We start from the raw sequence: 139,907 nt of genomic DNA, 5'->3' as shown, positions 1-139,907 counted from the left end.
GCAGAAATTCAACCATGATCAGTAAAACTGAAGGTATACTCATGTATTCAGGCCTAAAAGAAAACAATGGGAACTAAAGTTATGGAGGAACATCACGGAAGAATAAAGGCATCTCCTCTCTACCTAAAGTCTTCATATGGCGATAAGACCCGTGATTCGAATGGAGTATTTAAAGATCGAGGTTTGAAGGTGAGTCTCGGGGCCTTCCTTCAATTAGTCTCACAGGTGCTCAAGACCTTGTACCCATTGAACTAAGCATCATTACGGAGGATAGGAGCCAATCTGAGTTAAGACTCGATGAGATCTGCCCACTGCCGAGCAACCTCTAGAGAAGACTCCAATCGAGTAGCTTCGAGTCGGAGTCATCAAGTAGAAGCCCTTAGTTTTTGCGTCGATATGGTAATCCTGATGTACTTGTGAAGAAGACGAGAACGCTCCTTGGTGGAACGCCTCTTATTTCTCACCAGCATCTTGACTACCCCTTGGTACTTTTTCAACTCTTCTCGGGCAGACTCTAGCTCGCGCTCCAGCTTCCCAACCTCCTCCCGAGCATTTCCATTTTCGACAAGGAGTTTGAACTTCTCCTGAAGGTCGTCGAGCTCCTTCCTAATGGATTGCAACTCCTGGGCCTTCGAAGTGATCTCTAGATCCTTCTCCTCGATCTCCAGATCCCTCAATTGGATCTCCTAACCTTTCAGCGTTATCTGCAGGTCCTTCATTCGAATTTGATGATCTTTCACCTTGATCTCCCAGTCCTTCGCCTCAATCTCCTTCCTTTGAGCTCGCATTTTCCGACGGCAAAACTCATTGTCCTCCACCAGAGAGTTACGCTCCACGGATAGATTGTGGAGATCGTCACTCATCATTTTCCCTGCAGGTGCATGAGGTTGTTCAGTGCCTTTTGAGCCCTAAGCTCCTCCTCAAGAGCCTCTCGGTCCTTAGCAACCATCTCTGCAAGCTGGTCGGCAGCTTGAAGATCGGAAAAATAAAGTTATAAGAAGAAGGCAGAAGTTAGAAACAAGCTAAACAACGAAAAAGAAACACACTTATGCTGACAAATAGAGGTTTGAACTTACGAGCCTGTGCCACAGTTGATTCTGCCCAGGCCTTCTCGAAACCTGGTCCTGTATCCCATGGCTTAGCTCCCTCAGGAGAGGAAGAGGACCCTACACACACCAACGGAAGAACAGCCTGAGGAGGCACAAATGGTAAGCCAAACTCCTCCCCGCCTTGAACAAAAGTTTCACCCTAGGGAGCCTCAGAAGGGTCAGAACCATTCCGAGTCCCGGGGGGGGATGTAGGTGAAGAGCTATACTCCACCAGGATGACATCTGCACAGCTTGGAGAATTTGCCTCGACTAAGGGAACTGTAGATTCTTGAGACAAATAATCAACAAGGCATGAGGCAATGGTAGACGAAGGAGGAGTCCGAGCAAATGATACAAGAACAACTACCTAAAAGGTCGATTGAGGAGAGATCGCATCAGGAGCGATCAGAAGGATTGCTCAGAAACTGAAGAAGGAATCTCCCCCACAACCGTAGGCATGCCCAACTTGGAAACAAGGGGAGGGATCACCTCCAAGATCTCTGAAGAGGTCGGGACCTCTTGGGAGGTTGGCTCCACAACCTCCTGGAGGGTCGGTTCCACAACCTCCTAGGGGGTCGATTCCACAATTTTCGGAGGGGTTGGCTCCACGGCTCCAAAAGAGGTGGCCTCCATAGCCGTTGCAGAAGATGTACCAGGAGTGGTGTCAAGACCTGTCGACTTGGGAACTACAAAGAAACTTGAGGGAGTCAGACCCAAGGACTCTAGAGGAGATACAAGGGGTGTCGTCAAGCATTCACCAAAGGCAACCTTACTTGGGCGAGCCTTTCCTCGAAGGGAATTGGCCCATTAACTGGCGGCTCACGTCGGGGAACCTCCGCCTGGTTAAGCCTCTCCTCAAACGAAGGACAACCTCCCATCATTGGACCGAAATCACGAGTGGTTGGATTGTTGAATGTTTTGGGAAAAGAGGCAATGGGAATGTCATCCATCTCATCTTCCCCAGCGAAACCTGAAAGAAAAAGAAAATTGACTCACAGAGCATAACAAGAAGAAAAGAATGTCATAGCTTACCAAATCTCAAAAATGTTACCTATTGAAAGCCCTTCTGGTGGGACTTGGCAGGCAGTAAAGGAACTTGTTGTCGGAGCAGCTCAGTGAAAACTGCTCTCCCCCTTGCAAAGGGCACCCGATGAAGATGGACGCATGGAACTCTCAAAGGTCCTCTGGGCAGGAACCTTAGAACCCTGGCGGGAACCCCCAGGGGCCCTGTAACCTTGTGCTCAAGATGCCAAGCGAGGAGCACCATACTCACTGAAAGGAGACCCCGCTGGCGGGCTGAACGATGAACCAAAAGGCTAGCCACGGTTTGGGATGGCCAGGACGGATGAGGGTGAGGGCCCAGCCCCAGAGAGGGCAGACCCAAAGGTGCTTTCATTTGTTCTTGGCCGTTTCCCTCAATCACCTTCCGGTGGAGATGTGGCCCAAAGTTTTTCCCTAAGGGGGAGGGAGGAACCATTAAGAACTCCCGACCAAGCACATGCTAACAATGAGGAAGCATTATGTAACGCCGAATGTTTATATCTGTCAGCAACATATTAGACTCAGAAAAGGTGGGGTGAGTCGCCGCGCAAGACATCACGGTAGCAACTCTAAGTACTTCTCTCTCCAACAGTTTGATGGAAGAGATTTGGAACTTGGCACTTTGGCCCAGACTGCTCGGACTGGGAACTCCCAACCTTCCAACTCCTCTTCGAGGAACTCCCAGCCCGAACCAGACACAAAGAAGAAACGTCGTTGCCACTCTTTTATCGAAGAATAACGCTTTTCCAAGGAGACGAAGTGTTTCTATGAAGAATGGGATTGGAAACTACAGATGTTCCCGTCGAGCCGGTTGATGCGGTACACTGACAAAAACTCCCGAGTTACCAAATCGGGATAGTCCTCCTAGGAACCACCAAGGGCTATCCGAAAGGCAATACAAATGGTCATCATAAAACGCCAGGCATTGGGATTGAGTTGCACAGAGGCCAATCCCAGGAAGTCCAAAATGTCCCTGACAGGGCGGCAGAATGGCAACCGCAGTCCTTTGGAGAATATAAAGGGGTAAAGAGTAACTCATGTCGCCAGTCCATCAACATCCACTGCAGTGGCGCGAGAACCAGGAACCTTTAGAACGGTATCTAGAGGTATATTGTATAACCTACGGTATGCACAAAGGTCGTTACTAGTCATGGTGGATATCCATCGTTTCCCAGCAAAATAGTTGAAACAGGCTTCAGTATCACCTCGGTTAGTCATGGCAAAAGGAATAAGAGGTGGTTAGAACTTTGAAGTTTCGGGAATGAAAGAGGATGAAGGCCCAAGGAAGAAGATTAAGGAGAAGGTTGAAATAAAAAAAAATGGTAGATGAGAGAAGAAGAAGGAAGTCATGGGCTTAAATAGTGCGAGGGGACGGCTGGACTTCTGAAACGGTAGCCCGAAATCTGAAGGGATGCGTCAGTCGTGGGAAATCAAATCAAAAGTCACCAATAAGGCGCTTACATCGCACGAACCAATCCCAAACGATGCGCGTAGGAACATGAGTTTAATCGAGGAGACAACTTCAATTAATGGGGGCAGGAACAAATCATTAGCTCTACTCATAGGGGAGGAGACGCGTCTAGGGATCGTTTCACATCCCAATAATCTGGAGAAGGTGAACAGGTGAATGTGCACGAGCAGATATCACTATCCTCCATCATTCTAGCACGGGGTGGAGACTACCATAAAAGCCCCCTCAGTTTGAATTCATAGGGATATAAAAAAAAATTCATAATTTCCAGTCCACAAGTGTGCTGAAAATTCGTGGGATACTATGAAGGAAGTTATTCCCTGGGCCGGACCAAGAGAAAAGCCCGAGTCGAAGCCCAAATGTGAGGTCTGGGTAGGGCTGAGTGTTCTGGGAGGACTTGGTCGGGACTCGAGCATGAGATTTAGGTCGGGCCAAGCACACGTCGGAAGCCCAACTAGAAAACATGAGAAAGACTTAAGGAAGAAGGGATCCCGCATTCAATGCAACCCATAAATGTATAGGGCCGTGCACCCCTACATTAATGTGGCATTGAGAGACTTAAAGGAGAAGGTATGTCACATTCAATACAACCCAAAAATATCTAGGGCAGTTCACACCGTGCATTAATGGAATAGAAGACACTTAGGGAAGAAGGCACGCCGCATTCAATGTGGCTTGGGACACGACAAGTGGACATCATGAATATCCGATCTCCTAAAAAGCAACACCCCAATATCATGGAGACCAGACCGACATGTAAAAATAGAAGCCTCTGACAATCGATAAGCATGTTAACATCTACACACATCTCTACTATTATTTTCTCTTTTCATCTCCTACATTAAAACTAACTTAAGCGTCGGAGGTACAACGAACCCCGAGATCCCCTTCTCCTCCATGCAGGGAAAAGTTCGAGCGCTGCCAACGTAGAGTTGCCTAGGATCGTGAAACACGACATAAACAAAATCTTTTTGTAGTTGTAATACTTATTTAGATAAAAATTTAGTCAGACTTAACTCGAGGATTTTTTTTAATGAGTTAATCTACTCATCATCCTTATACCACACTTGATTTTTTATTTTTTTGTTTTAAAATTATTAAACTAAAAGAATTATTCTACTTATCATTCATACACCACACATTTGATAATGGAATTTTACTTAGTTGTGTTACAGTACCAATCAAATTTGTTGGGAATTTTAGCTAACTTTTACCTAAGCCAATTTTCACGAAATCTTGTTCACATTCTTTAAACTTCAACAGCCTAGATATTTTACAAAAACTAATGCCAACGCTCTTATGTTAAGCCGTTAAAAAACAATAAGAAAAAAAAAAAAACACTTCTTCTATTTTGTAACATAAATATGAGTAATAGGACTATTACTTAATATTTTGATTTGAGCATAAATTGAGCTTTATGTCTCGTCATCTCATCGTTAAAATAGTAAAAAATAAATAACGTGACACAATGTTAATAACAATTGGATATCAAGAAAAATAGCACTATTCATTAATGATTGAGATTTATGTACGAGACAAATCATTGTAAGATGAAGATAAATGTTATTTTAAAGTTTTTACATCATACACAATTTATATTGTATAATGATGAATTTATAATTAATCTATAACTATTTTACCACTCTATTTAAAGTGAATGGTAGTTAGGTAAAAGTAAAATTATTTTTTAATGAAGTGTCATAATTACCATGGTTGATATAAAATAAATTATAAAGTAATTATAAAAGAGTCGGAGATATATCATTCTCTATATAAGATTCTAGATTCTAATTTGTTGAAATTTTTTTTTTTTTTTGTCACTATTGGGTATCAACGATCCACGAGGGTGGTTGACGATGGTTGAGATGTGTTTGGAATGTTTATTCATGCCTTGTATTGTAATAAAGTGCAGAAAATATAAGAACAGAGGGAGATATCAAGATTCACATGATTTGACATTGGGTGCGGTTTAGATAGTGAGTGGAGTTTATATGAGTTGAGATAAAAATTGAATAAAATAGTATTAGAATATTATTTTTTAATATTATTATTATTTTGAGATTTAAAAAAATTGAATTGTTTTTTTATATTTTGTGTAGAAATTTAGAAAATTATAATGATGAGATGAGATGAAATACTTCTTATAGCCAAACAGGACCTAAGATCTATATCCATGGATCTTTTGCAGCGGAACTCACTATACATGATGATCATTATATATGATGATTATACAAGCTCTCATAGTCTTACTTCGCTTTCTGTTACCACAATAATTGAGGTGGAAATGGAGAGAATGTGAAATTGAAGGAGAAGAGATCCTACTAGAATTTTCTACCTTGGTTGTGTCTAATCCTTTTTAGGGGTGACAATTCATCTTTAGGTCGTATTCCTCATGTCAAGTCATGGATACTAGATTATATGGGTCAATTCGAATACTACTTGTTTGATTAAATGAGTCCAACCCTAAAATCCTAATACAACTCATTTAATTAGCGGGTGACACAACAAGGTCCACATAACCTATTTAAAATTACCTTTTATTGGGTTAGCTTGGACACAACCCTTTTCATGTAAATGAGTTGAGTTAATCCACATATTTATTTTTTAACCCGATTAATATAATTTCATGTATAATTTAATGATAATTATATGAATCATTCACGATTAGTACTTCTGGATTCATGATAAAATATTTTATGATCAATATCCAAACTAATAATATATAAGAAAGTTTATATTTTCATAAAATATATACCATATTAACAAAAAAAAAAAGTTTAATAATTTGAGATATTAAATAGTTAAATACTAATATTAATATTACATTCCAACATTAATAAATGCATATAAAACTTAACTTATATAGAATTTGAAAATATGATTTATTCATGTTATATGAGTTAATTACGAGTAGACTCAGAATTGATCTCTTTATTTATAGTATCTTATCGGGTCAGTCCGTTTTGTCCCAAACCTATTTATATTAAACACAAATCCGCTTATTTTATGTATATTCATATCGAATTTACGGATCCTAACATATATTGCCACCCTTCCCTTTTAGCCAACACCCCCTTCTTCATCTTGTCTCATCTCTTTGCTTTATATCATTTTCCTTATGTGCCGTTTGGATAGTAAATTGAAATTAAAGTTAAAAGTTAAATAAGATATTATTTTTAATATTATTATTATTTTGAAATTTGAAAAAGTTGAGTTGTTTATTATACTTTGTATGAAAATTTTAAAAAATTATAATGATAAAATGAGATGAAACAAAACACTTTCACTATCCAAATGAGCATAATCACCTTGCAGAGATGAGCTAACGGCTTTATGTCCCTTCTCAACTAAGGGCTTGTTTGTTTTAGATATGAGATGAGATGAGTTGAGATTAAAGTTAAAAAGTTGAATAAAATATTGTTAGAATATATTTGTTAATATTATTTTTGTTTTGAGATTTGAAAAAATTGAATTGTTTATTTTATTTTGTGTGGAAATTTGAGAAAGTTACAATGATGAAGTAAGATGAGATGAAATGTTTCTTAAAAATAAAGGAGGCCTAAGATAGTAGGTTCCATTTGTCTCATTTTATCTCATCTCTTTTATTGGGATGGGCTTCAGTATGCTTTGGGCCCTTTGTTGGGCCTACTAATATGGTGGTTTTTATGCCCAACAAAGTTGAAAGTTCCTTCTTAATTTTCCAGAAAGGAAAAAGTACCAATTTTGCTTCAAATTCTATAATAGTGAGTACTTGTTTGTTTTTTTTATTAGGAAAAAAAAGAGTTCTCGTTTGTTTTGACAAGTAATCTTAAATTCATGTCATTTTTTATTATTATTGTAATTTTTAAAATTTTCATAAAAAATAAAATAAAAAATTTATTTTTTTAAATTAAAAAAATATATTTAAAAAAATATATTTTAACAATATTTTATTCAATTATTATATTTTATTTCAACTCATCTCGTATCAATCAAACGATATTTGTCTCGCTTGTTTCACAGAGGAGTTGAGATGCATTTAGATTAAAGTTAAAAGTTTAATAAAATATTATTAGAATATATTGTTTTAATATTATTTTTATTTTGAGATTTGAAAAGATTAAATTATTTATTTTATTTTATATGAAAATTTAAAAAAGTTGTAATGATTAAATGAAATGAAATGAATTGAAAAGAATTGTAAAAAAAAACTAAGCGTATTTAAGGAAGGATTCAGAACAAAAATACGTGTGGAGAGGCATTGACGGTCAAGCCTATGAATTTGTTATTCAAAATCAAAGAAATTTCAATTTTCGCATAACTCTTGGCCTTAGCATCGAAAATCCCTGCGTAAGAATTATCGTCCGCACAGTCCTTGAGAAGGCTAGACGGAGGGATTTGGAATTCATAAATAATAATAAAATAATTTATAAATAATAGTAAAATGATTTAAATTAAGATATTTGACACGATTTTGAAAGAAAAAAAATTAATAAAAATATTATAAAATTAAAATATTGTTAGAATATAATTTTTTAATTTGGTATTTGAAAAAATTGAATTATTTTTTATATTTTATTTAGAAGTTTGAGAAAATTATAATAATTAGATCAGAAATTTAAAATTTTGAAATTTAAAAGTGTTTATGTTTGTAATATTTATATATTAAGATGAGATATAATGAGATATAATAAATTGAGATGGAATGAGACTATCTTACAATCCAAACTAAGGGTGAGTAGTGAAGCCCTGCACCTCGCTGCCCCGCCCCCCAGGGCAAGACATTGGTGGGGGTGGGAGTTGATATGGCCCAGTGGGCCCGTCCCTAGCCCCGCACCCAAATTTTTTTATATAAATATTTATTATTTTTACTATATATAAATATATTAGTATGTATTAAGTAGAACTTTTACTTAATACTTTATTTAAGTTATAGTGTAGTAAGATGACTCTTTTATATATTGTTTTGACAATACAAATCTCACATTTAAACAATGTAAAACTCTTATATTACACTACAATTTACATAATATATGTACTAACAAATTTAAAAACTACATAATTTTTAAATTATAGTCATATTTATAAATTTAAATTTATAATTTGAGTTCAAAAATATATTTTTTATTACTTTTAGATTCAGAAATAATTTTTAGATCTAGTAAACTGTAATATATTATTAAAGTGGACAAGAGGTGGGACGGATTGAAAGATCGCCCCATCCCTAGGTGCCGGGACATGGGGGAGGGGAGTTGAAATCCCCCACCCCCGAGGGCCATGTGGGGCAGGGAGGAGATTACCTCGCGCTGTATAGTGTGGGTGGGTAACACCCCTTATCCAAACCGGACCTAATAGCTAATATGGAAGCCTTCATGGAAAGCTCGCAAAAGCATCTCATTCGCGTGGTCCTACTTTGCTCCAAAGATGTATCTAAAACACGTTAATGCGATTAATCTAAGTTTTCATCATCATCACACTTATTGATACATATTTAAGAGAATTTATGTGTCTATTACTTAAATGAGTAACCATTTATAATATATCATATTGTTAAGATAAATATAAATAATTAAATTTATATATTCTCTATTCAGTTTAAATTTTTAAGAGAAGTGATGATTATTTCACATGATTTTATAACAGAGGTACTTAATTAAATATAAATGATTAAGTTTATATCTTTTTATCAACTTAAATATTTTAAATAAATAATGATTTTGCACACAGCAATATATACGAATTAGTATAATAAAATCCGAGATAATAAAAAAAAAAAATCATTTATCTGATTTCATTTGATTTCACTCCCATTTCGAATTTCCTCGAGCATATAGCAATACAATAATCAATTCTTTCTACTATATATATATATATATATATATATATGCGTGTGTGTGTTGATATTTTCGTAATTATCTAGCTACTTGAATTTCTATATCATATATACTATAATTTTTTTTGAAATGAAAACATTGGTGTTATCATGTCTCTAGCTCTTCCCCTCTTTTAATACATTAATGGTCCTACTTCCCGATATTCTCTTCGTCATCTAGATACGGAGTTCATTATAGATGCTTGTCTTTTAGATGATGTGCAAGGTACGGATCAGGGTCATGGGTACAGGATAAGTAAGGGCCAGTTGTGAGAGAGAGAGAGAGAGAGAGGGTACGTTTTGTAGTACAATATGCATGCATCAGTCGAATATAGGTGACATCGATCGAGAAGCATGAATCTAGTTTCAAATATCAACAATGCCAGTCTTCTCGCTGTGCCGTTGAGATTTTTTATTTATTTCATAATTAAAGAAGTATTTTTTAATAATATTATAAATTTTTTTATTTTTAAAAAATCTTTAAAAATATATTTAAACAAAATTAAACAAAAAAAACATATAAAATACACTAACAGGAGCCACGGTGGCTCTAGTGCTACTCTTCATATATGTGTGTAAAAAAAAGAAAAACAGTAAAGCTAGAAATTGTTGTTTTCGATTATCATTTAAACTTTGTTTGTAGTGCTCAAAGATACAGCTTTAAAAAAAAATGTGGTGACGCTCTTTAATCTTAAATTCTACGTCTAGGTATTTATTTTCTAAGCATAAATTATTAGTTATGGCATTTGAGCAATATTAGATACAATAAAATTTTTTATATTATCTTTAAAAAAAAAGAGGTTCATTATTAAAAAAATAAATATTTTTATGTGCATCTTAAATTTATTTTAAACTCTTTTTTTTTTTTTTTAAATGTGCGAGATAGACTTGCACGTTACAAGTGGATCAAAATAATTTCTTATTGACATTTATAATAAGTAGCTAATATGCATACTCGCATCCCAAGAAAGGAGTTACACGCCCTTACAACATTGAAAGAAAATTAATTCTTAGGCGGTGAGGGATAATTTCATATTATTTATAAATAAGATCTTAGATATATTTATAAAAAATAAATAATTTTTTCTTATTAAATTGATTTTATGAGATGAGTTAAGTTCATAAATTTTTTTATCTAATTTTTAATTTGAGGTATGCTATTATATTTTAATAATGAATGGTATTCCTAAAAAATTAAGGAATAGCATCGATCCTCTCCCATTTTAGTGAAATAGAAACGACCCATTAAATTTAAAATATTTTTAATTATCATTTCTTGAGAATAATGAAAAATATTAATATACCTAATATTTTATTCTAAATGGATCATACTATATATTACTTCAAGCTAAAAAAGTGAAAGCGCCCATAATATAATATATATGCAATTATGTGAAGTACTGCATGCTGAGGCTTGAGCATTATCTATATATATATATATATATATATATATATATCTGTCTCTGAGACAATTATGTGAACTCAATATATATTTATAAAATATAAATGGCCATTTTCTCGTGTTTTGATCTCTGATATTATAAATTGTTTTGATCACGGGCGGCGATATTATTAATATATATATATATATATATATATATATATATATATATATATATATTCGACCACCAGTACTACGTACAACCTTGGGCGGTTCAATCATCAATGTTCGGAAGCTAGCTCAATTAAGTAAATTACTAATCAAGACATGAATGACAGCTTAAACTGTATATGTACGAATGAAATTTCCTTCCACTTTCCAACAAAGAAAACCGGCTTAATGTTTCATAATTCATACCTGCATTAATTTCTGACAGATCTTATGATATGAAAAAGAAAAAAGAAATTTTGGTACGAACATCATGTGACATTCATTTAATAACATGAATATTAATTACATGGTCGCGAAGTCCTATATAGTACGTCTGTCACCCATATTATATATATACATAATATTAAGCATATATATATATTATAACGAAAAGATGCCTGCAAATTGCAATAAGATATACTTTTCTTAATTATGTGGTTTTCCAAGTGATTAATTAAGTAAGGAAAATTAAGGAAGTTGCCTGCAAGGTGGAGGCTAAGGTAAGAATTAATTGTGTTTGTACATCATGTAGGCAAAGAACATTATTTAATTTACACCTCAAAGCTAGCTGTTAAAACATGCCAAGTACTTTTATCTACTTTCTCTAAGAAAATCATGAAGATTTTGATGATGAGTAATTAAATTCGCTAGAATATGCTGATTTAGCCAGAATTAATTAATCAGCTAGCTCTTTGTTAATTTCAAGCTTGTACGTATACACCTAGTACTACTACTTCTTTGTCTTATGACTCTAAATTAATTGGAAAAGGAGCACGTACAACCTTAATTTGCCATTATATATAGACTATATATAAATATTAATATGATCGATGGAAATGATAGATTTTGTAGGTAATTTTGTACGTATAATGAGAAGTGGGTTGTTTCTAATTTTAAATCTAGATTTATGGGCTCTCGTTTCTCTCTCCTATTTCTCTCTCATTTTTTTTCGATTTTCCCGTTTCCAGCTATCACAGCGTCGCCACTCAGAGGTGGGGTATAGCTTCGTCTCCTCCCCCTCTCCGATCGCCCAGGGTTAGTTCATAGGTTTATTTCCAATTTTTTTAAACTTTTTCCGGTGATAGTAACAAGTTGTTCTGATCTGCTGCTTGCCTGCATTTTTCAATCGTCACGCACCTTTCTAATGATCTCCTCAGCCTTCGATCTGTCGGATGGAGGAAGAAAACTGTCCAGATCAATGGCGCGTACGGCTCAAGCGCTGCTTATAGTGCGCGTAGGCCTCACGCGCCTCTACATCAGAAGGGCTCTCCAGCGCCATGCACTACACCACAGTGGCCAGCAGCCTCAGATCTTTCAGATCCGATTGCTCCTTTCTTTCTCAGTGTGGCGCATGTAAGTCACCCGCCATTGCCGTCGATGGCGGTCTTTTGCCCGTGTATTGGATCTTCTAGTTGCTATTCCCCTATGTTCCTATTTTTCCTAACCAACAATCAAGATGATATGGTCGTGATAGTTTCTTACAATTGGACCAGATCAACAAAATGCAACACACCCCTCTCAACTATGGCGTTTAATCGTAGGTTTGTAGTCTATTTACTAGACTGTGTTAAAACCGCTTTTGAGCGGCATCCCATTGTGGGACTGGGTTGGAGTCATGCCTTTGACTTACCTCGTTTCTTTTATTTTATTTTTATTTTTATTTTGGTGCTTATTTTTGTTTATTTTGAAAAGATTGTCGGGTACTCTCACTCCATTGAATTTTGTATCCTTATAATCGCGTTGTTTATCTGTATTATGTTTAATTTAAAAAAAAAATAATAATAATAATAATAATAATAATGATGATGATGATGATGATGATGATAAGAAGTGGGTTACTGATTTAAATTTGTACGTAGTTCTGACAGAACGGACAAATTTATGTTGATGTCATACATACATTCGTATATATAATTTACTCAGTAGTACTAGTGAACAACGTCGATTGAGAATATCTTATCCTCTATCACACTCAAACGTCCTTCCCCTGCACACTGTTCTAGGATGGCCACTCCTAATCAAAGTCCGATCGATCGATGGAGCAGGCATTGGCTGGTCCACGCGCATAAATATTATCTTGAGAATAAATATTAGGTATAATTTATAAGTTTTAAACAAATAAATTTTATATGGATTTTCCGTAAAAAGGTAGGCTCCACTAAAAAAATTATTATTTTTTACACATTTTAATGGTGTGATACATTCTTTTACAAAAAAAATTATGTGAAATTTATTTATTTAAAATTTGTGCAAATTTTTTATGTTACGTTTGATGCTGAAATGATTTTATATGATTTGAGTTGATCTGTAAATAATAATATTTTGTAAGTCTAATTGAGATGTTTTTGAATGTAAATAAGTTGATATATATGTTTAAATATATGAAGTAAGTTGAAATAAGTTTAACTTTTTTATAAAAATTTGAAAAAAATAGTGAATCTCATCGATAATTAAATTGAAATGAGTAAAGGTGGACTGATACATGTTCCAAACATAGCCTTAATCTTGGCTTGTCACTGGCTTTTGAAGGCAAACTACGTTCTTGAATCGAGGGGCTATACTATTTGATTGGCCTCGTAGTACTGAATTGAAAAGCAAAGATTAAAGGAAATAAATTGGCAAAATTACTTTAAATTACCGCTCAATTATAATCACTTTCAAATTGTCAATTTTGACAATCATTTCTTTAAACTATAAAGAATTGAGTGCATGTGAGTGTGAATGCAAATTGGAAGGCAGTTTAAAGGGATTAATTTTATGTGTTAATTAATTTCCTCAAAGTAAAAATTGTGTCAAAGTCTACTTGGAGGGGGAAAAAACCCATAGTGTAATTAGTTAGAGAGTAAGAAATTTCTCATGATGTAAGTCCATGCAGGTATAACAATTTTCTTAGGGTCATTAAGGGCTGATTTGGATAGTAAAATGAGATGAGATGAGATAGTTTTAGATGAGTTAAATAAAATATTATTAGAATATTATTTTTTAATATTATTATTATTTTAAAATTTAAAAAAATTAAATTATTTATTATATTTTTTATGAAAATTTAAAAAAATTATAATAATGAAATGAGATAGATTAAAAGTATTTCTGTATCCAAATTTAAACTAAGGGTTTGTCGGGCTGGACATATTTACTCATTAATACTCATGATGAAGACTCCAACACCCTTATTAAAAAAGGGGAAAAAATATATACTATATAGAGCCACAGAGTAAGGACAAAAACTTTCAAAGGGCTCTCAGGGCTGTATTCCTCCTACCATATGTCCTTTTCACATTAGAGGCGGCATTGATGCCAGAAAATTACAACAGTAGTTCATGTGCTGGAAAGTTGACAAAAACGCCCTATTTAGACTGCAATATATATATATATATATATATATATGTACTTCGTTAACTTGGAAAAGAGAGCATGCCTTCTTGACGCTTTCTAGAGAGTGTGAAACCTATATATATCCTGGGCCCAACTTGAAGTTACAGATCGTGAATGGAATGGAGTGGAGTGAGTTGCCCAGGAAAGCTCGTTTATCTCTTCGATCCCCCCGTGCATGTGCGCTGGCATTCTTTATAGCAAAGCTAGAAAAAAGTCTGGTTTTGGTGGCCATACCTTACCAAATGACAATCCCATCGATCGATCATCTTGATTCTTAAATTTCAAAAACGAACTAAATTTCACACCAATACCGATACGAAAGATATCCGTTTAATAAAACGTATAAATTAAGATAAAAATAATTTTCGTTAGATAGATAACTTTATTTTTCTTTTAAATTTTTTTTTATTTTTTTTTACAAAAAAAAATATATCAATATCGATACACGATTTGACGTGTTAAATTGTTTTTATCTAATAGAATTTTTTTATTTTTTTTTAAAAAAGTGAGAGATTTGAAAAAGAGCAAAAGTCAAGTCATGCAGCGTAACTGCATAAACATGCGCTCAGCTAAATAAATATGCATCGCATGAAACGGCTGAGATGTGAACCTTTATTTATTGATTATAACTTGTTCTTCTCTTTCTTCTTTCACAGAGAGAGACAGAGAGACATTTGATTTTGAATTTGGTATATATATTTTCATAATTTGCATGACGCGGTTTTGGAGCTGCTGCGAGACAGAGAAGCACGTACAGCTGGTGATTTGATTTCCATGGGGGCAACATCGGCTCCCCTCACTATCAGTTTCGTTTTCATCTATAATATGCTCATTTATTTTTGTGCATCACAGCCAACACTACTTCAAAATGCTTATTTTTATAGCATCTCTATCTGCCGTCAAATCCTGAAAGTTGCCTATCACAAAGGAAATTAAAAATCCTATGTTCTATTCCCTCTCCTACTCTAAATTATAAATTGCACAGTTTAAAAATTTAAATATAATAAAAATAATATTTACAATTTTAAGATACGTAATTTTCTTTGCTTCTTTTGAAAAAGTTGAATAAATTTAAAATTCATGTAAAAAAATCATTTTTTTAATGAGAGTACTACGTAGAACTTGCATATTTAAAACTGTATCTAACATTACTCATAATACAATATTAAATGGTCATTTTAGCCTCGTTTAGTTACTCAGTTCAGATGAGAAGAGATGAGATGAGATGTTTTATTAAAAGTTGAATAAAATATTATTATAATATTATTTTTTAATACTAATTTTATTTTGAAATTTGAAAAAGTTAAATTGTTTATTATATTTTGTATGAAAATTTTAAAAAATTGTAATGATTATATGAGATTAAATAGTTTGGTTTTGTATAGTCAAATCAGCCATTTAGTCTATTTTTTCAAAAATCTTATAATTATAGCATTAAACATTGTAGGAACCATATAAATGTATATCTCACTACAAAATTGAATAAACCGATTCGATCTAATGGTCGGATATTATTACCAATATAAATATTTCCCGAGGTGAATTATTTATTAGAGCACTAGCATTGATTTATCTATATGCATCTTCAAAATCACATCTTTTAAAGATTTATTTTGTATATAAAAAAAAATCCCCACATTCGATTATGCATATTTGAATCAAATAATAATAAAATATTATTATTTTTAATTTTTTTCCTTAAAATTATTATTATTTTTTATATATTTTACAATTAGCACTATTTGCTCAAAAATACAAATTTTATATATCTAAATATTATCAATTTCATATATCAAAATGATCAATTTTATTAATAAATATTAATATGTACTAAAAAACACTTTATATCATCAACTTAAGATAAATTTCATATATCAAAATCATCTTAATATAAATTCTACAAAATTGATTTTAATGGGTAAGAGAGAGAAAAAATATTAAAGTAATATTTGGAAAATGAATAGAGTACTATTCATAACTATGTAAAAATTTAGAAATGTATAAGTCAATGTAGATAAATTTATAGATATATTATATAAATATAAAGATAAAAATGAAGATAAATACGTTTAGAAACTAAATCAAACTCAACTCATCTCAATTTATTATTATAATTTTTTTTAAATTTCAACACAAAATATAATAAATAATTTAACTTTTTTAAATTTTAAAATAATAATAATATTAAAAAATAATATTATAATAATATTTTATCATCTCAATTTAATTTAATTTAACTCAATTTAACGTCGAAACACTGCCGCGTAACTGCTCTTAGAATTTTGTTCGGCAACAACTTGGGTTGGGATGACTTGTTGACTAAGTCGGGAAACTCTCGAACATGAAGGACAGTAATTTATTTTGCTTTTCATTCTGGTCTCAATGGTCCTTCTTGCCGGTTACAGGACATTATATTCGTTGCTTTTTCTGGAAGTTACAGAGGAGTTCTTTGAAATTTTCTACACTACTTTAATAAGATATAACTCCTAATTACCGTTTAGATATAAAAATATTCTCAACCTATTTTATTTTATTAATATAATTTTTTAAAATTATTATATAAAATATAATAAATAATTTAATTTTTTTAAATCTTAATATAATAATAATATTAAAAAATAATATTTTAATAATATTCTTTTCAATTCATATCTGAAAACCAAACTGTAATTTGTATTCTTTGGTCAGAGAAGTAACTGCCCAGAAAAATTACCAACCAAAAAGAAATAAAAGTCATTGTCTAGTATTATTGTATTACAACTGCAGATTTTAATGAAGCACGCCACATGTGACAAAGTACCCATTTTTGAGGTCATAAGTCTTTATGCAGAAGTGACAGCGATTCTTTTGTTGAGGTTAAAGATTATCATGAGCTTGACTAATTCAAAGCTCTTCAAAAATCAAACAAGTTGTAGTTTAAAAAATACTTGAAAAAACATATCAATTATCAAGCTTTATGAGTAAGCTTGATTTTCTAGGTTACCAAGTAAGGAGACACATGATCATATGTAGCCAAGGTCATTTTTTTTTTCGGTTGACCATATTTTTTCAATAAAAATATGAAAAACTTATTTACCAGTCTGTTCATTGACATTTTTCAGAACACTTGCGTGAAATAATACGATAGTATAAAGAAAATATCGACGGTTTTATTTATTTTTTTAAACAATTATAATATATCTAGCAACAAGCAATACGTAACTTTCTCGTTTGCTTTTACTGATGAGATGAGATAAGATAAGATTAAAGTTAAAAATTAAAAGAAAAAATTCTTAGAATATTTTTTTTAATATTATTTTTATTTTAAAATTTTAAAATATTAAATTATTTATTTTATTTTATGTAAAAATTTAAGAAAATTATAATAATTAGATGGGAGTCAAAGAAATTACGAAACATTGCAAGTTACATAACTCTAAAAAATAGTAACAAGGCAGTTTTACCTTGACGGGGCAAATAGTCACTTTGATTTGGATGCACTAGAAAACATCTGTCACCCATTCTCATGATTCAGGTCCATATGTCATTGCCGAGAAATGTCCATATGTTGATCATGAGAGCCCTACTTTGCATTGACTAGCTAGCGGGATGATCAGCTTCTTAAAAACTAGAACCCCCATCTATAAATACCAACTTTTTCTCCACAAACTTCAGTCCCTAAAACTCATTGCTTTCCTCACTTTCAAAACAAGAAAGGGGAAAAAAAAAAAAAAAGGTCACTCAGAGAAAACAACAGAGAGAGAGAGAGAGAGAGACTTCTGCAACACACTTTCTCCACCAAAGTATTGATTCTTGAACACCCTTTGTTCACCAAAGCATTGATTGTTGCAGCTCTCAACAAATGGTGAAGACAGAGCAGAAGAATAGCCTAGAGCCATCAAAACCAATGCCATCAATATCAGCATCAGCATCAGCAAGCATAAAGAAGAAATACAAGGGAGTAAGAATGAGGAGCTGGGGTTCTTGGGTATCTGAGATAAGGGCACCAAATCAAAAAACAAGAATATGGCTAGGATCTTATTCCACACCAGAAGCAGCAGCCAGAGCCTATGATGCTGCACTTCTATGCCTCAAAGGCTCCAAAGCCAATCTCAACTTCCCCATCACTTCCTCCTCTCATTACATTCCTCAAGATACCAATAGTATTTTGTCACCCAAATCCATACAAAGAATGGCTGCAGCAGCTGCAAACAGTTTTGTAGCCGATGCTGCCACCCCACCATCCCCTCCTCGTCTTCCTCCTCCTCCTCCTCCTCCTCCTTCCTCATCATCATCAGTCTCGTCTTCAGCCATGTCCTCATCACCATCCGATCAGCTCGATGATGATGTCTCTCTAATGCCATCCTTTGATCAGATCAATGAGCCAACGGCTGTGACGGAATCGGCCTGGCACAACTTGGAAGACCTGCAATCACCAAAATTCCTTGATCAACTGCTTAATGATTCCTTGTTTGATCCACCAATGTTTAATTATCTGTACGAAGAAAGCGATATTCGTCTATGGAGCTTCTACTGAAAAAAGAAGAAGAAGAAGAAAGAAATCATTCTTTTGTCCATTCAAAGACTTTGCTGACAGTGACCAAATATTCATTTATTCTGTTATATTCTGAATTAGGAGAAGTAAAATCCATCGGGAGATGAAACATTTTTTTGGACTCTCCCCTGTAATCGAATTTTTCTATGTATTAAGAGTATGTATGATTCGTTCAAAGTGTGTCCATATTAATAATTATTTATGGGTTTATGTTGTAATGAAAGAATAGGAACAAAATTATAATTTCTTGATCAATGCCCTCTTGTTATGTTGTGTGAGAATCTTTTCTTTCTTATTTTATTTCATTCTTCCTTAAAAATGCTATTTTATTCGGAAATTACAGTTTTCAGGCACTTCTTGGAGTGTGTGGAAGGATCATGTATTCTCTAAAGAGATGTCAGAAATGCCTATCTGCCTGGTGGCAAATTGCAGAGGATGTGGAAACTTGAAACCATCTGAAAGCGTGTTTTTATGGGAGTTTACACAGCTGCCCGAAGGTTCACGGATAGTCGTAATAGCCTTGCTAGTTACGATAAGAGCCTTGCTGGATACGAGCGCATCAAACTGCATATCAACATTGATATGATTTTTTTTATTGAAAAGAAAAAAAAAAAAAAAAATTTTGAGAGAAGAAAATCTTTTGTCTCACGAAAATGATTTCCGACTTCATTTCGTATAGTTTTATTAAACAGATGCCTTACATGTTAGTATCGGTACGCAGTTTAGTGCGCAAACTTGAAAGATTTTTTCTTATTTTGTAATAATCTTAAATTTTAATGATTTGGAATATTCTGGTATATATTTTGGAACTTTTCTTTTGGGTAGGTCCGAGGAAATTTTGAAACTTGCACAATTAATTGGTAATTACGTAGTACTTACTACTTAACACGAGTCTAGAATGCTCAATAATAGAAGGACCGGATTAGGATTACAATCAACAATCTGGTCTGTTGCTTCTTTTAGTTTTGGAGAAAATTTAAAAGATGGAAAACCAAATACACCAACATGATCTTGTTAATCAAGTTGTAGGGATCAAACTACAAAGATTGATAATTAGTAGAATAAGTTGAATTGACATGTATAGATAAAAATATGATACATCAGTTAGTGTGAAAAACAACATTTCTCTTTGAACAGAATTTTGAAATTAGTCGAACTGTTCGGACGATTGGATCAAACTAGACAAGATGGCATATCATATGACCTGTTTTGTTGTGCTGTGGACAAGATAACGCGTGAGTCCCATTCTCAGCTGTTTCCTTTACATTGCATTTGGTCTCTCCGAGGAGTTCTTTATGGGGCCATACTCACTTTGGAAAATAAAAGGAGGCTTGAAATTAAGAGCCCTCCGGATTCCAAAGTAGACCACATAATTGCCATGTTGGACCCTCAAGATCAAGCCATTGTTGCTCATGTTGGACCTTTATATCAATGAATTTTGTTCACATGATGATGACAAATCCAATTTCCCTCAATTCATGTGATATCAAAGCATCGATGAATACGAGATTTCATGGTTCCTACACAATTATTGTTCTAATATTGTTGCTGACATTAACATGTTTTTGTAGATGCAATGATCCAAACCAAGTTTTGTTTCATTTGGGTAGCATTATCTTGTCGGTTCCAATGACCAGCTTCTTTCGAGCTTACACGTTTTTCTCTCTATTTTTTTCCCTAGTTCTCCCCATTTTGGTTGTCCATGCTGCATTTCACTTTTTTCTTTTAATATCTACATTTGATCTGGTATTATTAATTTTGGTTCAGAATCCGATTTCCTTCTTCTTTTTTTTTTTTTTTAGTAATACTATACACCACACTCTCATCCTATTTTGATCATTCTAAGTAATATATAGCACATTCATTACCATTAGATGATAAAAAATCATACAGTAAATGATCATTTAATAATGATAAATGTGTCACATCATGTTTAGTGGAATGAAAGTGAGATTGTAGTATGGTGTATAAAATTTTTCTAAAAGGAATCAGAATACAACAATGTTCAAGGTGGGTCCTTTCCGCTATCAATAAAAACAAAACATCTAATGAGATTATCTATAGGTAGGTATGCATCCAAAAACTAGATTGGTTGCTGCTTATTGCGCTATTGAATGTAGACATCAATTTTAGGATTGATGAATTTTGGCTACTTTCCCTTCTTAATTGTGGCGAAAAATTTGCTTAATGTCTTCAATGATAGGAAAGATTTGCCAGTGCGGGGTCGAGTCTGTGCTTGCAGTGACAGTGATGACAAATTGGGCGTCGTCAGTGCATCACCTTCAATTACTGCCGGGATTTGCCGATCTCCTTGTTCAATTCGTAGTATTCGGCCTTATATGATTGGATTAAAAATTAAGCAAACTCCGCTTGTGAAGGAATTGAGTTTCGTTTTGGGCTTTGGTTTGTCAAGTAAAAACGTGATACTTGGCTGGATTCTACAATGTCTTATTTAGCTGAATACCCAGTTCAAATTGAAACTCTTACTACTTATTAATTACATTTAGGAACTAGTGTTTAGTTTCGTTTTCCATTTTGACCTATTTTACAAAATTGAAATCTATGTGACCAAGGCCGTTTGGATAGTAAAAGTATTTCATTCTATGTCATCTTATCATTACAACTTTATCAAATTCTCGAATAAAAATATAATAAACAAGTCAACTTTTTAAAATTTTAAAATAATAATAATATTTTATTTAATTTTCAACTTTCATTTAAAATCATTTTATCCGAATTCACTATCTAAACCGCACCTAAGAATCACACCAATAGCCCAAATATTCGGATTGTAGCATTCTGTTTGTTTTCTTGCCACTGAATAATATGTTTGGTTTTCATTATGAAACTTCAAATTGAATTTTCCCAGTATGAACATCCTGTTGTTACGACGGTTGAAGCTCAGGTAAAAGAATACTGACAAAAAAACTGGGCTTTTGAGGAAGCATTGAGCGAAGTACTTCAGGTTGGCATGTGTTAAAGTTCTGTTCCTGCTCCTCTGCCCCCCGTGTTTTGTGCCTATAATGACAACTTGCACTATTACGGCACTGTTTCCCTTTCCCATTTGTTCTCCTTTCTGCTAAGAGTTCCATTTCTCAGAAAAATACTCCCTACATATGATGCATATTTAACTCATATGGAAGTAAGAAATATCTTACGTAATCTACCACCTCAAACAGTAACTAAGTCTTAGACCTCGTTTAGAGCTTTAGACTGAATTAAGTCTAATTTTGAATTGTGTTTAACATCTAAATACCTAACTCTTAAATCTTTAAATTTATCTAAATTCAAAACCTCTTTATACGTAGGACTCATAACATTTTTCAACTCAACACCTATTTACATGCAAGACCCACAATATTTTTCAACTTCTCATAAATACATATAAACTCATATTAACATCTAAACACACAGGGCCGGCTCAATAGATTTTGAGGCCTAAGGCGATAGTTAAAACGAGACATTTTTCTTATATCTAATTAATTAAGTTAGATCTAAATATATTTTTATTTAAAAATTATTCTTCTTGCTTTTTGAGATGAAAAATTACTAATTAAATTTTTATAGTCAAGTCATTCTAATATCTCCTTCTCAATTGATAATATGGCTAGTCCATTTAATCTTTCCTGCGACATTGTTGATCTTAAATAAGATTTTATCAATTTTAATTTTGAAAAATTACTTTTTGCAGAAGCAACAGTAATAGGTATTGTCAATAAAATTCTGTAAGCGATACATGCATTTGGAAAAGAATCAAATCTTTTTATATAATTTAATATATTAATAGGAGTGCTTTCTACTACTGGTAAAATTTCTTTTAAAACTTTTAGTTCAGAAAATAAATCTAAATCATCAATATCATATTTCAAAAAGCTTTCAAGACTAAGACAATTTTTTTTTTGCAAACTACCATCGTCAAGCGATTTCAATTTATTGATATCAAATAGAAAACCAAAAATATTTTCATATATTTGAAATTGTTCAAACCTGTTTTGAATTGAAGAAATTGCTTGATCTACTATAAATAAGAAATAATTAATTCTAAAAGATTCTTCAGCAGATTGTGTTATCTCTTCATTGACATTTTCATCAAACTATTTTTTTCTATGAATTATTCGTTTTGTTCTAAATACAGGTTCTATTTCCATACTAATTGCACTTTCTTTCGATGAAATCATATCAAATTTAAATCCATTTTCTCTATAATCTTGAAAAAAAGAAATAAGACCTTTTAACTGATCAATTGCAACATCTATATGCATATCTTTAGATTGCAGACTTTTACTTACAGTATTGACCGGAAATAATATATCATATCATATGGTCATGCCTAATATGAATTCAAAGTTCTCAATTTCATATGCCACTAAACAATTAGCTTCACTTTTTGTTTTAGGATCTTCAGTTATTTTTGCTAGTTGCAATAAAACTTCTCTAATTTGTGGAGTTTGGAATTTTATTGCTTTAATACTTTCAATTCGACTTTCCCAACATATTTGTGAGAGTGGCTTAAGAGTTAAAATTGACACATTATCTTGTAAAATTTTCCATCGCTTTGTTGATGAAGAAAACAAAGAATAAATACGTTGGACTATTCCAAAAAATGATATAGTTTTAGGACAAGAATTAGCCATGTCACATGTAACAAGATTAAGATTATGACAACCACATGGCATGTAAAATGCTTTGGGGTTTATAACAAGCAATCTTATTTGCATCCCTTGCTCTTTTCCTTTTATATTAGACTCATTATCATAACCTTGTCCTCAAACATTATTAATATCAAGTTCAAGACTTTTTATTGCATCTAATAATTCATTGAGAATACATTTTCCAATTGTATCATCTATTTTAATAAATTCTAAAAAATGTTCATCTATTTTTATTGGGCTTGTTGAAATATTAACACATCTTAGTATGAGAGACATTTGTTCTTGATGACTTGCATTTGGGGTACAATCAAGTATAATTGAAAAATATTTTGCTTCCTTTATTTTTTTAATAATATGGTTTTTAATTTCAGTTGCTAGCAAGTGTATCAATTCATTTTGTATATTATGCCCAAGATAATGATTATGAATTTCACCATCTTGAATACGTCGAATGTGTTCTTGCATTACTGGATCAAACTCATAAATCATTTCAATTAGACTTAAAAAATTTCCATTATTTTCTTGGTAGATCTTTTCATTTTGTCCTCAAAATGGTAAATTATTTTTACCAAGGGTTTTTACTATAGCAACAATTCTCAATAACACTTTTTTCCAATGATCTTTTTCTTTATTAATTTGTTCTTGGACTTTTTTGTCAATTGTTTTATTTCTTAACAATCTCATTTCTAAATCAAGCTAAGCAGTAATGTTAGTAATATGCTCATTGGTTGTTTCATGGCTTTTAAGCTTAGCACTAAGATTTTTCCAGTCATCGGTTCCTTCATTAGCTAGTTGGCTTATACTAAGTTTTGAATTAAACAACTTGCAACAAAAGCAGAATACTCCATTCAAGTCTTTTGAATATACTAGCCATTTTCTATCATGTTTTTCCCCATTTGATAAGTTTTGTATATAATATATAGTAGAAAAATGTCTAGAGTTCTCATCCTTAGGAAAGTTTATGTCGGTATATCTAATTGGACCCTTTTCTACTAATAAATCTCTTAATTTTGTATCAACGTATTTCCATTGAGCTGGGTTATAAATATTTGAAGAAATAGAATCATATATGTCTTCAGTATTTTTATTTTCTTCTGTACTTTTCCCAAATTCTCCATCCATAATTGTAGCATTACATGCTTGAGCACTATCCTCAAATCCCTTTTGTTGTATTTCTTGATTTATTTTGTCATCTTGTGGTCCTATTTGGTGTGTTTCTTGATCTTCTACAAATGTTTCACCTAAATTTTCTACTATATTTTGTTTATTGGTAGTAACAAATTTATTTAAAGATCCCTTTTGAGATTCAATCAATTTTTCTATTCTTCTCTTTTTTTTAAGTTTTTCATATCCATATGCATATTTTCTATTAGACATATTTTCTAGTAGAAAAGAACAATATCCACTATATAAAATCTTATGAATATTCTAGAAAAAAAATATTAATATAAAACAATAGAACCTGATTTAGCAAACGAGATCCACTTTTATATAACAAATGACCTTCATTTTTACATAAAATTGTTAATCTGCACAATAAAATAAAATATCTTAATGTTAATATCGAAAATCAACAAATAAATTATAGACTAAAAACAATAAAAAGAAAAAGAATAAAAATTTGAAAAATGATTGTAGGTGCCCTGGCCCATGGGCCATACAAATTGTGAAGTATCGATTAACTGAGGAAGAAAAAAAAAACCAAGGGACATGGTCCCATGATGTTTTAGAAAATTCTTCCAAACAGTAACATTGACGTGGCTGTTTTATTGCCACATACATTCACAATTCACTGCATATATAATATAGATAAAGCAAACACTCACTTTATATACAAACGTGAAACGACAGCTGGAGACTTAGATTAATTAGTGATTGAGCTTCATTTACCTTTCAAAATACAGACTACACAATAGAGTTGCTCAACGTTTGACGGTGCGATTGGAGACAAAGGAGATGCTGCCAGTGCATACGAGCAAGATGGGTATGGACGCAAGAGAGATATTAGGGAACGGAGAGTGAAATACAAAATGTATGAAATAATATTTGTTGATTTCAGGTATAAAAGTAGAGTTTTTGAGATGTTCCGTTGGATCTTTTTGGATTTTGTAGAGGTAAATTGAAACCATTAAATTACAGTCATTATTGTGAGTTTTGGCTTTCCTAAGGGAAGTTGCAGCGTCTGTAATTCAATAGAAATTTATATTTTCTTTTTATAATTATTAGCATTTTTTTTTACCATTGGCTTGTTTATTTTAGACATGAATTTTTAATTTCTTTATTTAGTATAAATAAATTTTTTTTTTTAAAATTTTTTTACTCAATTATTTTTTTAGTATTTTTTGAGGCCTTCTTTCACTATGGGGCCTTAGGCAACCGCCTAACTTGCCTTGTGGGAGAGCCGACACTGTAAACACATCTAAGCTTATCTTAGGTGAACTCTATAAAATTCACTCCACTATCTCTGTGAGATCCCTATTTTTATGGGTTTTAAGTTATTTAAATTATATTATTGGGTTAATTTATTATTTTAATTAAATAGGTATGTTGGGATTTTAATTTCTTTATTTATTATTTTATATTTGTGTTAGTAATTTTTTGTAATTTTATTGTATTATTATTTGGGCTGTGTATGTGTATGTGTATTTTTTTCTGTGGGCCGTGGGTGTGTGTGTGTGTGTGTGTGTTGGTGACCCGATTCCAGCCCAGCCCAGCAAGGGGCCCAGGCTTTGTGCGAAATGCGGCCCAGCCGTGCGGCCCGTGAGACCTAGCTCTCACTTTCCGAAATGACGCCGTTTTGGTCTGGGGGCTAGGGCTCCATCGTTTCTCCCTTGTGCCGCTCGACTTCCTCCTTCTTCTTCTTATTTCTTCTTCCTGCAGCTTACTCTCCAGGCAGCTGCTGCCGACGCCACTTCGGGACTTCAATCCGCAAGCCAGCCACAAGCCGCCACCTCCACCTTGCTTCTTTCACTCCGTGTCTTTCGGTAGTGACTCTGAAACCTTGCTGTCGAGCTGCCGATCCCCACGCCACCACCTCACTCTTCCATAGCATCTCGGTGACGTTAGGCATGGACTCTGAATGAGCTGTCGTCACCGCCGCTCCACACGTTCGCGCGATTGCATCTCAGTCCTCCACGGCTTGATGCCGTTTTCATTTTTCTCTACCCGTGCGACACATAGCTCTTCAAAACCGCCATTGCTGGTCTATATATAGTCCACGGATTTCCTCAGATTTATTTTGGAGATCCTCATCCTCTTTCAAGCCATTTCACCTATTTCTAATTGTGTATTGATTTGTGAGTTTTGGTTGAACCCGAGTGTTGTTTGGATTGAATCCAAGAGCTGCAAATCGGGTGATTCATGAGTTTGGGTAATTGAATCCGAGAGTTTCACATCTGAAATTGTGAGTTTGGGTGATTCGGGTGATTCATGAGTTTGTGTGTTTTAATCCGAGAGCTTTGAATTTCTGTTGTACTTGGTTTGTTTAATTGAGAGAAAAAAATTATCTGTTGGCTTGTTGTTGCTGTGTAATAAAAATCCAATTTTTGGGTACTGTTCCGTTGAGTCGCCGCCTTGAGCATCGTCTTTGAGTGATCTTTCAGAAATACCCTTCATCGTGTGTATGTAATTTTCCATCGAAAATTCAAGTGATTTAAATTGACTTTATAACTGTTGTTCATTGTAAATTATTGAACTGTTGGTTTGTTAGAAATTGGGCCTTGAGCCATTGAAGTGTTGGGTATGTTTAAATTGGAGTTGTTGGATTTGGGCTTTGGGCCGGATTGATGAACGGGAATATGCGTGTATTGTGAAACTGTATAATTGTAAATGGAGGTTTATTTTTGTAATGAAATATTGAATATTTATTCCAATAAACTGTTGTAATGCATATTTATCGTTTATAATAAATTGTGCTGTGATGTCATGTGGTCTGTTGAAATTGAGACTATTGTTATTAATGGCATAGGTGCGTGTGTATCACGACCCCAAGCCGAGATGGGACATTATCTCGGTGAAACTCATCTGGTCACTCGGGAGCGTAACAGACTGACGTGACGTCCTCTGAGTTGTCGCAGGGTGACTACGGGAACAGACGAGACGGTAACGCTCTCGTACCGATTCCGTGACCTTTGGCTGGTGAGGTTAGAGGATGCTTGGCCATGTAAGCGCTGAGCGTGGAACTGGGCATCGCTCGTTACGAAGTCTCATGCACGGACGTTACCCGTGATGTGACGAAGAAAGCCAGGGTGTGCGGACGGTCCATAGGGGAGACCGTGGTGCATGCGTAAATTCATAATAAATATGATTGGGACAAAAATGAGATTTTTGGTGTAAGAATAAAAATGGTATTTTTTGGGAAAATGAATGTAAGTTGTTATTTTGTCCGCATGGGAACACGTGTTTGTATAAATGTGTTTTAAATCTCTTGGATGTTGTTTTGGTTAATTACTTGCTGAGATGTCATAATCTCATAGTGGTGTTTACCCTACGGTTCCGTTTTATGGTGCCGTAGAATTTGACGCAGAGCTCGAGTATGAACCTGAAGGACCGACTCCGCCAGAAGCTTAAGTCGCTGTTATGTTGTTCAGCGTTTTGGGACTTGTTTCCCTTATGTTATTTGCTTTCTTTAAATTATCTGACGGAAGACTGTAAAATATTTGCAAAGTTATTTTACTGCTTTTTGAACAATTCTGGTACTTTATAAAGAAAGACACTTTTATTTTCTCCGCTGCAAATATTACTGTACATTTATTGTATGTTGTACACACTTTGAGCACTGGTCGTTGGGGTGTGTGATCCGTGTGGTCATCATCCCAGTGTCACGAACTCCACAAAAATAACACGTGGGAGTCGAGGGCGCCACAGGTGGTATCAGAGCAGTTTGGCTCTGGGTAAAACCGTATAAATACCTAGGTATAGTACCAGAAAAAAAATAACTATAATTTAAAAATATCGAGTTTTAAAAGGGATTTTTTTTATATATTTCATTCAGTAAGATGGACCGATCAGGAATACCGCATCCGGAACCTGAGATTGACTTGTCTCGCTCTGATGGGAATCTCGCCATGGTTAGAGCTTTAACCCGTATGACAGAATTTTTTCAACAGAATTTTCCGCCGCAAAAGGAGCAACAGAACGGTTGTCCGTACGAACGCTTTTTAGCTCATAGGATCCCTACTTTTTCTGGGCAAGAGGATCCACTTCGTGCTGGAAGGTGGATTAGTGATCTCGAAAAGACATTTGAGATCTGTGGGTGTACTGAAACTTAAAAGGTGTTATACGCAAGTTACCTGTTGCAAGGTGACGTGACTGCTTGATGGGGAACCAAGCGGGAGCTTTTGGAAATGGAGTTAGGATCTATTGCAGCGGTATCTTGGCCGCGGTTTAAGAAGGAATTCAATGATCGTTTCTTCCCAAATACTATGAGGAAACAAAAGGCACGAGAGTTTAACAATTTAGTACAAGGGGTGATGACGATCGAGCAGTATGCCCGGAAGTTTATAAAACTCGGGAAGTTTGCTACACATTTGATTGCTACGGAAGAGATGCGGATCGAGCGATTTCAGGAGGGTCTACGGCGGGAGATTCGTAGACAGGTTGCTTGCTTGCAAATTCTGACTTTTCAGCAATTAGTAGAGGTTGCTTTGATTGCAGAGTGGGAGTTTATTGATCCTGTTGCTACACCAATTGGGCAAAAGAGAAGAGTTTTTGGGGAAGGAAGTAATTCGGGGTCTGCAACTAAGTTTATTTCCAGGACTGGGGCTCGACCGCAGATGGCCACCGGAGTACGAATGGGAGGTCGAGCGCCAGTATGTGGCAAATGCAATACGTCGCATGTCGGCGAGTGCCACATGTCTAGGATTCAGTGTTTTAGATGTGGGCAAACAGGACATCTTGCTCGCAGCTGCCCTACCATGATGCAGGCGAATCGAGGCGGTTACCGTGGTGGGAGGACTACCCCAAGACCAACTGCTCAAGCTAGGGTCTACGCAGTGACACCTGGTGAGGTAGATGATGAAGCTCTGGAAACCCAAAATGCTGGAGTCATCACAGGTATAGAATTCTATTCAATCATTTGAGATACTTTATTTGGGTATTTTGTTGGTTAGACTTAATTGGTAGTTTTAAATCTTTTTAGGTAGAGTTCGACTATATGATTATTATGCTTGCACTTTATTTGACTCGGGAGCATCTCAGTCGTTCATTTCTGCCACCTTTGCTCGGATGTGCAACTTGATTTTTAAACCTTTATCACAGTCTTTGGTAGTGAAGTTACCAAATGGGGAAACTGTGTGGTGTTCGAAGGTTACCCTAGGTTGTCCTCTGGTTTTAAATGGAATGACTCTTAAGGTAGATTTGATAAGGTTTAAATTACTTGAGTTTGACATTATTTTAGGAATGGATTGGTTATATCAGTATTTCGCCAGCATTAATTGTCGTAGTAGGATTGTTAGTTTCCAACTACCTGGGGAAAAGTATTTAGAGTTTGTAGGAAGTAAGATAAAGGCGAAACCTGCAGTTATATTTGCCATTCAAGCAAGCAGGGACTTAGCTAATGGGGCGGATGCCTATTTGGTTCATGTGGTATCTGCACTTTCGGAAAGGAAATCTGTAGCAGATATTCCGATTGTGATGGAATTCTCTGATGTATTTGTGGATGATTTGCTCGGCTTGCCACCTGTTCGTGATTTGGAGTTCGCCATTGATCTAAAATCCGGTGTGGCACCAGTTCATAAGGCTCCGTACCGAATGGCGCCAGCAGAGTTAAAAGAGTTGAAGAGTCAATTACAGGAATTGGTAGATAAGGGGTTTATTCAGCCTAGTTTTTCACCTTGGGGAGCACCAGTGTTATTTGTTAAATATAAGGATGGTACCCTCAAAATGTGTATAGATTACCGAGAACTCAATAAGGTAACCATTAAGAATAAGTACCCCTACCTCGGATTAATGATTTATTCGATCAACTTCAAGGTGCTACTACTTTTTCAAAAATTGACTTAAAATCGGGATACTATCAATTGAGGATAAAGGATCAGGATATACCTAAGACTGCCTTTAGGTCTAGGTATGGGCATTTTGAGTTTAAAGTGATGCCGTTCGGATTTGCAAATGCCCCTGCAGCATTTATGGATATGATGAATAGAGTATTCCGACCATATCTAGATTCCTTTGTGATAGTCTTTATTGATGATATTTTGGTTTATTCTCGAGAACCATAAGAGCACGCCAGCCATCATCGATTGGTTTTGGGTAAGTTAAGAGATCATCAACTCTTTGCAAATCTGAACAAGTGCGAATTTTGGTTGAAGGAGATTAAATTTCTTGGTCATGTTATGTCCCGGGATGGAGTAGCAGTTGATCCAAGTAAGGTCGACGCTGTATTGGCATGGCCACGTCCTTCAACGGTGCACGAAATTCGTAGTTTTTTAGGACTTGCTGGTTATTATCGCAGGTTTGTGGAAGGCTTTGCTCGTTTGTCTGGACCTCTCACTACTCTTACCAGGAAAAATGTTGAGTTTGTTTGGTCCGATAAATGCGAGAAGAGTTTTCAGGAGCTGAAGAAAAGGTTACCTATAGCACCTGTTTTGGCACTTCCGGAACCTCATAAGTCGTTTGTAGTTTTTAGTGATGCTTCCAAATTTGGTTTGGGATGTGTGCTTATGCAGGAGGGAAGAGTTGTGGCGTATGCATCCCGCCAATTGAAAGATCATGAGAAGAATTATCCCACGCACGACTTGGAGTTAGCAGCTGTGGTTTTCGCTCTCAAAATTTGGCGGTACTATTTATATGGCGAGACTTGTGAAATTTACACTGATCATAAGAGCCTTAAACATCTTTTCTCGCAGAAAAATCTTAACATGAGACAGAGGAGATGGTTAGAGTTAATTAGTGATTACCAGTGTGAGATTAAGTATCACCCAGGAAAAGCAAACCTGGTTGCAGATGCACTAAGTCGGAAGTCTTATTCAGTTGATTAGGCTGAGTCATCAGGGTTAGACTCTCTTTTTTCTGGTATAAGGAGACTTCTTACTACTAGTTCACAGCAGGAAGAGGTGTTGACTTCAATTCTTGATATCCGAGTTCTTGATTTTGAGGAGTTGAAGACTCTGCAGGAAAATGACTCTAAGTTGTTAGATATTAAAGAAAGAGTCAAGAAGTCACAAGGACCTGCGCATTTCAGTCTAAGCAGAGATGACATTCTTTTATTCCGTAATCGTAGGGTGATTCCTACAGATTCAGAATTTAAAGAAAGAATCTTGACTGAGGCCCATGCATCGCCTTATTCAGTTCACCCTGGAAGTACAAAAATGTACCGAGACTTGAAGAAAAGTTTTTGGTGGGAGGGAATGAAAAGAGACATTGCTTTGTTTATTGCGAAATGTACAACTTGTCGGCAGGTTAAAGCTGAACATCAGAGGCCCGCTGGCTATCTTCAACCACTCCCTATTCCTGAGTGGAAATGGGACGACATCGTAATGGATTTTGTAATTGGTTTACCAAGGTCACCTAGTGGGAAGAATTCAATCTGGGTTATTATTGATCGGTTGACCAAGAGCGCCCATTTCTTACCTATTTCTAACACTGATACTTTGGAAACTTTGACTCGGATTTATATCAAGGAAATCGTACGTCTTCATGGAATACCCATGAGTATAGTGTCAGATAGAGACCCACGATTCACGTCTCACTTTTGGAAGAGTTTGCAAACAGCTTTGGGCACCAAGTTGAAATTCAGCAGTGCTTATCATCCTCAAACCGACGGTCAATCAGAACGCACTATTCAGACTCTTGAGGATATGCTGCGAGCTTGTGTTTTGGATTTTAAGGGAAGTTGGGAAAGTCATCTGTCGCTTATAGAGTTTGCGTATAATAACAGTTTTCAAGCGACTATTCAAATGGCCCCTTATGAAGCTCTTTATGGGAGGAAGTGTCGATCTCCCTTATTTTGGGATGAAGTTGGCGAAGGAAATCTACTTGGACCGGATATTGTTTAAGAGATGAAGAATAAGGTTCAAATTATAAGAGACAAGATGGCAACTGCGCAGAGTTGTCAGAAGAGCTATTCGGACACGAGGAGAAGAGATTTATTATTTGAGGATAGTGATTGGGTTTACCTCAAAGTTTCTCCAATGAAAGGTGTTAAGCGTTTTGGTAAGAAAGGGAAACTTAGTCCGAGATATGTTGGCCCTTTTCAGATTCTGGAGGAGGTTGGACCAGTTGCTTATCGTATTGCCCTGCCAGAACATTTTGGTGAGATTCATGATGTTTTCCACGTGTCGTCATTAAAGAAGAGCTTTGGTCAGCAGGAGCCACGTTTCGTTGATCCAAAGAGCATTCAACTCCAGTCTGATCTCACTTATGAAGTTGTCCCAACTCAGATCCTAGACAGGAAGGAGCAACAATTGAGATCCAAGTCAATACCTCTAGTTATGTATCTTGGGGAGATCCTTTAGCCCAGGATTTTTCGTGGGAGAGAGAGGCAGACATGAGAAAGTTCTACCCTTACTTGTTCGGGTAGTTTTGAATATTTGTATTCTTTCTCAAGTTTGTAGAGTTTTGTATTGTATCATGTTTCGGAATCAATATAGGAACTTGGCAATTTCGAGGACGAAATTTCTTTTAAGGGGGGGAGGATGTGAGATCCCTATTTTTATGGGTTTTAAGTTATTTAAATTATATTATTGGGTTAATTTATTATTTTAATTAAATAGGTATGTTGGGATTTTAACTTCTTTATTTATTATTTTATATTTGTGTTAGTAATTTTTTGTAATTTTATTGTATTATTATTTGGGCTGTGTGTGTATGTGTATTTTTTTCTGTGGGCCGTGGGGGTGTGTGTGTGTTGGTGACCCGATTCCAGCCCAGCCCAGCAAGGGGCCCAGGCTTTGTGCGAAACGCGGCCCAGCTGTGCGGCCCGTGAGACCCAGCTCTCACTTTCCGAAACGACGCCGTTTTGGTCTGGGGGCTAGGGCTCCATCGTTTCTCCCTTGCGCCGCTCGACTTCCTCCTTCTTCTTCTTATTTCTTCTTCTTCCTTCTTCTTCCTGCAGCTTACTCTCCAGGCAGTTGCTGCCGACGCCACTTCGGGACTTCAATCCGCAAGCCAGCCACAAGCCGCCACCTCCACCTTGCTTCTTTCACTCCGTGTCTTTCGGTAGTGACTCCGAAACCTTGCTGTCGAGCTGCCGATCCCCACGCCACCACCTCACTCTTCCATTGCAGCTCGGTGGCGTTAGGCATGGACTCCGAATGAGCTGTCATCACCGCCGCTCCACACGTCCGCGCGATTGCATCTCAGTCCTCCACGGCTTGATGCCGTTTTCATTTTTCTCTACCCGTGCGACACATAGCTCTTCAAAACCGCCATTGCTGGTCTATATATAGTCCACGGATTTCCTCAGATTTATTTTGGAGATCCTCATCCTCTTTCAAGCCATTTCACCTATTTCTAATTGTGTATTGATTTGTGAGTTTTGGTTGAACCCGAGTGTTGTTTGGATTGAATCCAAGAGCTGCAAATCGGGTGATTCATGAGTTTGGGTAATTGAATCCGAGAGTTTCACATCTGAAATTGTGAGTTTGGGTGATTCGGGTGATTCATGAGTTTGGGTATTTTAATCCGAGAGCTTTGAATTTCTGTTGTACTTGGTTTGTTTAATTGAGAGAAAAAAATTATCTGTTGAGTTGTTGTTGCTGTGTAATAAAAACTCAATTTTTGGGCATTGTTCCGTTGAGCCGCCGCCTTGAGCATCGTCTTTGAGTTATCTTTCAGAAATACCATGCATCGTGTGTATGTAATTTTCCATCGAAAATTCAAGTGATTTAAATTGACTTTATAACTGTTGTTCATTGTAAATTATTGAACTGTTGGTTTGTTGGAAATTGGGCCTTGAGCCATTGAAGTGTTGGGTATGTTTAAATTGGAGTTGTTGGATTTGGGCCTTGGGCCGGATTGATGAACGGGAATACGCGTGTATTGTGAAACTGTATAATTGTAAATGGAGGTTTATTTTTGTAATGAAATATTGGATATTTATTCCAATAAACTGTTGCAATGCATATTTATCGTTTATAATAAATTGTGCTGTGATGTCATGTGGTTTGTTGAAATTGAGACTATTGTTATTAATGGCGTGGGTGCGTGTGTATCATGACCCGAAGCCGAGATGGGGCATTATCTCGGTGAAGCTCATCTGGTCACTCGGGAGCATAACAGACTGACGTGACGTCCTCTGAGTTGTCGCAGGGTGACTACGGGAACGGACGAGACGGTAACGCTCTCGTACCGATTCCGTGACCTTTGACTGGCGAGGTTAGAGGATGCTTGGTCATGTACGCGTTGGGCGCGGAGCTGGGCATCGCTCGTTACGAAGTCTCATGCACGGACGTTACTCGTGATGTGACGAAGAGAGCCAGGGTGTGTGGACGGTCCATAGGGGAGACCGTGGTGCATGCGTAAATTCATAATAAATATGATTGGGACAAAAATGAGATTTTTGGTGTAAGAATAAAAATGGTATTTTTTGGGAAAATGAATGTAAGTTGTTATTTTGTTCGCATAGGAACACGTGTTTGTATAAATGTCTTGGATGTTGTTTTGGTTAATTACTTGCTGAGATGTCATAATCTCATAGTAGTGTTTACCCTACGGTTCCGTTTTACGGTGCCGTAGAGTTTGACGCAGAGCCCGGTATGAACCTGAAGGACCGACTCCGCCAGAAGCTTAAGTCACTGTTATGTTGTTCAGCGTTTTGGGACTTGTTTCCCTTATGTTATTTGCTTTCTTTAAATTATCCGACGGAAGACTGTAAAATATTTGTAAAGTTATTTTACTGCTTTTTGAACAATTCTGGTACTTAATAAAGAAAGACCCTTTTATTTTCTCCGCTGCGAATATTACTGTACATTTATTGTATGTTGTACATACTTTGAGCACTGGTCGTTGGGGTGTGTGATCCGTGTAGTCATCATCCCGGTGTCACGAACTCCACAAAAATAACACGTGGGGGTCGAGGGCGCCACAATCTCAACTCATACTATTCATAAAGAGCTCAACTCATCTCAATTCAACTCAATATTAAAAGAGCCTTAATATCTTACAGAATGTACAGGCTCAAACATTGACCGTGTGATAATCTAACTGAATTGGGTTTGGATCCTTTTAATATTTTTCAAGTAATAAGGTTTGGCCACATGTTTTTGGTCTCTCTCATTGTACCTGGGGTCTGTTTTAGTGTAGGGACACTCCAACGGAATCTGACTTAGTTTTTGTGCAGCATGCCACCTTTATAGACTATATTCGTTATCATAGGATGTTCAGCTCATTTGAGTACTAACTGATCACAACTTCCCCATACTTTTGTAAGTTATTTTCTTTTCCCTATATTTTCTTTTCTTAATCTGGAGTAGTCATCATCTTGATACTCGTTTGTTAAACTTGTTTTAAAGCTCGACAGTGGAGTAAATTCTCGAAGAATCTTTTCACATTACTTAATTTTAATATGTCCTTACTTATCAAAAAGGAAAGATGTCCTTGTGTACATGCTCGATTAGGTAAACTTCAAATACACAAGATGGTATACAAAAGTTCACACCTATTTAGGGAGAGGAAATAGAAACAAGAAATTTATGAAAATTGAGGCCACGAAAATCTACAGTTGTGGCCCAAAGAAAAAGAGTGTTGACAAAAAATATTCTAAGTTCTTCTAATGAGTGCTCCTTGTTTTCAAACGTCCGATCATTTCGATCCTTCTATAGACACCACATGATATAAATTAGAACCATTTTCCACACTGCTGAAATTTGTGGGAGACCTCGTAGATTTTTCCAATTGGCCATGAGCTCTGTCACTGTGACAAGTATAACCCAAGCTAACTTCAATCTATTGAACACTTCATTCTATAACGTTCCAGCAACCTCACAATGCAACAGTAAATGATTCACAATTTCACCACTTTTTCTACACATACAATACCAATATACTATGATCACCTTACATTTTTGTAGATTATCCATTGTCAAGATCTTACCTAATGCCGTTGTCCATACAAAAAATGCCACTTTGGGAGGCATCTTGTTTCTCCATATCTTTCTCCATGGGAATTGCATATTTTGTGGTTGTGTAAGAGACTTATAAAAAGAACGGACCGAGAATGTACCTTTATTGGTGGGTATCTACCAAATCTTTTCAACTCCTTGGGTTCTCAGCATCATGGTGTATAGAAGACCATAGAACTTCTCAATGCTGCCAACTTCCCAATCTTGGGTGGCTCTAGTGAAATTCATGTTCCATTGGACTAGGTTCCTAGAGAGCTCTATACAATTAGCCGCTGAGGCATCTTTCTCACATGCAATCCTAAAAACTAATGGGAATGAATCATTTAGGGCCTGATTTCCACACCACAGGTCAGTCCAAAGTTTAATTCTAGATCCATCACCCAACACCAGTCTAGTATGCCGAGTAAAGATCCCCACCCTCTTCTAATCTGTTTCCAAATTCCCACTCCATAAACCCCGTGAAACTCTCTAGTGCACCCCCCTCCCATATGCCTCCATATTTGCAATCAATCACTGACTTCCATAGGGCTTCTAGTTTCGTATTATATCTCCACAATCACTTCCCAAACATGGCTAGATTGAAAATCCTTAAATTTCTAATACACAACCCACCCGAAGAGACTAGAGAGCATACTTTATCCCACCTGACTAGATGATATTTAAATTCTTCTCCTATCACTCCAAAGAAAATCACGATACAACTTCGCAATGCGGTTCGCCACACTTGCTAGAATTGGGAATACAGATAAAAAATACGTGGGCAGATTGGAAAGAGTACTTTTGATAAGGGTGATCCTACCACCTTTCGAGAGATATAATCTCTTCTAAAACAAAATAATAATGGCCTCAATGTTCAAATTTGGTTTTTTTTTTTTGTCTTACAAAAAATCAGTGCAAACAATAAATGAGATATGTTAATAGTGCCCCTATTAGGATTACCAATTGAGAATCCCTCGATAAAGCCATTGTTCTCTAAGGCTAGAATCATTTTGCTAAGTGCATCTATAACAATAACAAATGGGAGTAGGGACAAAGGGTCTCCTTGTCTTAGACCTCGAGAACTATTAAAGAAATGATTTGGGCTGCCATTCACCAATATTGAGAACCTCACCGTTGAAATACACCGTCTAGTCCACGAGCACAATTTCTCCCCAAAACCACACCTCCCAAGCACATAGAGTAAGAACTCCCAATTAACATGATCATACACCTTCTCCATATCTAACTCGCAAAGGATCTCTAGCTGGCCAGATTTTAGCCTACTGTCTAGGCATTCATTAGCAATGAGGACTCAATCTAGAATTTGTCTATCCTTAACATATGCATTTTGAGATTTTGTATTGATCGTCCCCAAAACCTCTCCTAAGCAATTGACAAGCAATTTAGAAATAATCTTATATATCTCATTCACAAATCTAATGGGCTAATAATCTTTTACCTCCGAGGCCCAATCTTTTTGGGAATAAGTGCTATAAATGTGGCGTTAAGACTTTTCTCAAATCTCTTGACTGAAAAAAATTCTTGGAACACTTGTATTAAATCCTCCCTCACCACATCCCAATAAGTTTGAAAAAATCCCATGGAAAAGCCGTCAAGGCCTAGTCCTATAGGAGTTGGCCACTCTGTGAAAGAATTTTGTGTTGTGGTCTCCTTTTATCAAGCATAATGATCTTGATTTTTGACCCCAAGAGATCTCTTCCAATAACACTACTATTTCTAATTCTGTCTTTAACTTAGCCTTCCGAGATGCTTCCTCCCTAGAAAGTGACTTCCCCTCATGTGTCCTTTCTACCTCCTGAAGCTCCTCTAGCCTGGACTTTTTACAGTCTCCTACATCATCAAAAGATTGAGTATTCCATAGCTTGAAGTCATTTTTCAGAGCTTTCAATTTACTTGAAAAAATGAAGCTAGGGGTGCCATTAATATGATAAGAATCCCACCATTGCCTAACCCTTTCCAGAAAACCATAAGTTTTCAGCCACATATTTTCGAGCTTAGAATACCGACACCCTCCTTGAATACCTCCACAATCTAGTAATAATGGGAAATGATACGATCATAGATGAGAAAACCTCTTTCAAAAAAGATTTGGATAATGAGTTTCCCACTCTGATGATACTAAAAATCTGCCTAATCTAGACCACGTATGATTATTGGATCACCTATAGGCATCACCCATGAGAGGAATATCCATAAAATCCAAGTCGAAAATACACTCTGAAAAATTCTTTCATTGCTAGTTGTAATCTACTGTCACCTAAACGTTCACTTGGGAACTGTGTAACATTAAAATCACCACATATGCACCATGGTAAATTCCACCAGCTATGAATTTCATCAAGTTCTTCCCATAAGATTCTTCTAGTGCTGTCCATATTCGGCCCATAAATACCAACAAAAGCTCATAATTAATTATCATCATCATTCTTAAAGGAACATGCCACATTATACTCACCAATAAATTCCTCCATTTTCTCCACCATCCTTCTATCTCATGTCACCAAAACACCTCATGTAGCCCTACCAGAAGCAAGATATACCTAATCCACAGAATCGTAACAAAAATTAATCATCTTTTGTCTTCAGTTTAATTTAGATAATCTATTTTTCAAATTTTGATTTTTCAAATAATAATTAATTTAGTCAATTTTAATACTCAATAGTATAATTATCCTCGGCAACGATGCCAAAAACTAGTTCGCATAAAAATACATTTGCAGGTGCACAAAATTATAACAAGTAGTAAAGTGTTTTAACGAAAACGGATATCGAACCCATAGGGAATAATTATGCTATTGAGTATTGAAATTGACTAAATTAATTACTATTTAGAAAATCGAAATTTGAAGAATTGATTATCTAAATTAAATTGAAGACAAAAGTATTAAAATTAAGATTTTAAAAATAATAAGAATAGATCTAGAGTGTTTAACTTCACTTAGCAAATCTCACACAGTTTATTCTTTCTTGTTATAGAATTCTAATTATCCCAAGTTGATGATAAAAGTCTCTTAACTATTCAATATTTTCTCTCGAATAATACCAAAAATATCTCCAACTAATAATTCTATATCTCTATGTGAATTTAACTAATTGGATACTCATTAAGTTTTTTAGATTTTTCTTGAAAATCACACTAGTCGCGATAAAGCATCTCTGCTTTCTCTCAGCTAATGGTGTTTAATCCTAGAGCTTTACTTACAAATCACATTTTGATCTCATTGCAATTCAAAAGATCGAACAATAGTTAGCTAGAAAATTGTAAGCATTAAAAAGAAAGAATAAACACTCAATCATGGAAATATTGAAAATAAAATAACTTGAAATATAAACTATGTGTTCAATGCTAGACTACATCAAAACTTTAGAAAATAGAATTAGTTCATAATGGAATTGAAAAGAAAAAGAATAAAATTGGCGTTCTTCGTTGAAGTTGGTTGATGAAGCATGCGGCTCTCGCCTCTGCTCTCCAGTTCCGTCTTCTAGAAAGAATACTTAAAGAATAAATTCTAGAACTCTAAACTCAAACTCAGTTTCTAAAGCATAAAAAATCTCAGTTTCTAAAGCATAAAAAATCTCGACTCCGATTAGAACTCCCTAACTCAGACCAAGACTAAAACTAAAACTAAGATTAAGAACCAAAACTCCTTATTCATTCTACAAGATGAGATTAAATAGATGTCAAAACTCAAATCCGGAAACAAAATAAATGCGGCTACAAACTAACCTAAAAATATGGAAAATAGTTTCTAAAGATAGAGGTTAACATAAAATAAAATTATCCCAAGAATATCGAAATTATCTAAAAAGGAAGATTCAGTGATATGTGGCTTAAATTGCGAAGTTCAGGAAGATTTGGTCGCCAAGAGATTGACTGCGGAAGTCGGAAGGGTCTCACAGGGTAAATGCCATGTGCACTGAATATAACTAGCGAGAAGGTCACAAATGAATGGGCATGGAGGTCACAAAGACCACACGACCCTCTCCTGGCCTACCTAGTGGAAAGACTCCAGATCGGGATGAAAGACTCCTATCGCCTTTTCTAGTTGTTGCCCACGATGTCATTTTGGTTGGTCTTTTAAGTTGGTCGTTTAGACTAGTCACCCAATCTAACCGTCTAGAGCCTTGTCGTCAAATCTTCGCGCCTTCTGGTCGTGAGTTTCCTCACCTATTGAGAGATAAGTCCTCTCATTTTTGGGCGAGAGAAATCCCTTTGTTGACCACGGGACAAGGTTCCTTGCCCAAATCTTATCGGCTATCTTCAGATCTTGCTGTCTCTCATCAATCTAGATCTGTAGTCTCTTCTTTTGTACCAAAATGCTCTCATTTTGTAATAAATCTTCTCATTCATTCAAATCCAAGAAAATCAATAAAAATATATAGAAATAAAATAAAATCAATAGTATTGAAGGGAAAATGACATTTTTCATAAATAAAAGAGTGATAAAAATCATAAAAAAATAACACTTATCATACAGCTCTATAAATTCCTAACAATTCTCTTGGAGATATATTTTAGCTTGGTTTCTAGTAAGCACACTATATCCGCCTTCCACTCACGAATAGGGATGTGAGATTCGGCCGGTCCGGACTGGAGAGATTGACTGAACCGACCATTTCAGTCCAGACCGAATTGACCCGAGACTAGTTTCGGTCGGTCTCGGTCCAAATTTTATAGGACCAAAAGTTTTTTAGTCCGATCCCGGTCTTGGGGCTTTTCACCCTAGACCAGACTGAATGAAAATAAAAAATATATATATTTTATTATTTATATTTATTTATATATATTATTTATATAATACTTGTATATAATTAATTATATAATTTTTATCTAACCTAATCCTATCACTAACTCACCATTAAGTAATTATTAACTAATACTAATATTTATAATTTTATACTAATACTAATATTCATACTAATACTAATAGTCTAATATGGTATAAAAAAATACTTATAGTCTAATATAGACTATAGTTATACTTCTACTGATATAGTTATACTAAATCACTATAACTAATACTAATATATAGCTATACTAATAGTCTACTATAAATACTATTATATAGTTATACTAATCACTATAATTAATACTAATATATAGCTATACATTATACTTATACAGTTGTACCAATACTATTAGTTTATTATATAGTCTAAATTCTGATATAGGCTATATAGCTATAACTAATAGTCTAATACTAGTATTTATATTAATAATTTAATAATAATATAGTTATACTAATTCACTGATTCACCATAACTAATATTACTAATATATAGCTATACTAATAGTCTAATATTAATACTATTATATAGTTATACTAATTATTATAACTAAATCATTATAAGTCTATAACTATATATATTTAGTATCAATGTGTTATTATATTCTTTAATGTATAACTATAATATATAGTACTAGTTTATATTAATATATTAACATATTATAAAAGTTATAGTATAAATTATAATATATGTACAAATTTATAATAGTATGGATAATTAAATAATTTAAGCTTATTTATAATGGTATGTTAAGTCTGTATCTTTCTCAATTATGAATGTATGGATAATTAAATTATTTATGCTTATTGCATTAACTTAGACACATCATAATACATTGACATACTCTAAGTTAGAGACAAATTTTAATATAGCTCATTAATATCTTGACATACTCTAAGTAACAAATTAGCAATTAACATCATCAATATAATTTTAATTAATTATTTTTTTAATGAGTTAATCAAATAATCCACATTAAATAGTTTACTTAATTTTAATTTTACTAATTTTAATTATTTTTTTTATTAATGTATGTGCCAAAAGGATAAAAGAATTTAAAATCACTTATTGATATTAGTCATTAGAGAAAACGGCGCCATTTTGGGTAAAATTGGACCTAAACAGTGCCATTTAGGTTCAGTGGGAAGCAAATTTAAAACTGAATTGCATGAAATGATGTCGTTTCATGTAACCCAGTTTATTTTTTTTAATTAGATTATGTTGAAACATTCATGTGAGTGTGTGAGTGAGCAAACTTATATAGAAAAATAACTCTTTATTTGTTTTTCTCTTCAATATATATTTTATAATATTATTCATGAGTATTTTCTTCTTATACATACTTCCAAGAAATTGTCACTCATCTTAAAAGTCAAACTTTATGCTAGGACCTAGATACATGAGTATATCCTCCAAACACTAACAACCCTTTTATGTGTCCATTTTTGTTGCTTATATTTTTCTATAATGATTTGAGTAGTGATTCTTTCTATAAGGAGTTAAGGGATAGATCCGTGTAGAGTGTTTGTATTTTTTTGCAAAGATTCAACACCGATTTTTTCTATATAGATCAACCATTTATGTTTGGCAGGGGGAGATCCATTTATTATTGTACTAGGTTCAACTAGTATTAGTCAATTCGCATGAACTCCCTCTATGGTGAGCATCTCAATAATAACTATGGAACTTAATTATAAGGTGCATACATATAAGTTTCTCACAGTGCTTTATATATGAACTTTGTCAAGATTACTCATAGGGTTAGTATACACAAAGTGAACTGCACAAAGTAGATAGATGCATAAGTTCAACAATTTATTTTGTGAGAACATATGTGCTCAAAACTTTGACATATCAAGCATGCACTTCCCAAAAAAAAAAAAAAATAGAAACAAACAAAAAAAATATTTATATTATATTTTTCTTATTTAAAAACTGAAAACAGAAATATAAATTAAAAACAGAAAAATAAAATGCATATCCTAGACTAATGAAATGCAAGGAATGCAAGAACATGCAAATTGTCCCATCAATTAATGTGATAAGACATATTCTTTGACTATCCACTTTACTTTAAATTCTTGCATATTCTTTTCATCAACACCATTTTATATGATCTTTTCTTTGTTGTGAAGATAAAATTCTGCTAGTTCACCAAGCTTTAGACTTATGAAGTGATTTGTTAACTCATCTCATCAACTTGATTTTCTAGAGTCTTTCCATTCCTTTTTAACTTTCTTTCACCTCTATTTTTCTTCACTTTATTCAAATTAAGACAATATGGTCTTATATCACCAACAACACTACAATGATGACAAGTAGGGATAAATTTACATTCAAACTTACCTTGAATCAGTCTTTTTGAGATTGATTTTCCATGAGAATTTTAAAAAGATTTGCTTTGAAGCGATTGCTTTTAGAGCATCCACAACTTGACTTCCTTTGACAAAGACAATACCCTTAGAGGTAGTGGCAGTAAATGATGAGACTTGAGAATCTTTGTCTTTGAAGGTTAAATACCCCAACCCAGTACAGTCATAACTGGGCTTTTGAATACTTAGCATCCCTGTCAATTTCTAAGTTATTGATTTTTGTTGGCACTCTTGAGAACTCTTCAATTCTTTATCTAGTGCATCCTTTTGAGCTTTCAATCTTGATATCTCAACTTTAGTATTTTTCAATGCCTCAGAAAGATTGCTCTTATCATTCTCTACTGCCATGAGTTTGTTGTATAGCTTATTGTTGAGTTTTTTATGCTTAACAACTTCTTCACATAAATCATTATATGCTTCATGTATACTCATCTCATGGTCAGCATCAACAGTAGCTATATTTGATTCACTATCAACAAATTCACTTTCAGATTTTGTATGCACAATATCAGAAAATCATTAATAACAGTAGAAAAAATCACAAAAGAATTTTCATTATTAGATGATGAACTTGAATTTTTTAGATTCTGAATTGTCACTAAGTGTGACATTCATTGCTTTTCCTTTGTTTTTATTAAAGTTTGGACATTCAATTCAAAAGACCATAAAGATGTCATTCAATCCCTTGCTATTTCAATTAGAGTTGGTGATCTCATCTCTTATTCAATCATCAATAGTTGTCTCGTGTTTAGTCCACCCTCACTCAACTATACACCACACATGTTCATCCAAAGATTTGAGGAAAACCTTCATACAAATTTTCTAATATATATAGTTTTCTCCATCAAAGTGTGACGGGACATATAATGACTACATGATTTACAAGGAGACATGTATCACACTCGAATGAGTAAACTACTCTCTGATGTCAATTGAAATTACCCAAATACACCTGTAACACAATGAAAATATATACCAATTTACTTAACAAATTAGTTAGTTGTCAAGCATGCAATTAATTTAATAATTAAACAATAATGTAAAGTAAATAAATTGTATAACACCAAGATTGGTATCGAAGGGAAACCTTATAAAGAACTCTTCAAAGGTAAAACCCTATGGGGCAGCCAAACCCAGAAAAACTAATTTTATTATTTAAAAATCAATTACAAGTGAAGCTCAATTATAATTTTTTGTCAATTGACACTCTTAATTGATCAGACAAATGACCCATTTGTCTTGTACCTCAGTAGTAGCCATAACCTCTGACGATCTTCAAACATTGGCCTTCTCCTGTAACTCCAGTGGCTGAAACTCGACCAATTAATTCTCAAACATGGAGCATGATCACACTTTTTGTGAGAAACAATATGAAAATTCTCAAAGAAAATTTCTCACACTGGAAAGTGCTCTAAAAAAAATCTAGATATGAATCTCTACAGATTTTAACCAGTAGAATCCCTTAAATAAATAATCTGAAAGCAGTTTAATTTCAATAGAAAGTCATTGATTTACTACAGAAGCAGGGATCAAATTGGAGCATGGAGGGAATGATGATTGAGGATGCACAACAAATATTGAATACTTGCAATCAATGGACAACTTCTCATGGGTAGAGAGGCCAACATGGCTACACATCACCTAGCTAAATCAATCCTCAACTTCTTTATAGATTTATATGATATTGAAGAATGTCCTGTTTACATTCAATCAATTATAGCTCTCGAGATGTTATAAGTTTAGTTTTTAATGAGATCAGTTTCTTTTCAAAAATATAAAAATAAAAAAATTAGTAAGATCTATATTCTAGAGAGAGAGAGAGAAAGAGGTATGCCTGGAATTAAAAAATAAGCTTATAAATATATAGAGAAATTATTTGTACAAATTTTAAATAGATGGGTGCTAAGTAAACCTTTGTAAAAATATGGACTTCATTTTAAAAAGTTTAAAAACATTTATTTTTTATTAGTAAAATTTACTTTTTTATAAAATACTTGTTTATATTAGATTTTTACCTAATATATATATATATAATATATATATATATATATATATTATATATACATTCAAGTTGTAAATGTTAGGTTGATAAAAAGACTTTGTGAGAGCGTAGACGGCACAACTTTTTTTTTTTATAGGAACTTTTTTTTTATTTCTAAAGATAGTATCCTTTTGTTCTATCTGATCCGCGGCCAAGCCGTAACCACCGTGGACAAGTCAAATCTCTCCGTCTCTCTCTCTCACTCAAGTCTTGCTCACGAAGTTTCCTAATGCTTACAAAATAGAGAAGAAATGGCGGGCGGGGGGCGGGCGGCAGGCTATGACATCTGCCCTAATGCTTAAGAGAAGATTTACTCATATATAAAAGAGGAGTGATATATGTAATTACAATTTTAATTAATTTTTTTTTTAAATTTAAAATTTAAAAATTAAGTTTTTTAAAAATTTAAAATTTTATGATTTTGGAAGAATTACAATTTTCTTATATAAAATGAGCTTTGTCCGAATTCAATGATACTTTCTCTACCTGGTGAGCAAGAGAAAGGAAAAACTAATATATAAAGACCCCGCGTCTTCTACCTTTCCAATCTACTTCAATAGTCTTGTGATCGTTCTGGACGTCAAAAATGGCCGACAGAAGGACATTGCGCCCGGCGATAGGGATTGACCTGGGAACGACTTACTCTTGTGTTGGAGTGTGGCAACATGATAGAGTAGAGATACTAGTTAATGATCAGGGAAATCGAACGACGCCGTCATGTGTTGCGTTCGCTGGGACACAACGCTTTGTCGGTGATGCCGCCAAGAACCAGGTCGCCATGAACCCCATCAACTCCATCTTTGGTAATTTCTCTCTTTCTCTCTTTCCCCACTTTTTTTTTTTTTTTTAAAGCAATTGTAAGCTTTTCTAAAGCCAGAGTTTAAAGATGGGGAAAAAAAAAAATCCATGAGAGGAAATCTAGAGGCCAAGTTTAAATTCGTAATATATCTGGAATCAATTTTTTCTTTTTCGAATGTAATCAATCTTTAAATCCTGTGTTATATTTATCTGGATCAATCTAGTTTATTTTCCCATAATAAATAAATAAAAAAATAAAAAGAACTAGTCTTTTGTTCTCTTTGAGGAAAAAAAAAAATTGTTGATTATATAATTTTTTTTAAGTAGTGCTATATGTATGCATAACTTTATATGTATTGATTGACAGCCATATGTTTCATTTTTTTCTTTTTTAATTCGAGTTTCAAATTTCAAAATCTTCACCAACTCAATAGATATAAATTAGCACATTAGCACTTATGATTACGTACATAAAATTATAAGTAGAGATAACATTTTTTTTTTTTTTTTTATCTTACAATGTTGGTAGATTTTTTTTTTTCTTTTTTTTTTTTATCACAAGTTGTTGGAGAGTTTTGAATCCAGATTTTCTATTTGAAGCTGATCATATAACATCAGACTATTGGCATTTTATTTTGCCCTTTCTTTCATTCCAATTCCAGCATGATTGTTCAATGGATCTCTTGTAGAATTATTAGTTCTAGTTATTAAGAGATTAGGGTACGTTTGGTTACTAAATACCTCTCAACTTATCATTACAATTTTTTCAAATTCTAACACAAAATATAATAAACAATTTAATTTTTTCAAATTTCAAAATAATAATAATATTAAAAAATAATATTCTAACAATATTTTATCATCTCAACTCAACTCAACTCAATTCACTTCAACATCCAAACGCAATCTAATTTATTCAAGTTTAGGATTTTAGACTTGGATTATTAGCATTAATTATTTCTTAAAATTTAATGTGTAAATTAATCAATTTATTATTATTTTTTCGGTTACATATTAGAGGTTTATTAAATCTGAACCCGTAAACTGTAAAATCGAACTTCCCTTCACTTCGTACCTTAAATGAATTAGGACTCGTTTGTTATGCAGTTTAGATAAAATGAGATGAGATGAAATATTTTGAATAGTTGTGCAATTTTTAAGTTAAAATGAGATGAGATTTATAAAAAAGTATGTTTGGATAGTGAGATGAAATGAAGTGTTTTTAACTTTTTGAGAATTTGATAAAGTGGTAGATCCCACCAATTATAGAAAATATTTTTAATTATTGAGTAGAAAATATTATGAATATATTAAATATAAGTAATATCTATTACTAATTTAAAAACTCATAAATATTTTGACTTCCCAAAATATATTTTTGATAGTTGACCATGATTATTTCAATATTCCCAAATATGAACGCATTTTTTTACTATAAACGAAATTATTCTAATTATGATCTATTTATTATACTATATTTTATAAAATTCGAAATATATTTTTCTAATTATATATTACAATAAATTAAAAAAATTCTAATAGATAATTATATATATATATATATATTAAAAATGTGGTAGTTAGCCATACCGTAGTAGTACTGTAGAGGCAGATGAAACTTTGTAACAGATCAGTAGTAGCGGTTTTGTATCATTACTGTAGCTAGCAATGGTTGAAAAATTAGAGATGGGATAAAATTTGGTATTCTGCCATTCGGATAGAAAGATGAAAGAGGAAATACAGTTCAAATGAGATAGTTTGTATCTCATCTAGGCATCCTAACCGGGCCAATTGAGCAACCTCTGAGAGTGTGAAGTCGAGAGTAGAAACAGGTCTTTTGAAAAAGGTTTCACCGAAGGGGAAAAAGAAGAAAACATTTTTGAGAGAGGCTTGCCCCCGTATAGCATATGCTCTAGTGTTGTCTACTCACTTCTCCCTTTTCCCTTATGATCTTGCAGATTCAAAACGGTTGATTGGTAGGAGATTCAGTGATCCCTTGGTTCAGAGTGATATTAACTTATGGCCATTCAAGGTCATTGAAGGTTCCAATGACCAGCCTATGATCAAGGTCAATTACATGGGTGAAAGGAGGATATTTACTGCCGTGGAAATCTCATAGATGGTCCTTCTCAAGATGCGGATCACTGCCGAGTCTTACCTGGGCATGCCTGTAGAAAATGCAGTTGTTACTGTCCCCGCCTACTTCAATGATGCGCAGCGTAAGGCTACAATGGATGCTGGCCGCATTGCAGGCCTGAAAGTCATGCGGATTCTGAATGAACCAACAGCAGCTGCGATTGCTTATGGCATTGACAAGTTGGGTAGTAGCATTCGTAAGAGAAATGTGTTGATCTTCGACTTGGGCGGTGGTACGGCAGATGTCTCACTTCTTACCATTGAAGGGAGTGAATTTAAAGTGAAGGCTGTTGCCGGAGATACTCACCTTGGAGGTGAGGACTTTGACAACAGAATGGTTAACCATTGTGTAGAAGTATTTAAAAGGAAGCACAAGAAAGACATAAGTGGAAACGCCAAAACTATGAGAAGGTTGAGAACTGAATGCGAGAGAGCTAAGAGAGTTCTTTCTTCTGCACTTGATACTAATATTTCGGTGGATGCACTGTATGAGGGTATTGATTTCAGCTCAAATATCACTCGTTCCAAATTTTCAGAACTCAATATGGATTTCTTCAAGAAGTCTGTTAAGCTGGTGGAAAAATGTTTGGCTGATGCTAAGATGGACAAGAGAAGTGTTCATGATGTTGTTCTTACGGGCGGTTCTTCCAGAATACCAAAGGTCCAGCAGCTGTTGCAGGAATTCTTTGACGGCATGGAGCTTAAAAGGAGCCTGAACCCGGATGAAGCCGTGGCTTATGGAGCCTCTGTTCAAGCTGCAATCATGGCTGGTACGGGTAATGAGAGAGTTCAAGACATTGTGCTCGTAGATGTCATTCCTTTGTCCTTTGGGGTGGAGACTAGAAATTGTACAATGTCTGTGGTGATTCCAAGGAATACTACCAGTCCCACCAAGATGACACGAAACTACACAACCGTCGAGGACAACCAAACTAGTATTTTGTTCTCTGTTTACGAGGGTGAAAGAACAAGAGCTAAGGATAATTATTTGTTGGGAGAATTTAGGCTTTCTGGCATTCCTGCTGCACCTAGGGGTAAGATTACGGTCGTTGTCTCCTTTAATATTGACATCAATGGCATCTTGAAGGTTTCTGCTCGGGAGAGCACCACTGGCGTGAGCCAAAAGATCACCATAACCAATGACAAGGCGAGACTGCCCATTGAAGAGATTAATAGGATGATCAAGGATGCCGAGAATTTCAAGGTTGAAGATGAAAAGTACAAAGACAAGGCCAAGGCTAAGGGAGCTTTGGAGGATTACGCCTACGACCTGAAAAGTATTGTCAAAGATAAGGAGATTCGTGCCAAGCTTGAGCCCGAAAGTAAGAAGAAGATTGAAGATGCCATTCGCCAGGTGACTCAATGGTTAGAGGGTGTCCAGAGTGCCTCGGCAAATGAGTATAAGGAAAAGCTGAAAGTGACTAAAAAAGTCTGTGATCCCATCATTGTGAAGATCAAACAACATAAGCAATCGAGCAGCTCCTCTCGAAGATAATAGAGCTGACTGTTATGAATGCTAAGAGTCGGTCAAATTGAACTCACTGCTAGTTGCAACGATGTTGCCACTTTGTTTGTCCAACCTTTTATTTGTCCAGTTTTATTGCTGGTATGTTTAAATCTTGCACTGTTTGGTATAGTTTGGAACGTTTAAAATTTATGCATGGTTTGTAATTTCTGGTTCTAATTATTGGTGTTGATTTTTGAGGTGTTGATCTTGTGATGCAATGTTGGATTGATGTGAAAAGTGCTCTGATATTGCTGCCTTTTTTCTTTATTTTTTTTTCATTTTTTATTTTGGAAGGTACATTTGGAATGCGTTAGTTACTTCATGTCTTGCTGAATCTTGAAGGTACATTCTGGTTGTGATGCAAATGACAGTTAGGGTGCGTTTGGTTACCAAACTCACCTCAACTCATCTCAACTCATTATTACAACTTTTTCAAATCCCAATACAAAATATAATAAACAATTCAATTTTTTCAAATTTCAAAATAATAATATTAAAAAATAATATTCTAACAATATTTTATCATCACAACTCAACTCAACTCAACTCACTTCAACATCCACACACACCCTTACTTCATGCCTTGCTGAATCATTTTTATTTTGCTAAATTAAATTTTCTCTACATAAAAAATTGTTGCTTTTGCTTATAATAATGAATGATGTTATAACAGTTGGCTGATTTTATTTCTAATAAATAGATCATTACCTTTTAAAACGGTCTTATGGGAAACCTTACTAGTTATCTTGAAAACAAGACTCGGTGTTTTTTCAGAATGGGTCCATTAATTAGCTTTTTTAAAACTTCAAAAGAAAAAAAAAAAAAAAAAAAACCAAAACAAAAATGAAAAAAAAAAAAAAAAAATTCTTGGAGCTCTTTCAAGTGGATCCTTCTATATCAAAATATTTCATCTATATTGCATTCCTGATCAATTAATCCAATAATTAATATTTAGGAGATGTTATGTTTTATAATAGAAGAATATGACCGTTGTTCAAATATATTAGTTGGAAGAATATGACTTATAAAAAAAAGATCGTTAGAAAATTATATCCATTGGAATAGTATGATCATTAGAAAATTAGTGTGTATTTTTATAATAACGAATAAATATTCAAATTACAATTAGAACTAAAATAAATAAAAAGATCAAAATCAATATTTTAATAGAATAGTTATAGCTTTGAAGAGTTTGCTATTTGATATTGTTGAAAATTGGTTAACTAAATTTATAAAAGTAAATTTTTTAGTCAAGTTTTGGCCAAACTTTGGTTAGGCAATTACTAATGCTCTAAGGCCCTTTAAATAGCAAGGTCCCCAAAAATTATAAAAGCTTTAGGGCTCAATTGATTAGTGCGATGAGATAATTTTAGATGAGTTGAATAAAATATTGTTAAAATATTATTTTTTAATATTATTATTATTTTAGAATTTGAAAAAGTTAAATTATTTATTATATTTTATATAAAAATTTAGAAAAGTTATAATGATGAGATAGGTTGAGAGCATTTTTTATATCCAAATCTAAATTAAGATTTAAAATAGGATAAATGTTATAAGTTTATTATAATCATAATGATAGGAAGTCGGCTGATTGATGAGAGAGAAAAAAAACAACATTTCTTTCAAAAAAATAAATTATATTAGGTGATGTCATGGTATAATATAAATGTCTCATTTTAAAATTTGGTCTTTTTAGATACACAAAATTATCTTATTTTATATCATCTCATTATTATAATTTTTTTAAACTTCTACATAAAATATAATAAACAATTTAAAATTTTCAAATTTCAAAATAAAAATTATATTAAGAATTGAAGTAATAATATTATTGAATGATTAGAACTACTTTCATATTTCTTTTTTAGTTTCCATTCACATAATTTTTGTGAATCCATGACTTTTTTTCTTCCATTTCTTTCAGTTTTCAAAACCATTCCAAATTTTTCTTTTTTTTTTTTTTTTTTTTTTTTTTCTTGTTTGATTCTATTTATTCATTCAATATTTACTTTATTCCTTGAATAAATATTTCATTCACAATTACAAACAAAAGGGAAGGATCCAGGATTCTATTTTATCATCGATCCAATCACCATTCACATTTTTTTTTTCTTATCAATGAATAAATCTCTTTACTTGTATGACTTAGATATCTCGTATTTATTGAAAAAGCGATTCGGTTGATGGGATTTAGTATGAAATTATATTCTAATAATATTTTATTTAATTTTTAATAAAATATTTAATTTTTAATAAAATATTTTATTTTATCTTAACTGTATAATCAAATGAGACTCAGACATCAATTTAATGAATTCATATTGAGTTGTCCTTGCCTCCTACTGTTGGAGTGTACAGATTGCAAAAACCGAACACTCTTTATGGAAATAGAAGCAATACATATAGCAGCAAATAAAAATCAGAAAATAAAATTCATTCGATTTGGTTGACAAGAAAAAGTAGAAAAATACATAAGTTAGAGCATCCACATTCCATGCCCCCAAATCACAATTTTTCCTATAATTTGAGGTTTTTTTTAGAGTTTTGATCAAAATACTACATACATCCCAATCCCTATTTTAGGAAAAATGTTTAGGAAATGAACAGTAATTTCTCAAATATAGGGAATCATTATTCATCTTCTAAACTATTTTTATCAATATTTTATTCTAGTACATAAAATAAATTTTTCTTCTAATTATCTATATTTTCTCTCATACTCATATTTGTTATAGTTTTAAATAATAATTTTAAAAATAATTTAATTAAATTCAAAAATAAAAAAATTTAATTTTAAACATATTATTATATCCACAAAAAAATAATTTAAATTTTTGTTTAAAATATTCACTAGAGTAATAGTTTAAAATATAAGAAAAAGTATTTAGTTAAGTTTGTAAATGGAAGTGGGAGAAAATAAGTAATAAAAAAATAACAGAGAAATATTATTTTAATAAAATAGATAAATGAGAGAACGAGATATATGAGGTTTTTGAAATATAAGTAAAATTTAGAGAAAAATTTTAAAAAATGTATTTTTTAACTAAATTATAAGAAATTTTTATGGGAAATGAGATATGAATGCTCTTAAGGGGGCAGTACCCCAAACAAAGCAAGAGAAACTGAGAGCATAAGCCCAATCCTCCTCGCAACAATGAATCAATTCGTCAAGAAAAAAAGTAAAAGAGACAAAGGAAAAGAAGGAGGATAACAACATTATCACCTCGTGCTAATGTATGTTTCGAAGTCGTTGGATTTGGATATCGAAGTATTGGGAAGTAGTTGAAGTATCAAGAATTTTAAAAAAAGATTGAGCTTGAACAGTGGTGGGCCACCCCGTTTGCCCCCTGTTTGGCCTCCCTAGACGGCCGAGGGCACCTGCACACAAACACTCGGTGTGTAGGTGGACCTCCGAACAGATCTAGGTGTTAGGGGATGGGTTGGGCACAAGCTTGCCTAGAGTTTCCCTCATTCGCCCGACCTAAATTATATACATATATATATCTATATATTTAATAAACATCATCGTTTTATTTTAAGTTTGATTTTTTTGTTCTTAATAAAATGAAGTCGTCTGACATTATGTTTTATTTTAAAAACCTCTCTCTCTCTCTCTCTCTCTCTCTCTCTCTCCCCTCTCTTAGTCTCTCTTCGTCTATTTCGCCACACAGTTGCCGTCGTCCCTAGCCCCACGTATCTCTCTTTGTTGAAGCATTATCTGATAAGGCAGTGAAAGTATTTGATAAGGATAATGCCCAACAATAACCAGATAGAGGTCAAGCTGATAAGGACAAAGTTAAATAACAACCAAATAAAGATAGAGCTTCCTCATCTTTATGTGATTGTATTTGTGTATATTTTGATGTTTTTCAATACTCTGTATTCTACTCTATAAATATAATAAAAAAAATACTCTCTCTCGATCAAGGAGAGTTTTTCCAAACAATACACTTTATTTAAGTGTTCTGTTATGGTACGAGAGCCCTCATAGACTCGCGGTATCTTCTACTATGGCCTCCTCTTGTACATCTTCCTCAATCTCTCCTCCCCCACCTCAGCCACAATCCTTGCATTCTTCCCCTGTCTCTCTCTCTCACCTTGTTACTATCAAACTCATAAAAGACAACTTCCTATTATGGAAGGCTAAGATAATTCCATTCTTCCGTGGTCAGCAACTCCTTGGCTACCTTGATGGTGCTATATCTACCCCTACTCCTTTACTACCCAATTCCCTCCCCAACCTTGCCTACCATACATGGGGTCAACAAGACCAACTCATTCTCGACACCCTTCTCTCTTCCCTATATGAAAATATTCTAACTCAAGTACACAGTTATAATACTTCCTATGCCTTCTGGACTGCTCTTGAAAATTTTTTTACATCACATTCCCGTGCTCGTATTATCCATTCTCATTTACAACTTGCCACAACCAAGAAAGGAGGTCTTTCCATGGTTGATTATTTTCAATAAATCAAAATTTGCTTACCTTCTCACTCCTGCTAGACAACCTTTTCAAGAGCATGAGGTTTTCTCATATCTTCTTGTAGGTCTTGGTCCTGACTATGATCCTTTTGTCACCTCTGTTACAACTAGAGTTGATCCACTATCATTAGATGAGATTTATGGTCACCTTCTTAGCTATGAACTTCGTCTAGAACAACATTCTTCTCCAGTGGACTTTTCTCAACCCTCCGCCAATATTGCTGCTCATTCTGGTATGCCTCCTCAACAAGGACCATAGTCTTCTTCTTGGTTCACCTCCTACTCTAGAGGGAGAGGACGTGGGCATGGTTGATGCTCCCAGAACTTTAGTGGGCCATCCTCTAGTGGAAAGCCCACCTGTCAAGTCTACCATCGCCTAGGCTAACTACACTTTGTTGCTATCACATGTTTGATCTCACATATCGAGCTGACAACGCTGCAAATCCAACTGCTCTCCGGGCAACTTGACAACCATCTCAGGAGTAAGGGTGTAATCGGTCTAATCCAATCAAGTCCGAGGGAGGTCATGGATTGAAAATTTCGATCCATTATTTTTGCTGGACCGGGCCGTTAGCTATCTGTCCAGTCGGTCTGATTCGATCCATGAATATTTTTTTCCTCTTTTTTCTTTTTTTGACAAAACAATTAATACAAAAAGTTAATCAAATTAGTAAAATTAAAATTAAGTGATCTCTTCAACATTTTTTATATGGTTAATGAATATTAAATAATTTCATTTTATATAAGATCAATCCTAATCCCTTAGATGAAAATTATATAATTAATTTATACAACCAATATATATATAATAATATTGTGTATATATAAATACACACACATTCAATTAGTCTCGGTCTAGTTCGGTCTTGACCGAACCATTCGTTTTGTTTGGATATTAATATTAAATATTAAACATATAATATATTTAAAATATTATATATTATATATATAATATTTGTTTGGATATCTATTTTACTCTATAAATCTAATACAAAAATAATCTCTCTTGATCAAGGAGAGTTTTGCAAACAATACACTTTATTTGAGTGTTACGTTACTCTCTCCCTAGATTCTCGTCTTGGGTAGTGAATGGATGGCCCTTGGTGCTAATTCACCCCCTCGATATCCAAACGGGGGCACCTATCCACGGGGTCGAGGCTAAGGGCACAGGGACCCAACTCTCCACCTTGCCCATCCTTGGGTGGAGTCGGCATCCACCGTCTTTGAGGTGCGGGTATCCCTTTTAATTAACATTGATGAGGAAATGTTGCAAAAGAGAAAAAAACTCCAGTGTAAAGAGATCAGATCGCTAACTTCTTTACAAAACTGATTGTTTCTACTCGGTTTCACTTCTTGTGTTCCAAGCTCAACCTACATGCTGTAGCCTGTACCGTTGACCTTGAGGGGAGCTGTTGAAGCATTATCTGATAAGGTAGTGCAAATATCTGATAAGGATAAAGCCCAACAACAACCATATATAGGTTAAGCTATAAGGACAAAGTTCAGCAACAACCAAATAGAGATAGAACTTCCTAATCTTTACGTGATTGTATTTGTTTATATTTTAATGTTTATGAATATTTTGTATTCTATTCTATAAATATAATACAAAAATACTCTCTCTCGAACGAGGAGAGTTTTCCAAACAATACATTTTATTTAATTGTTATGTTACTCTCTCCTTAAAAACTCGTCGTGGGCAATGGATGGACGATCTTGGGTGTCAATTCGGACCCAGCATCCAAAAGGGGTCACCTACCCACGGGCGGGCGAGGCTAGGCTCCACAGACCCAACTCTCCGACCCCGCCCAAGGAGCAGGCAGCCACAATCTTTGAGGTGCGGGTATCACTCTTAATTAATATTGATGAGGAAAAGTTGCAAAAAAATAAAAACTCCTACGATTTTTTTTTCCTTATTATTTTTGTATCGCCCTTTAGCGGTACCAAAATTCTAGAGCCATGCCATACAAACTCTTCAACATGCAAACTTAGAAAAAGCGTTTCTAATCTGGATGTCTTTCCTTTTCAAATCACTCTGTAATTACTTATTAAAGCTGATTTTTCCCTCCAGTTTCCTCTCCTAATCTTTTATAGTGCTCAATCCATGAACTTGAATTTTAACACAACTTTCTATTAAAATATTATCACTTTTTAAAGTTAAATCCACTAAAATAAAATAAGATTTTAATATTATTGAATTGTGTAAAAGTTGTAATGGGTTATTTTGTTTTTTTTATAATCATTCTTTTATTTTTCTTGTAGCCAACCCAACGTGCATACAGGCCGCAGCCAATGTTGACAAGTCAAATGTCTTATCTCTTATGGATCATTTAACTAATTAATTGGTACTCTGCATGTCTGAGCAAAGGATTGTTTCGAAATTGGAAAAAGTTAAAGCTAGTCCATTTCGTGCACCCCTTGGGCACGAAATCCATGTGGCTGCCAACTTGTTAAATAAAATGGTGCGCAGCATGGACTGAAACGGAAATCTCCCAAACGTCTTTCCAGCTCCTCTTCTCTTCGCAGCTCCTCTTCGAAACGGTGCATACCCAGATGTTCTTTCCCCTTCTCTTCGTTAAAGATAAAAATAGAGAATCAATAATGTTTTTTCTAGATAATAAGGAAAGCACCCCAGCATATCTTCTCTGTAGTGTGAGATATTTGAGTTTTTTAAATGCTGTTGGCAAAAAAAGATGTCTTTCTTTGTGGATGTTAATCTTTTGAATTCGACCCTAATATCTTTTGAAAATAGGAGAATGGAAGGGAAAAAGAAGGCGGCAACAATAAAAGAAAATAAATAGACAATTTAAAAGAGAAATAGAAACAAGTTAATAATCCATTCATTAATAGTTTCACCCTTTCTTGTTCTTTGTCTGTGAGCAAAAGTTGAATGCATAATTACCTAAAACCTTTATCCAAAAAAAAAAAAAAAAAAAACAGTCCTACACAAAACTAAAATTATTAGAATCGATCAAATACTAATTAAGTAGCTAAAGTAGAAAATTTGCAGCCTGCCAAAGTAGAAAAAGGAAAAAAATTGGAATTGTGGCCCTGTGGGAAGCTAATAACTTTAAAACCTCAGAATCACATAGCAAGGGACCACAAAAGAGAAAAAGTCAGATTCACCAAGATTCTAATATCTCTCTCTCAATCAATCTACCAACCAACCATGGTAGTTCGCATCTTCCCAACTCGTAAGTGGAAAAAAAGACAAAAAAAATAAAAAAGACCCTCTCTCTTATTGTTAAAGAGTGGATGCAGCAGAGAGGGAGAATACGGCTATTCAAGGCTGGTATTTTGGTTTCGCAACATTGTATTTTCGCAATGAAGGAGCAAGAAATCATTATCAGGGGTGAGAGAGACGTGCGGAGACGTGCCGTGGCGGAGACGTTCCAGAAAGTCGTCGGAACAACATGCTCAGAACTTGATCGTCAGAACAAGCTGGTTCGTGAGCGGAAAGCAAACTTCAGTCCCAGACGTCTTCTCCCAATTTATCATTATAATTTTTTTAAATTTTAATATAAAATATAATAAATAATTTAATTTTTTTTTAAATTTTAAAATAATAATAATATTAAAAAATAATATTCTAATAATATTTTATCATCTCAATTTAATTCAACTTAACTCATTTTAACATTTAAACACATACTTAATGATCTGTTGACCTTCGCTCTTTATGCATTGAAACTAATTCACTACTTCTAGTTCAAGAAATAAGTAATCCTACTAATTCGAACTCCATTTATGGGAATGTAGTAACAAATATTCAGCACCTCAAGAGTAGATTTCAGAGCTGTTCAATTGTTCACATCAATAGGGAAGCCAATCAAGCTGCACACAAGCTAGCAAGATTTTCTAGAAATGTTATTTCAACTAATGTTTGGTGGGATTCTGTTCCCAGCTGTGTTCAACAAGTCCTATGGACTGATTTACATCTGTAATATCTTTTTGCAGTTAATGAGAAGTGAGTTTCCATTTCAAAAAAGAATTGTTATAAGTAAAAAAGGGAAGAGGAAGTGAGAGCACTTTTTACAAAGTCTTGTTTGGTGGGCAACACCTATTCGATCTCGTGACTCTCAAAGTTCTTAAAACTTTGATATTTGAAAAATCATTTTAAGAAGATTGTTTATTTTGGGTTAGATTTACTTAAATGACATATGTTATTGCTAAAAGTTTGCACAACTAACCAAAACGGAAAAAGAGTGATTCCCAATTCACGATAATGATTCAGGGCATCGATACAGTGCTTTTCGCATTCATTCATGAAATAAACAATAAATAAGTAAATAAAAGATAAATAAAAAAAGACACAAAAATTTACATGACTCGACAAAAAAGACTACGTCCAAAGGTTGTTTTGGGAGGAAATCCATTATAATAGGTGATGTAACAATCTCTCATGATTTCGCATATCTATCAATACAAATGGATAAATTTTCGGAGGTTGAAGATGGTGCGTCTCTTGAAAGAAGATCTTTTAGAGTCATTGTTTATGGTGGAGTCTGGGCGTTGAGACCCTATCTAGATTTGTGGAGATCTCCTCCTTATATAGAGATATATTTCCTTCTTTTGAGTGATTGAGTCCTACTTGTCTTATGAAGCCCTTTCCTCCTAAGACTCTGAGTCAACTTCTTTCAATTTATCTATTCATTGTCTTATCTTTTATCTTTATCTCTTTTTTTTATTATTAGTGATATGCTTATTTAGTTAACCCTATTTAAAATAAAATAAAATAAACTAGTGGAGTGCATGGCTTGCATTGTGCGCGTGAGAGATGCACTATGCACGCCATGCACAACGGACATAAGGGTGCACGTTGGCGTGCACCTAATGGTTTCATGTGCATGGCTTGCTACTCACTATCTCCGTGCATGGCTTGCTGCTCGCCACCTCCGTGTGCAGCTAACAAAGGAAATAGAGTAAAAAAAAAAAAAGATGGTGCCAGGAGCTAACAAAGGGAAGAGGGTAATGCCCACCCCACCTGCTTCTTGTTGAAAGTGTGGAAAAATCCACAACGGAGAATTCGGATTTGGGTTGGGGACATGCTTCAAATGTGGAAAACCTAGCCATATGGTTTGGGACTACCCTTAGAATACTCAAGGAGGTATAAATTTCTCTAACCGAATTAACAAACAAACTAAATCAGAGACCCACCTGCTGAGGCTCACGTTTATGCCGTTACTTTTAGAGAAATAGATGACGAAGCATCAAGAATAGACATGATCGAAGTCATTACTGGTATTTTCCCTAAAATGACCTTCTTTTTTTATAGGAATTAATCCTTGATTTAGCTATTGAGTATATGGTAGTTGATTACACTATAGGTAATGTCACACTATACAGATGTACAATGTTTTCCTTATTTGACTCTGGCACAACGAGGTCCTTCGCGTCAGTGGCACTTGCACAAGCGTGTAACCTACTGACATAATCACTACCTCCAACCATAGTAGTTACGATTCCCAATGGAAGTATAATCACTTGTACTTGAATCATTAGAGATTGTCCTCTAAGTCTAGAAGGAAGGATAATGGAAGCATAACTTATTATCTTCAGTCTAATGTTTTGTATTAGGAATGGATTGGTTATCTAAGCATTGCGCCAAGATAAATTACCGGAGGAAGGAGATCATATTCAATTCATCTATTCACTGGCAGGCTGTCAAACGCATACTATGTTACCTCAAACACACCATCCACCATGGTCTCCTTCTTAGGCGCTCACATTCAGCCCAGCTCATGGGATTCTTGGATGTGGTTTGAGTTAGCTGCTCTGATGACAGAAGGTCCACTAATGGCTTTTGTGTATTCTTGGGTCCTAACCTTCTCTCTTAGAGTCTTAAGAAACAACACACGGTGGCATGCTCGTTTACTGAAGTTGTGTATCGCGCTCTTGCTAATTTCACTGCTGAATTGGTTTGGTTTCAATCCTTACTTCGTGGGCTTGGATTTGACATTGATAAGCCACCGATATTGTGGTGTGACAACATCGGTGCCACCTACCTCTATGTCAATCTTGCCTTTCACGCCCGTACTAAGCATATAGAATTCGACTTCCATTTTGTTAGAGATAAAGCGTCCTCTTGAAATCTTGACATTCGGTTCTTATCGAGTAAGGATTAGATCGCTGACCTCTTTACAAAACCGATTGTTTCTACTCGGTTTCACTTCCTGCATTCCAAGCTCAACCCACATGTTGTAGCCTATACCATTGACCTTGAGGGAGCTGTTGATCTGATAAGGTAGTGCAAGTATTTGATAAGGATAAAGCCCAGCAACAACCATATATAGGTTAAGCTATAAGGACAAAGTTCAGCAACAACCAAATACAGATAGAGCTTCCTAATCTTTACGTGATTGTATTTGTGTATATTTTGATGTTTATGAATACTCTGTATTCTACTCTCTAAATATAATTCAAAAATACCCTCTCTTGATCAAGGAGAGTTTTCGAAACAATACATTTTATTTAATTGTTCTATTTCTCTCTCCTTATAAGCTTGTCCTGGGCAATGGATGGATGGTCTTGAGGGTCAATTCCAGTGTTCTAAATTTCGTACTGTACTGGTTGGTACGGTCAAAATTTTTCGTTTCGGCCGTCCGGCCGGTACGGGTACTATATCTGTTCCGTACCGGCCAAAATATCGGCCGTACCGGCCGGTACCGGTCGTACCGGCCTAAATTTCGGCCTCTGTGTTTTTTTTTTCTTTTTTTCAAACTACAAGCTTATTTTTTAATCCCTAATTCAGATTAGACTATTTATAATTTTTATATATATGTATTTATATATAATTTATTTATATATAGACAATTATTTTAGAATATAATTTTTATATATATTTTTATATATAATTTATTCATATATCGACTATCCCAAAACGTTATTCCGAAACGGTACCGGTACCGAAATATTTCGTTCCAGTGCCTTGACCGATACGACGTCCAATACGGTATTTAAAACATTGGTCAATTTGCCCTCCCTTCCCTCCAAACATTCAAAAGGGGACACCTACCCGTAGGGGGTGAGACTAGGGTCCAGGGATCCAACTCTCCACCCAGTCTATCCGTGGGCAGAGCCAGATGAGGTGCAGGTAGCACTCTTAATTAATGTTGAAAAAAAGGAAAAACTCCAACTATTTTTTTTCTTATTACTTTTGTATCTCCCTTTAGCGGTACCAAAATTCTAGAGCCATGCCATACAAACTCTTTAACGTGCAAACTTGGAACAAGCATCTCTCATCTGGATGTCTTTCCTCTTCACAATCATCTACAATTACTTATTAAAGCTGAAGTTTCCCTCCAGTTTCCTAATCTTTTATATATTGAGCAGAACTTGAATTTTTACACAACTTTCTATTAAAATATTATTACTTTTTAAAGTTAAATCCATTAAAATAAAATAATATTTTAATATTATTGAATTGTGTGAAAGTGGTATTGGTTTTTTTTTTTTTTTTTTCTTCTCTTGTAGCCAACCCAACGTGCATGGAGGCCGCAGCAAATGTTGAGAAGTCAAACGTCTATCTCTTGAGGATTTAACTAATTAATTGGTGGGAAGTCAAACAATCTGCATGCGTGAGCAAAGGATTGTTTCGAAATTTCCCAACACTTATAAAATGGGAAGGAATGGCGTCACCATATATATATATTAATATTAAAAGACTTTTTTTTTTTTTTTTTGTAATAGAAAAAGACTTGAACAAACCAGTTTGATTGTTTGTACATATGCGTCTGTGATTTGACAACAAATCTATTATTGTTTATAAAAATAATTATATACCAACTTGTCAATTATAACAATATTAATTTTTATTAAAAAAATAATTTTAAATATAGTATCGAATTATGCAAATTTTGAGCATTCGTAAAGCAAGCAAATTTTTTCTTAAATTTTAGCTAAAAATCATATTTTTCTACATTTTACTCATCTTTCCAAAATCTACTACATCCCACTCCATATTATTAATCTATTCTTTTAAAATATTCTCTTTTATTATTTCTTTTTATTTTTTCTCTCACTTCCCTTTACAATTTTTAGTACTACTCACTATTCTTATGTTTTGAACTACTATTCTCTAGAGAATAATTTAAACCAAAATTTGAATAATTTTTTTGTACGTACGATAATATTTTCAAAATTATTACACTTTTAAGAATAATATAATGTTTTTTTCAAATTTTCTTTTTTCAACGTTAATATTTTGTAATGGTTAAATTTTAAAAATTAGTAATTAAGGAATTGAAATCGTAAATAACACTGTGCAAATGTGTGTTTGTTAATAAAAGTTAGTTAAATTTGGTTATCCAAACTATTTCATTTTATCTCATCCTATTTCATCAAGATACGATTTGAATAGTGAGTTGAGATGAGATGAATTGAGATGAAAGTTAAAAATTGAATAAAATATTATTAGAATATTATTATTATTTTGAGATTTAAAAAAACTGAATTATATATTTATTATATTTTGTATAAGAATTTGAAAAAATTATAATGATGAGATGAGATGAGATGAGATGAGATAAACTACTTTCATTATCAGAACAGAGCCCTAATCATTATATATATATTTTTTAAATTCATACACAAAATACAATAAACAATTCAAAATTTCAAATTTCAAAACAAAAATAATATTTTAATAATTACATGAGGACCATGAGGTGCAAGAATTGGACAAATTTTAATATTTAATGTTTAATTTCATTTGTAGTTGATGATCGAGTATAAAAATAAGTTGTAATTGGTTGATTATGCTTGTTTTTGAAAATACTACCTAATTGATTGTATTGAGATCTTAGCTATGAATGTATGAAGTTTAGGTATCTCTAATTATCTTGAAATGTATGACGTTTTTAATAATAGATTTTATTTTTTTAAAACGACTGTATGATACTTACGTATTTCACAATTACATATAATATTACTCTTTAACTAATTAATTGGTGGGAAGTCGCACAATCTGCATGAGTGAGCAAAGGATTGTTTCGAAATTTTCCAACACTTATAAAATGGAAAGGAATGGCGTCACCACACACACATATATATATATATATATATATATACACATATATATTAATATAAAATGATTTTTTTTTATTTGTAATATAAAAAGACTTGAGCAGGCCAGTTGGAGTGTTTGTACAGACGCGTCTATGATTTGAGTCTTTGACAACAAATCTATTATTTTTTATAATTATAATATTTTTTATGATAGAGATAGAGCAAGCAAATTTTTTCTTAAATTTTAGCTAAAAATCATTTTTTTTTTTAAAATTTTACTTATCTTTCTAAAATCTACCATATCTCATTCCTTATTATATATTGATCTATTCTTTTAAAATATTCTTTTTAATTTTTTCTTACTTTTCTTTACAATTTTAACTACTCATTATTCTTATATTTTGAACTACTACTTTCTAGTGAATAATTTAAACAAAAATTTAAATAATTTTTTTGCAAGTACGATAATATTTTTAAAATTATTATATTTTTAAGAATAATATAATTTTGATATTATTATTATTTTGAGGGCAAATTATAGCAATCCTAAAATCAAAAGTTAATTTTGGAAGCCGAGTAGCTCACTTTTCTTCACTTATTTTTTTATTATTATTAAAATTTGTCTAAAGATCAATGATGGAGATGCTCTTTTATCAACATTGGCTGTGTCTGCGCTTGAGTTAGACGAAACTTAGTCCCGTTTATTTTCAGAGATGAAATAAAATGAGTTGAAATTAAAGTTAAAAAATTAAATAAAATATTATTAGAATATTTTTTTAATTTGTATTAAAAGTTAAGAAAATTGTAATGATTAGATGAAATGAGATGAGATGAGATGAGATATTTTTTTGAAAAGAAATGAGGGCTTAAGACGCTTGTGATGACAAGTTAAATATAATCTCTTTTGATCTTTTTTCACTGTTAAATTATATCTTATAAACTGGTGATGTCGTCCTAAAATATAAAAAAATAGAAACGCGTTGGACTCGTAAACTGATCAATGCCGTCAACGATTTGGCTAAGTATTTTCCATCAATATTGGACCACATTAAAGTGAATGGAATCTTTCCTTTCTTATAAGCTATTTGCAACGAATGAGTTGACTCATACTTGACTTCATGTAGGTACGTAGTACCGTAGTACAGATGCCGCAACTCCATCCGTAAGCAAGCTGGAAACACACTCTATAAAAAGGCCTTCTTCTTCCACCTCTGAATATACAACTAGCTAGTACTTGATCAATCTTTAGTTGTGATTGTTGATCTGGACGTCGAGAATGGCCGACGACAGAAGGATGTTTTGTCCGGCTATTGGGATAGACCTGGGGACGACGTACTCCTGCGTTGCTGTGTTGCAACATGATAGAGTAGAGACAATAGTTAATGATCAGGGGAATAGAACGACGCCATCGTGTGTCGCATTCACTGATATGCAGCACTTCATCGGTGATGCCGCCAAGAACCAGATCGCCATGAACCCCACCAACTCCGTCTTTGGTAATTTCTCTTTCTTTCTTTTTGAGAAGTTATAAACAACTTTCTAAACAAATTTAATTTTTAAATATAATTATATAATTATTTAAATATCATTTCTATCGTTTTTTCAAAGAAAAGAATATTTAAGATTTTCTACATCTTCTCTGTTGAGACATATTGTTGATCTAGGTAGGATTTTATTAATTTTAATTTTGCAAATGGTTTCTTAGAAGCATTTATATTAATGGCTTACATGAGTACTTTTTTGGTAAGATCAATTGTGAGATTTCAATAAATAAAAAAAAAAAGAAAAGAAATCCAAGCAACAGGCCAGAAGATATATAGCAAGAAAAGATCAGTGCATCATGTTTAGATCAAGAAAGAAGAAAGAAATTAGAAAAAAAAAAAAAAAAGAGAGAGAGAAATATAAAAAATTAATTAAACATATTATCAATTACATAAGATATTCCATTCAAATTTGATATTCTCCCATTAACTTAGGCCCGGTCCTGAATTTAGAAGTGTTTCTTTTGATTTTATTATTATAATTTTTTGAAAATTTTCATATAAAATATAATAAATAATTTAATTCTTTAAATTTTAAAATAATAATAATTTTAAAAAATAATATTTTATTTAATTTTTAATTTTTATCTCAACTTATTGTATATCCATACGGCACTTTAATCTATTTCTGCCAACTGTGGCTTTTTTCCATCAAGAAAGATTGGAAGGTTTTATTTGGAGGCTTTCTTCCACTAGTGGCCAGCTACCTATGTTGCCTAGCTAGCGGAAGGGTACGGTTAATAGCTCTGAATATATATATATGATAGAGAGTAAGAGCTGGTTTGGAAACTCGAAATATCTTAAAATTTTGTAAATAATAGTATAATTATTAGAATTAAAATATTTTATAGAATTTTAAAAAATAATTGAAAAAAATTTAAATAAAAATATCATAAAGTTAAAAATTTATTCAAATATTTTTTTAATATTTTTTTTAAGTTTGAAAAAGTTATATTAATTTGTGTTTTATTTTTAAGTTTATAAAATTTGTATTGATTTTTCTATTTAAATAATAATTAAGTAATGATTAAATGAAAATACTAAAGATTTAAAATTAAAATATGTTTCATGTTTGAATCAATTTTAGAAAATAAATTATGATCGAAAAAGTTTTTGGAAGTTTAAGAATGTCATGTCTCATATCTGTGTTGAAACGTCCAAAGTTAAATTTTTAACATGGAAACTGCTATGCCGAGGGAGAGAATCCTCACCGAAAGACAAATGTTTTTTTTTTTTTTCCTTTTTTTTTTCTTTTTTTTTCAAACATTTTTCTAAACATTTTACATATTTTTAAAAAATATAAAAAAAATCATAAATTTATTTAAAAACACTTACTTAATCATGAAATAAAAAAAAATTAAAAAAATAAAATGCAATTCTGTGGAAATTTTCGATAAGAAATTTCTGTAGAAATAGTATTTTCCTTTTAACATATCTTCAAAAAATTCAAGCCTGTGACAGATTTATCTTATCTTCTGTGACAGGAAAAAAAAACTTGTCTTCTGTTTCTACTTTTTGAAAAGAAATATTAGCCAATCAGTTGTTTATATTGTTTGGTTGTAAAATCACTTCTTCCTATATTCCTTTTGATTAATTTTGCAGATTCAAAACGGTTGATCGGTAGGAGATTCAGTGATCCCTTGGTTCAGAGCGACATAAAATCGTGGCCATTCAAGGTCATTGAAGGTTCTGATGACAAGCCTATGATCAGTGTCACTTATAAGAATGAAATCAAGATGTTTTCTGCCGTGGAAATCTCATCAATGGTGCTACAAAAGATGCGTGTCATTGCAGAGACTTACCTGGAAACGACTGTGAAAAATGCAGTTGTTACCGTCCCCGCTTACTTCAATGAAGCGCAGCGTAAGGCTACAATGGATGCTGGCCGCATTGCAGGCCTAAATGTCATGCGCGTACTCAATGAACCAACAGCCGCCGCCATTGCTTATGGCCTTGACAGGGCGGTACTGGGTAGTATTTGTAAAAGAAATGTGTTGGTCTTTGATTTGGGCGGCGGTACAGCAGATGTCTCAGTTCTTACCATTGAGGGAAAGAAATTTGAAGTGAAAGCTGTTGCCGGAGATACTCACCTTGGAGGTGAGGACTTTGACAACAGAATGGTTAACCATTGTGTAGAAGTATTTAAAAGGAAGCACAAAAAAGACATAAGTGGAAACGCCAAAGCTATGAGAAGGTTGAGAACTGAATGCGAGAGAGCTAAGAGAGTTCTTTCTTCTGCACTTGATACTAATATTTCCGTGGATGCACTGTATGAGGGTATTGATTTTATCTCAAATATCACTCGTTCCAAATTTTCAGAACTCAATATGGATTTCTTCAAGAAGTCTGTTAAACTTGTGGAAAAATGTTTGGTTGATGCTAAGATGGAGAAGAGAAATGTTCATGATGTTGTTCTTACGGGTGGTTCTTCCAGAATACCGAAGGTCCAGCAGCTGTTGCAGGAATTCTTTGACGGCGTGGAGCTCAAAAGGAGCCTGAACCCCGATGAATCAGTGGCTTATGGAGCCGCTGTCCAAGCTGCAATCATGGCTGGTACGAGGAATGAGAGAGTTCAAGACATTGTGCTTGTAGATGTCATTCCTCTATCCCTTGGGGTGGAGACCAACGATGGTACAATGTCTGTTGTGATTCCAAGAAATACCACCAGTCCCACCAATATGGAACGAAACTACACAACGGTCGACGACAACCTAACTAGTATTTTGTTCTGTGTTTACCAGGGAGAAAGAACAAGAGCTGCGGATAATTATTTGTTGGGAAAATTTACGCTTTCTGGCATTCCTGCTGCACCCAGGGGTGATGTTACGATCGTTGTCTCCTTTAATATTGACATCAATGGCATCTTGAAGGTTTCTGCTCGGGAGAAAACTTCTGGCGTGAGCGACAGGATCACTATCACCAACGACATGAGGGCGAGAGTGACCGAGGAAGAGATTAATAGGATGATCAAGGATGCAGAGATTTTCAAGGCTGAAGATGATAAATACAAAGAGAAAGCCAAGGCTAAGGTAATTTTAGAGGGCTATGCCTATGAGATGAAAAATGCTGTGGAGGATGAAAATATTAGTTGCATGCTTGAGCCTGCATTTAAGAAGAAGATTGAAGATGCCATTATCCATTTGACTCAGTGGTTAGACTACTTCCAGCATGCGATGGTAAACGAGAACTTGATCAAGGAAAATCTGGAAAAGATTACACCATACTACGATCACATCATTGCAGAGATCAACCGACATAAACAATCGAGCAGCTCCACCTGATCAAGATAGAGATGACTGCTATATATGTAGTCGATCTGCCGTATGGAACTCCTACTTTGTCGGACCTTTTAATTGTACTAGTTTTAATGTTATTGGCATGTGTTTAAATTTGTACTGTTCGATCGTTACCCGTTGCAACATTTGACATTTATGGTGTGAAATTTCTGGTTGTTGTTATATAAATGTTGGTGTTGATCTGAGAGTGTTACAGCTTGTTTTGGAGAAAAGAATGGCATCGAAAAAATGAAAAAAAAAAAATAGAATATTTTAATATTTTTCTCGTTTGAGAGTTTCATAAGAAGGGAATGAAATGAGGGTTTCTTTGTTTGGATATTAACTAAGAGTGAACGGAACGAACATGATTTCCTCGTAGATTCTACATCACAAATAATATATATATATATATATATATATATATATATATATAATAATTAGTTTCTTTTGGGGGAAACAAAAAGTACGCATGCGTACCGTATGTTTTCATCTTTTGTTTTGTTTTGTTTTGCATTGTTTTTTTCTTGGCTGCACTCACGATGGATTCCACGTTAAAGGCTGGCAGGAAACTGCATTTTGAGGTTACGACCTTTTGGGTTTTGATTAATTATTAATAAATTTAGTGATTTTTTATTAGTTCTCATGTATTGGTGGTCATATTGATGTAGTGGGAACTTAATGAATGAACTCTTATGGTTGTAATTAACGAGTGTTAAAAACCTTTTTTAGTGGAATTTGATCGAGAGATGAACTTTTTTTTAAAAGATATGTATTACACAAGATTATGTAGATCAAAACTATATATAAACACTAAAATATAAAACGTAAATCCTAAAATTCTGAACAGTAGTTTTTTTTCCTCTTTCTCGTCATCGCCTCTAGGCAACACCACGGTCACCAAAGTTCGATCATCTCCAACCACGACTGGCCTCCACACCTACCACCTCGCAAGTAGATTAATCACCATCAATTCAGCTGCAGTTTGAGGGTGGCAATTGTCTCTAGAAATCGACGGGTGATGAATGAAAAACCACATTTTTCAAACTTCAAATTTTGATTGTTTTAATTTTTAGAATGTGAAATGTATAGTACGGTGGGTGTGCATTTATAATTCAGAAATTTAGGATTTCAGAAAGTTGAAAATGGTACATCTCTTGAAAGAAGATCCTTTGGAGTCATTGTGTATGGTGGAGTCTGGGCATTGAAACCCTATCTAGATTTGTGGAGATCTCCTCCTTATATAGTGATTTATTTCCTTCTTTTGAGTGATTGATTCTTACTTGCTTTATGAAGACATTTCCTTCTAGGAGTCTGAGTCAACTTCTTTTAATTTATCTATTTCTTGCCTTATCTCTTAACTCTATACCTTTTCTTATTATTAGTGATATGCTTATTTAGTTAACCCTGTTTAAAATAAAATAAACCAGTGGAGTGCATGGCTTGCATTGTGCACGTGAGAGACACTACAAGGGAAATCACTTTTACCGTCGATTCATTTTCGTTGGCAAAACCAATAAAATCGCTGCCATTAACATTTCCCAGCGATTTAAAACTCGCTGCATGTTCGCCGGTATTATCCCCTCGCTTCTGATCAACCCCAACGGAAGCCAAAAATCACTGCTAAAAAGGTTATCTTTTCCGGCGATTTTTTTCGCCACAAATCTGAAATAAAACGCTGCAAATACCTGTTTCGTTTGTCTATTAAATTGTCGTGAATAATGAACTCTATTCCGAAGACCAATTTAAATTGCTGGTAAAACTATTTGCGACGATTATTAATCGCTGCAAATAATCGCCGCAAATAATATAAAAAGCGACGGTAAAAAGTATTTATGGCGAATTTTACTCGTTGGAAAAGATATTTTACAAAATAATAAAAAAAAAATCCACAAAATTATCTCTGATGAACTATACCCAAGCTATACTTTATATTAGAGACCCTTATATATAATATCTGCAAATGTTTATAATAAGCCATATGATGAGAATATTCTTCTTCTACTCGATAAAATCTCAAAAGACTTGAAAAAGCCAAGAAATGCCAAAAAGAGCATGACAGCCACAACAATGGTAAGAGCCGGTCTTCTGCATTGCAGAACAAATATAGCAGAGACAGATAATGGAGAAGGTTAGACCAAAAAGCACAAACCAAACACAATTATGTTGAATATCAGACCTTACTTATAAAAAAAGCCAGAGCAAAGAAAACATTTTTCAACATCAAATTTTCTAAGGATAAAACATAAAAAGTATAATACACATCCAAATTATATTCACTATGAAATTTCTGGATGGCCACACAAAGCTCAAGCTAATTGCAATTTAACATTTATATCAAACAATAATGTGAACTACTAAATAATAATAATAAAAAAAAAAACACCCAAACAAGCACTAACATCAAGCAACAACTTTGACTCAAAATCCAGGTGCTCAAGCCTTGGCTAGCATTTGTTGGTTAAGTTAAAAAAGAATTTGACTTAGAATTTTTAGTTATTATCATCCTTTCTAGGGAAGGTAAAAAAAACATCCATCCATCCCCATGCATAGGTAATTACTAGATTTTCAGCATTGTCCCTACTAGTTACCGCCCACTTATAGTTTGTCATTGCTGAAATGCTAAAAAAATTCTACATCGTTATGAGCTTTTTCTTTATTCGCACCGGGTGTTCAGTAACATCTTTACAAGTTTTCGCAACATTTTAAGACAATTCAAGAATCACTTCTTCCTTTGTCTCCTACTGGTTATATAGTTCATCACAAGCCTTAAATCTAATCGTCTGAACCTCATTTTTAACTTCATTGTCACTTTCTATTTTATTTAATTAGCCCTTTTCTTTTAAGATTTGTGTAAACTTCTGTAACCATCCCTGTAACCATCTCCTTTCGACCAAATTGCCACCTGAACCTCTGCATTCCACCAGTCTCTTTGGACAATGGTCCACCAGACTTACCAAGTACCTCTTTGGCCACTAGTCAATAGAATCAGTTCTACATCTTCTAATACTAACATATGGCAATACCAACCTAGGATGAGTGATTATGCTCTCTCTCCAGGAATCACTTTAAAATCTTGACAACATGCACTATCAAACTTTAAACGATTTGGCTGACAACTGATTCATTTTTATAGGTTATAAAGGGTGATCCCTCTTGTTAAACCAGTTCATTGCCAACGATAAACAACGAGCAAATTAAGCTACCAATATAATTGTAACACATAGTTCCGCTTCTCATGCATTTAATGCATGGAGCACATCCTCAGAGTCTTTCATATCATTATAAATCTCTTTCCCTCTTTTCTCTATTAACTTAACTTACATATTTGATCACTAATCTTTATCCAACTGTCCAAACTGTCATTTTAATCTTTTTTGCATTATCACAGGTTAATTTATTTTTTGATTCATGTAATGTTGAGTTACAAGATAAAGAGAAAATAGAAGGCCAGAAGTGAAGAGGGAAGACTAACCTTTGATAATGCATTGCAACCTAAGAGGACAAAGGCCATGAAGGAAGAAAATCTGTTCAGAACCTTGCTGAAACAATTCATTCTCTACTAGGACTAAAAGCCCATTTTACCTCCAACTGGGTCAAATCGGTTTGTGATATAATAAGACACTTGCCATCCGAAGGACCTTCCAATGACTTGAAAGCAGAAAATTCTAAAACAGGTGTTTCTTTTGGCAACAAAGAAGATGATTTGGCCAGTGCAATCTCAAAAATCAAAGGTAAATCCTTTGTTTTCAAGTACGAAAATGTATCCGTGGGTACGGGAAAATTTCACTCTCTCAATTTCCTCCTTACGCTAATGCCAAAACTTTTCTTTTCCCATGAACATATGAACTTGCTGCCTTAACTGCAAACATAAATCAATTAAATATTTAGAGAAGGCAGGTCCTCAATGATTTTCCGGACTTGAAAGGTTAGTCTTATTTGGCTGAAATTATTATTCTGTACATCTAAGTATGATATTTCGGCTAACTTTTTGTGAAAGATTAGTATTGCTTGCTTCAACTCATAAAATTTGAGTGGCCACCTTAGAAGGGTTCGATTCATTAGATAATAGGGGTCATCTTTAATCGGAAAAATCTATGTAAATTCTTTACTGAGACACACTAATATATGTTGTAGTAATATGCTCATCATACTTGCACTGCAGGGAACATTCGTGTCTGAGCTTTGGAAGTACTTAGTTTAAGCCTTAAAATCAAATTGAGACCTGAACAACTAACATTACCGGACATTAACCAACATTGAGATTCACAACTGTATGTGTTTACAAAGTGTCTTACATAAAAAATAAAAGTATGTAAATCTCTTAAACAAAAAATCAAAGCATTTTAAAAGTGATATTGAATCTCAAATAAACAAAAAATAATTTGAATTGGTTGCATAGAAAATATTCTCAAGGAAAAAGAATCCAAAATGTTTCAATCTTCAAATTGAACAAAGACCTCAGTAAAAGCTGCAAAAGAAAAAAAAAAAAAAAAACAACAACAACAAAAATGATGGGTACAAGGAGAAAAGAACGCATCCCTAAACGAGAACCCACAACTTTTCCAGAGACATTACATACAAAAATCTATGGGAAGAAAAAATAAAAGAAATCAAGAATCGAAACTCACAAGGGAGTGGCAGATCAGTAGCAAACCGTGTGGGGGCCGTGGTTTGCGAACAAAGCAAGGGAGAGAGGGAGGGCCTTGGGCTGCTGGGCTAGGCGTGGAGGAGAAGGGGGCTCCAACGAAGGACTGGCGATGGCGTCGAGGTGTGAGTGGTGGCGAACAGTGCCCCTAGTGGCGACGACATGGAGAAATCCGAGAGAGAGAGAGAGGTCGAGGCCAGATTCGGGGGAAAGGATATTCCCGCCGTGGGGGCTGGGGGAGAAGGATGGGGTGGCCGTTGAGGTGAGGTGGCGGTGGCGTGGTGGGGTCGCTGGCGACGGGCTGTACGCGGCGGCGTGGGTTGAGGGAGAAGAGGGATTGTGGAGGCAGAGCGAGAGAGGGAAAGAAATTAGGGGAAAATATAAAACAGGTGGTTTAAATTTAATTTCACTTTTCGGCGATTTGGATTTGCCGATAATAACATTTAATTTACTTAGATATGCTTACAGTGAATATTTTCGCCGCAAATAGTATCTGTTGCTTGATTTCTCTAATCCATGGAAATGTTTACCGCTTACTCAATTTGCGACAAAATTAAAATCGCTGCAAAAAATAAAAGTAATTACTTCTCCACCAGCTCAAAAATTCGAGATGGAAAGCAAGCAGCTACTTAGAAATCGCTGGAAATAATGTTTATTAGTGGTATTTTTTGTTGCGACGATATTAAAATCGTTGGGAAAGGCCTAAATTTTATAAAAGGCTATTTCTAGCACTTTTTATTCGCCGCAAGCTAACTATTATGACGATTTTCCCATTCGCCGCAATTAAAATACTGGTACAGTTTCTAATATTATTTGCGGCGATTTTATGTCGCCGCAAAAGGTCAAATAGTCGCTGCAAATGAGTAAACAGTAATTTCACATCAGATTTACGTCTACATGGCTTTGGATTTTAGCAACAATAAGAAAATAGCCGTAAATAAGGGTTAATTGCAGTGGTTTTTATTACGGTGGTAATAAAATCGCTGGAAAAGACTTTTTTTCTTGTAGTGAGATGTGCTATGCACGCCATGCACAACGGACATAATGGTGCACGTTGGCGTGCACCCAATGGTTTCATGTGCAGGGCTTGCTGCTCGCCACCTTTGTGCATAGTGCAGTACAGGTCCAACCACCCTGATGGGCAATTAGATAGAGCCTATGAGAGCCTTACTATCGTTTCATCGCCATCAAAAGAAGCACAGTAGCTAGCGGGAAAGCAACCAGCCACTAGCTACCCACTGTCCGGTATATTACCCATTGTGGAATTTGTGAGTGTTGTTCTGGTATATTACTGTGTAGCACACTCCACCATCGTCAGGAGGATTTCAGATTAACAATAACGACGATGGAGAATCCGTAGAACAACCGCACTAGATCTGTAATTTTCCAACAAGAGAATATCGTTTCTTGTAACACCCCACTTAAAAACACCTTAGGACTTGACCTTAGTAACCATGACCCTAGCCTAGTAAAAGTTGTGATCCTGAGGAGAAAGGTAGTTTTTGGACCATGAGTTGGAGAAAGGAACTTAAACCATTGGTTTAGTTAGTATTTTTAGTGCTATATTAATTTTGAGAAAAGGTGCCAAGAGGCTAATGGTAGAATGATAAGTAGCATATTGGAGACTTGCCACCTTGGTGGGCTAAGTAACTTAGTTAAAATACTAGATGGATTTGAAGAAGGCCCAAGAGTTGGTTAAATAGAGACCTTAGCTTATTAAGAAAAGAGGGCTAAGGATAACTCAAGACTATAGACCCGAACTTGGTAGATACAAGACCATAGGCCCAACTTAATAGACACAAGACTATTAGGCCCAACTTAGTAAGATCGAAGACTATTGGCCCAACCTAGTAAGACCCAAGACTTAGTGAACTGTTGAGGCCAAGGAAAGGCCCAATAAAATCTAAACATAGAACCCAAGTAAGAGGTCCATTTCAAGGCCCACATAAATGATTGAATATTTGGCCCAATGAAAATTCAACACTTAGAGCAAAAGCTTAGAATTCCTATTATTATTGCAAATTGGATCCACTTACATCGTACCATTGGTTTACTTTCTTCTAAAACCCATCCCACACGCCCAAGGGTTTTCTTTTCAACCATGGTAAGATCTCTAACTTTTTTTTTTTAGATGAGAAATTAATTTCATTAATAATAGAAGACTTACATCAATTCACTTAAAACATCGGAATGAATACATTGAGAAATTTCTTCCATAACATACTTGTCTTCTTCAAGAACAAGACCATTTTTTGCCAAGATATGAGCTACCATGTTAGCATTCCTGTTTATATGAACTACAAACCATGATAGCATTCCTGTTATGACACTAAGACCATCCTCAATTAGTAAACCACCAAAGCTTAGGTCTGTAGATGCCTCTTTGCCATGTTGACAACTTGAGTATGACCTTAGGCAGCCCCATTTCTTTGCAGAAAATTGCAGCCAACAGAAATCCATAAGCCTCAACAGAGAAAGCATCTTCATTCATTGATCTGGGAGCCTGTAGAGTACCAAACAACGAGCCCTTGACAATCTCTGGCAACCACCCCAATTCCTATCCTTCTCTCAGCCAGATTAGTAGCAGCATCCCAATTTACCTTATAAAACCCCTTTGCTGGTTTCTGCCATGAATTTTGTGGTGGATCAATTCTGCTAGCTGCTATGTTTGCATGATGACTTACAGATCTGTAGACCAAGACTTCTTCTATAGCTGCTTTGTTGAGGGCCATCGAATGTCTGAATCCCTTTCCCTGGGTTAGCTCATTCCTTCTGATCCATATCAGTCTTGCGGTAATTGCAGCTTCCACTAATTCTTCCTGCTTTAAACAATTGGTCAAATGGTTCCAAATGTCACCAAATCTGTCACTTTGGAAGGCCATCTTTTGGATCTTTTTGTTACTCAACCTCCAAACATCCCTGACAGCAGGACAACCCCACAAAACATGCCCTAAAGTTTTTGAAAAAAGGCTGCATACTAGACAAGCATCCTCCTCCACCACTTTCCTCTTCACCAGATTGGATAGGAATAGCTTCCTTGAAAGCTCTCCATATGAAGACTTTTACACCATTCTGAATTTTCATATTCCATATAGCTTTCCAACTTCCTTTTTGCCTTCTCCAATTGGATGTCTCACCCACAGAGATAATATCAGCATCATTGCACAGATAGTATGCACTTTTTACAGAGAAAATCCCATTCTTCGAGGGTAACCATGTCAACTTATCTTCTATGCCCCCCTTGCTGACAGGAATGGATTGAATCAGTGCATCCACTTGAGGTTAAAAAATAACATACAGCTGGTTGGTCTTCCAGGTCTTCAAATCAGGGTCAATTAAATCAGAATCATATTGGTAAGTTCCAGTGGCCGCCTTAGGAGATAAAACCTTAGGGGCACAGGATCTTGGTATCCACTTTTCACTCCATATTTTCACCCCCTTCCCATCACCAATTCTCCAAAGAATCCTCTTTTGAGCAATTTCAGGCCATAGAATAAGCTTTTCCATGCATATGAAGGGGCGACTCAAAGGGGTCAATGACACTTTTATTTCTCTCATTCCAAAAACCAAAAATCGTCAAAGTGTTACAGATTTTAGGCTTATTTGTTTGTGCAATGTGGTTTACAAAATCATCTTAAAGACTTTGGCTAACAGGCTTAAAACTATTCTTCCTAAAATTATCTCTATGAACGAAAGTGCTTTTGTCCCCGGCAGACTGATTACTGACAATATCCTTGCTACTATGAAACTCTCCATTCTATGAACAATAGGATGAAGGGCAAAACAGGAGTCATGGCTCTTAAACTCGATATGAGCAAAGCTTATAATTTTCTCAAAGGTGGATTACACTTGTTATGCTTGTATTGACTCAGTTTCCTACTCCATCTTAGTCAATGGTAAACCACAAGCAGCTTTCTATCCTACTAGGGGTCTTAGGCAGGGTGACCCCTTCGCCCCTTGTCTATTCACTTTGTGTACAGAAGCATTATCCTCACTCTTGTTCCAAGCTAAACTGAATGGGAGTATCTCTAGTGTTCCAATGGGAAAGGGCCCCATCAAGATAAACCACATTTTCTTTGTTGATGATAGTTTCATTTCTTGCAAATCTATTGTGGTTGAATGGTGTAGGATTTCTCAGATTCTGAATATCTATGAACAAGCCATATGGAAAACCATCAGGTGGGGCCCCAAATGGGTTCATTTGAAAAATAGCTTGCTTCACCTCTTCTTCAGTAAAGTAGCTCATAAGCTGAGCATTCATACAGTAAGTAACCTTTGTTGGTAAACCAGACAAGCATCTTTCAAAATGAGAAGGGTTCGAGGTAGTAAAAAGGGAGGAGAAATGCTGTGTAAAAATCTCACCAATCTGATCATGGTCAATAACCTCAATACCTGCCTGGTCCTTGATGCTTTTGATGGTATTGGTCTTCCTCCTTTAAGTAGCATGCATGTGAAAGAACTTAGTCTTTTGTCCCCCACTTTCAGCCAGTGAAGCTTAGCCCTTTGTCTCTATTTAGTATTTTCTACTTCTAGGATTTGCTCAACATTCTTTTGCACCTCTCTAACATGATCCATGTGCTCTCCCATGCCATGGTCTTGAAGGTCACCTAACGTGGACGTACCCCTTCTGAGAGTAAGATCTCTAACTTGAGTTTAGGTTACTATTTAAAAAACCCAAATCATTTCCTTGAATAGTAACTCAAACATGATGACATGCATAGTTTTCTTCAAGTTCTTTTATTCATGATTTTTTAACTGGAATTTTTGTATTTTCCACTTGTTTTGATCACTCTTAGGCAACCCTATAATATTAGAACAAATCCAATCCATGTTGATAAGTGCTATTTTTATGTGATTTTTATCACTCTTTTATTAATGAAAAGTGTCATTTTCTCTTCAATACTATTGATTTTATTTTATTTTTACATATTTTTATTTATTTTCTTGGATTTGAAGGAATGAGAAAAGTGCAAAATGAGAGCATTTTGGTACAAAAGAAGACACTACGAATCCAGACCGATAAGATGAGAGGTAGTGAGATCTGAAGAGAGCCGATGAGATTCGGGTGAGGAGCCTTGTCCCATGGGCAGCAAAAAGATTTTTCTCACCCAAAGGCAAGAAGACTTACCTCTTAGTAGGCGAGAAAACTCGCGTCCAAAAGGCACGACAAGAAGGCGCGAAAACTGGCGACAAAGCTCTAGGCGATTAGATTGGGTGACTAGTCTAAACAACCAACTTAAAAGACCAACCTAAACAACATCGTGGGTAACAACTAGAAAAGGCGGGAGGAGCCTTTCATCCCAGTCAAGAGTCTTTCCACTCGGTACGCGATGAGAAGGCCGTGTAATCTTTGTGACCTCCACACTCGTTCATTTGTGACATTCCCGCCAGTTATATTCAGCGCACATGGCATCTACCTGGTGAGACCCTTCCGAGTTCCGCAATCAATCTATTGACAACCAAATCCTCCCGAACTGTGCAATTCAAGCCACATATCACTGAATCTTTCATTTTAGATAATTCTGATATTCTTGGGATAATTTCCTTTTATATTAACATCTATCTTTAAAAACTATTTTTAAGATCTTTAGGCAAGATTTTAGCCGCAGTTATCTTGTTCCCAGATTTGAATTTCGATATCTATTTAATCTCATTTTATGGGATGAATAGGGGGTCTTGGTTCTTAATCTTAGTTTTATGTTTTAGAGTCTTTGTCTAAGTTTAAAGTTCCAGAATTTATTCTTTTACTGTTCTTTCGAGAAGGCGTAATTGGAGGGCAGAGGCGAGAGTCGCATGCTTCATCAACCGACTTTAATGAAGAACACAAGTTTTATTCTTTTTCCTTTTAATTTCATTATGAACTAATTCTATTTTCTAGAGCTTTGATGTAGCTTAGCATTGGACACACATTTTATATTTGAAGTTATTTTATTTTCAATATTTTCATGATTGAGTGTTTATTCTTTGTTCTTAATGCTTACAATTTTCTAGCTAACTATTGTTCGATCTTTTGGACTGCAATGAGACCAAGAGGTGATTTGTGATTAAAGCTCTAGGATTAAATACCATTAGTTAAGTGAAAGCAGAGATGCTTTACCGCGACTAGTGTGATTTTCAAGAAAAATCCTAAGAACTTAATGAGTCTAAAACTAGTTAAATTCGCATAGAGATATGTAATTAATAGTTGGAGATATTTTTGTTATTGTTCGAGAGAAAATATTGAATAGTTAAGAAATTTTTATCATCAACTTGGGATAATTGGAATTCTATAATAAGGAAGAATAAAGTATGTGAGATTTGTTAGGTAAAGTCAAATACTCTAGATCTATTCTTATTATCTTTAAAATCTTAATTTTAATTCTTTTGTCTTCAGTTTAATTTAGATAATCCATTTTTCAAATTTTGATTTTTCAAATAGTAATTAATTTAGTCAATCTCAATAATCAATAGCATAATTATTCCATTTGGGTTCGATATCCGTTTTTTTTAAAACACTTTACTACTTGTTACGATTCTGTGTACTTGCAAATATATTTTTAAGCTAACAAGTTTTTGGCGCCAATGCCGGGAAATAGTTATTGATATTGATACCAGCTAGATTTTTACTACTTTGGATTTTATTTTATTTTATTTTATATATATAAAAAAGATTTAATTTGATCTTTTTCTTTTCAGGAATCAGAAGTGTATGTACCGATCTAAATCATTAGAGCATACGTTTTTCGATTCGAGATTGAAAAGACCTTATGTCGGATCAATAAAAATAAAAAGAAAGAGGTCGCCACCTATAAAGTTAATATGGCCGACCAGGAGCACAAGGCGTTAAGAGACTATGCGATGCCCTCGATCAATGGGGCGATGCCCAATATAAGGCGACCAGCTATACAAGCCAATAACTTCGAGATCAAGCCGGCCATCATTCAAATGATCCAACAAACCATCCAGTTTGGAAGGCTGTCACAAGAGGATCCTAATATCCATATTGCAAATTTCCTAGAAATTTGTGATACTTTTAAACACAACAGAGTGACAGATGATACAATCCAATTGAGACTTTTTCCTTTTTCACTTTGGGAAAAAGCAAAAGCTTGGTTGAATTCTCTATCGCGCGGCATCATCACCACCTGGGAGGAGTTAGCACAAAAAGTTTTAGTAAAGTATTTCCCTCCAGTCAAGACAGCGAAATTAAGAAATGATATTACTACATTCGCCCAATTTGGGGGTGAATCATTGTATAAGGTGTGGGAGAGATACAAAAACTTATTGCGTAAGTGTCCACATCACGACCTACCCACCTGGCTTCAAGTACAGACATTCTACAATGGTATGGGACCCACAAATCGATCTGTGGTTGATGTAACAGTTGGAGGAGCATTAATGAGTAAGACCCATGAAGCCGCCGATGGACTTCTGGAAGAATTGACGTCCAACAATTATCAATGGTCGGCAGAGAGAGCAATGCCAAGAAAGGTGGCTGGAGTTTTTGAACTTGATTCTATTACCACGCTGGTGGCGCAGATGGCAAATCTTTCACAACAATTAGGTAAGATGAACGTTAATGCTATTCAAAGTAATGTTGTTTGTAATCATTGCGCATGAAATGCTTCAAGTGTAGACTACCAAGTGGGGAATTATTTTGTCCAGCAGAGTCAAGAACAAGCCCACTACATGTCTAATTTCCAACGTCAAAACAATCTTATTCAAATACGTTCAATCCCAGATGGAGAAATCACCCTAACTTTTCATGGAGCAATAACCAAGGGCCGGTTAGGCCACCTCAATAGTTTTCACAGCAAAAGAAGAAACCGACACTTGAGGATATGTTCATACAGTAAATGCAAAAGATTGATATGTTGATCCAAAACAACTTAGCATCCATCTGCAATCTTGAGGTGCAAATTGGTCAGCTCTCCAATATGTTTACTGAGAGGACAATAAGGACTTTACCAAGCAACACTGTGACCAATCCAAATGAGCATGTGAAAGCCATAGTATTGCGAAGTGGGCGGACATATGACCAGCCACAAATAGTAAGTACCGAGCGAGGTGCAGAAGCTGAAAATATGGAGACCGAGAAGAAGGAAACCGAGGACGAGGTGAAAGAAACCGATCGAGAGGCGACCGACCAACAAGTTGAGAAGACTAGACAGAAGAAAGGGGATGCAAAATCCAAGAAATCCAAGGAGTTTACTTCTAAAACTTATTCTACTTCAATTTATGATCCACCAATTATTTTTTCGCAAAGATTAAAGAAAAATAAAATTGATAATCAGTTCTCTAAATTTCTGAATATATTTAAGCAATTGTATATTAATATTCCTCACATTGAAGCCTTAAAGAAAATGCCTGAATATGCAAAATTTTTTAAGGATATATTATTAAACAAGCTAAAGTTGGAGGAGCATGAAACTGTAATGTTGACTGAGGAAAGCAGTGCAATTTTATAAACGAAGCTACCGCCTAAGTTGAAAGATCCAGGGAGTTTCACGATCCCTTGCACTATAGGAGATTCCTATTTTGAAAAAGGTTTTTGTGACTTAGGAGAAAGTATTAATCTAATGCTTCTCTTTGTTTTCAGGAAACTAGGTCTTGGAGAAGTAAAGCTGACTACCATCTCTCTATAGTTGGTGGACAGATTTGTCAAATACCCGAGAGGACTCATTGGGACGTACTGGTGAAAGTTGATAAGTTCATCTTCTCCGCCGACTTCATTGTACTTGATATGGAGGAGGAGGAGGAGATCCCTATGATACTGGGCCAACCTTTCCTAGTGATAGGGAGAACTTTAATTGATGTCCAGAAAGGAAAACTCATTTTGAGGGTCGGCGAGAAGCAGGTCACTTTTGATGTATTTAAATCTATGAAATTCTCTTTCGAGGTACATTCCTGTTTTCAAATAAGCAACTGAGACATGATCAAGAATGATGAAACTTATGGAGCTGAATTCCCAAAACTACCACTTAAGATATGTCTTACTCGCTCTACATCTATTGAATCCAAAGATGAAGAGGTTAGGAATTGTGAGAAATATTTGATAGCTACACCATTCCTTTCTCCTTCAATAAAACCGAAAGTGGAAAAGCTACACTCATCTCAGCCGACGTCACCCAAGCCTAAACTCAAGCCACTTCCATCAAATTTAAGGTACGCTTTCTTGGGCCAGGACTCTACCTTTCTAATTATTATTAACAGTTCATTGAGTGATGTAGAGGAAGACAAGTTGCTGAGAGTCTTGTAGGAGCACAAAATGGCTTTCGGTTGGACCATCTTGGACATCAAAGGAATTAATTAGTCCTTCAATTTGCATGCACAAGATTTTAATGGATGATAATTTTAAACCGATCTTCCAACCCCAGAGGAGATTGAATCCATCGGTGCAAGAAGTGGTGCATAAAGAGGTATTGAAGTTTTTAAAGGTCGGGATCATTTATCCTTCAGATAGTGCATGGGTAAGTCCAGTGCAATTTGTTCCGAAGAAATGAGGGATAACCGTGATTAAAAATGACAATAATGAACTCGTACGGACGAGGACGGTCACGGGATGGCGAGTATGCATAGACTATCGAAGACTGAATGATGCAACTCAGAAATACCATTTTTCCATAGCGTTTATTGATCAAATGCTTGAAAGACTTGCTAGTCACGCCTACCACTTTCACCTGTCCTTACGACACTTTTGCATATAGGTGCATGCATTTTTGTCTTTGCAATGTGCCAACCACTTTTCAAATATGCATGATGTCCATTTTCTCGGACATGGTGGAAAAAGTTTTAGAAGTCTTCATGGATGACTTCTCTGTTTTTTGTCACTTTTTTGATAATTGCTTATATAATTTATCTTTGATTTTGCAGAGATGCAAGGAGACAAATTTTGTTTTAAATTGGGAAAAAATGTCACTTCATGGTCAAGGAGGGAATAGTACTCGACCACCACATTTCCTTCAAGGGAATTGAGGTCGACCAAGCAAAGATAGAAGTTATTGACAAACTCCAACCACAGACCAATGTGAAAAGTGTGAGGAGCTTCTCGAGTCATGCCGGGTTCTATCGTCGGTTTATCAAGGATTTTTTCAAAATTACTAAACCTCTCTACACTCTGTTGATTAAAGATACTCGGTTTGAATTTTCTGTTGAATGCTTGCATGCTTTTGAAACATTGAAAAAGAAATTAATTTCAGCACCTATCATTGTATCACTGGGTTGGAATTTACCTTTTGAATTAATTTGTGATGCTAGCGATTATGTTATAGGAGCTGTTTTGGGGGAGACAAAAGATAAAATTTTTCATCTGATTTATTATCCAAGTCGGACCTTAACAGAAGCTCAATTGAAAAAAATTGTTAGCAGTTGTGTTTGCCTTTGAAAAATTTTGTTCTTATTTGATAGGTTTAAAGGTGGTCGTTTATACTAATCACTCGGCTCTTAAATACTTGTTGTTGAAGAGGGATGCCAAACCAAGACTTTTAAATGGATTCTGCTACTACAAGAGTTTGATTTGGAAATAAGTGATAAGAAAGTTACTGAGAATGTAGTGGCCGACCACTTATCTCGCCTTGAGTTTATAGAGGCGGCTGGCGAGGAGAATTTCCCAATTAATGAGACCTTCACGGATGAGAAATTAATGGCTATACAAGTTGTTCCATGGTATGCCGACATGGTAAATTATTTAGTGTCCAAAATTCTCACGATCGAGATGACATATCAACAAAAGAAGGAGTTCTTCTCCGACTTGAAATACTATTTTTGGGAGGAACCTTTTCTATACTGGCATTTCGCAGATCAGATAATCAGAAGATGTGTGCCTGAGGAAGAGATGTAGAGCATACTCAGACACTGCCACTCTTTGGAAGCGAGTGTCCACTTTGGTGGAGCAAAAACAGCAGCAAGAGTTTTACAATGCGGCTTTTATTGGCCGACTATTTTTAAATCTTTTTTTAATTTTGTTACTTTATGTGATCATTGTCAAAGGGTTGGCAACATTTCTAGAAAACATGAGATGCCTTTAGACAATATTTTGGTGATTGAATTATTTAATGTTTGGGATATAGATTTCATGGGTCCTTTTTCATCTTCTTATTCTAATAAGTTTATTCTGGTGGCTGTAGATTATATCTCCAAATGGGTGGAAGCAGTCACCTTGCCCACCAATGATGCGAGGGTCGTGGTGAATTTCCTGTGAAAGAACATCTTTTCCTGATTTGGCACTCCGAGGGCCATAATCAGTGATGGCGGAAAGCATTTTTGTAATCGCCAATTTCAATTACTACTGACTAAGTATGGAGTTACCCATCATGTGGCGACACCATACCATCCTAAAGCGCATACTGAGGAAGACCGTGAGTGTGTCTCGGACAGACTGGGAGAGAAGGTTAGATGATGCGCTATGAGCCTATCGGCCTACCATCTACCCTTGGAGCTAGAACATATATCCTATTGGGCGACGAGGACACTGAACTTTGATTTACAAGTGGCTGGCGAGAAGACAACATTGTAGATCAACGAGATGGATGAATTCCGCACTAATGCTTATGAGAATGCTCAGATTTACAAAGATAAAACTAAAAAATGGCAGAATAAGTATATTCTGATAAGGAAATTCGAAGTCGGGCATAAAGCTCTATCATTTAACTCAAGACTTTGACTCTTTCAAGGAAAGCTAAGCTCTCGGTGATCGGGATCGTTTGTGGTGACCCGTGTTTTTCCCTAGGTTGAAGTGTCAGGACACATTTAAAGTAAATGGACAAAGATTAAAATCCTATATGGATGGAGACTTTAACTCGGAAAATTGTTCCATCAATCTCGCCAATAATAAATAATGACAGGACAAGGTCTAGCTATAGACTTTAAATAAAGTGCTTTTGGGAGGCAACCCAGGTTTTTTTTTTATTAATTTTTATTTTTGCTTAATATTATTCATTTTCTTTCATTTTGCAAGAACGAAGAGGCGATGAGATCTCCAAGAAGTACACGGCTGCACTTTCAAGGAAAATATTCGAATGATAGAAATGGACAAAATCGGGGGAGCATCTCTTATCTTCTCTCATTCTCTGCTTTAGTTTTTCTCATTTTTCTCATTGAGGACAATGTGATATTTAAGTTTGGGGGGAAAAGGATATTATTTTCTTAAAAATAAATATATAATAATGATGATGATGATGATGATGATGATGATGATAAAAATAATATGGTTTAATGAATAAAAAACCTATGATGAGAATATGATTGAAATTGATTATAATTTTTGGGAAAAATTCTCATTGCTTAAGTCTAGTTGTTAATTTTTTATTTGATCTTATTTAATTTGATATTTCCTATGCTCAATAAATGCCTCTTATGATCATTATTTGTTTTGAGTACATAGAGAAATTTTATGTGAATTTTGTGAATTTGTATGATCTCAAATTACTCTAGAACTTGTTTAATTACATTCGAGGCAAAATCCTAGACAGAATATTACTGGGAAAATGGTTAAGGCATTCTTTGGACTAATTGAGCCTTTCAAGCCTACCTATTTATTCTCTTTATCTCTAGTCGCCCCTTTGAGCTCTATTGAAATATATTTTGGTCTTATATTTTTCTTTCTTGTAAACCTCATATTTCATACCTTATTTGAGCTTAAACACTGATATCCTTACCTTTCAAGAAAACTAAGTTTACACAAAGTCACAGACTCACAAGAGCATGAAAAGCAAGAGAGGTTAAATGTCTACAAGTAAAGTAATTATATCAATATTATCAAAATCAAAAGAGGGGTAAAGAGAAAAGGCTGACAAGAATCATCAACAAAGGTAGCCGAAAAGTTATTTTATTTCTAGAAAAAAAAAATTCCGATCTGCCGAATAGAGGGGTAAAGAGAGATACTTACAAGTGTAGTAAAAAGAGGTATGTTGAGAGATTTACAATGATTGATAATAGATGCTTGTATTAGAAGTGAGAATGCTCTATTTATTCTATTGATGTTCAAACCTAAGTTCTCTTATTTTGTTTGAATCCTACATTTTCTTTGTAGCCTTCACCCTAGTCTTACATTACAAACTTAATAAAGACTTTTGATCCTTGGTAATAGTTTATGTTCTACATTAGTGGAAAGTGATTTGAAAAGCAAGCCTATGGAGTTTTTTTAGATCCATTATTGATTTACTTGTTTGCATAAAATTATCCGGAGAGCTAATGATGAAGTGAAAATGATGGGTATGCATGAATGTGGGGATGGATAATACGGTGGAATTGAGTTTTGAATGAACTTTTAGACTTGCTTGATCTTAAATAATTCCTTTGAATTATAGACTTTAGACAATCTTTGAGACAATAAATTTTATGAATCAAACAAATGCTTGTTTTAATTATCTTTCTTTCTTCTTTGCTCAAGGGCGAGCAAAGCTTAAGTTTGGGGGTATTTGATAAGTGCTATTTTTATGTGATTTTCATCACTATTTTATTTATGAAAAGTGTCATTTTCCCTTCAATACTATTGATTTTATTTTATTTCTACATATTTTTATTTATTTTCTTGGATTTGAAGGAATAAGAAGATTTAGTATAAAATGAGAATATTTTGGTATAAAAGAAGAGACTACGAACCCAGACCGATGAGAGGCAGTGAGATCTGAAGAGAGCCGTTGTGATTTGGGCGATGAGCCTTGTCCCGTGGGCAGCAAAGAGATTTCTCTCACCCAAAGGTGAGAAGACTTACCTCTCGGTAGGCAAGGAAACTCGCGACCAAAAGCAGCGAAAACTTGGCGACAAGGCTCTAGCCAGTTAGATTGGGCGACTAGTCTAAATGACCAACTTAAAAGACCAACCTAAACGACATCGTGGGTAACAACTAGAAAAGGCGATAGGAGTCTTTCATTCCGATCGGGAGTCTTTCCACTCGGTATGCGAGGAGAGGGCTGGGTGGTCTTTGTGACCTACACGCCCATTCATTTGTGACCTCTATGCCCATTCATTTGTCACCTCTACGCCCGTTCATTAGTGACCTCCATGCCCATTCATTTATGACCTACCCGCCAATTCATTTGTAACCTTCCCGTCAGTTATATTCAGCGCACACGACATTTACTGGGTGGGATCCTTCTAAGTTCCGCAATCAATCTATTCACAACCAAATCCTCTCAAACTGCTCAATTCAAGTCACCTTAATTCAGACCTTAAATAAGGTCAAGAACAGTTCCATAACTAAATCCACAAGTTTAACTATTCACCTAGGAAATGAGAACTCGACCAAGCCGAACTGCCCATGTTGTTCCAAAACGTTTTTGCAACAAAACCAGCCACCTCCACACGCCAATACCCTTGCCTTTTAGCTTTGAAAATTTGCTCCAAAATACCAATTTTCATGCTTGGCCAATCTCCCCCCATGGGCATCAAAACCGGTTGATGAAATGGGTGGTGATCATGTGTTCACTTAGCGGAAGCCTATGCACATTCAACTCTTTCGTTTCTGCTCAAACTAAACCAAGTGACAACCATTCCTACCTCATTACCCACCTGGAAAATCTACTCAATAGTGTTCACTATACCAACAAAACAGATCACAAGGATGGGTAAAAGAGGAAGCAAAAAATTGGACAGGTTTGGTGAAGCCAAAACCATAGGCCTCAACATGGTTCCTCATGTAATTTTGTCCTAAATTCTGAAACCTTTCAAAACCTACACCTATAGCCTTCACCTAGCTCTTTTCCATAAGGTAATCAAGTGGTTTATGCAACTATTCAGTTGTGCAAGAAATGACAAACCTGAAAATGCAATCAAGCACTCCACCACCCACACTCACTAATCACACTCACTTCACTTCAGAAAATCATGCACTCCCTCACTCCCAACTCCTCCCATTGAGTCCTATAAATACCCCCTTCATCCCTCACTTTCTTAACCTTCTCTTTAGTATTATTGAGAGCAAAGCAATCCAAGTGTGAGAAAAGAGTGAAACCAAGTGGTGTGAGAGTGAGTCCTTGAAGTGAGCTAATCTTGGGACCACCAAAAGCCATGGTTTGGTGAGTGATCTTAACTCATCTTTTTTTTTTTGGGTGATAGATTAACATGTTAGGTTTTGAATTATGACATGAGAATGAAGATTTGATTGAGTTATATGAAGTTGAACTTGGGGTTGACATATGGTTCAAATTTGGAGTCTTGCATATGTAAATTGTTTTGGTATAAAATTTTGGACATGACATTTCTTGATATCATATCCTAAGATTAGCTAACATCTTGATTAATTTATTGGAGGTTTATATTTGAGGATAAAGGCATGTCATGATAGGCTTATAATTCAATATGTTGTGTTGATCATCTATCATATTTGATTTTGACTTGGTTGAAGTTTATCATGTAAAATTTTGCTAAGTTTTCCAAAGCATGTTTTATAAACACCTAGAGGCATATTATCAGCATGTTAAGAATTAGAGTACATGATTTTTAGAGCTATTGGTGTTAATATGCCAAAGAAATGTTAGATACATCATGTTAAGTATTCGATTTTGCAAATATATGATGCTTTGATGTTGTTCATCACATGCATGTTGATATGATCCCGTATGACTTGAATCTATGTACTAGCATGATGATATGATATGATCTAATGTTTACTTAAGTGTAACCCTTCGGATTAACAAGTGCCCATTAAGAACATATGCTTAAAATCACATATAGTGAAGGTTGGCTTTATGCATGTCTCGGGTTGGATGCATTTCTCATATTGGATTTTTTATTCGTGAGATCCTAAGATAAAAAATGAATTTAGAACATAAAAAATATGAAATTTGTACAATTTGGTGAAATTTGGGGTCAAAATACAAATAGTGAAAGTTTAGGGCCTAAGTGGCAATTTTGGAAAAATATAGGGGCAGTTTTGTAAATATTATTTTGAACTACAAAAGCATACTGCAGAAGCACATGTCATGAAATACATTTTTTAGCATAGCATGAAAATAAATTTTGTCACGACCTCAAATGCTAGGATGAGAAATTATCATAGTGAAACTACTCTGTCCACTCTGGAGTAAGTAAAAATGGAGTGATAATCCCTGGATTGACAAATAACTATCAATGGATTTCGAATGGATTCTTTTTCAAGAATGCCAGAGCGAAGTTGTATCTGGCACCTAATGCTAGTATGTGTTATGATGATATGTTATGATGATAAAATGTAATAATATTAATGCATTAAGTTATGAGTCTGCAGACCACGTAGTTTTAACGTGAGTTGTATTATAGTTATCAGCAGGTACTCACAGTACAAATAGAGAGCTGTGATGATACCATATGTTATGTTCTATTAATGATAGCTCTAATAAATAAGAAATGTTATGTTTTTGAAAAGATGAAGTACAAAATGTTCTCTGTAAGAAAATGTGCATCAAAGTTTTTCTGAAAGACGTTGGGGAGTCAGGATGGGAGACAAATATGGGTTTTTTTGCATATCTGACATGCATCTCATATTTATCATTAATCATGCATATTTTATTTTTGTGCAAGTTGGTTGTTCAACTTATTGAAATTTCAAGGATTCTCACTATGGTAGTCTCACTACCATTCCCTTAGAAATGGTAAAAGCTTTCTCAGGACCAACCTCTAACGAATAGGATGGTATTGAACTCCACACCTTGGCTTCAAATGATTGAGAACGAGTTTGACCTCGACCGATAGATGGATTTAATAGTGATATTATTAGAGATGGTCATGTTCACTATGGAGCGTATTAGAGAGATGTTTTGATCTACTTGTTTATGAAACCTTGTTATAGTTGACAGTAATAAGGAGATTCTATCTCCCACTTTATGTCTAAACTTATGCGTTACTGTTTGGATCACTTTAAGTAAGGCAGCATCTATCTACGATTAACTTGAATTATTGGGATGCTCAGTTCATTCTGACATGAAATTTTATAAATCACCATTTTCCCGTGCAATTATTGCATTCTGCTACTTGCATACTAGGATGCATTGCATATTATTTGTCATAAACGAGGGTATGTAAACATGTGTTGCATGTTCGGACTTTCCAAGTCTTCGTTACATCCCAGCGGAGCTTAGGGGAGTCACAAGGTGGTATTAGAGCAATTACGTCTCTAGGTAAAACCACATGTCCTTAAGAATGATGTGCCAAAATGTAGGTTTGAACCTATAGTTCGAATAGGTTTGAATCTTGAAGTTGGAGCTCAATCTAATACGAGTGCATCTAAGGAGTTGGAAAATTGAAGGAAAATGACACGTGACAGACGAGAAAGGAACACCGAAGGTTCTAATACTCGCAGAGAGTATGATCCCCTGTTTGATGGAGGACATGCTTTGGCAGATGCAATTTGTCAATGCCTGAGACAATGAAACAACAACAGGAGAATAAGGGCTATCCTTATGAAAAAATTCTGATATACAGATACTCTAACTTCATAGCGACTGAAAGACCCATGAGGGTCAACAAGTGGTTACTTGATCTCGATAGGACTTTCAAAATCAGGGGCTACACTAGAGAACAAAAGATTAAGTATGCTGGGAATATGTTATAAGGAGAAGCTGGTATCTAGTGGGATACCTCACAAGGGAACTAGGCGACAGAGTTGCCTTGAAATGGGAAACATTCAAAGAAGAGTTTCATAATCGGTTCTTCCAAAAATTGATGAAGAAACAAAAGGTGTAGGAGTTCACGACATTGGTGCTAGGAAATTTCACTGTTGAAAAATATGTTGTGAAGTTTATGGATCTCGAAATGTTCTCTCCACCCTTAATAGCCATCGAGAAATGCAAGCCCAAAAATTTCAAGGAAGACTACAACATCATATCTGCAACCACATAGCTTGCTTCAACATCAAAAATTCTCAAGAGTTGGTTAATATGGCTTTTGTAGCCGAGGTTGAGCAAAGAAAGGTCACAACTCAAATCAATCTGGAAAGGAAGAGGGAGCACTCTCTTCGCCGTGGTAGGAAGTAGAGTAAAAAGAAGGATGGTGCCAAGAGCAAACAAAGGAAAGAGTGTAATGCCCACCCCACCTGCTTCCTATCGAAAGTGTGGAAAGGTCCACGGCAGAGAATGCAGATTTGGGTTGGGGACATGCTTCAAATGTGAAAAACTTGGCCATATGATTCGGGACTGCCCTCAGAATACTCAAGGAGGCAGAAATTCCTTTAACTGTAGTAACAAATCAAATTAGAGATCCACCTGCTCAGGCCCACATTTATGCCATTACTCCCAGAGAAGTAGATTACGAAGCACCAGAAATATAGGAGGTCGAAGTCATTACTCGTATTTTCCCTAAAATGACCATTTCTTTTTTTTTTTTTTTTATAGGAATTAATCCTTCTGATTTATCTATTAAGTATATGGTAGTTGATTATGCTTTAGGTAACGTCACACTGTACGGATATACGACGTTTGCCTTATTTGACTCTCACAACGAGGTCTTTCATGTCAATGGCATTTGCACGAATGTGTAACCTACTGACAGAATCACTACCTCAAACCATAGTAGTTATGATTCCCAATGGAAGTATAATCACATGTAATCGAGTCATTAGAGACTGTCCTCTAAGTCTAGAAGGAAGGATAGAGGAAGCAAAACTTATTATCTTCATTCTATTGTGGGTGATTTGATATTGGGAATGGACTGGTTATCCAAGGACTACGCCAAGATAGATTTCCAGAGAAAGTAGATCAAAATATGAAAACCGGTACCACACTAGTTTAGGATTGGTTTTGATTCTTGAGAATCGATACCAGACCAGACTGCTTAGAAATGGGGCCGAATCTATCGGTTTGGTCCAGTCCGGTTCAATCGATTTTTTGGTTATTTTTACACCCCTTCTGCCAATTGTCATGAATGGCAGCAACGAAGCTACAAGACAAGCTAGCCACCATACCTTATTGGCTGACTAGCCCCTCCTCTCTCTCTCTCAATCCACCATCGTGCGCCCCAACCCTGACTCTACTCCCTCTCTATTTCTCCATTTTCTCGCCCTTCATGTCGATTTCCTCTTAGCCATGCGAGAAGCTCTCTAACGTCCACCCTTTGAGTTTCTCTCTCTCCCAACCTCGGTCTCTCCCTCATCCTCTTTTTTTCTCATCTCACAGTCGCCAACCACCGTCCATGACCCACCACCACCCTCACAGTTCGTGAAAATATGCCCCACACTAGAGCCTAGCCCCAACCCCTTTCTCCCCCTCAGGTTCCCTCTCGATCTTTCTTCTCCCTTTAAGCTTCTCGCATATCTAGCAGCCAGTCATGCCAGAAGCCACCAAGCACCACCCAGACCTCATATAGCCACCAACTGACAGCCTTGAAAACAACCAGCACCTCACGTCAAAAAACACCTAGGCCACTATCATAGCAGCTGTGAAGCTCAACCCCTAAATTTTGGTATAAGCCCTATTTTCTTATCTCCAAATTAATAAGCTTACTTGATTAAATGGTGTTGTGTTTGAATATATGGACAAATTTAATGTATGTATCGTATGTGTTGGTATGTGATTGAGTTATGTGGAGTTGTGAAATGATGGGGATCCTTATGCAGTTGTGAAGTGATGGGGATCCTTGTGCAGTTGTGATGTGGTTAGATGTCATGTGAAGTGTTCGGATGAGCCATGTAGTTTTGGCGTACTGTGTGAAGTGTTATTTTGGTTTGGGTTTGTATAATTAGCGGTTGGTGTGTAAGAAACTCTAATGTTTTATGATTTCAATTGTGATTGGTGTATCAATGATATGGATATAATATATATTGAATGTGTAGGTTTCAATAAACTATGAAGAATTGATGTGTGATTGAAAACTTGTTATGGAGTATGTGTGTGATCATTTGTGTATGTTGTATATTGAGTTTAAATGGATGATGGATTGAATATGTGTGTTGTACTCATTGTTGATAAGCTTATTGATTGAGGATAGTGTTTGTGAAGTTGGGATGTTGGGGAGCCATGCGGTTGTTTTGTTTGTTGTTTATTGGGTTTAAATGGATAATGGGTTTAAGTGATGTGTGTATATTAATTTAGTTGGAGGGTTGGCTTGATTTTACTTGAATGCAATAGTTTATGAATTTGAATTACATGAGGACCATGAGGTGCAAGAATTGGACAGATTTTAATGTTTAATGTTTAATTTCATTTGTAGTTGATGATCAAGTATAAAAATGGGTTGTAATTGGTTGATTATGCTTGTTTTTGAAAATGCTACCTAATTGATTGTATTGAGATCTTGGCTATGAATGTATGAAGTTTAGGTATCTCTAATTATCTTGAAGTGATTGGATTAAATGTGAAGTTGTGATGTGGTTATGAATTGTGTGAAGTGATGGGGCGTCACACGGTGGTATCAAAGCAATTACGTCTCTGGATAAAATCACATGTCCTTAAGAATGATATGTCAAAATGTTGGTTTGAATGTTTAGGTTGAATAGGCTTGAATCTTGAAGTTGGAGCTCGATCTAATACGCTTGCATCTAAGGAGTTGGAAGATTGAAGGAAAATGGCACGTGATAGACGAGAAAGGAACATCGAAGGTTCTAATACTCGCAGAGAGTAAGATCCCCTATTGGACGGAGGACATGCTTATGCAATTCGTCAAATGATTGAGCCGATGAAACAACAATAGGAGATAATCATCAGACAAAATCAGCAGCAGCAGCACCGCCCCTGGGCAGGCAGGCAAGAGTGAGTAGAAAAATAAGGGTTATTCTTATGAAAAATTTCTGATGTACAGATACTCTAACTTCATAACGAGTGAAGGACCCATGACGGCCAATAAGTGGTTAATGGATCTCCGATAGGACTTTGGAGATCAGCGGTTGCACTGGAGAATAGAAGTTCAATATGCTGGGAATCTGTTATAAGGAGAAGCTGGTATTTAGTGGGATACCGAAAGACAGCTACTAATAAGGGAACTAGGTGACATAGCTGCCTTGACATGGGAAAGGTTCGAAGAAGAATTTGATAATCAGTTCTTCGCAAAATCGATGAAGAAAAAAAAGGCACAAGAGTTCGCGACATTGGTGCAAGGAAATTTTACTGTTGAATAATATGCTGCGAAGTTTATGGAGCTCGGAATATTCTCTCCACACTTAATAACCACCAAGAAAATGCAAGCCCAAAAATTTCAAGGAGGACTATAGCTTTGGATCTGCAGCCACGTAGTTTGCAACATCAATACTTTCAAGAGCTGGTTAATATGGTTTCTATAGCCGACGCTAAGCAAAGAAGGGTCGTAGCTCAAATTAATCTGGAAATGAAAAGGGCTTCTCCTTTCGCCGTGGGAGGAAGTAGCGTAAAAAGAAGGATGGTGCTAGGAGCTAACAAAGGAAATAGTGTAATGCCCACCCCACCTGCTACTTGTTGAAAGTGTGGAAATGTCCATAGCGGAGAATGTAGATTTGGGTTGGGGACATGCTTCAAATGTGGACAACCTGTCCTTATGATTCAGGACTGCTCTCAGAATACTCAAGGAGGCAGAAATTCCTCTAACCGTAGTAACAAACCTAATTAGAGACCCATTTGTTCAGGCCCGCGTTTATGCCATTACTCCTGAAGAAGTAGATGACGGAGCACCAGGAATGGAGGAGGCCGAAGTCATTACTAGTATTTTCCCTAAAATATCCCTTTCTTTTTTATAGGAATTAGTCATTCTAATTTAGCTATTAAGTATGTGGTAGTTGATTACACTTTAGGTAATGTCACACTATACTGATATACGACGCTTGCCTTATTTGACTCTGGCACAAAGATGTCCTTCGGGTTAGTGGCATTTGCACGAATGTGTAGCCTATCGATAAAATCACTACCTCAAACCGTAGTAGTTACAATTCCCAATGGAAGTATAATCACATGTTCACGAGTCAATAGAGGTTTTCCTCTAAGTTTAGAATGAAGGATAATGGAAGTAGAACTTATTATCTTCAGTATAATGGGGTTTGATTTGATATTAGGAATGAAATGGTTATCCAAGTACTACGCCAAGATAGATTGCCGAAGGATGGAGATTATATTCCATTCATCTGTTCATTGGCAGGTTGTCAAATGCATACTACGTTACCTCAAACACACCATCCACCTTTGTCTCCTTCTTAGGCGCTCACGTTCAACACAACTCATGGGATTCTCGGTTGTGGATTGGGCTGGCTACTCTGATGACAGAAGGTCCACCAGCAGCTTTTCTGTATTCTTGGGTCCTAACCTTCTCTCTTGGAGTCTTAAGAAACAACATATAGTGGCTCGTTCGTTTACTGAAAGAGAGTATCGTGCTCTTGCTAATTTCATAGCTGAATTGGTTTGGTTTTAGTCCTTACTTCGTGGACTTGGATTTGATAATGATAAGCCACCGATATTGTGGGGTGACAACATCGATGCTACCTACCTTACTATCAATCCAGCCTTTCATGCCCATACTAAGTATATAGAATTCGACTTCCATTGTGTTAGAGATAAAGTGTCCTTTGGAAATCTTGATGTTTGGTTCTTATCGAGTAAGGATCAGATCGCTGACCTCTTTACAAAACCGATTGTTTCTACTCAGTTTCACTTCCTGTGTTCTAAGCTCAACCGACATGTTGTAGCCTGTACCGTTGACCTTGAAGGGAGCTGTTGAAGCATTTTCTAATAAGGTAGTGCAAGTATCTGATAAGGTAAAGTCTAGCAACAACCATATATTTGTTAAGCTATACGGACAAAGTTCAGCAACAACCAGATAGAGATAAAGCTTCCTAATCTTTACGTGATTGTTTTTGTGTATATTTTGATGTTTATGAATACTCTATATTCTACTCTTTAAAAATAATACAAAAATACTCTATCTCCATTTTGGAGACTTTTCCAAACAATACATTTTATTCGGCTGTTCTATTACTCTCCCTAGAAACTTGTCCTTGGCAATGGATCATAGGGGCCCTCCTTCTCCACCCATCCGTGGGCGGAGCTAGATGAGGTGCGAGTAGTATTCTTAATTAATATTAATGAGGAAATGTTGCGAAAATGCAAAAACACTAATGATTTTTTTTTTCTTATTATTTTTGTGCCTCCATTTAGCGCTACCAAAATTCTAAAGCCCTGCCAAACAAACTCTTGAACATGAAAACTTGGAAAAAGCGTTTCTGATCTAGACGTCTTTCCTTTTCGAATCACTCTGTAATTACTAATTAAAGCTGAATTTTCCCTCCAGTTTCCTCTCGTAATCTTTTATATACTTAGCACACAATCCATGAACTATAATTTTTACACAACTTTCTATTAAAATATTGTTACTTTTTAAAGTTAAATCCATTAAAATAAAATATTATTACTTTTTATTAAAATATTATATTGGGGTCTTTCGTTTTTTTGTTTTTTTTTTTTTATAATTACTTTTTTTTTCTTTTTTTCTTTTTTTTTTTTTTTAGCCAACCCAACGTTGACATGTCAAATATCTATCTCTTGTAGGTTTAAGCAAGAGAAATGATAGTTGCAGTTGTGAATACATAAGAATCATATAATCACTTTGAAAAAAATGAATAAATACGAGACCCACATGAAAAAATAATAATTTTTTAATAATAAACCCTATTCTTTTTCAGAATAACTGCATAACACTTGCTCATTATACGATTACATGTAACATTACTCTTTAACTAATTAATTGGTGGGAAGTTGCACAATGTGCATGTGTGGGCAAAGGAATGTTTCGAAATTCAGTTATTCTATATACAGTCAGTAAATACAACCAACGTGCAGTCATCTATACCACGTCAGATTTAAAATGAATTGTTTGCTCTTTCTCTAAACGCGCATGTTCTCTCTCATCAGCACTCTCTCTCTCATCAACTCTCTCTATCTCTCCCTCCTCGAGTCCTCTCTCTCTCCCATCAGCTCTCTCTCCCATTGACTCTCTCATCAGCTCGATCTTTCTCTCTTATCAGCTTCTTCAGCTCGATATCTCTCTCTCCTCAGCTTTCTCTCATCAACTCGGTCTCTCTCTTATCAAGTGTCTTAACGTCAATTCCAATTACACGCCGTTTACACCAAACACTTGCGACAAGTATTTTTCTTTAAAATTTCCCAACACTTATAAAATGGAAAGGAATAGCGTCACCAAATATATATATATATATATATATATAGATATTTATATATATACAAAGACTTGAGCAGGCCAGTTGGTGAGTTTGTACAGACGCGTCTATGATTTGACAACAAATCTATTATTTTTTATAATTATAATATTTTTTTATGATAGAGATAGAACAAGCAAAGTTTTTCTTAAATTTTAGTTAAAAATTATATTTTTCTAAATTTTTTTAACCTTTTCAAAACCTACTATATGTCATTTCTTATTATATATTGATCTATTTTATTAAAATATTCTTTTTAATTTTTTCTCACTTTCCTTTATAATTTTAACTTCTCACTATTCTTATGTTTTAAATTATTACTCTCTAGCAAATAATTAAAATTTAAATTTAAATTTTTTTTACAGATACGATAATATTTTTAAAATTATTATGTTTTTAAGAATAATATAATTTTAATATTATTATTATTTTAAAAGTAAAAAAATTTAAATTATTTATTATATTTTATAAATAAATTTTAAAATATTATAATGATGATTCAGCGGGCAAACGATAGCAATCCTAAAATCAAAAGTTGGGAGCCGAGTAGCTCACTTTTCTTCACTTATTTCTTTTTTTTATTATTATTATTAAAATTTGTCTAAAGATCAATGATGGAGATGCTGTTTTATCAACATTGGCTACGTCTGCGCTTGAGTTAGACGAAACTCACATGCATGTGACTATGTCAAATCATTTCTCAGCCATGTTGACAAGTTAAATATAATCTCTTTTGATCTTTTTTCACTGTTAAATTATATCTTATAAACTGGTGATGTCGTCCTAAAATATAAAAAAATAGAAACGCGTTGGACTCGTAAACTGATCAATGCCGTCAACGATTTGGCTAAGTATTTTCCATCAATATTGGACCACATTAAAGTGAATGGAATCTTTCCTTTCTTATAAGCTATTTGCAACGAATGAGTTGACTCATACTTGACTTCATGTAGGTACGTAGTTAGATGGATGGATGGTCTTGAGGGTCAATTCGCCCTCCCTCCCCCCAAACATTCAAAAGGGGACACCTACCCGTAGGGGGTGAGACTAGGGTCCAGGGATCCAACTCTCCACCCCGTCCATCCGTGGGCAGGGCCAGATGAGGTGCAGGTAGCACTCTTAATTAATGTTAAAAAAAAGGAAAAACTCCAACTATTTTTTTTTCTTATTACTTTTGTATCTCCTTTAGCGGTACCAAAATTCTAGAGCCATGCCATACAAACTCTTTAACGTGCAAACTTGGAACAATCATCTCTCATCTGGATGTCTTTCCTTTTCACAATCATCTACAATTACTTATTAAAGCTGAAGTTTCCCTCCAGTTTCCTCTCCTAATCTTTTATATATTGAGCAGAACTTGAATTTTTACACAACTTTCTATTAAAATATTATTACTTTTTAAAGTTAAATCCATTAAAATAAAATAATATTTTAATATTATTGAATTGTGTGAAAGTGGTATTGGGTTATTTTTTTTTTTTTTTTTTTTCTCTTGTAGCCAACCCAACGTGCATGGAGGCCGCAGCAAATGTTGAGAAGTCAAACGTCTATCTCTTGAGGATTTAACTAATTAATTGGTGGGAAGTCAAACAATCTGCATGCGAAATTTCCCAACACTTATAAAATGGGAAGGAATGGCGTCACTATATATATATATATATATATAATATTAATATTAAAAGATTTTTTTTTTTTTTTTTTGTAATAGAAAAAGACTTGAACAAACCAGTTTGATTGTTTGTACAGATGCGTCTGTGATTTGACAACAAATCTATTATTGTTTATAAAAATAATTATATACCAACTTGTCAATTATAACAATATTAATTTTTATTAAAAAAATAATTTTAAATATAGTATCGAATTATGCAAATTTTGAGCATTCGTAAAGCAAGCAAATTTTTTCTTAAATTTTAGCTAAAAATCATATTTTTCTACATTTTACTCATCTTTCTAAAATCTACTACATCTCACTCCATATTATTAATCTATTCTTTTAAAATATTCTCTTTTATTATTTCTTTTTATTTTTTCTCTCACTTCCCTTTACAATTTTTAGTACTACTCACTATTCTTATGTTTTGAACTACTATTCTCTAGAGAATAATTTAAACCAAAATTTGAATAATTTTTTTGTACGTACGATAATATTTTCAAAATTATTACACTTTTAAGAATAATATAATGTTTTTTTCAAATTTTCTTTTTTCAACGTTAATATTTTGTAATGGTTAAATTTTAAAAATTAGTAATTAAGGAATTGAAATCGTAAATAGCACTGTGCAAATGTGTGTTTGTTAATAAAAGTTAGTTAAATTTGGTTATCCAAACTATTTCATTTTATCTCATCCCATTTCATCAAGATACGATTTAAATAGTGAGTTGAGATGAGATGAATTGAGATGAAAGTTAAAAATTGAATAAAATATTATTAGAATATTATTATTATTTTAGGATTTGAAAAAACTGAATTATATATTTATTATATTTTGTATAAGAATTTGAAAAAATTATAATGATGAGATGAGATGAGATGAGATAAACTACTTTCATTATCAGAACAGAGCCCTAATCATTATATATATATTTTTTAAATTCATACATAAAATATAATAAACAATTCAAAATTTCAAATTCCAAAATAAAAATAATATTTTAATAATTACATGAGGACCATGAGGTGCAAGAATTGGACAAATTTTAATATTTAATGTTTAATTTCATTTGTAGTTGATGATCGAGTATAAAAATAAGTTGTAATTGGTTGATTATGCTTGTTTTTGAAAATACTACCTAATTGATTGTATTGAGATCTTAGCTATGAATGTATGAAATTTAGGTATCTCTAATTATCTTGAAGTGTATGACGTTTTTAATAATAAATTTTATTTTTTTAAAACGACTGTATGATACTTACGTATTTCATAATTACATATAATATTACTCTTTAACTAATTAATTGGTGGGAAGTCGCACAATCTGCATGAGTGAGCAAAGGATTGTTTCGAAATTTTCCAACACTTATAAAATGGAAAGGAATGGCGTCACCACATATATATATATATATACACATATATATTAATATAAAATGACTTTTTTTTTATTTGTAATATAAAAAGACTTGAGCAGGCAAGTTGGAGTGTTTGTACAGACGCGTCTATGATTTGAGTCTTTGACAACAAATCTATTATTTTTTATAATTATAATATTTTTTATGATAGAGATAGAGCAAGCAAATTTTTTCTTAAATTTTAGCTTAAAATCATATTTTTTTTTTTAAATTTTACTTATCTTTCTAAAATCTACCATATCTCATTCCTTATTATATATTGATCTATTCTTTTAAAATATTCTTTTTAATTTTTTCTTACTTTTCTTTACAATTTTAACTACTCATTATTGTTATATTTTGAACTACTACTTTCTAGTGAATAATTTAAACAAAAATTTAAATAATTTTTTTGCAAGTACGATAATATTTTTAAAATTATTATATTTTTAAAAATAATATAATTTTAATATTATTATTATTTTGAGGGCAAATTATAGCAATCCTAAAATCAAAAGTTAATTTTGGAAGCCGAGTAGCTCACTTTTCTTCACTTATTTTTTTTTTATTATTAAAATTTGTCTAAAGATCAATGATGGAGATGCTCTTTTATCAACATTGGCTGTGTCTGCGCTTGAGTTAGACGAAACTTAGTCCCGTATGTTTTTAGAGATGAAATAAAATGAGTTAAAATTAAAGTTAAAAAATTAAATAAAATATTATTAGAATATTTTTTTAATTTGTATTAAAAGTTAAGAAAATTGTAATGATTAGATGAAATGAGATGAGATGAGATGAGATATTTTTTTGAAAAGAAATGAGGGCTTAAGACGCTTGTGATGACAAGTTAAATATAATCTCTTTTGATCTTTTTTCACTGTTAAATTATATCTTATAAACTGGTGATGTCGTCCTAAAATATAAAAAAATAGAAACGCGTTGGACTCGTAAACTGATCAATGCCGTCAACGATTTGGCTAAGTATTTTCCATCAATATTGGACCACATTAAAGTGAATGGAATCTTTCCTTTCTTATAAGCTATTTGCAACGAATGAGTTGACTCATACTTGACTTCATGTAGGTACGTAGTACCGTAGTACAGATGCCGCAACTCCATCCGTAAGCAAGCTGGAAACACACTCTATAAAAAGGCCTTCTTCTTCCACCTCTGAATATACAACTAGCTAGTACTTGATCAATCTTTAGTTGTGATTGTTGATCTGGACGTCGAGAATGGCCGACGACAGAAGGATGTTTTGTCCGGCTATTGGGATAGACCTGGGGACGACGTACTCCTGCGTTGCTGTGTTGCAACATGATAGAGTAGAGACAATAGTTAATGATCAGGGGAATAGAACGACGCCATCGTGTGTCGCATTCACTGATATGCAGCACTTCATCGGTGATGCCGCCAAGAACCAGATCGCCATGAACCCCACCAACTCCGTCTTTGGTAATTTCTCTTTCTTTCTTTTTGAGAAGTTATAAACAACTTTCTAAACAAATTTAATTTTTAAATATAATTATATAATTATTTAAATATCATTTCTATCGTTTTTTCAAAGAAAAGAATATTTAAGATTTTCTACATCTTCTCTGTTGAGACATATTGTTGATCTAGGTAGGATTTTATTAATTTTAATTTTGCAAATGGTTTCTTAGAAGCATTTATATTAATGGCTTACATGAGTACTTTTTTGGTAAGATCAATTGTGAGATTTCAATAAATAAAAAAAAAAAGAAAAGAAATCCAAGCAACAGGCCAGAAGATATATAGCAAGAAAAGATCAGTGCATCATGTTTAGATCAAGAAAGAAGAAAGAAATTAGAAAAAAAAAAAAAAAAGAGAGAGAGAAATATAAAAAATTAATTAAACATATTATCAATTACATAAGATATTCCATTCAAATTTGATATTCTCCCATTAACTTAGGCCCGGTCCTGAATTTAGAAGTGTTTCTTTTGATTTTATTATTATAATTTTTTGAAAATTCTCATATAAAATATAATAAATAATTTAATTCTTTAAATTTTAAAATAATAATAATTTTAAAAAATAATATTTAAATAATATTTTATTTAATTTTTAATTTTTATCTCAACTTATTGTATATCCATACGGCACTTTAATCTATTTCTGCCAACTGTGGCTTTTTTCCATCAAGAAAGATTGGAAGGTTTTATTTGGAGGCTTTCTTCCACTAGTGGCCAGCTACCTATGTTGCCTAGCTAGCGGAAGGGTACGGTTAATAGCTCTGAATATATATATGATAGAGAGTAAGAGCTGGTTTGGAAACTCGAAATATCTTAAAATTTTGTAAATAATAGTATAATTATTAGAATTAAAATATTTTATAGAATTTTAAAAAATAATTGAAAAAAATTTAAATAAAAATATTATAAAGTTAAAAATTTATTCAAATATTTTTTTAATATTTTTTTTAAGTTTGAAAAAGTTATATTTTTTTTAAGTTTGAAAAAGTTATATTAATTTGAAAAAGTTATATTCACTTCTTCCTATATTCCTTTTGATTAATTTTGCAGATTCAAAACGGTTGATCGGTAGGAGATTCAGTGATCCCTTGGTTCAGAGCGATATAAAATCGTGGCCATTCAAGGTCATTGAAGGTTCTGATGACAAGCCTATGATCAGTGTCACTTATAAGAATGAAATCAAGATGTTTTCTGCCGTGGAAATCTCGTCAATGGTGCTACAAAAGATGCGTGTCATTGCAGAGACTTACCTGGAAACGACTGTGAAAAATGCAGTTGTTACCGTCCCCGCTTACTTCAATGAAGCGCAGCGTAAGGCTACAATGGATGCTGGCCGCATTGCAGGCCTAAATGTCATGCGCGTACTCAATGAACCAACAGCCGCCGCCATTGCTTATGGCCTTGACAGGGCGGTACTGGGTAGTATTTGTAAAAGAAATGTGTTGGTCTTTGATTTGGGCGGCGGTACAGCAGATGTCTCAGTTCTTACCATTGAGGGAAAGAAATTTGAAGTGAAAGCTGTTGCCGGAGATACTCACCTTGGAGGTGAGGACTTTGACAACAGAATGGTTAACCATTGTGTAGAAGTATTTAAAAGGAAGCACAAAAAAGACATAAGTGGAAACGCCAAAGCTATGAGAAGGTTGAGAACTGAATGCGAGAGAGCTAAGAGAGTTCTTTCTTCTGCACTTGATACTAATATTTCCGTGGATGCACTGTATGAGGGTATTGATTTTATCTCAAATATCACTCGTTCCAAATTTTCAGAACTCAATATGGATTTCTTCAAGAAGTCTGTTAAACTTGTGGAAAAATGTTTGGTTGATGCTAAGATGGAGAAGAGAAATGTTCATGATGTTGTTCTTACGGGTGGTTCTTCCAGAATACCGAAGGTCCAGCAGCTGTTGCAGGAATTCTTTGACGGCGTGGAGCTCAAAAGGAGCCTGAACTCCGATGAATCAGTGGCTTATGGAGCCGCTGTCCAAGCTGCAATCATGGCTGGTACGAGGAATGAGAGAGTTCAAGACATTGTGCTTGTAGATGTCATTCCTCTATCCCTTGGGGTGGAGACCAACGATGGTACAATGTCTGTTGTGATTCCAAGAAATACCACCAGTCCCACCCATATGGAACGAAACTACACCACGGTCGAGGACAACCAAACTAGTATTTTCTTCTGCGTTTACGAGGGAGAAAGAACAAGAGCTGCGGATAATTATTTGTTGGGAAAATTTACGCTTTCTGGCATTCCTGCTGCACCTAGGGGTAAGATTACGGTCGTTGTCTCCTTTAATATTGACATCAATGGCATCTTGAAGGTTTCTGCTCGGGAGAGCACCACTGGCGTGAGCCAAAAGATCACCATAACCAATGACAAGGCGAGACTACCCATTGAAGAGATTAATAGGATGATCAAGGATGCCGAGAATTTCAAGGTTGAAGATGAAAAGTACAAAGACAAGGCCAAGGCTAAGGGAGCTTTGGAGGATTATGCCTACGACCTGAAAAGTATTGTCAAAGATAAGGAGATTCGTGCCAAGCTTGAGCCCGAAAGTAAGAAGAAGATTGAAGATGCCATTCGCCAGGTGACTCAATGGTTAGAGGGTGTCCAGAGTGCCTCGGCAAATGAGTATAAGGAAAAGCTGAAAGTGACTAAAAAAGTCTGTGATCCCATCATTGTGAAGATCAAACAACATAAGCAATCGAGCAGCTCCTCTCGAAGATAATAGAGCTGACTGTTATGAATGCTAAGAGTCGGTCAAATTGAACTCACTGCTAGTTGCAACGATGTTACCACTTTGTTTGTCCAACCTTTTATTTGTCCAGTTTTATTGCTGGTATGTTTAAATCTTGCACTGTTTGGTATAGTTTGGAACGTTCAAAATTTATGCATGGTTTGTAATTTCTGGTTCTAATTATTGGTGTTGATTTTTGAGGTGTTGATCTTGTGATGCAATGTTGGATTGATGTGAAAAGTGCTCTGATATTGCTGCCTTTTTTCTTTATTTTTTTTTCATTTTTTTATTTTGGAAGGTACATTTGGAATGCGTTAGTTACTTCATGTCTTGCTGAATCTTGAAGGTACATTCTGGTTGTGATGCAAATGACAGTTACTTCATGCCTTGCTGAATCATTTTTATTTTGCTAAATTAAATTTTCTCTACATAAAAAATTGTTGCTTTTGCTTATAATAATGAATGATGTTATAACAATTGGCTGATTTTATTTCTAATAAATAGATCATTACCTTTTAAAACGGTCTTATGGGAAACCTTACTAGTTATCTTGAAAATAAGACTCAGTATTTTTTCAGAATGGGTCCATTAATTAGCTTTTCTAAAACTTCAAAAAAAAAAAAAAAAAACCAAAACAGAAATGAAAAAAAAAAAAAAAAATTCTTGGAGCTCTTTCAAGTGGATCCTTCTATATCAAAATATTTCATCTATATTGTATTCCTGATCAATTAATCCAATAATTAATATTTAAGAGATGTTATGTTTTATAATAGAAGAATATGACCGTTGTTCAAATATATTAGTTGGAAGAATATGACTTGTAAAAAAAAGATCATTAGAAAATTATATCCATTGGAATAGTATGATCATTAGAAAATTAGTATGTACTTTTATAATAACGAATAAATATTCAAATTACAATTAGAACTAAAATAAATGAAAAGATCAAAATCAATATTTTAATAGAATAGTTATAGCTTTGAAGAGTTTGCTATTTGATATTGTTGAAAATTGGTTAACTAAATTTATAAAAGTGAATTTCTTAGTCAAGTTTTGGCCAAACTTTGGTTAGGCAATTACTAATGCTCTAAGGCCCTTCAAATAGCAACGTCCCCAAAAATTATAAAAGCTTTAGGGCTCAATTGATTAGTGCGATGAGATAATTTTAGATGAGTTGAATAAAATACTATTAAAATATTATTTTTTAATATTATTATTATTTTAGAATTTGAAAAAGTTAAATTGTTTATTATGTTTTATATAAAAATTTAGAAAAATTATAATGATGAGATGAGATAAGATAGGTTGAGAGTATTTTTTATATCCAAATCTAAATTAAGATTTAAAATAGGATAAATGTTATAAGTTTATTATAATCATAATGATAGGAAGTCGACTGATTGATGAGAGAGAAAAAAAACAACATTTCTTTCAAAAAAATAAATTATATTAGGTGATGTCATGGTATAATATAAATGTCTCATTTTAAATTTTGGTCTTAGGCCCAGTTTATATACACAAAATTATCTTATTTTATCTCATCTCATTATTATAATTTTTTTAAACTTCCACATAAAATATAATAAATAATTTAAATTTTTTGAATTTCAAAATAAAAATTATATTAAGAATTGAAGTAATAATATTATTGAATGATTAAAACTACTTTCATATTTCTTTTTTAGTTTCCATTCACATAATTTTTGTGAATCCATATTACTTTTTTTCTTCCATTTCTTTCAGTTTTCAAAACCATTCCAAATTTTCCTTTTTTTTTTTTTTTTTGAATCTATTTATTCATTCAATATTTACTTCATTCATTGAATAAATATTTCATTTACAATTACAAATAAAAGGGAAGGATCAGGATTCTATTTTATCATCGATCCAATCACCATTCACATTTTTTTTTCTTATCAATGAATAAATCTCTTTACTTGTATGACTTAGATATCTTGTATTTTTCGAAAAAGCGATTTGGTTGATGAGATTTAGTATGAAATAATATTTTAATAATATTTTATTTAATTTTTAATAAAATATTTTATTTTATCTTTAACTGTATAACCAAATGGGACTTAGACATCAATTTAATGAATTCATATTGAGTTGTCCTTGCCTCCTACTGTTGGAGTGTACAGATTGCAAAAACCGAACACTCTTTATGGAAATAGAAGCAATACATATAGCAGCAAATAAAAATCAGAAAATAAAATTCATTCGATTTGGTTGACAAGAAAAAGTAGAAAAATACATTAGTTAGAGCACCCACATCCATGCCCCAAGCACAATTTTTCTTATAATTTGAGGTTTATTTTAGAGTTTTGATCAAAATACTACATAAATTCCAATCCCTATTTTAGGAAAAATGTTTAAGAAATAAACAGTAGTTTCTCAAATATAGGGAATCATTATTGATCTTCTAAACTATTTTTATCAATATTTTATTCTAGTACATAAAATAAATTTTTCTTCCAATCATCTATATTTGCTCTCATACTCATATTTGTTATAGTTTTAAATAATAATTTTAAAAATAATTTAATTAAATTCAAAAATAAAAAAATTTAATTTTAAAAATATTATTATATCCACAAAAAAATAATTTAAATTTTTGTTTAAAATATTCACTAGAGTAATAGTTTAAAATATAAGAAAAAGTATTTAGTTAAGTTTGTAAATGGAATGGGAGAAAATAAGTAATAAAGAAAGAACAGAGAAATATCATTTTAATAAAATAGATAAATGAGAGAACGAGATATATGAGGTTTTTGAAATATAAGTAAAATTTAGAGAAAAATTTTAGAGAATGTACTTTTTAACTAAATTATAAGAAATTTTTATGGGAAATGAGATATGAATGCTCTTAAGGGGGCAGTACCCCAAACAAAGCAAGAGAAACTGAGAGCATAAGCCCAATCCTCCTCGCAACAATGAATCAATTCGTCAAGAAAAAAGTAATAAAAGAGACAAAGGAAAAGGAGGATAACAACATTATCACCTCGTGCTAATGTATGTTTCGAAGTCGTTGGATTTGGATATCGAAGTATTGGGAAGTAGTTGAAGTATCAAGAATTCTAAAAAAAGATTGAGCTTGAACATTAGGGGCAGGCAGTGGGCCACCCCGTTTGCCCCTGTATGGCCTCCCTAGACGGCTGAGGGCACCTGCACACAAACACTCGGTGTGTAGGTGGACCTCCGAACAGATCTAGGTGTTAGGGGATGGGTTGGGCACAAGCTTGCCTAGAGTTTCCCTCATTCGCCCGACCTAAATTATATACATATATATATATATATATATCTATATATTTAAAAAACATCATCGTTTTATTTTAAGTTTGATTTTTTTGTTCTTAATAAAATGAAGTCGTCTGACATTATGTTTTATTTTAAAAACCCCTCTCCTGGTCTCTCTCTCTCTCTCTCCTCTCTTAGTCTCTCTTCGTCTATTTCGCCACACAGTTGCCGTCGTCCCTAGCCCCACGTATCTCTCTTTGTTGAAGCATTATCTGATAAGGCAGTGAAAGTATCTGATAAGGATAATGCCCAACAATAACCAGATAGAGGTCAAGCTGATAAGGACAAAGTTAAATAACAACCAAATAAAGATAGAGCTTCCTAATCTTTATGTGATTGTATTTGTGTATATTTTGATGTTTTTCAATACTCTATATTCTACTCTATAAATATAATAAAAAAAATACTCTCTCTCGATCAAGGAGAGTTTTTCCAAACAGTACACTTTATTTAAGTGTTCTGTTATGGTACGAGAGCCCTCATAGACTCGCGGTATCTTCTACTATGGCCTTCTCTTGTACATCTTCCTCAATCTCTCCTCCCCCACCTCAGCCACAATCCTTGCATTCTTCCCCTGTCTCTCTCTCTCACCTTGTTACCATCAAACTCATAAAAGACAACTTCCTATTATGGAAGGCTAAGATAATTCCATTCTTCCGTGGTCAGCAACTCCTTGGCTACCTTGATGGTGCTATATCTACCCTACTCCTTTACTACCCAATTCCCTCCCCAACCTTGCCTACCATACATGGTGTCAACAAGACCAACTCATTCTCGACACCCTTCTCTCCTCCCTATATGAAAAATTCTAACTCAAGTACACAATTATAATACTTCCTACGCCTTCTGGACTGCTCTTGAAATTTTTTTTACATCACATTCCTGTGCTCGTATTATCCACTCTCATTTACAACTTGCCACAACCAAGAAAGGAGGTCTTTCCATGGTTGATTATTTTCAATAAATCAAAATTTGCTTACCTTCTCACTCCTGCTAGACAACCTCTTCAAGAGCATGAGGTTTTCTCAGATCTTCTTGTAGGTCTTGGTCCTGACTATGATCCTTTTATCACCTCTGTTACAACTAGAGTTGATCCACTATCATTAGATGAGATTTATGGTCACCTTCTTAGCTATGAACTTCGTCTAGAACAACATTCTTCTCCAGTGGACTTTTCTCAACCCTCCGCCAATATTGCTGCTCATTCTGGTATGCCTCCTCACCAAGGACCATAGTCTTCTTCTTGGTTCACCTCCTACTCTAGAGGGAGAGGACGTGGGCATGGTCGATGCTCCCAGAACTTTAGCGGGCCATCCTCTAGTAGAAAGCCCACCTGTCAAGTCTACCATCACCTAGGCTAACTACACTTTGTTGCTATCACATGTTTGATCTCACATATCGAGCTGACAACGCTGCAAATCCAACTACTCTCCGGGCAACTTGACAGCCATCTCAGGAGTAAGGGTGTAATCGGTCTAATCCAATCAAGTCCGAGGGAGGTCATGGATTGAAAATTTCGATCCATTATTTTTGCTAGACTGGGCCGTTAGCTATCTATCCAGTCGGTCCGATTCGATCCATGAATATTTTTTTCCTCTTTTTTCTTTTTTTGACAAAACAATTAATACAAAAAGTTAATCAAATTAGTAAAATTAAAATTAAGTGATCTCTTCAACATTTTTTATATGGTTAATGAATATTAAATAATTTCATTTTATATAAGATCAATCCTAATCCCTTAGATGAAAATTATATAATTAATTTATACAACCAATATATATAATAATATTGTATATATATATACACACACATTCAATTAGTCTCGGTCTAGTTCGGTCTTGACCGAACCATTCGTTTTGTTTGGATATTAATATTAAATATTAAACATATAATATATTTAAAATATTATATATTATATATATAATATTTGTTTGGATATCTATTTTACTCTATAAATCTAATACAAAAATAATCTCTCTTGATCAAGCAGAGTTTTGCAAACTATACACTTTATTTGAGTGTTACGTTACTCTCTCCCTAGATTCTCGTCTTGGGTAGTGAATGGATGGCCCTTGGTGCTAATTCACCCCCTCGATATCCAAACGGGGGCACCTATCCACGGGGTCGAGGCTAAGGGCACAGGGACCCAACTCTCCACCCTGCCCATCCTTGGGTGGAGTCGGCATCCACCATCTTTGAGGTGCGGGTATCCCTTTTAATTAACATTGATGAGGAAATGTTGCAAAAGAGAAAAAAACTCCAGTGTAAAGAGATCAGATCGCTAACTTCTTTACAAAACTGATTGTTTCTACTCGGTTTCACTTCTTGTGTTCCAAGCTCAACCTACATGCTGTAGCCTGTACCGTTGACCTTGAGGGGAGCTGTTGAAGCATTATCTGATAAGGTAGTGCAGATATCTGATAAGGATAAAGCCCAACAACAACCATATATAGGTTAAGCTATAAGGACAAAGTTCAGCAACAACCAAATAGAGATAGAACTTCCTAATCTTTACGTGATTGTATTTGTTTATATTTTGATGTTTATGAATACTTTGTATTCTATTCTATAAATATAATACAAAAATACTCTCTCTCGAACGAGGAGAGTTTTCCAAACAATACATTTTATTTAATTGTTATGTTACTCTCTACTTAGAAACTCGTCGTGGGCAATGGATGGATGATCTTGGGTGTCAATTCGCACCCAGCATCCAAAAGGGGTCACCTACCCACGGGCGGGCGAGGCTAGGCTCCACAGACCCAACTCTCCCACCCGCCCAAGGAGCAGGCAGCCACAATCTTTGAGGTGCGGGTATCACCGTTAATTAATATTGATGAGGAAAAGTTGCAAAAAAATAAGAACTCCTACGATTTTTTTTCCTTAATATTTTTGTATCTCCCTTTAGCGGTACCAAAATTCTAGAGCCATGCCATACAAACTCTTTAACATGCAAACTTAGAAAAAGCGTTTCTAATCTGGATGTCTTTCAAATTACTATGTAATTACTTATTAAAGCTGATTTTTCCCTCCAGTTTCCTCTCCTAATCTTTTATAGTGCTCAATCCATGAACTTGAATTTTAACACAACTTTCTATTAAAATATTATCACTTTTTAAAGTTAAATCCACTAAAATAAAATAAGATTTTAATATTATTGAATTGTGTAAAAGTTGTATTGGGTTATTTTGTTTTTTTTATAATCATTCTTTTAATTTTCTTGTAGCCAACCCAACGTGCATGCAGGCCGCAGCCAATGTTGACAAGTCAAATGTCTTATCTCTTATGGATCATTTAACTAATTAATTGGTACTCTGCATGTGCGAGCAAAGGATTGTTTCGAAATTGGAAAAAGTTAAAGCTAGTCCATTTCGTGCACCCCTTGGCACGAAATCCTGTAGTGTGAGATATTTGAGTTTTTTAAACGCTGTTGGCAAAGAAAGATATCTTTCTTTGTGGATGTTAATCTTTTGAATTCGATCCTAATATCTTTTGAAAATAGGAGAATGGAAGGAAAAAAGAAGGAGGCAACCAGAAAAGAAAATAAATAGATAATTTAAAAGAGAAATAGAAACAAGTTAATAATCTATTCATTAATAGTTTCACCCTTTCTTGTTCTTTGTCTGTGAGCAAAAGTTGAATGCATAATTACCTAAAACCTTTATCCAAAAAAAAAAAAACAGATCACACCTGAACAGATCATTAAATATGCTCTTTCGTTACATCAGACCTTCAAGGCAATTAAAGCTGTAGATTAGAGCAGTTTCAAGAAGTTGTCAAATGGCAGTTACCTCTACAAGGTATGACAAAACTCAATGTGGATGGGGCTATCTTTCATGCTGAGGGTAATGCAGGGGTAGGTCTCATCTTAAGAGATTGGGAAGGGAAAGTGTTAATGGCAGTAAGCAAGAAAGAAGCTGTAGTGATGGAACCCCTAGAGATTGAGCTCATTGCAATATTGAGAGGATTGCAATTCTGCATCCCTCTTGACCTTCTCTCTTTATGCATTGAAACTAATTCACTACTTCTAGTTCAAGAAATAAGTAATCCTACTAATTCGAACTCCATTTATGGGAATGTAGTAACAAATATTCAGCACCTCAAGAGTAGATTTCAGAGCTGTTCAATTGTTCACATCAATAGGGAAGCCAATCAAGCTGCACACAAGCTAGCAAGATTTTCTAGAAATGTTATTTCAACTAATGTTTGATGGGATTCTGTTCCCAGCTGTGTTCAACAAGTCCTATGGACTGATTTACATCTGTAATATCTTTTTGCAGTTAATGAGAAGTGAGTTTCCATTTCAAAAAAAAATTGTTATAAGTAAAAAAGGGAAGAGGAAGTGAGAGCACTTTTTACAAAGTCTTGTTTGGTGGGCAACACCTATTCGATCTCGTGACTCTCAAAGTTCTTAAAACTTTGATATTTGAAAAATCATTTTAAGAAGATTGTTTATTTTGGGTTAGATTTACTTAAATGACATATGTTATTGCTAAAAGTTTGCACAACTAACCAAAACGGAAAAAGAGTGATTCCCAATTCACGATAATGATTCAGGGCATCGATACAGTGCTTTTCGCATTCATTTATGAAATAAACAATAAATAAGTAAATAAAAGATAAATAAAAAAAGACACAAAAATTTACATGACTCGACAAAAAAGACTACGTCCAAAGGTTGTTTTGGGAGGAAATCCATTATAATAGGTGATGTAACAATCTCTCATGATTTCGCATATCTATCAATACAAATGGATAAATTTTCAGAGGTTGAAGATGGTGCGTCTCTTGAAAGAAGATCTTTTAGAGTCATTGTATATGGTGGAGTCTGGGCGTTGAGACCCTATCTAGATTTGTGGAGATCTCCTCCTTATATAGAGATATATTTCCTTCTTTTGAGTGATTGAGTCCTACTTGTCTTATGAAGCCATTTCCTCCTAAGACTCTGAGTCAACTTCTTTCAATTTATCTATTCATTGTCTTATCTTTTATCTTTATCTCTTTTTTTTATTATTAGTGATATGCTTATTTAGTTAACCCTATTTAAAATAAAATAAAATAAACTAGTGGAGTGCATGGCTTGCATTGTGCGCGTGAGAGATGCACTATGCACGCCATGCACAACGGACATAAGGGTGCACGTTGGCGTGCACCTAATGGTTTCATGTGCATGGCTTGCTACTCACTATCTCCGTGCACGGCTTGCTGCTCGCCACCTCCGTGTGGAGCTAACAAAGGAAATAGAGTAAAAAAAAAAGGATGGTGCCAGGAGCTAACAAAGGGAAGAGGGTAATGCCCACCCCACCTGCTTCTTGTCGAAAGTGTGGAAAAATCCACGATGGAGAATTCGGATTTGGGTTGGGGACATGCTTCAAATGTGGAAAACCTAGCCATATGGTTTGGGACTACCCTTAGAATACTCAAGGAGGTAGAAATTCCTCTAACCGAATTAACAAACAAACTAAATCAGAGACCCACCTGCTGAGGCTCACGTTTATGCCGTTACTTTTAGAGAAATAGATGACGAAGCATCAAGAATGGACATGATCGAAGTCATTACTGGTATTTTCCCTAAAATGACCTTTTTTTTTATAGGAATTAATCCTTGATTTAGCTATTGAGTATATGGTAGTTGATTACACTATAGGTAATGTCACACTATACGGATGTACAATGTTTTCCTTATTTGACTCTGGCACAACGAGGTCCTTCGCGTCAGTGGCACTTGCACAAGCGTGTAACCTACTGACATAATCACTACCTCCAACCATAGTAGTTACGATTCCCAATGGAAGTATAATCACTTGTACTTGAATCATTAGAGATTGTCCTCTAAGTCTAGAAGGAAGGATAATGGAAGCATAACTTATTATCTTCAGTCTAATGTTTTGTATTAGGAATGGATTGGTTATCTAAGCATTGCGCCAAGATAAATTACCGGAGGAAGGAGATCATATTCAATTCATCTATTCACTGGCAGGCTGTCAAACGCATACTATGTTACCTCAAACACACCATCCACCATGGTCTCCTTCTTAGGCGCTCACATTCAGCCCAACTCATGGGATTCTTGGATGTGGTTTGAGTTAGCTGCTCTGATGACAGAAGGTCCACTAATGGCTTTTGTGTATTCTTGGGTCCTAACCTTCTCTCTTAGAGTCTTAAGAAACAACACACGGTGGCATGCTCGTTTACTGAAGTTGTGTATCGCGCTCTTGCTAATTTCACTGCTGAATTGGTTTGGTTTCAATCCTTACTTTGTGGGCTTGGATTTGACATTGATAAGCCACCGATATTGTGGTGTGACAACATCGGTGCCACCTACCTCTATGTCAATCTTGTCTTTCACGCCCGTACTAAGCATATAGAATTCGACTTCCATTTTGTTAGAGATAAAGCGTCCTCTTGAAATCTTGATGTTCGGTTCTTATCGAGTAAGGATTAGATCGCTGACCTCTTTGCAAAACCAATTGTTTCTACTCGGTTTCACTTCCTGCATTCCAAGCTCAACCCACATGTTGTAGCCTATACCATTGACCTTGAGGGAGCTGTTGATCTAATAAGGTAGTGCAAGTATTTGATAAGGATAAAGCCCAGCAACAACCATATATAGGTTAAGCTATAAGGACAAAGTTCAGCAACAACCAAATACAGATAGAGCTTCCTAATCTTTACGTGATTGTATTTGTGTATATTTTGATGTTTATGAATACTCTGTATTCTACTCTCTAAATATAATTCAAAAATACCCTCTCTTGATCAAGGAGAGTTTTCGAAACAATACATTTTATTTAATTGTTCTATTTCTCTCTCCTTAGAAGCTTGTCCTGGGCAATGGATGGATGGTCTTGAGGGTCAATTCGCCCTCCCTCCCCCCCAATATGGTACAATGTCTGTTGTGATTCCAAGAAATACCACCAGTCCCACCAATATGGAACGAAACTACACAACGGTCGACGACAACCTAACTAGTATTTTGTTCTGTGTTTACCAGGGAGAAAGAACAAGAGCTGCGGATAATTATTTGTTGGGAAAATTTACGCTTTCTGGCATTCCTGCTGCACCCAGGGGTGATGTTACGATCGTTGTCTCCTTTAATATTGACATCAATGGCATCTTGAAGGTTTCTGCTCGGGAGAAAACTTCTGGCGTGAGCGACAGGATCACTATCACCAACGACATGAGGGCGAGAGTGACCGAGGAAGAGATTAATAGGATGATCAAGGATGCAGAGATTTTCAAGGCTGAAGATGATAAATACAAAGAGAAAGCCAAGGCTAAGGTAATTTTAGAGGGCTATGCCTATGAGATGAAAAATGCTGTGGAGGATGAAAATATTAGTTGCATGCTTGAGCCTGCATTTAAGAAGAAGATTGAAGATGCCATTATCCATTTGACTCGGTGGTTAGACTACGTTCAGCTTTCGGAGGCAGACGAAAACTTGATCAAGAAAAATCTGAAAGAGATTAAACAATACTACGATCCCTTCATTGCAAAGATCAAACAAAACTTTGATATCGACGCCAATGGCATCTTGGAGGTTTCTTCTCGTGAGAAAACCTCCGGCGTGAGCGACAGGATCACTATCACCAAGGACATGAGGGCGAGAGTGACCGAGGAAGAGATCGATAGGGTGATCAAGGATGCAGAGATTTTCAAGGCTGAAGATGATAAATACAAAGAGAAAGCCAAGGCTGTGGGAATTTTGGAGGGCTATGCCTCCGAGATGAAAAATGCTGTGGAGGATGAAAAGATTCGTTCCAAGCTTGAGCCTGCATTTGAGAAGCAGATTGAAGATGCCATTATCCATTTGACTCGGTGGTTAGACTACGTTCAGCTTTCGGAGGCAGACGAAAACTTGATCAAGCAAAATCTGAAAGAGATTAAACAATACTACGATCCCTTCATTGCAAAGATCAAACAACATAAACAATCGAGCAGCTCCAGTTGATCAAGTTAGAGATGACTGCTATATATGTAGTCGATCTGCCGAATGGAACTCGTACTAAAGTTGCAACGATATAATTAATATGTTACCACTTTGTGTGTCGGACCTTTTAATTGTACTAGTTTTAATATTGTTAGTGTGTTTAAATTTGCAGTAGTACTGTTCGATCGTTATATGTTACAACATTTGACATTTATGGTGTGAAATTTCTGGTTGTTGTTATATATATGTTGGTGTTGATATGAGAGGGGAGTGGTTTGGATTCAGAGACGAGTTGAGATGGGTTAAGATGATTTGTCAATAGTAGAATAAAAATTAAATTATTTATTATATTTTGTGTGGAAATTTGAGAAAGTTGTTTTTAGATTTGAAAAAAATTGAATTGTTTATTATATTTTGTATGCGAATTTGAAAAGGTTGTAATGATGAGATGAAATGAGATGAATCGAGATAAGTTGAGGTGGATTTTGAATGCAAACGAGACCAGTGTACTACTCGGGCCCAAGGCCCAAGCTCACAAAAGAATTTCAGTTTATGAAGACCCAAGAAAACGGCGTCGTTGGTGAGTTTTTCTTTTGTCCCTTTGCAGTTTTTTTTTTCAAAAATGCTAGGGACAACTGTCCTTGCGTTCCCGCCGCAAAACCGACTACCACGTCAGCAGATAGTATAAAAAAAAGAAAAGAAGCTGGAAACATCCCATACGCGGAAAGAAGGAAAATCAAAACAAAATCACAAAGAAGACTTGTCTCGTTATTGATTATCACAGGTAAATCAATTCTCCCTCTGCTGTCTCCAATACAGAATTTATAGGGTTCCAGTCCCCCTCTCAATCGTTACAGTAACGTTCCCACACTTGCTCCTATGTATGTATGTATGCATGCATTTTTTGTGCTGTCGATATATACAATCATTTTTCAATCTCCTTTTTGGATGAATACAAATTTTCTTCTTGTTTTGGACAATTTTTTATGTTTGGAGCTTCACTTTTTAAGTTTTGGTTGGTGGAAGAATTCTGCTTGTTGTAGTTGATTGATTTATTTCTAAACATCATGCTCTCCTCTCTGTTTTGGTTTTTTTTTTTCCATACTTTAATTTTTTTTCAGTTTTTGTTCTAACTTTGGCTATATTCAAGTATGATTTCAAAGCTTAAAAATCTGTCATTAAATCTAGGATAATTGTGTTGTGTCATTTATGCGAAAAAGAGAAAGAAACCGAGTTTTATCATATGCAATCTAGAGTGGTTCTCGGCCTGCCATGGCTTGAGGCTGGCGGTGGTGGCAGTTGAAGGGAAAGAGAAAATGAGAGAGTGGGGAGAAGAAAAGAAAAATATGAAGAATGAGAGAGAGAGAGAGAGAGAGAGTGAGTGAGTGAGTGTCTAAAACTAGAGAAAACTGATAAGGAAGAGGGCTCGTCGATGGTTGGGGAAAGAGAAAATGAGAGAGTGGGTTGAAGAAAAAAAATCTGTAGGAGAGAATGAGCGAACGAGTGAACAAAATAATAAAGAGAGAGAGAGGGGGGAACGGAATGATAGAGTGGAAAAAAATAAAATTTTTTATGCAACCGGTTATGCAAGGGTTACCCTAGCCGGTTACAAGTAGAGTTTTTTTTTTCTTTCCCCGTTACCCCTCACCCACGCCCAGAATTCTTTTTTTCTTCTTCTTCCTCTATCGGTTTCTTCAACCGAAAACAATTCCACTCTAGTAACTGCCCCCCCCCCCACCCATGTACCCACTCTACGGTTCTTCTCACATCAAATTTCTCTCAATCGACCGTACTCTCTCTCTAAGTGCAGATCATTTCCCCTCTCCCTCGTTCACAAAAGTGTTGTGATGGTGGGTGATTATGATTGTGCGGCAACTTATGGTTGTTCAAATTTTTTTTGTGCCATTGAGTTCTCCTCACCAGAAGTGTTGAATGGAGGAAATATTTTCCTTCATCCACTCTCTGTTCTTACGCACACACTCCGGTTTCTCTCCCTCTTCCATGAAATTTTTGTGACTTTTGTGTGTGTAGTCCGTGGGTCCTCTTGAATCGGTATCACCGTCAAGCACCATCATCAGAACTGCTGGTTGAAAGCTGGTAAGCCACTTTCCATTTCCGTTTCTCTTTAAGTTTCGAGTCTCATTTTCTCCTAGATTCAGATTTTAAATTGCACATTCTAACCATTACCCACTCGAACCTTCTTGCACTCTCTTTTTTCTGCCTCACGCACACATGGATTCTCGCATTCTATTTGTTCTCATCATTACGTCTCATTTATTCCCACTCGCTCTAAAAATCCAGATTCATCGACTTGTTTAGTATTGCTACCGTGATCAGTAGAAAGTGGTATTGCCCAAGCTCGTTTCGAAGTGTGGCATGTCAAGATAGAATATAAATAATAAAATTCACATATTTCCATCAGTTTAAACTTTTGGTACAAGTGGTGATTTCACAAATCCACATTTTTCCATCAGCTTAAACTTTTGAAAAAAATGATGATTTCAAATGGTATCAGAGCAGAAGTCTTAAGTCCGAACCCTGACTCTACACTCTATTCCATTTAATTAAATATTTCACGTGTTGGGCTACTCATTGAGAGAGGGTCTGGCCTTCACGTGAGGTGGAGTATTAAGATATAAAATAAATAATAAAATCCACATATTCCTATTAGTTTAAACTTTTGGGACAAGTGGTGATTTTACTCGGCAAGGTAATGTCACGTTCAATATTAGTCGCTGTCATACATGATCCAGTGCTTGAATTATTCTAACGTCACTATTTTATATCATAGGGCAGCACTAAGGCCCCCAAACAGTGTTGTTTTCGCTCTTTAATTTCACAAGTCACACTTACGAACTTAGATAAGATATTCAAAATTTTAAGTTTCTTGTTGACTTTGTTACGTGGGGTGTTTTTATGAATTATGGTTGCTGGATGGTTTTGTTAATGAATGAAGTGATGTGAGCGTTTGAGGTACTTAGGTACTTGGTGGATTGTTCTGGGTTTGAGTGATATTTGCTTGTGTTGGTTGGGTTGATGAGCATGGTGTTTTAGGGTGAGACGTGGGGCTGGCCAAGTTTTTATATAACTGTTATTTGGATTGATCATGATAGTTTGGATGTATTGGTGTTGGTGCTAATTTGTTTGAGTTTAAGGAGATTGTCGAAAGTTGTTATGTGTGTGATAAGAAATGATGGAAGTTGCTGGAAATTTTTAACTGGGTTATGTTTGAATGGTAGAATCTGTAAATGGTTTTGTGTTCTGTTATGTGGCTGGTTGGGAGGAATGGTTGGCTGTTTGGGGCATTATGTGACTAGTTTGTCGTGTTGTTGTGGAGTGGATTATTATTAAGTTGTACAAATTGTTAAGTGACAGTTGGGTGGAGATTACTTGGTGGTGCTGGAGTGAAAATATTGATGGTTTGAAGAGGGCCTATCCAGATTCACCTTATAGAGGACTCTAGATTAAAAAGGGGCTGGTTTGGGGATTTATCAAATAAGCTTAGTGGTATACTTGTTTGGGTTATTAATTGTGTAGTAAATGTTTATTGTTTTAGGTTGTGATACTGTTAGAAGTCGGACCCAAGGCATATCTTATACACAGCAAGAGTCAGGTAAGCGGGGTTCTTATACTAGTCTTTGCATAAATGAAATGAAATGAAATTTATTTTGAAAATATGCATGCTTGTTTTGAAAAGAAATCTAAAAACAACCTCAGATATTCATTCTGCATATATGCATGAAATCTATATAAGAGAAAGTATTTTCTATCATGACTGGTGTAGACATGAGCTTATTTTTAGCATTCTGTTTCTAAACTGAGAAAAAGAGCGAATATGAGATCTAAAAGTTTTGCTTTGATTAAATGAAGTTGCTTTGATTCTGTTATTTTGAACATGTAAAATGATTTAAAGCTTTTCAGTACTCTGCTCTGATATGATGTGTCATCTGAAAACCTTGGCATAGATTTCTGATTCTGTATTTGAATATGAGTTGTTTTCGATGTTGCTTCTGTTTGGTCTCTTCTGTTAAGGCCCCGCCATGGGTATAATAGTGGCATACAGCCCCGCCATGGGTATAATGGTGGTTTATAACCCTCCCACGAGGATTAAACATGATATATGTCCCGATATAATGCTCCTATATGTTACGAAGATAAGGTTTCAAGCTGTGATATGCCAAGGGATTTTGAAATAGGAAAGTTTTATGAAAGTTTCACTCCGACTTTTTAATAACATGTTTTTTATTATGCATTCTGAAAACAAATATTCTAATTCTGCATTTATGAAGTAAATATTTTTGTTCCGCATTCTGAACTTGGTAAATGCTCATGTTTACATACTAGTATATGTTCCTTACTTATTAAATTGTTGATAACTCACTCCCTTATCTCCATAATATTTTTCAGATGATTTGAATGTTTCAATTTAAGGATCAAGAGTATGGAGAATAAGCGTGGTTATTTAAGTATAGAGGATTACTTAACGAAAGATGACATTGTTATTGAAAAATGTTTTTTGTTATGTTTGTCTTGTTCTGATGACGCGGTATGTGAGAGATTGAAATTTATTTTGAGACTTTGTGATGTCTTAGATTAATTATACTGGATGTGAAATAATGAGTATTTTGTTTGATAGAGGCCAAGAGGGTATCATGATTCCCAGACTTCCCATTGAAACAAAAACGCATGCGTCGTATGTTTTCATCTTTTGTTTTGTTTCGTTTTGTTTTTTTCTTGGCTGCCCTCACGATGGATTCCACGTTAGTGCCTGGCAGGAACTGCATTTTGAGGTTACGACCTTTTGGGTTTTGATTAATTATTAATAAATTTAGTGATTTTTAATAATTCTCATGTGTTGCTGGTCGTGAATGAATAAAGCAGTGCGCAACTGGTACAATATTCTAATCAACTCTTATGGTCGTAATTAACTAGTGTTAAAAACCTTTTTTAGTGGAATTTGATCGAGATGTAATGCAAAAGTAGTTCTTATAACATTTCTTTGATCCAAATATGCCATAAAAGAGATGTACATTTTTTGAAAATATATGTATTACACAAGATTATTTAGACCAAAACTATATATGCATAAGGTGCGGTTTGGATGATAGGTTGAGATTAAAGTTGAAAGTTAAATAAAATATTGTTAGAATATTATTTTTTAATATTATTATTATTTTGAAATTTAAAAAAGTTGAATTGTTTATTATATTTTGTGTGAAAATTTAAAAAAATTGTAATGATTAGATAAGTTGAGATGAAAGTTGAAAGTTAAAAAAATATTGTTAGAATATTATTTTTTAATATTATTATTGTTTTGAAATTTGAAAAAGTTGAATTATTTATTATATTTTGTGTGAAAATTTAAAAAAGTTGTAATGATGAGATGAGATGAGATGAAATATTTCTTTTATCTAAACAGGGCCTACAATATAAAACATAATTAATCCTAAAATTCTAAATAGTAGTTTTTTTTAGGCCGGCTCACTACAACAAATTTGAATTTTAGGGATAATGTTTCCTCTTTCTCGTCATCGCCTCTAGGCACCACCACCGTCACCAAAGTTTGACAACCTTCAACCACCACTGGCCTCCATACCTGCCACCTCAAGTTGATTAATCATACCATCAATTCAGCTGCAATTTGAGGGTGGCAATTGTCACTAGAAATCGACGGGTGATGAATGTAAAACCACCGGACGATCACTGAACAGTCACCCCTTTTTCAAACTTCAAATTTAATTGTTTTAATTTTTAGAATGAGAAATCTACAGTACCGTGGGTGCGCATTTATAATTCAAAAAAGCTTAGGTATGTGTAAAAGTGATGTTACAATCTCTTATGGCCTCACATACCTCTCAATACAATAAAGAAATTTAGGATTTCGGGAGGTTGAAGATTATGCCTCTCTGGAAAGAAGATCTTTTGGAGCCATTGTGCATGGTGGAGTCTGGGCATTGAGACCCTGTTTAGATTTGTAGATATCTCCTCCTTATATAATGATCTATTTTCTTTTTTTGAGTGATTGAATCCAACTTGCCTTATGAAGCCCTTTCCTTCTAGGAGTCTGAGTTAACTTCTTTCGATTTATCTATTTCTTGCCTTATATCTTAGTTTTATCTCTTTTCTTATTATTAGTAAAAGGCTTATTTAGTTAATTGTGTTTAAATTAAAATAAAATAAAATAAACCAATGGAGTGCATGGCTTGCATTATGCATGTGAGAGATGAACTTTGCACGCCATGCACAGGGGACGTAAGGGTGCATGTTGGCGTGCACCCAATGGTTTTATGTGTAGGGCTTGCTGCTCACCACAAGTCTGGCCACCCTAACAGACAGCCAGACAGAGCCAACAGGAGCCTTACTGCCGTTTCATCGCCAATAGCTATCCACTGTCCGGTATATTACATATTATGGAATTTGTGAGTGCTATTCTAGTAAATTACTGCGTAGCACACTTGGCCATTTTCAAGAGGATTTCGGACTAACAACAACGACAACGAAGAATCTGCAGATCAACCGCACTAAATCTACAACAACAAATAATCTTTAATGATGAGATGAGATGAAATACTTTCATTATCAAAATGGGGCCCTAATCATTATAATGTTTTTGAATTCACACACAAAATACAATAAACGTACAATTCAAAATTTTAAATTCCAAAACAAAAATAATATTCTAACAATATTTTATTCAATTTTCAACTTTTATCCCATTTCATCTCATGTATTACTAAACGATGCAAATGTTTACTAAAAATGACGTTATTAATTAATATTATTAAAAGATATAAAAATATGATTCGTCACACATTAACAAAAAGAAAATTAAAATTTGATTTGTATGATATTGTTTTTAGTTTGGAAGAAAGAGTAGAAATAATTAAAACATATGAATATACATAAAATTGGAATAAAAAAAAAATTAAAAGAACGATTTAGAGGGCAAAAGATAGCAAGCAATCCTAAAATCAAAAGTTAATTTAAGAAGCCGAGTAGCTCACTTCTTCACTTTTTTTTTTTAATTAAAATTTTGCTAAGGATCAATTATAGGGAGGCGGACGGAGATGCTCTTTTATCAACATTGGCTATTTATAACCCTATCACGAGGGTTAAATATAGTATCTGTCCCGATGTGATGCTCCTATATGTTACGAAGATAAAGTTTCAGTTTGTGATATGGCAAGGGATTTTGAAATAAGAAAGTTTTATAAAAGCTTCGTCCTGACTTTTTGATAACATGTTTTTTATTATGCATTCTGAAAACAAATATTCTAATTCTGCAATTATGAAAGTAAATGTTTTTGTTTCGCATTTTGAACTTGGTAAATGCTCATGTTTACATACTAGTATATGTTCCTTGCTTACTGAGTTGTTGATAACTTACCTCTTTATCTCCATAATATTTTTCAGATGATTTGAATGTTTCAATTGAAGATCAAGAGTATGAAGAATGGGCATGATTATTTAAGTATAGAGGATTATGCACTGAAAGATGACATGGTTATTGAAGAATGTTTTTCGTTAAGTTTGTCGTGTTCTGATGGCACGGTATGTGAGAGATTGAAATTTATTTTGAGATTTTGTGATGTCTTAGATTAATTATACTGGAGTAATTGATGTGAAATAATGAGTATTTTGTTTGATAGAGAAATTTGGAGTATATAATATAGGGTTGGAAGACGTTTTTAAATGACATGAGCTAACTCCCTGACCCATCCGGGGCTAGGGCATCACAATTAGAGCTTGTTTGGGAGGAAAGAATAGAATGGAGAAAAAAATAGAATATTTTAATATTTTTCTCGTTTGAGTGTTTCAAAAGAAGGGAATGTAATGAGGGTACTTTTGTTTGGATATTAATTAAGAGTGCATGGAACGAACATGATTTCCTTGTAGATTCTACATTACATAATATATATATTTATATATATATAATAATAATAATAATAATAATAATAATTAGTTTCTTTTTGGGGAAAAAAGGTTTCCACTTGAAGAGGCCAAGAGGGTATCATGTGTAATGAACCTGCTTATGAATGCTATTGTAATAAAGGAAGATGGTTGCTGCAAGAAGAACAGAGTGCACACTATCTATTTGATAAAATTGCTAGAAGAAAATTGTATTGCTACGGGAGTAACTTCGAGGGCTCCCAAACCTCCTTACGGAAATAAACTTCTACAATATTCCAGATTCTTCAATGCCTCTTTCTTCCTCTTTCATTTCTTTTATTCTTCCATTTCATGACATGTAACTAACTGGAACCTATGATAGTATGACTAAGCGAGACATTAACAGACAAGTAGTTTCTTAGAATTAAAAAAGGAAACGCACCGTTTGGCCTAAAGTCCAAACGCTGCGTCTTACATTCAACTGACTTAATTAACTAATCTAAACGCTACGTTGCAGGCCACGGTACTCTCTAACAGATGACGCTGCATCATGACAGGATCATAACATCATGATTCCCAGACTTCCCGTTGAAACAAAAACGCATGCGTCGTATGTTTTCACCTTTTGTTTTGTTTTGTTTTTTTCTTGGCTGCTCTCACGATGGATTCCACGTTAGGGAACTGCATTTTGAGGTTACGACCTTTTGGGTTTTGATTAATTATTAATAAATTTAGTGATTTTTAATAATTCTCATGTATTCATGCTGGTCATGATGTAGTGGGAACTTAATGAATGAATGAATAAAGCAGTACGCAACTGGTACAATATTCTAATCAACTCTTATGGTCGTAATTAACTAGTGTTAAAAACCTTTTTTAGTGGAATTTGATCGAGATGTGATGCAAAAGTAGCTCTTATAATATTTCTTCGATCCAAATATGCCATAAAAGAGAGATGTACATTTTTTGAAAAGATATGTATTACACAAGATTATTTAGACCACAACTATATATAAACATAAGTTGCGGTTGGGATTGTGAGTTGAGATGAAAGTTAAATAAAATATTTTTAGAATATTATTTTAATATTATTATTGTTTTAGAATTTGAAAAAGTTGAATTGTTTATTATATTTTATGTGAAAATTTATAAAAGTTGTAATAATTAGATGAGTTGAGATGAAAGTTAAAAGTTAAAAACAATATTGTTAAAATATTATTTTTTAATATTATTATTGTTTTGGGATTTGAAAAAATAGAATTGTTTATTATATTTTGTGCAAAATTTTAGAAAAATTGTAATAATGAGATGAAATAAGATGAAACATTTCTTTTATCTAAACGAGGCCTAGAATATAAAACATAATTAATCCTAAATTCTGAACGGTAGTTTTTTTTTGGGCCGGCTCACTACAACAAATTTAATTTTTAGGGATAATTTTTCCTCTTACTCATCATCGCCTCTAGGCACCACCACCGTCACCAAAGTTTGACCACCTCCAACCACCACTGGCCTCCACACCTGCCACCTCAAGTTGATTAATCACCATCAATTTAGCTACAATTTGAGGGAGGCAATTGTCTTTAGAAATCGACGAGTGATGAATGTAAAACCACTGGACGACCATTGAACAGTCACCCCTTTTTCAAACTTCCAATTTAATTGTTTTAATTTTTAGAATGAGAAATCTACAGTACCGTGGGTGTGCATTTATAATTCAAAGAAGCTGAGGTATGTGTAAAAGTGATGTTACAATCTCTTATGACCTCACATATTTCTCAATATAATGAAGAAATTTTGGATTTTGGGAGGTTGAAGATGATGCCTCTCTTGAAAGAAGATCTTTTGGAGTCATTGTGCATGGTGGAGTCTAGGCAATGAGACCCTGTCTAGATTTGTGGATATATCCTCCTTATATAGAGATTTATTTCCTTCTTTTGAGTGATTGAGTTCTACTTGCATTATGAAGCCATTTTCCTGTTAGAGTCTGAGTCAACTTCTTTCGATTTATCTATTCCTTGCCTTATATCTTAGTTTTATCTCTTTTCTTATTATTAGTGATAGGCTTATTTAGTTAACTGTGTTTAAATTAAAAAATAAAATAAACCAGTGGAGTGCATGGCTTGCATTGTGCATGTGAGAGATGAACTATGCACACCATGCATAGCAGACGTACGGGTGGACATTGGCGTGCACCCAATGGTTTTATGTGCAGGGCTTGCTACTCGCCACAGGTCTGGCCACCCTAATAGACAGCCAAACAGAGTCGATGGGAGCCTTACTGCCATTTCATCGCCATCGGAAAAGGCTCTAAAACTGGCAGGAGAGCAACCAGCCAATAGCTATCCACTGTCCGGTATATTACACATTATGCAATTTGTGAGTGTTGTTCTAGTATATTACTGCGTAGCACATTCCACCATCGTCGGGAGGATTTCGGATTAACAACAACAACGAAAAGAATCTGTGGAACAACCACACTAAATCTACAATTTTCCAACGAGGGAATATCACTTTTTGTAACACCCCACTTAAAAGCACCTTAGGACTTGATCTTAGTAACCTTGACCCTAGCCTAGTAGAAGTTGTGATCCTTAAGAAAAAGGTAATTTTTGGACCATGAGCTGGAAAAAGGAACTTACACCATTGGTTTAGTTAGTATTTTAGTGCTATATTAATTTTGAAAAAAGGTATTAATAGGCCAATAGTAGAATGACAAGTGACATACTGGAGACTTGCCACGTTGGTGGGCTAAGTAACTTAGTTAAAATACGTTATGGATTTGAAGACGGCCCAAGAGTTGGTTAGATAGGGACCCTAGCTTATTAAGAGAAGAGTGCTAAGGATAGACTCAAGACTATAGACCCAACTTGGTAGTCAAAAGACCATAGGCTCAACTTAGTATACACAAAACTATTGGGCCCAACTTAGTAAGATCCAAGACTTAGACCCACCTTATTGAACTATTGAGGCCAAGGAAATGCCCAATAAAATTTGAACATGAGGCCAAGTAAAAGGTCCATTTCAAGGTCTACTTAAAGGATTGAATATTTGGCCCAATGAAAATTCAACACTTGGAGCAAAAGCTTAGAACTCCTATCACTATTGCAAATTGGACCCACTTACACTATACCATTGATTTCCTTTCTTCTAAAACACATCCCACATGCCCCTAGCATTTTCTTTTCAACCATGATAAGATCTCTAACTTGAGTTTAGGTTATCATACTATTTCAAAAACCCACATCGTTTCCATGAATAGTAACTCAAACATCATGACTTGCATAGTTTTCTTCAAGTTCTTTTATTCATGATTTTTTATATGTAATTTTTGTATTTTCCACTTGTTTTGCATCACTCTTAGGAATCCATAAAATATTAGAACGAATCTAATCCATGTCACTTGAGGAAAAGGCATGAAAATTCCATTGAAGTCCACCAACCGACACACACTGGTGCAAACCTTTGGACCCATAAACAAGCCATTGGAAGCATGGCTTTTCAACAAGTTTTCAAAGGTTTTTCTGCACCATTCAACCCTCATCATGTCACCTAAATTCAGACCTACAATAAGGCCAAGAAAAATTCCACAACTCAATCCAAAAGTTCAACTATTCACCTAGGAAATGAGAACTTGACCAAGCTAAACTGCCCATGTTGTTTAAACAATCTTATGCAACAAAACCAGCCACCTACACAAGCCAATACCCTTGAATTTTAGCTATGAAAATGTGCTAAAAAATAGATCACAAGGATGGGTCAAAGAGGAAGCAAAAAACTGGATAGCTTTGGTGAAGCCAAAACCGTCGGCCTCAACATGGTTTCTCATGTGGAAATCATTTTAATATGGTCATAACTTCTGAAAGCTTTCAAAACCTATACCTATAGCCTTGACCTAGCTCTTTTCCATAAGGTAATCAAGTGGTTTATGCAACTATCAAGCACTCCACTACCCACACTCACCAATCACACTCACTTCAGTTCAGCAAACCATACATTCCCTCACTCCCCACCCCTCCCATTGAGTCTTATAAATACCCCTCTTCATCCTTCACTTTCTCACACACCTTCCTCATGCTTCACTTTAGTGTTCTTTAGAAAAAAACACTCCTAGTGTAAGAAAAGTGTGAAATCGACCAGTGTGAGAGTGAGTTCTTAAGGTGAGCTAATCTTGGGACCAACCATAAGCCATGGTTTGGTGAGTGATCCTAACTCATCATTTTGTTGGGTGATAGATTAATATGTTAGGTTTTGAATTATGGCATGAGAAGGAAGATTTGATTAATTTATATGAAGTTGAACTTGGGTTTTTCACATATGGTTCAAATTTGGAGTCTTGCATGTGTAAATTATTTTGATTTGAAATTTTAGCCATGACATATCTTGATATGAATACTAAGCTTAGCTAACATATTGATTAATTTATTGGAGGTTTATATTTGAGAATAAGGACATGTCATGATTGGTTTATAAGTCAATATCTTGTGTTGATCATCTAGCATATTTGGTTTCCACTTAGTCAAAGTTTATCTTGTGAAATCTTGGCTAAGTTTCCCAAAGCATGTTTTATAAACACCTAGAGGCATATTATCATCATGTTAAGAATTAGAGTACATGATTTTTAGAGCTATTGGTGTTAATATGCCAAAGAAAAGTTAGATACATCATGTTAAGTATTTGGTTTTGCAAATATATGATACTTTAATGTTGTTCATCACATGAATGTTGATATGATCCCGTATGACTTGAATCTAAGTACTAGCATAATGACATGATCTGACCTAATGTTTACTTATAGGGGTAGTTTTGTAAATATTATTTTGAACCCTATTGAATATGAAAATCTCTCTTATTATGTGGTTCCTAACTTATAAATATCTCTTATTTTAGCCGCACCATTTCCTACTAACCCGATAAGTTTGTATGTTAGCTTCTAACTTATTCTTGGGTAATTTATTTATGATTCTTATATAAACGTTCCAAATTCATATCATAAATTTCATTTTGAGCATAAAATATCATGAGATACATCATTAAGCGTTTGATTACTTGCTTACATGACATGTGAAGGTTTCACCATTTTAGCATGTTACATAAAAATGTCATTTTTACATGAAGCATACTCTATAAGCACATGTCATGAAGTAAATTTTTGAGTAAAGCATGAAAATAAATTTGTCACGATCCTAAATGCTAGGATAGTAAATGATCATAGTAGAACTCCTCTGTTCACTTTGAATTGAGTAAAAACGGAATGATAACTCCTGGGTTGACAAAGAACCCTCAACGTGTTTTGAATGGATTATTTTTAAAGAATTTCAGAGCGAAGTCATATGTTGGCATCCAATGCTAGTGTGTGCATATGTTATGATGATGAAATGTTATAATATCAATGCACTGAGTTATGAGTCTGCAGACATTGTAGTTTCAAGGTGAGTTGTACTACGGTCACCAGTAGGTACTCATAGTGCAAATGGAGAGCTATGATGATACTATATGTTATATTCTATTAATGATGGCCTAATAAATAAAAAATGTTATGTTTTTGAAAATATAAGTACAACTTGTTCTCTGTAAGAAAATATACATCGAAATTTTTCTAAAAGATGTTGAGGAATCTGGATGGGAGACAAATATGGGTTTTCTGCATATCTGACATGCATCTTATGTTTATTATTAATCATGCATATCTTATCTCTGCACAAGTTGGTTACTTAACTTATTGAGATTTCAAGGAATCACAATGTGGTAGTCTCATTACCATTCCCCTCGGAATGGTAGAAGCTATGTTAGGACCAACCTTTGACGAACAGCATGGTGATGAACACCACCCCTTGGCTTCAGATGTCTTAGAACGAGTTTGACCCCAACCGAAAGATGGATTTAATAGCGATGTTATTAAAGATGGTCATGTTCACTATGGAGCGTATTATAGAGATGTTCTGATCTACCTATTTATGGAACCTTGGTGTAGTTGATTATAATAAGGAGATTCTATCTCCAACTCTATTTATGAACTTATACCTTATTGTTTGGACCTCTTTAAGTAAGGCAGCATTTATCTATGGTTAACTTGAATTATTGGGATGCTTAGTTCATTCGGGTATGAAATTTTATAAATCACCATTTTTCCGTTGTGATTATTGCATTCTGCTAGTTGCATACTAAGATGTATTGCATATTATATGTCATGAACGGGGGTATGTAACCATGTGTTACATTTCCCGATATTTCAAGTCTTTGTTACAACCCAAGTAGAGGTTAGGGGCGTCACAGGGTGGTATTAGAGCAATTACGTCTCTGGGTAAAACCACATGTCCTTAAGAATGATGTACCAAAATGTAGGTTTGGAACTTTAGTTTGAATAGGCTTGAATCTTGAACTTGAAGTTCGATATGATACGCATGCATCTAAGGAGTTGGAAGATTGAAGGAAAATGGCACGTGACAGACGAGAAAGGAACACCAAAGGTTCTAATACTCACAAAGAGTAAGATCCCTATTGGACGGAGGACATGCTTTGACAGATGCAATTCATCAAATGACTGAGATGAATGAAACAACAACAGGAGATAATCTTCAGACAAAATCAACAGTTGCACCACCCCAGGCAGAAAAATAAAAGTGAGTAAAGACTAAAGGCTGTAAATGTGAAAATTTTCTAATATATAAATACTCTAACTTTATAGGGACTGAAGGACCCAAGAGGGCCAATAAGTGGTTAATTGATCTCGATAGGACCTTCAAGATCAACGACTACTTTGGACAACATAAGTTTTAATATGCTAGGAATCTGTAGGAGAAACTGGTATCTGGTGGGATACCAAAAGGCAGCTACTAATAAGGGAAATAGGCGATATAGTTGTCTATACATGGGAAAGGTTCAAAGAAGAATTTGATAATTGGCTCTTCCTAGAATCGATGAAGCAACAAAAAGCGTAGGAGTTCACAATGTTGGTACAAGGGAATTTCACTGTTGAGCAATATGCTGCGAAGTTTATGGAGGTCAGAATGTTCTCTCCACACTTAATAGCCATTGAGAAAATGCAAGCTCAAAAATTTCAAGGAGGACTACAGTTTCAAATCCGCAGCCACGTAGCTTACTTTAGATCCAATAATTTTCAAGAGTTGGTTAATGTGGCTTTTATAGTTGAAGTTGTGCAAATAAGTGTTGTAACTCAAATTAATCTGGAAAGGAAGAGGGCTTATCTCTTCGTCATGGCAGGAAGTAGCGTAAAAAGAAGGATGGTGCTAGGAGTTAACAAAGGAAAGAGCATAATGCCCACTCGACCTGCTACCTATCGTAAGTGTGGAAAGGTCCACAACAGAGAATGTAGATATGGGTTGGGGACATGTTTCAAATGTGAACAACCTGGCCATATGATTCAGAACTACCCTCAAAATACTCAAGGAGGGAGAAATTCCACTAATCGTAGTAACAAACTGAATCAGAGCCCCACCTACTCAGGCCCACGTTTATGCCATTACTCTCGAAGAAGTAAATGGCGAAGCACCAAGAATAGAGGAGACTGAAGTCATTACTGGTATTTTCCCTAAAATGACCCTTTCTTTTTTCATAGGAATTAATCCTTCTGATTTAGCTATTAAGTATATGGTAGTCGATTACACTTTAGGTAATGTCACACTATACGGATATACAATGTGTGCCTTATTTGACTCTGGCACAACAAGATCCTTGTGTTAGTGTCGTTTGCACGAACGTGTAACCTGCCAACAGAATCTTTACCTCAAACCGTAGTCGTTACGATTCCCAATGGAAGTACAATCACGTGTACTCAAGTCATTAGAGACTATCCTCTAAGTCTAGAAGGAAGGATAATGGAAGCAGAACTTATTATCTTCAGCCTATTGGGGTTTGATTTGATATTAGGAATGGACTAGTTATCCAAGCACTTGCACAAGATAGATTGTCGTAGGAAGGAGATCATATTTGATTCATCTGAAGTTGGTAGGATTCGTTATATGGGAGGAACTGTAAATGTTATTCCCTCTTTAATCTCAGCTCTGCAAGTTATAAACTCCATCGCTAATTGTGACCAACTGCTCCCTTGCTCTCGGGTTGCCCTCGAGCCATGCCTAATTGTTTTAAATCTCAAATCTTTATTTTAAATCTAGTAGATGATTTTTAAGTTGAACCAAGTATTTTAATATCTTCCAAATATTTTAAAACTCAAAAATTATTTTATATGGGGTATTTTTAAGTAAGCCTTTTTAAATTGTGGAGCCCTGAAAATAATACAATTTTAGAAAATTATTTTATTTAAATGATTTTATTTATTTAGGAATATTATTTAATATTCACCATTTTATTTTATGTTAAAATCTCTATTTATTTAGATGAATTTAATTCTCTTAGAAATATTTACCAAAACTCATCATTTTATTTTATGATGAAAAATATTATTTTTGGGATCAAAAAATAAAGTTGAATTTTAAATTGTCCTATTCCATTTGTATTTCATTTTCTTATTTGTTTAGTTTAGTTTATTTCTTCATGTTTTATTTCATCCATTAGATTAAACTTAGGTCAATCTGTGTGAAGCCCAGCCCATCTAAAGGGAAAGACTCAAAACTACGTAGTCTTGAGACAAAAACCCTGACCTCTCTCTCTCTCTTTAACTCTTTCTCCCCCCCCCCCCCCCCCCCCCCCCCCCCCCCCCACCCCCACCCCTGTCGTCCCCTCCCATGACTCCCTAGCAAGGCTCCCAGCCAGCCCTTGTTGCCTCCATTGATAGCACCATGATGATGTCGTGCCTCTCTAGCAAAGAACCCGTCCTCCCTCTCACCCTCACTCTCAAATCCTCTCTCTCATTCTGTCAACAACTCCCTCTCAATCTCTCTCACCCTCCCTGTGCTAAGCCGCCAGCTAAAGGTGTAACTAGTCTGGTTTAGTCCGGTTTTTTACATTTTTTTAGAATTAAACTCATATATACTGATTTTGAAAATTTAAGAACTAATACCAGACCAATTTACTACCGAAATTGAAACTTCCAATTTTTCTGGTTTCGGTCTGGTCCAGTACGGTTTTTTCAGTTTTACAGATTATCTATGTTAGTAATAATATGATATTTATTTATACTAAATTATTAGTCTATTTATATTATAGTGTAAATATATTATTTTATAATAATTAACACATGCTAGTATAGTATTGAATTTAACTATAGTTTTTATAAGCTCTAGACTTTTTATATGAGTATATATGATCAAATGTGTAAAAATATATTTATAAAAAGAATATATATATATATATAATAATTTATTATGCTAAAAATGTATTTATCCTTTATATATATCAAAAGTAAGTTTATATTAATAACTTAATATTAATGTTTATGTTGAAGACTAAAATTTATATGTTACATCAAATGTTGTATTCAAAATTATAAAATTAATTTTATGTTATAATATTAATAGACTTGAATAATAAGATTAGAATTTCATGTTATATTAATTAGCAATTTAGCATATAATATATATAACATAATATAAAAAATTATAAATATATATTTCGGTCCGGTTTGGTTTAAACCGATTCTCAAAATATGAAAATCGGTATCACACCGGTTTAGGACCGGCTTTGATTCTTGAGCACCGATACCAGACTGGAATGCTTAGAAACCGGACCGAATCTTCCGGTTCGGTTTGGTCCGGTTCAACTGATTTTTCAATTTTTTTTTTACACCATACCGCTAGCTGCCGTGAATGGCATTAACGAAGCCACAAAACGAGCGAGCCACCATACCTCACCGGCAGACTAGCCTTTTTTCTCTCGATCCAACGTCGTGCACCCTAACCCTGACTCTATGCCTTATCTATTTATTCATTTTCTCCCCCTCCTTGTCATTGTGCGCCGTCACAAGCCCAACCACCTGTGTCGATTTCCTCTCAGTCGTGTGAGAAGCTCTCTCACGTCCACCCTTTGAGTTTCTTCCTCTCCTAGCCCCGATACCCTTCGGTCTCTCCCTCATCTCTTTGTTTCTCTCATCTCATAACTTCTAGTCACTGTCCACGACGCACCACCACCCCTCACCATCCATGAAAATAGGCCCCACACAGGAGCCCAGCCCCAATGCCATTCTCCCTTTTAGGTTCCCTCCCGATCTTCCTTCTCCCTCTCAGTTTCTAGCATATCTGGTAGCCATCCACGCCAAAAGCCACCAAGCACTACCTAGAGCTAAGATAGCCACCAACTGACAGCCATGGGATTACCTTTCAAACAACCACCACCTCACGTTGAAAAACACCCAGCCCATTGTCACAGTAGCCGTGAAGCTCAACCCTTAATTTGGTATAACCCTTATTTCCATTGCTCCTAGATTAATAAGCTTACTTGATTAAATAGTGTTGTGTTTGAATATATGGACAAATTTAATGTACATATCATATGTGTTGGTCTGTGATTGGGTTATGTGAAGGTGTGAAGTGATAGAGATTATTGTGCAATTGTTATGTGGTTAGATGTCATGTGCAGTGTCAGGATGAGTCATGTTGTTTTGGTGTGCTGTGTCAAGTGTTATTTTAGTTTGGGTTTGTATAATTAGTGACTGGTGTGTAGGAAACTATATAGTTTTATTATTTCAATTGTATCAATGGTATGGATATAATATATATTGAATGTGTAGGTTTCAATAAACTATGAGAATTGATGTGGTGATTGGAAACTTGTTATGGAGTATGTGTGATTATTTGGATTTGTTGTATATTAAGTTTAAATGGACGATGAATTGAATATGTGTTGTGTATTCATTGTTAATAGGCTTATTGATTGAGAATAATGTTTGTGAAGGTTGGGATATTGGGGAGCTATGTGATTATGTTGTTTGTTGTTTATAAGGTATAAATGGATAATGGGTTTAAGTAATGTGTGTATATTAATTTAGTTGAAGAGTTGGCTTGATTTTGCTTGAATGTAATGGTTTGTGGATTTGAATTATATGATGACCATGAGGTGCAAGAAATGGACAGATTTTAATGTTTAATATTTAATTTCATTTGTAGTTGATGATCGAGTATAGAAATGGGTTGTAATTGGATGATTATGCTTGTTTTTGAAAAATGCTACCTAATTGATTTTATTGAGATGTTTGCTATAAATGTATGAAGTTTGGGTATCTCGGATTATCTTGAAGTGATGGTATTAAATGTGATGTGACTGTGTGTTGTCTAAAGTGTTAGGGACTAATGTGAAGTTGTGATGTGGTTGTGAACTATGTAAAGTGTGTAGTTGTGTTGTGGTATTGGATTTCATGAATCAAGGGAGGCCACGGTTGAGATCTTGAATCTATGTGATTACAATTGTGTTAGTTTGTTGTACGTTGAGTTTAAGTGGACTATGGAGTTAGTAATAGTATGTTTATGGGTTTCAAGAGTATTTTTCATATTTGTATTATAGTTATGTAATTGACAGATTTAATATTTATTCCTTGGTTACACTAGTATTGGATGTTTGAGCATAGAAATGGTTTGTAATTGCATAATTATGATTGATTTTGTACTATTCTACATAAATGCTTGGTGTTAATGTATGAAGTTTGGATTGAGATGGTGTGTCTTGAAGTTTTGAGATTAAATGGAGTTGTAGTGAAGTTTTAAAAGCAGGATAATGTTGTTGGTTTTTAATTGGACAGATTTTTTATATTTCATGTGTTCAGTATTGTAACACCCCGCTTAATTAACCATTAGATCAACCCTTAAGAATTCTAGATTAGGCTTTTAATTTTGAGTTATTACTTACACTAAGGTTGATGGTGAGGTTAGCCTTAATCTTGGCACTTAGTACCATTAAGTTAATGATTAGAAAAGCAAGCCCATTAATGATTTTAGTGAGGCTTTTAGAACCTTAGAGCATTCATGGGGTTAGCCCAAGAACCCTTAAGCCATAAACCCACTCACTTGGCCATTTTAAGCCCACAAGGCCCAAAGCTATGTTTGGATTTATTTCACTATTCAACTTGAAAGCCCAATCACCATACTATTAGTTTCCTTAAGTCCAAATCATATCCTAAGTACCCAAATTAAGTTTTGAAAGTTGGCTAACACCATTAACCATCATACTTGAGGTTAGTAAACTTTAAGCCATGCTTTGAGGCTTAATTTCATCTTAATCTTTTATTAACCTTTTAATCTAAAATTTTCTTGATTTATTATTCAATTTCATTATACTTAGACCTTACTAATACTCTAGATAAAACTCCCCACATGTCATTAAGGAAAATGACATATCAAATCCCAAACTTGCATTAATCGGCTCATGTGTATCCCTTCTGAGTGCATTGACTATTTTTCCCTTAGACCCAATAATTTTGTGTCATTTCTTCAAGGGTAATATGGTCCTTAGACATCTCATGAGACCCCTTCAAGCCCAAAATAATCCTTGGATGAAATTGGTTTCACAAACCAAACCAAGAAGCCAAACCAATTGCACCTTAGTCTAGTTTGAGTAGGAACCGGTTGGGTTGAGATTTAATCAACCATCTGCCTTGGTTGAGCCACCACCCCATGCCACCTCCTTAACCACCTAATCCCCAAGTGGTCCCATGACCTTCATGAGAAATTTGACTCAAATTTTTGGACCCAAAACCATCCAAAAATAGAAGCTCAAATCTGCCAAGTAGAAAGCACTTGAACCCGCCGGTTAGCATAGGTGGATTACTTGACTTTTCGTCAACTAAACCATGGCCCACGACCTGGACATCACTGTAAGACCATTGTAGCCACAGTAAGGAAGAAATCATGGTGGTTTCAGGCTACTATTCCCCTTGCACAAGAGGACACAAACTGATAAAGACAATCTGAAATTTAAGCAACCACCCTCCATTACATCATCTTTTTTTGATCTGCACCTTCATGATCACTTGGCAACCAACTCTCCTCATTCTACCACCAGAAAAAGCATTCAACAAGTGACCTTACACCTACACAAATCAGCCATGATGATGAGTAAAAAGGATGAGTCAAGAAAATGAGCAAAACTGTCCAAAGCAAATCACTTTGAACCCGTCAACCCCAAGGTTGGTTTTGTTGGCTTTCCTTCTATTTCTTCTACACCAAGACTTCACCAGCCCCAATAGGATAAATGTAGCAACTATAAAAGTGAAATCATGGTGGTTTAAGGTACTGTTTTGGCTACACAAGATGACACAAGTGATGGAGTGCAAATCTGAAAAATTTAGCTTCTTACACCACCTTCCACCAATCACCTTGGACCAAGGCCAACGTCCCCTCCCTTTGGCTGCCTATAAAAGGCCCATTCACCCCATGGTTGCCTGTAAAAGGCCCCCATACGAGTAATGTAGCAACTATAGAAGTGAAATCATTATGGTTTATGGCACTATTTTGGCCTGCACAAGATGACACAAGTGATGGAGTGCAAATCTAAAAAATTCAGCTTCTTACACCGCCTTCCACCAATCACCTCGAACCAAGGCCAACGTCCCCTCCCTTTGGCTACCTATAAAATTCCCCTTCACTTCTCATTTCCTCTATACCTTAGCTCCAAGCTTCCTATTGAGCCTTGAGAGCAATTCTCCCTCTTAGAGATCAAAATGGCGAAACCGAGTGAGTTCTTGGTGAGTTCTTGAGTGTTCTTGTGCAAGACTGTCTTGGGTGCTTGAAAGGCCACAAAATTTATAAGTTTTCTTGCTTTTGATCTTAGTTAGCATGTCAAGGTTTTTTTCCAAATGTTGGTATAAAATCTAGTTAAGTTTTAAGAAAGTTATCATGCTTAGTTCAAAACTGGGTCAATTAAGAGATGGTTTGAATGATTAAATGATTTTAAGTGAGAATTTAGCTATGGCATGTGGCGCCCTTGACCCCCACGTGTTATTTTTATAGAGTTCGTGATACCGGAATGATGACCACACGGATCACGCACCCCAACGACCAGTACTCAAAGTGTGTACAACATGCAATAAATGTACACAATAATATTCGCAGAGGAGAAAATAAAAGGGTCTTTCTTTATTAAGTACCAGAATTGTTCAAAAAGCAGTAAAATAACTTTACGAGAATTTTACAATCTTCCAACAGATAATTTAAAGAAAACAAACAACATAAGGGAAACAAATCCCAAAACGCTGAACAACATATCAGCAACTTAAGCTTCTGGCAGAGTCGGTCCTTCAGGTTCATACTCGGGCTCTGCGTCAAACTCTACGGTACCATAAAACAGAATCATAGGGTAAAACACCACAATGAGATTATGACATCTCAGCAAGTAATTAACCAAAACAACATCCAAGAGATTTAAAACACATTTATATAACCACGCGTCCCCATACGGACAGAATAACAACCCACATTCAATTTTCCAAAATTACTATTTTTATACTTACACCAAAAATCCCATTTTTGGTCCCAATCATATTTATTATGAAATTACGCATACACTATGGTCTCCCTTATGGATCGTCCATACACCCTGGCTCTATTCGTCACATCACGGGTAACGTCTGGGCATGAGACTTCGTAACGAGCGATGCCCAGTTCCGCGCCTAGCGCGTACATGGCCAAACATCCTCTAACCTCGCCAGCCAAAAGGTCACGGAATCGGTACGAGAGCGTTACCTTCTCTTCAGTTCCCGTCATCGCCCTGCGACAACTCAGGGATGTCACGTCAGTCAGTTACGTTCCTGAGTGACCAGAGGAGCTCCACCGAGATAATACCCCATCTCGGCTTGGGGTCGTGATACACACACACCCACATATTCAGTAACCAATGCAATAGACCACGTAACATCATAGCACATTTTAATAAAAACCATAAATATACAATTCAATCATTTAATAGGAATATACAATTCATTTATAAAATTAATCCTTTATTTACAATTTCACCATTTCACAAAACAAGTCAAACCCCGTCCTCTAAACCGGTCCAAGGCCCAATTCCAACAATTACAACAGTTACGACCCAACGCTTTAACGGCCCATGGCCCAAATCCAACAGATCATTACAATCAACAGTTACAACAGAAATGACAGTTTACAAAATACAATTACAACAACTTTATTAATAAAAACTGGGAAATTACATACACACGAAGATGGGTATTTCTAAAAGATCAAGCGAAAGAACGTTTGCTCAAGGTGGCGGCTCAACGGCGGCAACAATGAATTTTCAAGAATCAAACAGTGGCTTATCTAGTGGGTTTTCTCTCAAAAGAAATCGATCTACGAAATAAAACTTGAGAAACTCAACACACGGAAATTCCAAACAATTACCAAAACAAACCGATTGAGTTTTTCACAATTTTAAGAACAAACAGAGCACGGCACAACTCCTCAAGCTCTCGGATTTAACACAAAAATTTACAGATCAACACTCAAAATACCAAGAGATGAAAATGGCTTGAAAGAGAGAAAGAGGATGAGGATCTCCGAAAAATTAATCTGAGGAACCTGTGGACTATAAATAGACCAACTATGGCAGTTTGAGGAGCTGTGTGTCGCACTGGTAGAGAATATGAAAAATAACGGCAGCAAGTCGTGGAGGAGTGAGATGTCTTCGCGCGGACGTGTGGTGCGGCGGCAAAGACAACACATTCGGAGCCTATGCCTAACGCCACCGAGATGCTTACAGAAGAATGAGGTGGTGGCCGTGAGGAACGGCAGCTTGACAGCAAGCTTCGGAGTCACTACCGAAAGACACGGAGTAAAGGTATGGAAGGAGGAGGTGGAAAGTGGAAGGAGGAGGTGTTGGCTTGCGGCAGCTGTTGAAAGAACAAGGAGGAGCTGGAAAATTGCAAAAGAAAGAAGAAGAAAAGAAGAAGACAAGGAGAAGAAGAAGTCGCACGGCGCATGAAGAAAGTGATGAAATCCCTAGGGTTCAAAGTGGAACGACGCCGTTTAGCAACACAGAAGGGTTGGGTTACACTCGGCACGGGCTGGGCTGTGTTTCGCACACTGGTTGGACTTAGACCACACGACTGGGCCGCAAGTAAATCACACGGGCTGGGTTGGAACCGGCTCACCAACTCACACACCCACGGCCCACAATGAAAAACACACACACACAGAGCCCAGCAAAATAATAACAAATTAAAAAGCCCAAAATAAAAACACACCAAAAATATCATAATATAAATTTAAATAACACAATTAAAATAACATAAATAAATAAATAAATAATAAGGAAAATAAAAACTCAGAATAAAACACACCAAAAT

General features: G+C 34.8%; 5 protein-coding genes, 1 long non-coding RNA gene and 2 other non-coding genes across 9 annotated transcripts; all 8 read left to right on the top strand.

Moving 5' to 3' along the window:
• Nucleotides 1-18,054: 18,054 nt before the first annotated feature.
• Nucleotides 18,055-19,195, top strand: LOC121258530 (ethylene-responsive transcription factor ERF014-like). The gene has a single exon (XM_041160066.1). The coding sequence runs from the start codon at nucleotides 18,259-18,261 to the stop codon at nucleotides 18,931-18,933; it is 675 nt and encodes a 224-aa protein (XP_041016000.1). The 5' UTR covers nucleotides 18,055-18,258; the 3' UTR covers nucleotides 18,934-19,195.
• A 27,129-nt stretch (nucleotides 19,196-46,324) lies between these two features.
• On the top strand, nucleotides 46,325-50,483 carry LOC121258528 (heat shock 70 kDa protein 4-like). The gene is made up of 2 exons (XM_041160065.1): nucleotides 46,325-46,668; nucleotides 48,622-50,483. The coding sequence occupies exon 2, from the start codon at nucleotides 48,783-48,785 to the stop codon at nucleotides 50,292-50,294; it is 1,512 nt and encodes a 503-aa protein (XP_041015999.1). The 5' UTR covers nucleotides 46,325-46,668; nucleotides 48,622-48,782; the 3' UTR covers nucleotides 50,295-50,483.
• On the top strand, nucleotides 46,452-48,782 carry LOC121257892 (heat shock cognate 70 kDa protein-like). Its single transcript, XM_041159157.1, has 2 exons — nucleotides 46,452-46,668; nucleotides 48,622-48,782. Exons 1-2 carry the CDS (start codon nucleotides 46,452-46,454, stop codon nucleotides 48,780-48,782), a joined length of 378 nt encoding a protein of 125 aa, XP_041015091.1.
• Nucleotides 50,484-54,818: 4,335 nt separating the features above from the next.
• LOC121258931 lies at nucleotides 54,819-54,957 on the top strand. The gene has a single exon (XR_005939482.1). It is a non-coding gene; the product is annotated as a small nucleolar RNA Z247 (small nucleolar RNA).
• A 10,118-nt stretch (nucleotides 54,958-65,075) lies between these two features.
• LOC121257891 (heat shock cognate 70 kDa protein-like) lies at nucleotides 65,076-68,621 on the top strand. Its single transcript, XM_041159156.1, has 2 exons — nucleotides 65,076-65,295; nucleotides 66,943-68,621. Exons 1-2 carry the CDS (start codon nucleotides 65,076-65,078, stop codon nucleotides 68,619-68,621), a joined length of 1,899 nt encoding a protein of 632 aa, XP_041015090.1.
• A 120-nt stretch (nucleotides 68,622-68,741) lies between these two features.
• LOC121258529 lies at nucleotides 68,742-116,390 on the top strand. The gene is made up of 3 exons (XR_005939418.1): nucleotides 68,742-68,825; nucleotides 87,835-87,839; nucleotides 116,334-116,390. It is a non-coding gene; the product is annotated as an uncharacterized LOC121258529 (long non-coding RNA).
• LOC121258527 (heat shock cognate 70 kDa protein-like) lies at nucleotides 101,489-116,091 on the top strand. Of its 2 annotated transcripts, XM_041160063.1 has the most exons (3): nucleotides 101,489-101,825; nucleotides 102,917-103,945; nucleotides 114,783-116,091. In XM_041160063.1, exons 1-3 carry the CDS (start codon nucleotides 101,606-101,608, stop codon nucleotides 115,847-115,849), a joined length of 2,316 nt encoding a protein of 771 aa, XP_041015997.1. In that variant the 5' UTR covers nucleotides 101,489-101,605; the 3' UTR covers nucleotides 115,850-116,091. The 2 variants fall into 2 exon arrangements, with proteins under 2 accessions (XP_041015997.1, XP_041015998.1); XM_041160064.1 differs by lacking the exon at nucleotides 114,783-116,091 and having other exon boundaries at nucleotides 102,917-104,859.
• On the top strand, nucleotides 108,901-109,038 carry LOC121258933. The gene has a single exon (XR_005939484.1). It is a non-coding gene; the product is annotated as a small nucleolar RNA Z247 (small nucleolar RNA).
• Nucleotides 116,391-139,907: the final 23,517 nt, after the last annotated feature.

The sequence above is a fragment of the Juglans microcarpa x Juglans regia genome, chromosome 3S, assembly GCF_004785595.1.
Source record: "Juglans microcarpa x Juglans regia isolate MS1-56 chromosome 3S, Jm3101_v1.0, whole genome shotgun sequence".
Classification (NCBI taxonomy): Eukaryota; Viridiplantae; Streptophyta; class Magnoliopsida; order Fagales; family Juglandaceae; genus Juglans; species Juglans microcarpa x Juglans regia.
This window is presented reverse-complemented; position numbering and strand designations above follow the sequence as displayed.

What these genes read in the sequence shown, in the direction of transcription:
- LOC121258530 (XM_041160066.1), top strand. Translation starts at nt 18,259, where the DNA reads ATGGTGAAGACAGAGCAGAAGAATAGCCTAGAGCCATCAAAACCAATG.
- LOC121257892 (XM_041159157.1), top strand. Translation starts at nt 46,452, where the DNA reads ATGGCCGACAGAAGGACATTGCGCCCGGCGATAGGGATTGACCTGGGA. An exon ending in CCCCATCAACTCCATCTTTG is followed by an intron (nt 46,669 to 48,621) that starts GTAATTTCTCTC and finishes ATGATCTTGCAG; the next exon opens with ATTCAAAACGGTTGATTGGT.
- LOC121258528 (XM_041160065.1), top strand. Translation starts at nt 48,783, where the DNA reads ATGGTCCTTCTCAAGATGCGGATCACTGCCGAGTCTTACCTGGGCATG.
- LOC121257891 (XM_041159156.1), top strand. Translation starts at nt 65,076, where the DNA reads ATGGCCGACGACAGAAGGATGTTTTGTCCGGCTATTGGGATAGACCTG. An exon ending in CCCCACCAACTCCGTCTTTG is followed by an intron (nt 65,296 to 66,942) that starts GTAATTTCTCTT and finishes TTAATTTTGCAG; the next exon opens with ATTCAAAACGGTTGATCGGT.
- LOC121258527 (XM_041160063.1), top strand. Translation starts at nt 101,606, where the DNA reads ATGGCCGACGACAGAAGGATGTTTTGTCCGGCTATTGGGATAGACCTG. An exon ending in CCCCACCAACTCCGTCTTTG is followed by an intron (nt 101,826 to 102,916) that starts GTAATTTCTCTT and finishes TTAATTTTGCAG; the next exon opens with ATTCAAAACGGTTGATCGGT. An exon ending in TGGGGTGGAGACCAACGATG is followed by an intron (nt 103,946 to 114,782) that starts GTACAATGTCTG and finishes CCCCCCAATATG; the next exon opens with GTACAATGTCTGTTGTGATT.